Here is a 142,715-nt window from a genome sequence, read left to right on the forward strand (position 1 = left end):
ATAATAGATAGAATTATTTGTTAGTAAAACGATAAACTAAGTACACTAGACAACATTTAGAAAATAAGAAATACCTTAATAAATAAATAGGTTATTAGTTAATCGATAAATTGATTACTTTATTGATGAATTAATATTCGCTAAATTAATATATTTTTCTTAGTCCCAATGCTATTAATTTTTAGAAGTTTTACTGTAAATTACAATCACAGTTTTAGATTTTAATATTTTTTTTATGTTTTTAGCTTTGACGATGGTTTTTTTAGTATTTTACAACGTCATTTTTGGGTTGATTATTTTAACATTTTTTTGTGAAGTAAGGGTTTAAATTTTTCGAGTGAGTAGTAGGGGTTTAGTGGTGGTTTGTATTTCGGGGTCTAGCATTAGTAGGTTAATACTTAATTGTTAAGAGAAAGGAGAATTGTGGGGATCAAACTCACATCATGGTAGAGGTTAATTGGGAAATTAGTAATTAACATGATGTGAAATAAGTTTAAGCGACGAATCAAATTAATTGGCATTGGAAGTGTGATCTAACTCTGTATAAATCCTTATACGAATTTTTTAATCTCACAATGTGGGACAATTCTTCATATCCACATACCCTTCACATATAGGTGAAATTTCAAGCTTAATATATGAACAATTAAACAAGGTGACTTGGAGCACATGTGACCCTTAATCTTCACACTTATAAGTGAATCTAATTTGATACTATATAAAAAGTTCTAATCCAAAGTCCTAATGCGGGAGTGACCAACTCCATATAAGCCCTTGTACTGTTTTCTTTAGCAAAATAAATTTTGTTAAAAATAGTAAGAAATATACATATGATATGATGCCAAATGTGCCTCTTAGAACAACTCAAACAACTACACACATCAAAAGAACATCATAACCCTACAATTACATACACATCAAAAATACAATACGATTCTTCAATCATGGAAGACCTTTAGTCCTAAACCCTAAACCTTAGTCACGAGGACTAAAACATTGCAAGCTTGAGAACTATCGTAGAGGCTCCAAGAGGAAAAGAAAGCACCAACCTATGATGATTTTGTAATCATTGGCAAAGAAGCCTACTATGAGTCCCTCCAACTAACGTCGAGTTTCCTTTTCATAGTCTTTTGTCGAGCGCACAAACCACAAACACCACTACCTCATATTTGAACAACAATTGCCACTTTAGAATCTGAGATTGAACAAACCATAACCATAACCATGACCACAATCACAAAATATCTCCTTGACAAAGTGAGAAAGCAATTACAACCACGAATTGAAAACTCTCCTCACCAAAGTGAGAGAGCAACTACAACTAGAAAAAAGAAGAGACTAACAAGAATTGCCATTGATCTCAACGACAGAGGCAGAAGTCAACTGTTAGGATGTTTTTCTAGTCGTGGGGAGGTTTTGTAGTTTGCCCTTGTAGTGTTTCTTAATTTTTAGACAATTCTTCAAACGCCTCCTCGCATGAATATTGTTCAATATGATGAGTTAGATCATTTCTAAAGGAGATGTCAAAATGTCCACATAAACTATAACAGTAAAAAAAGACCACACTAATGCTCTCTAACTGAAATGTCAATTCCTATGTGGCCATGACATGAATTGGTATCAAGAGGGTTGCTTGCCAAATTTGACAGCATCTTCAAAATTAATTATTAATATTTTTATTACTTTATTCATTGTTGTAATTAATGTTGTTGTTGACCGGTTCCCTTTTGTTCAATTGAACGGTTCCTTTTGTTAAAAAAAAAAAAGGTGAACAGTCCGGATTTAGTAATTATTAAATGCCTTTTATTAGTTTAATCATTTATTTTATAATTTAATAATTTAATTTGACATATCTGGTAGAAAATAAAATTTTAAAACATGTCAAAATATCATATAGACTGTCAAATTTAAATTTAATATTCAAAATTTAACATCTCATTTAATATGCTTTTAAGCATTTTATTTTTATTTTTTGTGAACACGTGTGATGATTAACTTTCTTCGACCGTATCTATAGATTTCTATATCTTTTTCTCGAGAACAAGCATTACGTGTGTTTGAGACCGACTTCTACTTAAACAAAGAAAAATATGGCGTACGGATATGAGTTAATTTAGCCATCCACTTGTAGCTAAATTAAAAAGAAAATCCGATGGTATTACCAAATCTTACATTACCAACATCATATATGCATGCCTTGTTTTATAAAATACACAATTAGATATAAGTCCGACCTTATTAGTAAGTTTTAAATGAATAAAAAACCTCAATTGAATGTCTTCGTTAAATATTAGGGAAGAGTGGTTGAGACCAAATTTGTGAACGATATATATAATTGGCATGGTTGATATCATTTTTTAATCAAGCAAATACACCTGCATCGTCACCTGTCAAATTTGATACAACTTAATTCATTAATACTTTTGCCAAATTTGATTGTGAAGTTATTTCGGTCCCACAGTGGCAAATTTATTTTCTATACAAGCAATATTTGACCCACAATGATTATAGACGATTATACTTGTACCCCTTACGGAGAAATCTAATGTTCTTCCATTATAATCGACACAGTTCATTTTTTTATAATTATCTTAAAATTATTCTGTAAAAAAATCACGTAATTTGAAAATCATTTTAGTCATCCATATAAATTTAATAAATGCACGGTTGATCATGATAACGCTATTTGTTTTTAAAATTATTGATTTTTTTTATACATGCATAAATGATTAAACGATATGTATATAATTTAATCAAATTACATGCGGTTCCACGATATGTATTAAGTTTGAGTAAATGAGGTAATTCTTGCAATAAAATTTTCCAGAATATTAGTATGGTGAACGGTTCCTAATGTTATTATGAATCGTACAACAATACTTCTATTTAAATTACTGCACAACCTAACAGCTTACTGCATTGGGATTAATTTAACAAAGTCTCCGATCCATTGGGTTATAGAAAAAGTTTATCCAAACAAGTTGTGATTTACGAGATGGTGATCAAGTCGACAATTAACATTGGTAAGACTTTTCTCAAATTGATCAAGCTAGGCAGCTTGATTTGAATGAAGTACGATTGTAAGACTTCCAAATATTCTTTTTGCGTACAACACGATTTTCAAATATGAAAGCCTTCATCTTTGGAGTGCTTTAAGAGAATACTTCAAATGAATATATATACACACATGTTATAAATAAGTAAAAGTTAGAGAGATAATCTTATTAGTGACAAGAGCAAAGTAAGTGTAAAATATTACATTGTAACTATAACACAAAGGGATGACAAATAAAAGATGGAGAGATAGATAATGATGTTATTGATATTTCTTTGTTCTCTGTGTATCTTGAAAGCATATGGAGCGCTCTATTTATAGAGCAACTCCAAACAAACATATTAACTATACATTGAAATTTACAGCACACACCTTTTGACAATACGATCCTCCTTCATTTCCCAAGTCAATATCACTTTGTGTGGGCATTGAAAAATCTACCAAAGTTTTCAATATCACTGTGGGCATTCATTAACTCACCAGTATTTTCAACACTTCCCTTGGATGCCCACATATCAACATCAGCTGCCTCGTTAAAACCTTGCTCGGAAAAATCCAGTGGAAAAAAATCATACTGAATGAAAAAGAGTACAACTTTACCTGGATTGTTGATATAGTGTTAAATATGCTTATATTGCCTCGTTAAAACCTTGATAGGAAAAACCAAATGGGAAAAATCCTAATCGAAGGAAAAAGAGTACAACATGTATTTATCATGGATGCTCCCCCTGATATGTATCTCCTCCTGATTCCGCATTTTCTAAATTTAGCTGATTGGTAAATCGACATAATTTGATACTTTGCACTAACTTCTGAAACGTGCACTTTGGTAGAGACTTGGTGAACAGGTTTGCCAGATTTTCATTGGAACGGATTTGTTTGACTTCAATAACTTTAGCCTTCTGAAGCTCATGTGCACTGAAAAACTTTAGAGATATGTGTTTAGTCTTATCGCCCTTGATGAATCATTCCTTCATTTGAGCAACACAGGTTGCATTATCTTTATGGATGATAGTTGAAGAGTCTGTTTTTTAAGTTAGACCACAGTGAATTCTTGATATGATGGATCATTGATCTTAACCAAGAATATTCACGACTTGCTTCATGTAAAGCAAGTATTTTTAAGTGATTTGAAGATGTAGCAACTAATGTTTGCTCTGTTGAGCGTCATGAGATTGATGTATCTCCATTCTTGAACACATATCCAGTTTGTGAGCGGACTTTATACGGATCAGAGAGAAAACCAACATCTGCATATCCAACAAGGACCTGGTCATTTGTGGATTTCTTTGAGTAAAATAGACTCATGTCTGTTGTCCCACGAAGGTATCGCAGTACATTTTTTATTCCCTTCCAATGACGAATTGTTGGAGTAAAGTTATACCTTGCTAACAAGTTGATTGAAAAAGCTATATCTGGTCTAGTACATTGTGTTAAATATAATAAAGCACCTATTGCACTCAGATATGGTACTTCTGGACCAATGACCACTTCATCATCTTCTTTTGGATGAAATGAATCTTTCTTAACTTCCAGAGAACGAAGGATTATTGGTGTGCTGAGTGGATAAGCATTGTCCATGCCAGATCGCTTCATGATTTTTTCAATGTAAGTTGATTGGTGGACCAAAATTCCACTAGCACAATGCTCGATCTGCAAACCGAGACAATATTTTATTTTTCCAAGGTCTTTCATTTCAAATTCGTTTTTCAGATATTCAGCAGTTTTATTGAGTTATTCAGGAGTTCCAAGTAGGTTTATATCATCGACATATACTACCACTATAGCAAATTTAGAGTTGGATTTCTTAATGAACACACAAGGGCAAATAACATTGTTGATATACCCTTCTTTGATCAAATACTCACTGAGACGATTATATCACATTCGTCCAGATTGTTTCAGCCTATACAATGATCACGTCTTAATTTGACTGAGAGCATATCTCGTGATTTGTTAGTTGTTTCAAGCAATTTAAGTCCTTATAGGACTTTCATATATTATATATATATGTCAATATCTAATTCTCCATATAGATACGCAGTGATGACATGCATAAGTCGAATGTCAAGTTTTTTGAACCACTAAACTTAGTAAGGTAATCGTAAGAGCGTAATTCAGCTTCGAATTGCAATGAGTCGTGCTTTATATCTTGCAATCTCGTTTTTCTCATTTCGCTTTCTTATGAATACCCATTTGTAACCCATGGGGTTTATACTAGGCGGAGTTTAGACTATTGGTCCAAAAACATTTTGCTTTTCTAAGGAATTTAATTTTGCCTGAATTGCATCTTTCCACTTAGGCCAATCTCGTCTCTATTTGCATTCATTAACAGAGTAGGGCTCAATATCATCACTTAATATGATTTCGGTGACTACTGCGAATGCGAACATGTCGTCTATAATTATTTCATTCTGATCCCACAATTCATTAGTATAAGCATAATTTATGGAGATTTCTTTGCTTTTATGTACTTCTGTTTCTTCAAGTACATGTGTCTCACCAAGGACATTTTCTTTTTCTGAAAGTACAGAATCATGAATTGTGAATTTGCCATTCATTTTTTCTTCTTGAATGATTTCATTTGGATTCAATTGTGCCCTCGTCTTTCTCTTTCGAATGGCATAATCTTTTGAACCTGGAGGTCTACCATGCTTCAGGCGTGCACCAGATGAATCATTTGCTGCCACTTTATTTTTTCCAACAGGGACATCAATTCTTGCAGATGCATTTGTAGCTGGTATATGTGATTTTGTCACTTTCATAGCATCATTAAATGCATCTGGCATTTGATTGGCAATACTTTGAAGATGAACGATCATTTTCACTTCATTTTCACATTGAATGCTATGTGGATCAAAATAAGATAAGCTGGGAACAACTCATGTCAGCTCTTGCCGTTCTTCTAGAACGGTCTTTTCTCCCCCTAATGATGGAAATATTGTCTCATCAAAGTGGCAATCAGCAAAACGAGCTGTAAATATATCACCTATCAAGGGTTCCAAATATCTAATGATAGACAATGAATCAAAACCCATATCAATTCCCAGTCTGCGCTGAGGTCACATCTTCGTGTGTTGTGATGGTGCAATAGGTACATAAACAGCATAACCAAAAACTCATAAATGTGAAATGTTTGGCTGATGTCCAAACACGAGTTTTTCTGGTCCATGATCGTATGTGATTTAACTGTCTTCATGTATGTATAATATAATCTAATCGTCAAACCATACAACTTCTCCAATATACGCTTATGGGTATCATTGAAGGTAATACATAGATACTCCACATTTTCTGCACTTTTCGTTTCAATGTGGTATCCATGTAAACGTATGTCTTTGAAACTCAACAAATTTCGAGTAGATCCAGTAGCGTACAGCGCATTTTGTATGAACAATATTATTCCATTTGGTAACATAATCTGAGCTTTCCCTGAGCCTTCAATTACATGTGATTGGCCTGATATTGTTGTTACCCTTACTTTTGTAAGCATTAATCTTAAGAAATAGTTTCGATCTCGAAGTATTGTATGCGTGGTTGCGCTGTCCGCAAGACAAATATCTCCGCCATTGCTCTTGTTTTGAGAATGACCATAGTGCTTATCCATGCTTTCTGAGTAAAGGGATCACGATTAAAAGCAATTTATAATAGGAAATTTAAATGCCACTTTTATTGAATTTGAAATGCTAGTTTTAAACTACAAGTTCAATACATCAATCATAAACGATTTAATCGAACTGGTACACTTCATTCCCTTTTTCCATAATAAAGTCTGAGGTTTCTAGGTGGGTTGTGTTCACACACTGGATTAGGTATATCCATTGGTTTAGCCTGGTTGAGAAAATTGGTCTCAACACCATTATCCATGATGGAGGCTTAATATAGATCCACCAGATGTTTTGCAGTACGACAAGTACGCGCCCAATGCCCATTGCTACCACACCTATGGCAGGCTCCTTCAAAGTTTCTGGGAGCATTATTCATATGAGTTTTGCCTTTGTGGCGATGTACATTTTTGAAGCTCGAGCCTGAATTATGTCTTGGAACCTGGTTGTGAAATTGGATACCATGATTCTTACCTTTCCCGTTCCACCGTCCTCGCCTGTGGCCACGTCCTCGTTTATAATTATTGCCACCAGAGAATGTGGCGTTCACTTCGAGGGAAACAACATTCACTTCTGGGAATAGTGCAGATCCAGTAGGTCGAGACTGATAACTTTTTATTAGGAGCTCATTGTTTTGTTCAGCTACAGGAGCATAGATATCAGCTGGTTGTATTCAGTGAAACTTCGCTCTCTATATTGCTGCTGTAAGAGCACGTTTGAGGCATGAAAAGTGCTGAATGTTTTTTCCAGCATATCTTCCTCAGTGATGGTTTCCTCATTGAGTTTCATCTGGGAGCTTATTCTGAACATCGCAAAATTGTACTTAGCCACTGACTTGAAATCCTGGATTCTTAGGTGAGTTCATTCATAACGAGCTCTTGGAAGAATCACCGTTTTCTGGTGATTGTATATGTTTCTCAATGCCTTCCAGAGAGCTAGCGGATCTTCAACCGTTAGGTACTCGTTCTTTTGTCCTTCATTAAGGTAGCGACGGATAAAAATCATAGGCCTTCACCCGATCTTGTGAAGATGCACTATTCTCCTTCTTGATTGTTTCTCCAAGATTCCTTGCCTCCAAATGGATCTTGGTATCCACTACTCAGCTAAGGTAGTTATTCCCAGTAATGTCCAGGGCAACAAAATCAAGTTTTGCCAAGTTCGCCGTTTTCTTTTCTTAAAGAAAAACTGAGATGTGTAAGAACTTGCAATAATATGTATTCTGGAGGTATGTAGTGTTAGAACTTTTGGTTCTTACAATATTTTTTTTTCATTTTGATCTTCAGGCCAAAATAATAAACACTCAAAACTTCTGACTCTAGATTTACATGATGAATGAGGAGGGCGATTGTACTGCACCATTCTCATTGAAATAACATAACATAGTATGGGCGATTATTCCGCACCACTCAAGCAGCAGGAAAATTTAATTACGCAGAGCAGGGTGGATGATTATACCGCACCACCTAAAATTGCAATGAAATTAAACAACAGGTAAATTAAATATGCAGGGTAGGGTGGGCGATTATACCGCTCCACCTAAAATTTGTAGTAAAATTAGATCTGTAGTCCAGGATAGGCGATGATACCGCACCATCTTGGATTGTAGTAAGATTAAATTTGCAATTCATGATGGGCGATTGTACCGCACCATCTTGGATTGCAGTAAAATCAACATAAATAAACACTGGGTTAGTAATCAAGAGCTACATCAAACAAGAAATCAAAGATATATGTAACTGTTAGGTTGAGAACTAGAAGCAGACATGGTGCAAACAGTTCTTCGCTAGGGTATGTCCAGCAGTTGAGGCAGAGGAAAAAGAATAACATTAAATCCTTAGAGGAAACATTTTTTTTCTTTCGGCGAAGAGAAATGAGACATGGTTAGAGAGTCGTGCTGATAACGTGTTATAAATAGGTAAAAGTTAGAGAGATAACATTTACTAATGACAAGAGCAAAGCAGATGTAAAATATTACACTGTAACTATAACACAAAGGATGACAAATAAAGATGGAGGGATAGATAATGATGTTATTGATCTTTCCTTGTTCTCTGTGTATCTTGAAAGAATACAAAGCACTCTATTTATAGAGCAACTCCAAACAATCGTAATAACTATACATTGAAATTTACAACACACACATTTTGACAATACGATCCTCCTTCATTTCCCAAGTCAATATCACTTTGTGTGGGCATTGAAAAATCTACCAATCTTTTCAATATCATTGTCGTTATTCATTAACCCACCAGTATTTTCAACAACACACTATTTTTACATAATTTGTTTACTTTATAAAGAACAGTATTGGTAGCATTTACTGTATATAAGATGCAATACTATTTCTTAAAGGTTGGGTTCTCAAACATAGTTATAAATTAATAATGAGCTTGTACATAAATACGAAGCAGAAATATTATAACATTTTATGTCAATCTTTGGGAGGTCAGAGGTGGCTTCAGTCGATCAATTTCAACTTTGGTGATTAAATATCTCAAAGCCAAGTAGCCAACCTCTATTAATATTTCCTCCCTCGGATTCCATATGGCTGCTGATTTAGCAATGATATTCTTCTTAGAAAGGAAGATCAAACGGATGTCAACATGATCATCAGTTTTGGGCTTTGTAATCTTGTATGCTGCTGCTGAATGCTGGCTCATTGGCCATGGTGGGATATTATTAGCACAAGCTCAAGCTCCTTCTTCTCAACCTGATCAAGCCACCACAGATCCATCTGAAGGTCCTTAATTCTCTCCTTTTATAATAATTAATTAATCTTTTTTTTTTCTTTGGGAAAATCTAAATTTGTCTGTCACGCATGCATCCAACGAATCCATGGGTGCTAATTAAACTGTATAGTATTCATATACGCACTATCCCATGCATGCTGATCACAAAAGTTTCCATGCCAACGCTTAACAATTAATTAGTTTCTAATTTTTTGTTTTTTAGTAGCCATTCTGTTTCTAGTTTTAAGTTTTTTTTCCCTAGACTTGAGTTTTTATCCCTAAATCACCATGTTGCTCAAACGAAGTCGCTAAATACTGATTGGATGTGGTTTCGACTTGTCCCCCCACAGTTTAAATCAAATCAGGGGTATAGGGTTTTAAGCCACAGTTTGTGATCATGAATGAAATACTATTCTTATATTATTTCTTGTCAAAAACTCAAAATCAAACGAAATCAAACCATTTTTTTTGTCAACATGCATTATAGAAGAAAATGTTACAGAGATGGAAACATAAGAGCCCCTTAAATTAGCATGGTAAGAAATTGATATGTGACTTTTCAGCGAATTAGAAAGCGTGCAGCATAATTTTCACAGATCCAATAAAAGAGGCAACATAAATATATAAAAAATAATGAACTACAAAATGACCTAAAGAGTACAAAGCCAATTATAAACAAAAAATGGCCCGAGCAGACAACGACCATCAACATCACATAGCAGCACCATTGTGGCCACCCCGGGTACTGACCAAACGCCGCCACCACAATGAAGCAAACCAGGACCACCGCTGACACCATTACACCACAAAGGGCGTTGTATAAGATTACATAACCACACCAATTCCAAATCATGCTCAAATTCGAAACCTAACCACATAAAAACCAAAGAGGAGATACCGACATCCAGACAAGCCCCAAATAAACCATCAAACCAACTGAGCAAATAAACTCTTATGTCATCTTCACCACCCGGAGACCAGCAAGGACGAGATTCTGACAGCAGCGAAACTAATGACCATGTAAACAAAATCATAAAAGGAGGCGGTACAAAGACCCAAACCGAAACCAAGGAACGATTTTGCACACCTTCCACTGAATGAGCAATAAATCGCTCTCACAGTGGGTGGTGACGATGAGTTTTAGATTATACTTCTCAACCCAAAACAAAGGAGTAGGAGGCAACCTGGTGTTATGGCATAGAAGGGATGGGAGTAATTGCAGAAAAAGCGTGGCAGTGCCTGAAAGAGGAGGAAAAGAACTTGAGCTTAAGGCTAGGTATTTGAGATTCATCTGGGTAGATCAAAAAATTGTGGGTTAGGAGAACAAGTCTGAATAGCTTTAGGGAAATACATATAATGGGAGACATATCTTTGTTCTTGAGATTGTGCTCAGCTCCAAAACCACCGTCAGTCGTGGTTTGGTGTAGCCATTGTCGACTCTCACTGATGCATAGAGAGAACGAGGCTGGCCATAAAGGTCTTCAGGGATGTAAGGATGGAAGAAGAGGAAGAGGTGATGAAGGAAGGAGATGAGGACAAGAGGGGGAGGGGATGAGAATGCTAGTGTAGCCATATTTGCTAGAGCATATATGTTTGAATTCACCTTTTGACAACTTTGATTAATTTAAAGTCAAATATATATGATCACTTATTATTACTACGTTTTGGAGTTAATGTAGTTTTTTAAATGCTAAATTTTAAAGGATTTTAATAGATTCTAAAATCTATATGGATTGTGGCAGATTTATATAGATTTTTATTGTATATTTCTTTGGATTTGTTTAGACTTCTTTATGAATTTCTTAGGATTTAGACTCCAACAACAGAATGAATTTCTGAAACAAGTCGGTACTACATTCTATAAATTTGCAAAGCCACCGACCACTATTTGTATTACAAGGCATATGAATACCAATTCCGTTCTCTCAGTTTACACATAGCAATGAAAAACTAACAAATAATGGAAAGCACTCTAGTCAATGGTCTATAAGGAGATGCATAACACATACATCTCTAGCTGTGGGAGCCCAAGTCAACACCACATAAATAAAAAGTTCACATTACTCAAAAGATGCAAAGAGGGATCACTTTTCCACTAGCTTTCATCACGGTATTGGCCAAAAATCTTCACTATCACTTAACTCTTTCACCCAGAAAACTTTATCTTCCTCTATTTGAAGCAATTTGGAACGGAAACCCTTCAACCCCATCAATTGAATCGACCCCTTTCTTTATCCTCCAGGCCAAAATCTCCACATGCCCATACATTGAGTAAAACACTATGAAAGCCCTCAACTTCCTTTGTGCTTGTTGTTCTTGCTGTGGGAGCCCAATATCAATTGGGTTTTGTTCTGGTGTGGTTTGGAATTAATTCTGGTCTGAAACAGGGCCATTGGTTTCAGGTTTGGAAGATCATGATCGGAAACGCTGTTGGTGGTTTGCTCTTGCTTGGCACGCAACCACCTCCTCAACCCATAAAAATTTAGAAAATGGATGAGCAAACTGCGGTTACAGTGGGTGGGTCTCGGGGAGGGATGAGAGGCGGCGAAAGGAAGTTAGGGAAATGGGCATTTAGGAAACCTCGTATGTATAGGTGGTGAGCTAGTCACTGGATCTCAGTCAGGGCCAAAAATGGAGGAAGACTATTGCAGATAGAACTCTTCGGCCTTGAAATGAAATCCTAGGGTGAAGGTTGGATTGTTCAAGTCATTTTCTATTTATACTTTACCTCTCAAATCCATCAAAATCTCTCGTGTATTAAAATCTTAACAAATCTTTCGCAATCTCACTACACATGTATTTCGATGTATTTTTTAAAATTGTAATTAACTATCTCTGAATTTTGATGTGTTCTTTAAAATCCTCTTAAATTCTAATTTGACTAAACTATGATTTCAAAGTTCTTTAAAATTCATTTTAAAATTCTAATTGACTACACTTAAATTTAAAGTTCATTAAAATCTTATAAAATCTTAATTTGAATACTTCTTAGGTTCGTACTCCTCGCTTAGTTACGGGCTCCTCAAATTAATCTGCCATGTTATTTTGTTCATGTGCATGTATTAATTCCTGGTAACTGGTGGAGCAATGAGAGCTTTAAACTCAATCTTTGAGCAATGGAAGATTTCGGCGAACCAGAGGCAATGGAACACAACCGGCGACCCATGCAGCGGAGCAGCCGTAGACTCCACCGACTTCAACAACAACGATTACAACCCCTTCATCAAATGCGACTGCTCTTACGACTCCAACTCCACTTGCCACATTACCCAACTGTAAAAATTTTTATTTTTGTTACATCAATGATCAATGCCGTTCTGAAAAGAGCAAAATCTCACCTTGCTTAATTTGCAGGAAAGTTTATGCCATGGATGTTGTTGGTGTAATCCCAGATGAGCTCTGGACTTTGACTTTCCTCTTCAATCTGTAAGCTTTTTAACTCTTTTAATCACATTAGTTAGCATTAATTTCCATTGATTATTGTTTAGGGACGTTGCACGTGCGTATAAGGAGTTAGGCTAATCCTTGTATTCTCAATTGGGAATTAATTTTATGGTGGAACCTCAACTTCTTTTTGATTATTTGGTTAATTAGATAATTTAGCTTAGTGCCCAAGTTGTAGTTTTCAATTTTCCTCCAATTTGTTACAGGAACTTGGGTCAGAATTACCTGACCGGACCTCTCGCTTCATTCATTGGAAATCTGACTAGCATGCAGTACTTACGAGCTCGTCTAAATTTTATTTGAAAAACTGGTTAATTCCATGCATATATTGCGATGTTTATACCCATAATAGTTTTTGTTTGATTTTTGGTGCTCATTGTTGGTATTTGACAGTTTACTAACTCAATACCAAAATATGTGGGTGATAAGTTTACAAACTCTATCACACCTCTTTCACTTTGCACTCTCAAATAAAATTGGACAAAGAAAGAAATAGAGAAAGGAGGGAAGCAACAAGCTTTGGCAAAACACTTGGACTTTGATATATGGAAAAGAGAGTTTACAAACTCTATAGCTTACAAGCTTAAAATGAGAATGAGAAATGGGATTTGGATAGGATGATATACAATGCTTGAGAACTTGGGTATTTATAGCAAACCAAATGATTAAACTAAGATTATTTATTACCACACAAAACACATTAATTGCACCTAATAATTTTTATTCAACCATACCTAACATTGCCTAACTTTCAATGCCTAACTTTGACATTGATTTTCAACAATGGCTAGCACCAACTTGTTTTGAGTTGAATTTCCAACACACCTCCTCAAATCAAAACGCCTTCATTCCTAGCATTTCACGCAGTAGTCGGAATGTTTCAATTGGCAATGGCTTTGTGAAGATGTCTGCCACTTGTTCCTTGGTGTGACAGTAGACAAGTTCAATTGTCTTTTGCTTCACATGGTCCCTTAGAAAATGGAACCTGGTATCAATGTGCTTGCTCCTTCCATGTTGAACAGGATTCTTTGCAAGTTTGATTGCAGACACGTTATCTACGTGAATCACAGTCGATTCCACTTGTGGATGACACACTGACTTCAACAGATTTCTTAACCAAATTGCCTCACACACGGTTGAGGCTACAGCAACATACTCGGCTTCACATGATGACAAAGCAACAATTGATTGCTTCTTTGAAGTCCATGAGAAAGCTGTTGATCCTAGAAAAAACACATAGCCAGTTGTGCTTTTCCTTTCATCTTGGTCACCTCCCCAATCACTATCTGAATAACCAAATAATTTTGCATCTTCACCAAAATTATAAAATAGACCATAGTTTAGAGTACCTCTTATGTACCTCAAAATTCTCTTGGCGGCCAGCCAATGAGACTCCCTTGGTGTTTCCATGTATCGACTCACGAGTCCAACACCATAAACTATATCAGGTCTTGTGATTGTAAGGTACCTTAGGCTTCCAACGAGGCTTTTGTACACTGTTGAGTTTACAAACTCACCCTCTCCTCCTTTGGACAGCTTCAATCCAGTTGCGACTGGGGTATTGACAGTGTTGCACTTGTCCATATTGAACTTCTTCAATATGTCTCTCATGTACCTTTGTTGAGAGATGTAGATACCATCACTTTCTTGCTTCACTTCTATGCCAAGAAAGTATGACATTAATCCATTGTCAGTCATCTCGAATTCACTGAACATGGATTGCTTGAACTCATGGAACATTGCCTCATTGTTTCCTGTAAACAATAAATCATCTACATAGAGACAAATAATTAAGAACTCCCCTTTTTCACCATTCTTCATGTAAACTGAATGCTCGTATGGACATTTCTGAAATCCATTTTGGTGAAGGTAGTTGTCGATCCTTGAGTTCCAAGCTCGTGGTGCTTGCTTGAGGCCGTACAAAGCCTTCTTCAAACGATACACCTTATCTTCTTCTCCTTGTACTTGGAAGCCTTCCGGTTGTTCCACGTACACTTCTTCCTCAAGTACTCCATTAAGGAAGGCTGACTTGACATCTAGTTGATAAATTTTCCATTTATGATGTGCGGCAAGAGAGATTAGCAATCTTACCGTGTCAAGTCTCGCAACTGGAGCATAGACTTCATCATAGTCCACTCCATACTTCTGTTTGTAGCCCTTTGCTACAAGCCTTGATTTGTATCGATCCACACTCCCATCTGCAGTGCGTTTGATCTTGTAAACCCACTTGACACCAATAGCCTTCTGATTTGGTGGGAGCTTTGTCAGCTCCCAAGTGTCATTCTTCTCGATGGCATGGATCTCTTCTTCCATGGCTTTCTTCCAACAATCTTCTTCCACAGCTTCATTGAATGAGAAAGGCTCGTGGTCTGCATACAAGCAGAAAAGGTTGGTTTCTTCTTCTTCTTCTTGTCCATAAATCTCTGTGAGATTCCTTAACCTCACTGGAGTTGAGGAGCTGCTTTCCTCACTAGATGTAGGACCACTCCTTGCAATTCTGTGCACTGGAGTTGTTGTGATTGTTTGAGCAGGCTGTTGCTCAATCGGTGGTACAACTTCTGGTTCTTCAAAATCAGTGGAGACGATCTTCTCTTTACTGACTTCTTTGTTGTTCCACGTCCATGTCTCTTCCTCACTGAAGATGACATCTCTACTAACCACTAGTTTGCCAGTTAGTGGGTTGTAGAGCTTGTATGCCTTGGACTCTTCACTATAGCCCACAAACACACACTTCTCACCTCTATCATCAAGTTTCCTCCTCTTGGCTTCTGGAACTTGAGCATATGCAACACACCCAAAAATTCTTAGGTGTGTAACATTCGGCTTGTATCCACTCCAAGCCTCTTGTGGTGTCATCCTCTTGACACTCTTTGTTGGACATCGATTCAACAAATAAATCGAACAAGCTACAGCTTCTGCCCATAACTCTTTTGGCAAATTCTTCTCCTTAAGCATGGACCTTGTCATGTCAAGGATGGTTCGATTCTTTCTTTCGGCTATCCCATTTTGCTGTGGGGTATAGGCAGCAGTAAGTTGATGCCTAATTCCTTGCTCCTTGCAGTATGCTTGGAAAGCATTGGAGGTGTACTCTCCACCTCTATCTGATCTCACAGCCACAAGCTTGTGGTTACTTTCTGCCTCTATGAGTGCCTTGAACTCCTTGAAAATTTTTAGGGCAGCTGACTTCTCCTTGAGAAAATAGACCCAAGTCTTTCTACTGAAATCATCAATGAAGGTAATAAAATACCTATTACCTCCATAAGACATGGGATCCAATGGACCACATATATCTGTGTGCACCAACTGCAGTGGTGCCTTTGCTCTCCATGTATCACCAACAGGGAACGATAGTCGTGCTTGCTTGCCAAGCACACAACCTTCACATACTTGGCGTGTGGCTTCAATCTGGGGTAGACCACGAACCATTCCTCCACTTGACAGCAACTTTAGGCCATTGAAATTAAGATGGCCAAATCGAAGATGCCATTTCCATGACTCATCTTCCATTACACCGATGTTGCAGCTTCCAATCTTTGTGTTCAAATTCAACGGAAACATCCGGTTCTTTGACATTCGAACACGTGCAATAAGCTTTCTCCTTGCATTCCTGAGAGTGAGAAGCATGTTCTCCATATGTATAATGTACCCTTTCTGGAGCAGTTGACCAATGCTCAGAATGTTGCTCTTCATACCTGGTATGTAGTAGGTATCGGAGATGTATTCTTCTCTTCCATCCTTCTGGATGATCTTGATTTTCCCTTTGCCTTCAACTGGCAACTTTGAGGAGTCACCAAGACTTACAGATCCATAGGCCCCTTCTTTGAGTTCGGCAAAAAACTCATTCTTTCCACACATGTGATTGCTTGCACCAGAGTCCAAATACCAAACATCTTGTTGGCTACTGGAATCATGGTGTGCTAGTAAGACTGTAAGTTCTTCATCAGTATTTCCACTTGATTCTGCCATGTTGACATGCTCACCATTTTTATGTGAACATTCATTGGCATAATGTCCATATTGCTTACAGTTGTGACACTGGATATGCGCCTTTCCTCGAGTAAATCTCCACTCCTGAGACTGACCTTGATTTTGTGCATAGCCTCGACCTCTTACTCGGGCTCGTCCTTGGCTACGGTTGGATGAGCTCCCACGACGTGAGTTCCACTGCCCACGACCTTTATTTGGTTTGTCAATATTCAACTTTGACTCCAAAGCTTGCTCTAGCGTTGTGGGGCTTGCATTCTTCTGAATGCGTTGCTCGTGAACTAGGAGGGATCCTAGTAGCTCTTCTGCGCTCATCACCTCCAAATCCTTGGATTCCTCAATGGCAGTCACCACATGCTCAAACTTAGATGTGAGTGACCGGAGTATCTTCTCCACAACTCGTACTTCATCGAGTCTCTCGCCATTTCTCCTCATCTGATTTACTATCACAATGAGCCTTGAGTGATAGTCGGAGATGCTCTCCCCTTCATTCATATGAGCAGTTTCAAAATCTGCTCGAAGTGATTGTAACCTTACTTTCTTGACTCGATCTACTCCTTTGTAGATTGTACTGAGTGTATCCCATACTTGCTTGCTCGTTGTTGCTTCTGCAACCTTCTCGAACGTTGAATCTTCCAAACCCTGGTATAGAAGATACAGCGCCTTTTGGTCCTTCTTTCGTAAGTCCTTGAGAGTGTTCCTTTGATCCGCAGTATATACGGCTTCTTGCTCGGCAGTGGGTACAACATACCCACTACTGACAACTTCCCATAGCTCCTGTGATCCAAACAATGCTTTGAATTGGATGCACCATCTTTCATAATTTTCTTTCTTCAATGTGGGAACTTGGAGTTGCACTAAGTTGGACGCCATAACTGCTGCACCTGCCAGAATGGTATTCTGGCTCTGATACCAATTGTTGGTATTTGACAGTTTACTAACTCAATACCAAAATATGTGGGTGATAAGTTTACAAACTCTATCACACCTCTTTCACTTTGCACTCTCAAATAAAATTGGACAAAGAAAGAAATAGAGAAAGGAGGGAAGCAACAAGCTTTGGCAAAACACTTGGACTTTGATATATGGAAAAGAGAGTTTACAAACTCTATAGCTTACAAGCTTAAAATGAGAATGAGAAATGGGATTTGGATAGGATGATATACAATGCTTGAGAACTTGGGTATTTATAGCAAACCAAATGATTAAACTAAGATTATTTATTACCACACAAAACACATTAATTGCACCTAATAATTTTTATTCAACCATACCTAACATTGCCTAACTTTCAATGCCTAACTTTGACATTGATTTTCAACAATGGCTAGCACCAACTTGTTTTGAGTTGAATTTCCAACACTCATGATTATTAGTTTTGTTTTAATATCAATTTTAGGAGCCTTGGCGTTAACCGATTATCGGGTGAGCTACCAAAGGAACTCGGAAATCTCACTGATTTGATAACATTGTAAGTTTTCTCATTTTGTATCCTGTATACGAAAATGTTCTCATGCTAGACAGTCTAACTATCAAATCACGTGGATTCTTTTTCTAATGTGTGCCTGACAGTCTAGCATTACATCCAATGTATATAGCATGTGTGTGTATTATATGACAATTTGATGTTTTTGCTTCTTTACTGCCTGTACTTCTCTATTCCAGCGTGTAGATGCTGCCTTATACCTGGTTATTGTACTTAGTCTTGATTTTGTGAACTTCTAAAACAATGTTCATGGATGCTTTTTGAATGATGACTTGTATATTTTGTAGTGCTTTTGGGGCAAACAACTTTTCTGGGCCTCTGCCATCTGAGCTAGGGAGTTTATCAAAGTTAAAAGAGATGTAAGTCGATATATTGTTAATTTCTTTTCTGAATGCAATGCTAAATGATGATACCTCGATTACTTGATGTTGGGGATATCATTTCGTGATATCTCAATTACTTTGTTACAATATTCGATTATTAGCTTCCCACATTCATATGGTCTTTAATGAAGGCTTGGCATCTATTAACTGACAATTTATAATAGATTTAAGATAGCAATATATTTCTGATAATTCATTATTGTTTACCTTGGCAGTTACTTTGATAGTTCTGGAGTTAGTGGTGAGATTCCGTCAACATTTGCTAATCTACAGAACTTGGAAACGCTGCAAGAACTTTACAAATATGTTCTTTTTCTCCAATTTTTTTTTTTAAAAAGGACTATTAATTACTGCAAGAACAAATTATTATTTGAGTAAGTATCAGAGGATTACTTTTGTTTGTTGCAGTTGGGCGTCGGACACTGAACTGACTGGCAGGATACCTGACTTCATAGGAAATTGGCCAAAGCTTTCTGTCTTGTAAGATAATCTGCATAATTGCTTTCTATTACCATACATTTGCAGTTGAACGATACTAGGTTCATCCCTTGTATTATATGCTCACTGTTTTCTGGAGAAAAAACTTTTCAGCTTTAGTCTACTAATCATATCTAAATATTTTCTCAGGAGGCTTGAAGGTCCTATACCAGTTACATTCTCCAATCTGACTCTCTCACAGAGTTGTGAGTTTCTAGGTCTACTAGTCAATTTTTTTTTGTTTACAACCGCTTCTACTTCATGTTGTTGAAAGTATTCTAACATAGTACTCTAACTATGTCACGTGTGATATGATGATAGGCGAATTAGCGATTTATCTAATCCCAATGGAAGCTCTTCTCTTGGATTTATTAAAGATATGAAGTCTCTAAGTATTTTGTAAGGCAAATATTTTTTGGTTACGTTTAAACCTATTAGAAGTTTCTAACACCTCAATTCCCTTCTGAATCTAATATGAGAACTTGGTCTTGCATCCTGCAGAGTGCTGAGGAATAACAATATTTCTGATTCAATCCCTTCCAATATTGGAGAATACCAATGTCTGTCGCACCTGTAAGTTTTTCTTGGTTATAGGTGCTTGTGAAAATAAAATATTTTAAGAAAATAATGCAATAACATATATTTGAGGTTTTACTAACATTACTACGAGGGTTTTGTTGAATTTTACGAGTTTTTAGTTCATCAACATGATGGTGCTTGGTTTATATGAAATTTTAGTACTTTCTGTTTTTGTCTGAAGGGATGTAACTGTTTCATTCTTCTTTTCACCTCCAGGGGTTTGAGCTTCAACAATTTAACTGGACAGATACCAGACTCGCTGTTTAACTTGAGTTCGATTTCTATTCTGTACTGTCCACAGTCCACACCCTCTTAATTATTTCCTACTAAATGTACGCTTAAAGTATAAGCATTGAGACTTGTATTTCTGTCTTCTTTTAATTAGGTTTCTTGGGAACAATAAATTGAACGGTACCCTGCCTGAGTCCAAAAGTTCGCCTCTTCTCAATATGTAAGTATATCAGCATATTTGGTCTAAGCATCATCGTAATGCATTAGAACTGGAGTTTTCTGATAGATATGGTTTACATTTGATAAAGCCATCTATGTGTGGGTGAATGGAATGCACTTTCTTGGGGTTTTTTTTTTTGAATTGCACAGTATTAGCTTCTACATGAACTTGTAGGATTCTGGATGCCCCGCTTTTTTATTTCTAGTCAATTTTTTATTTTGTTGAGCAACCTTGTACTAGATGGTAAAGATCTATTTTTAGTTGGAGATGTGTACTGAATGCTTAGTTTTAGCAAATAACCTCGGAGAAGTGCAGATTTATACTCACTAAGCTATAAAAAGTGGAGAACAAATTTTCCTCATGACATTTAACAGTTTTAGTAATCTCAATATTATTTTTTGAAGTTGTTCTTCCTCCAAGTTGGTTTCCAGACCATTTTTAGTCTTCCACCCTATACTGTCGGTCACTTTTTGTCCTCAAGACATGGATTCCCATTCTTGCAGAGAACTTTTGGTTCATGGGGAAACATGGAAGGTTGAGGCTTTATATTCAAAATTTCAAATTAATATGGTGCAAAATCATATATAAAGAACATGCATGATAATCGTGATTACAGTACTGTTAATATATTAGTTGTATGAAATATGTATTTGATGTTTCTCCATGATATGCATGCAGAGATTTGTTTTACAATTTTCTACTTGGGAGCTTTCCTTCTTGGGTCAACGAAGAAAATTTACGACTGTATGTCTTGAAATTTCACTATGGTTTTAGTTTTTTTTTTTGTTTACTCTTTTTATATTATATATTGCTAGCTCTATAGCTACATGGTCTCAAACAGCCCTGCAGATTTTTTTTTTGCAGGATGGGATTGGATTATATAATTAAGAATTAAGACATAAAGCCATTGATATTTCTTGGTCTACTTTGCAGTAATTTAGTTGCCAACAACTTCAGTATAGAAAGTTCGGACAGCAGGTGATTCTTTGCTTCTGCAGTTCATTTAGTGTTTTGAACATTTCGATAATGGATGTGCAAGCTGCCTGCCACTTAGAATTTATATGTCATTGTTTGCCACTCAAGTATAGTAATTGTGGTTACTAGTGTAATGCCACCATCTCAGGCTTCATCAGAATTGGTGCACTACTAACTTGGATCCTGAGTTGAACCCCTAATCGGTTCAGTACTCAGCATCCTTCTATCACAGTACCAGATCAATCAAATGACATAATGACTTGATCATGATATATATTTGCCCCATATATCTTACACCAATATCCCAGTGTGGAATTTATGAATCAATTTCTTAACCGTCGTCACTTAGTTGACTACTTAGAAATATCTAAGGAGACTTCTCCATTCCATATTGTCTTTCATTTGTTTCCATATCCTGAGTACTTATCTATTTGTTTTTCTTTTTATTTCAGTGTTCTTCCTTCGGGGTTGAATTGCCTTCAACAGAACTTTCCTTGCAACCGTGGCCCTGGAATCTGTAAGTTTTGTCAAAATCCATTTGGCTATTATTGGAGTGGAATTCCTCCAAGCAGGAAATGTTTTGGCATTAAAGCACGATAAACTTCTTGATTAGCATGCCTTTCTGAACATACCATGATTTGTACCTTTTTTGTATTTCTGTGCAGATTATAACTTTGGGATTAAATGTGGTGGTCCTCAGATTACATCTTCCGATGGGATTGTGTACGATAGAGAAAATGAGACCCTTGGTCCAGCTTCATATTTTGCGACTGGTGCAAACAGATGGGCAGTTAGCAATGTTGGATACTTCACTGGGAGTAACAATCCCCAGTATACAAGTTTCTCATCATCCCAATTCAAAAATACTTTAAACTCTGAGCTATTCCAGACTGCAAGGCTCTCTGCTTCGTCACTTAGATACTATGGGTTGGGGCTTGAGACTGGTAAATACACTGTGAGCCTCGAATTTGCAGAAACAGCTATCCTAGATTCTACTACACGGAAAAGTCTTGGAAGACGAGTATTTGATATTTATATCCAGGTCTGTGTCATCTCAAGGAATTGTTTGATAATACTATGTTCTGAGTTCATGTGGTTAACTTTTTTCTTGCTTGCATTGGTAAAGTTGATAAGTATTTGCTCATTACTTGGGATGCAATCAAATGCATTGTTATTAGGATCGTTCATAGTGAAATCAAACATCATGTGATCTCTCGTAATTTCTGCAAACTTAACCCCCTGGTCTTCATCCCTACTTTGTCTGTTTTCAGGGCAATCTGTTTTCAAAGGATTTTGATATACGAAAAGAGGCAGGTGCATCTTTCCAAGCCATTCAGAAGGAGTTCTAGGTTCAGGTTTCAGAGAACTACCTAGAAATCCATCTCTTTCGGGCTGGAAAGGGGACTTGCTGCATACCTGGGCAGGGTACATATGGACCTGCTATTTCAGCTATCAGCGCTACACCAGGTAAAAATGATGTCGAAATTTTAGATGCAATTTACGAAATTTAGCTTCTAATGTTTTCCCAAAGTAGTGCCATGCTGTTTACTACTGAATTTTTGCACAGATTTCATACCTACTGTCGGTAATAATGCCCCAGCCAGTAAGAAGAATAGGACTGGGCTAATTGTGGGGTTCGTTGTTGGTGGCGGAATTTTGATTCTGGGGGTGGTCGTTTTCTATATTTTCCAAAGAAGGAATCGGCCTAACATCATAGACAATGAAGGTAATCTGTTACTTGTATTGTCTATCACTGAAAAAAAGAAGCAAAATGATTGCTAGAGAAATAGGTTTACAAATATAACGGTATGTTGTGTTGAATTTGCAGATCCGTTAGGGATAGATATCAGACCGCTCACTTTTAGTTTTTGGGAACTAAAGACAGCTACAAATGACCTTAATCCAGCTAGTAAACTTGGGGAGGGAGGATTTGGACCTGTCTATAAGGTAACTTATTATTCTAAACAACGACTGGTGTGGCTGTGGTGCACCCATGCCAATGCCTAAGTGTTTACTAATTGATACAAGGATAAAATTCTGACATATCTATCACATATTCCTGGATGTAATGAAAAAGATCTCCTATTATTGTGGACCAGGACCGAAAACAGTGCATTTCTGAGGCTGTGTTGTGAATGGTAATGCCGTAATGGTTTATATTAATTTTGCTAAATGTTGATGAATTTTGTTATTAGTAGGGAACCCTTAATGATGGAAGAGTAATTGGCGTGAAGCAATTGTCTGCAGCATCCCACCAGGGAAAGAACCAGTTTGTAACTGAGATTGCCACTATCTCTGCCGTGCAACACAATAACCAAGTGAATTTGTACGGCTTCTGCATAGAGGGAGATAAACGACTTCTCGTGTATGAGTATCTTGAGAACAAGAGTCTTGATCAAGCATTGTTTGGTATGAGAAGAACATCATTACTGCTTCATGTACAATATAAAACATTCTAAAGATCTCTCACAATGTCTTTTATTAAACTGGAAAAAGAAGTTTAAATCTCGATTGGTCAAAGCGTTTTGATATATGCTTGGGGTGTAGCAAGAGGCTTAACTTATCCTCACGAGGAATCAGGGCTTCGTATTGTGCACAGAGATGTGAAGGCCAGTAATATTCTGCTATCTCATCCCCAAAATATCAGATTTTGGTTTGGCGAAGCTTTATGATGATAAGAAGACTCACATAAGTACCCAGGTTGCAGGAACAATGTAAGCTCTTAATGATTTAGTCGACTTACTTTTATTTTCAGATATAGCTCTTCAATTTCATTGTCTTACATATATGTTATGTTAGTGACAAGTAGTACGCATAATTGTCAATGATGCAGTGCGTATCTTGCACCGGAATATGCAATGCGTGGACACCTTACAGAGAAAAAATTCGAAAAATTCCATAGAAAATCTCTTGTATTCCCTGTTGGTGGAAAAAAAAAAAAAAAAAAAAAAAGAACGCAACAAGTGTAACAATGATTATTTTAAAGTGTTAATAAAAATTTGTGAAGGTTTAGGTAAAAGGTTTCCTGAATTTCTTGCTCAAGAAGAGGAAGTCATGCTACTGTCGGAACGTGTCAAAGATACCAAAAGATTGGAAGACTGCGAAACAATATATTTTTTTAGTGCATTGATATATTTTATACTAAGAAAATAGAGAAGTTCGGTTAAATCATACGATGGGCTACCTAATTTAGAATTGAATTCGTCGTCCACGAGATTCGAACCTAAGACCTCTCACTTGCAAATGAAGAAGAATATCACCATATTGTAGTACTGAGTGGCACAAATCAATGTTTGATTTTAGTTTTTTCGTGCTAGAGTTTTAAAATTATTAAATTGTGAGATTGACTATAAGTCAAGGGTTTTACTGCTGTACGTAAGAGCATTTGGGAGTAGAATTTTCTTTTTCCTCTAAAATTCTCTCATTTTTCCTTCTTTTTTATTTGTACGTCAATATCTTGTGTTGATTTTTTTTATTGAAAAAAAAATGACAAAAAGGAAAGTACGAGAGAAGGGGTTGAAAGAGAAAGGAGACTAGAGAGTCTAGTAGACTAGTAGTCCTCCTCCCCAATGCCAAGTTTTGTTCTCAAGAGAATTTTTTTGCTTGACGGTAATTATGATACGTTGATTCAACAAGAGGACCATCAGTGAAATTTAGTCTGTTTATGTAATATATCATTGTCAACATTTTCTTGACTGGGATGACGTTGAACATTTTCACCACCCTCTTTTTGGAAGTTTGGGAAGCATTGTTCATTTAGGTCTTTGTTCTATAGTTTCAGTTATTTAATTTCATCATTTTCTATTATTTCTCTTCCTTATTTGGATTTCAATTTGGTTTCTTGGAATCCAAAATTTCCTGTGGCAATACGACGTAGTATTGAAAAACAATATAGCGAGGTCCTAAGGTCTTGTCTTAATAACGGACAAAATTATTTGAACTTGTGACATCCTCTAATGTTATGAAAAAGAAATTTACTGAACAACAATTTCTGAGTTTCTATATCGTCTTGGAGCTACAACCGCAACAACTCCGTGGTTTATGTCTTCTTTTAACACATCTCACCTACTACACTTCTTGATTGATTGGGAAGAAGGAATCGAGCTAAATATGGTTGCAATTGTAATTTAGCCATTAATACGATGGTGTTAGAAACTTGTCTGATACTTTGAACACTTTGAACAAGGAAATGTAGTTTCCGTCGGATAATGAATGAGAGCAGGTTTTGGTCAATGTTAAACTTAATGTAGGCAGACAACCAGGAGGATCTCTCCTGATCCTCTTTATGAAGATCCTGAGAATTCTTAAATCGTGTCCATTCATTGTATATCGTGCGGTCAATTTTCGTCAGGTATTATTCATATTTAATTTAAAATAAAAGTATTTAAAATCATTTCTGACCGCACGATGAATGGACACGGTTTAAGAATCCCCAAAATCTTCACAAAAAGGATTAGAAGAGGATCCATATTCGGCAGACAGGGCTATAAGTCAAGGTCTATATTGATGTACGTAGGAAGCAGTTGTGTCGTTGTCTTCTCTGTCACGTTATGGAGACTAGAGAGTCTAGTAGATAGTAGTCCCCCTCCCCACTCTCTCCCCACTCGATCTCACGCTTTTTTCAATTTCATGGTGTAAATACAAATGTAAACGCGTGAAACTCAATAGAGTTGATACACTTTATAATCCTTACGCCCTCATTGCTTGTTATATTATATATATGAGTTGAGTTCACTTGTTGTGTTCATCTATACACTGATTTCTCCAATGGATACCTTGTTTGCAAAAAGCTTATTCAATCACCTCAATATTTCTCACTCTTTTCTCCTTTTGTTTTTGGCATCTACGTATCTACCTACTGCTGTGATCTGCTTGGGTGGTATCGGAGTTCCGAGCAGTGGCACTGTGAAACCATTATGCATTGAGGAAGAAAGGCGAGCGCTTGTCAGCTTTAAACAACACCTTGTTGATCCTTCTGGTAGGCTTTCTTCTTGGGTGGGTCATGATTGCTGTCAATGGGAAGGCCTTTCATGCAACAACCACACCGGTCATGTCGGCAAGATGGACCTCCGGAACACGTATTCCTTTTTTGATGGAGAGCAGGGCGAGTCGGCTTATGAAAAGTCTTGCTTGGGAGGTAAGATAAATGCTTCTTTGCTTAGCTTGAAACATTTAAAATACCTGGACCTAAGCAATAACGATTTTCATGGCACTCGCATTCCGATGTTCTTTGGGGAGCTTAAAAGTTTGCAATATCTCAATCTCTCCTTTGCATCATTTGAGGGAGAGATTCCCCCTTCTCTTGGTAACCTGTCAAGTTTGGATATTCTTGATCTCGGGGTAAATTACCTCTTACGTTCTAGAAACATGACTTGGCTTTCTCACCTCTCTTCCCTAAAATACCTTAATCTCAATTACCTGGACCTTAGCCTCACAGGAGTCAGTTGGGCATATGATTTTAACATGCTTCCTTCATTGTTAGAGTTACACTTATCTTCCTGCCAAATTGAAAGCATTCCACTCTCATTGCAGACGATTAACTTCCCTCCACTCTCACTACAAAGGATTAACTTTACATCACTTTTGGTCCTTGATATGTCGAATAACAATATTAAAAGTTCATTTCCCAGTTGGTTTTTTAACCTTACCAGCCTCGTAACACTTGATCTATCTGGAAATGATTTGAGTGATCATTTTCCGAGTGAATTTGCAAACTTCAAATCTCTGGAATATCTTGATTTGTCTTCTACGGGCCTAATCGGTCAAATTCCCAAGGAAATTGGAAAGATGTGCAAGCTAAAGTTTTTAAGTCTTACCCAAAACAATTTTGATGGGGGAATGGAAGAGTTTTGGAAGAGTTTCTCAAGTTGTCCAAATAATACATTGGAGTCACTAGATTTATCCTTTTGTTCGATGCAAAGCCAACTGCCAGCCTCCTTAGGAATGTTAAAAAGTTTGCAGTATCTCAACCTTATGTACAATAATTTGTGGGGCTCAATTCCAAATTCCATTGGAAACTTGTCATCCTTGAAAACATTGGTCCTCTCTGATAATAATATGAATGGCTTCATTCCACAAAGTATGGGGCAACTCATTAATCTAGTTTCCCTAAATCTGTTTTATAATTCATGGGAAGGCATTCTCACAGAAGCCCATTTCATAAATCTTACTAGATTACAAGATTTTCAAATAGGAGATACAAAACGACCAATGTCCCTCATTTTCAACATGGCTTACAATTGGGTTCCTCCTTTCAAGCTCCACACAATTGTGATCCTAAATTGTCGGGTAAGTCATGGTTTTGGGGTATGGCTTCAATCTCAAACTAAACTAGTGGACGTCACTCTTCGTGGTAATGAATTCTCTGAAGATTCCATACCAGAGGAATGGTTGTTGAAGATATCTTCCCAAGTAATTTGGCTAGATTTGTCTTACAATCAATTTCGTGGAAACTTTCCATCCCATTTGAAATTTCCAAATTTATATTCTATTGATTTGAGTCATAATCATTTAGAGGGCCCACTCCCACTTTTTTCGTCCACTAAAGTCATTGCCCTTTTTCTTGAAAATAATTTATTTTTCGGGCCAATTCCCTCAAATATTGATCAGATGATGCCCGGTTTGCAAAGTTTGTATCTTTCTGAGAATCATTTAAATGGCACTATTCCTCCCTCTATCAGCAACTTGCAGCAGTTGCAAGCCTTGTCTTTAAGGAACAATCAATTTTATGGAGAATTGCCTCGTGCGTGGATTGTGGGGAGCAATATAGTGATTCTAGATGTTGGTCACAACAATCTCTCTGGTAATATTCCCACTTCATTAGGAGTATTAAGTTCACTGCTAATATTAAAGCTCAACAACAACAGTTTTGGCGGTGAAATTCCTGATTCCTTGCAAAATTGTTCTCGTTTAGGGAGTATTGATCTGGGTGACAACAAGTTATTTGGGAACATACCTCTATGGATAGGGGGATCAAATGTATTCATGTTGTATAGGCTACGGTTACGGTCCAACTATTTGAGTGGACATATTTCTCAGAATCTATGCAATCTTCGAAACCTTCATATCCTCGACCTTAGTCACAACAATCTTTCAGGTACTATTCCCATGTGTTTAAATAATTTGACTTCGATGGTCAATGGTTCAGATACAAACTTTACTACTTATATTGAGGAAGCCACACTGACACTAAAAGGAAGCGAACTTGTGTACACCACGACTCTAAATCTTGTAAAGAGCATTGATCTTTCATCAAATAATTTACAAGGTGGAATCCCTGAAGAAATAAGTAGCCTCATTCTGTTAGGCACCTTGAATTTGTCCATGAATCAATTGACTGGAAAGATCCCTTTCAAGGTCGGAAACTTGCATTGGCTCGAAACTCTTGATCTTTCACACAACCACCTGACAGGACAGATTCCTCAAAGCTTGTCATCTTTAACCTTTTTGTCCCACTTGAACTTGTCTTGCAACAACTTGTCCGGAATAATTCCTTGGGGACACCAGCTTCAAACGCTCAATTTTTCGTCCATTTATATGGAAAATCCATCACTATGTGGTGTTCCTCTTTCAACTAAGTGCCCCGAAGATAAAACTTTTACTGCTGAGGATGCAAAAGACAAGAATGAAGATGAAAATGACAAGTTGTGGTTCTATGTCAGCTTGGGACTTGGATTTATCGTAGGTTTTTGGGGCGTTTGCGGCACATTGGTCTTAAAGACATCATGGAGGTATGCCTATTTTCAATTCTTCGACAACATCAAAGATAAGATAGCACTAGCAGTTGCATTGAAAGTGACTCGTTTTCAAAGGTTTTTTTTTCCTGAAGTTTGATTGTACTATATGTATGTGATGTTTTTCCCTTTCTGTTTTGTGTTTTTCGTACTTGCAACTTATGTATTGAATAAAAGAATTTTATTTCTCAATAAATGTTCTGACAAACAATTATGTATTAAGATCTACATTCGGCTCCTTTTCTTCGCATTATTTGGAGGCTATGAGTTTCCATTTGTGCTATTTCATTTCAGATGGGATTCATTGCAAACTAGGGATCAAACCTAAGTAAAAGAATAGCTCTGTTTGCTTGTGATACAAAATACTGATCAATCGAGTTAACAAAACATGTGCATCTACTGAGAGAGGGGGGAGGGGAGGCTGGAAGATGGGAAATTCTTTTCTTTTTCCATTTTCCTTCAAGTTCTCTTTTCTAATGGTTAACATAGAACCATTCAAGATATTATCGAGCAACTGAAGAAATAAATAGAGACAATGTAGCTTAAATTGTACTGGAAAGGGAAAATACTACCTCAACCAATATTCCACGCGACTTCTCACCTTGTATGCATGAAACCCTCTGAACACTGCAAAAGAATATGCAGAACAAAAACGTTGGGCAGGACAAGGACTAACAGCGTGGAAAACTGAACGACGAGCTGTAAACGAGAGTAAACCAGACAAAGCAAAAAGACATTCGACAAAGAAAAAAAAAAACAAACTTCCTGCACATAAGATACTAACTTTATACAACTTCCTTTAATTCTAAAGGAGGGGTATGAGACCACAAGCCGTACGTCTTGCTTAATGCTTCTACAAATTCCTAGATGGTAATAAGACCATCACACTTAGCAATTACAACACGTTAAAACAAGAGTAAATAGATCCAAGGAAGCGTAGCTTGGAGGGTAGCAGAGTTTAACAAGGTAGCATTATCTAAGGTATCTAGCAACCCTTATTAGCCTCATCAACATGTATTTAATAGACTTCATCACATTCTCTTCCCGGATAGAAAATTCATATTTCCAATTTATGATCATGTACTTATCAAACCTGCAAGAAGGAAGTTGCAGAGAACAATATCTTTAGAATCCTTGAATCTCATAGGGAACACCACCGTCACTTTTTCCGTCTGCAAAAAATATCGCAAGGGAACTGTCTTTTCAATCATCCTTCTCTCTGTCGTTAGAAGGAGAGCCTCAAGAGTTGGGTATGTGATGGGAGTATCACGTGCTTGGGCAGCGTACACAGTAATTTCATAAGCGGACCAAGATTGTTCAAAATAATTTGGATGAGTTCATCACCATCCATAGGCTTACCAGCTAAAGCCAAGTTATCAGCAATTGCATTCATCTTATCAAGATAATCAGCTATAGATAAATCACCTTTCTTACTTTGGAGTAGTTCATTGCGGAGGAAAAGTATTTGATTCTGCAATGAGGAAGCATACCTTTGGTCCAGGGATTCCCAGGTAGCACGAGCCGTTCTTTTACTTCCACAGTAGAGAGGACAGAAGCCGTAAGAGAACCATTGATCCAGTTAAGGATCATTTGGTCATACTGCATTCAAGTGGTCTAGGTTGGGTTGACAGTGGTGCTCCCAGCAAGATGCTTGGCAGGACAGACAACGGAGCCATCAACATATCCCATCAGGTCACGACTCTCAAGGATAGAGAGGATCTGGGCCAGCCACAACGGATAATTGGTTCTGTCAAGTTTGATGTTGATAATGGTGGTCATGGATGAAGAGAATGGATTGACAGGAACCATTGCAGATGGGGGGTTTGATTTGAGGGTTGGGAATTTTGATGTGCAGCAGCGTTGTTGTTATCTGACATGGTTATGGGTGGTGGGCTGGGAAACAAGAGGATCGGTTTTTGTCGTTGGATTTAGAGAGCTAAAGTATATAGCTAGAAAGAGCAAAATGATAACTTGTTAGCCTTAATATGTAATTTTACCTGAGGAATAAGGAAAAAAGGACTCGTTTGATCGATTCAAAAGAGCAACAAGCCCATCAATATTGGACGCAACAGTCCTTGCAGCAAGCTTCCTCTGAACCCCTTGCAATGGAGCGCCTAGCACCACTTCTCTTACAGATGCAATCTTTGGCAAAAGAGTATGTCTGTACTCTACGCAAAATCGGCATTCACATAACTAAGTGAAAAAAAATGTAAGTCAGCCAAAAAAAATCAATAGATAAATACGTAAAATTGGAATGTATAAGAAAAAGAAATGCCCGAAAGAGGATAATCTAATAGAATAGAATCTAAAGCAACCGAAAAAAAGTGAGACAATGTTGGGTTTTACACCAATGGAACAAGCAGTCCAAGAAGGGTTTTATACCAATGAACCAAGCAGTCCAAGAAGCTAAAGTTATCTGGAAACAAGCCAATCTTGTCTATCAATCAAAATGCATACTAAAACGCAAAAACTTGAAAAAGAATGCTACCAAATTAGAAATAAAAAACACCACGACAATTATTATCCATTGCCTTGATTGGCTTTAACAAGATCTAAATGTTTTGAAAACATATATCCATGGCAGTGGCAATGTTTTGAAATATAGGAGGGGAGAGAATCCGATTCCCTCTTTTTGGAATTTGGATGCCGGATGGTTCCGATTATTAACTTGGGTACCCTAGTTCTTTCCTACATTCCAAATTTTTCCACCCTCTCCTCCTCTCCTTGTTATGCCACTTTGTGTAGTTCTTGTAGCTTACATTCACTCTTGCACTCGATTGAGGTCTTGTGTTCGAATTGCCCTCGAAGAAAAACCACAAACCTTGCTCTTTATTCCCTTTTTATTAAGTGAATATTGTGCTAAGGTGGATTAGTAGATTTTGAACTGCCCCTCCATAAGTTGCAAGTTTATGAAATTATCAGTCATGACATCAACATCAAATTGAGAATTGCAGAGGATGCCTTTCCTCCACACCAAAATGAAACTTTTATTTGGGATTTTAAGGACTCAAATTACAAAGAACATATTAAGGCTAAGATACGCAGTCATCCAGATTTGTTTCATAACCATGCCAATGTAAATTCCCCAATTACAAATAGCAGAATAAAACATTCTGCAACCCCCAGTTATCCAAAACCCAAGAATTTAACCAATCTAATCCCCGAAATCCAACCCGATTTTTACCCTCCTAGTTACACAAAATAACCCTTGTGACAATGATCACAAAGCAAGACACGGTGAAGAAAAACAGTGTCACAAAATCCCTCGCATTCCACTTCCTTACTGCCTTCGCTTCGACTCTCAAGCTCTTGGCCCTCCTCAGCGCGTCCACCTCCTTTAACAAATCGAACTCCAACCCTTTCTTCTTCAGCTCCTCGATGCACTTTCCCAGAAGATTCTTATCCTCCTTCTCTCTCTCCAACAACTTCTCCAGGTGGCCCTCCGTGTCGGTTTTATACCTAATCGCCCAAATGATCCCCAGTGAGAAGCAGAGCGAGCAGAGCGAAGGGATCCAGGACCGGTGGCATGCGAACCCGCGCGGGTCCCGTGACGAGGAACTGAAGAGAAGGGTGAGGGCCGTGGAGTGGAAGAGGAAGAAGATGATGAAAAGAATCGTGATTTCCTTTCGAACCGAGTCGATTTGGGATTCTTTGAGAGAGACCCTGTTGAGATTTAGCTCTTCTTCTTTCAGCCATTGCTTCAGGAGAAGCTTGTGGCTCGGCGACTGAGCGATTTGGTGAAGTGGGTGTAAGGGCTTTGGCTCCATGATCGATTGTTTTGTGCTCTCATCGGCCATGGATTTTTGTATCAGAGAAAAGGAGTGAAAGTTTTTTTTTTTTTTTTTGGGTGCGGGGGGTGGTGTTGAGTAGTGAGTAGGATTTTGAAACGGTCGAGAGGGTTTCGAATGTTATAACGGTCCAATTTGGAATTATTTTACAGTAGATTACCGAAAATACCCCTAGAGTGTGCGGGAATTCACGAGATCGCGAGCTTTTGTAACGGCTAGGATTGTTCCAGATCATCAGATCTGTGACGGGGAAATTTCGTGTTTGTCCCCTGAACTGGCACGCTCCAACGGTCATGGTGATTTAAATAAGTGCCAAAATATTCTTGCACTTTGAATTTAGAGGTTATAATTCAAAGAACTTTAACGAAAAGTTTACAGTACTGTTTATTTTAACGAAAAATCATATTTTTACATTAAAAAGTTAATCCTAGGTACTATTTACTTTACCATTTTATTTTGTCTTTATCGTTAAAATTCAAAGTTTTCAAATCATTCTCATTAGTTTTCCTTATAATTTACCTTTTTTTTTATTTTCTATTTTGTTTACCCTCTAGAAAATAGGTTTTCTATTTTAACAAATAAAAGTTAGTTTTCTATCCCTACTCATAAAATTTTTACATATTTATAATTTACTCCAACATCGTACTTTTGATTTTATTTACACTTTAATATTTATAAATGAAGGGCTAAATTTTCTGCGTTGCTGCCCAAATTTTCCCTCAGCTCAGCTACAAAAGTTACTCATCACAACTTTTTTTATGAAATTGTGTGTAAAATTGGACGTTCGTAAACAATTGAGCGCACAAAATTTAAATTAAGGACCAAAAGATAAATAAAAAACTTTTAGGGGGTATTTAAAGAAAAAATGTTCATACAAGAGGTTTTCAATGATTTCCCATCATTCATATTTGCTACAAGTAGTTTAAAAAAAAAAAAAAAAGGGTTGACACAACCGATGATCACAACCGTCCATGCCTTCGATCCCCTAAACCGACGCTGGCGATTATCTCACCTTGACCCATTATATGTAGTGGTCTCTTGAAACCGGAGATAAACCAAGTTCCTGTCCTCTTGCTTGCGACCAAAGGCAGCTAATGCATGAAAAGTCTTCACTCTCTCAAAGAGTAAAAAGACATAAAGTGAAACCGAAAGAAGTAGAGCAAGAATAAATATAACCTTAGATGTATTGAAGAAAATGTTATAGGCAGCCAATGACAAATTACACATTTTAGGACCCTTGAACCCTTTTGGTTGGAGAGAGAGAGAGAGATTCTTGTGTTCGACCAGTTGAATGCGGCCAAGACCAAAGTTTGCAGATGGGTTAGCCCTACTTGCAGGGGGTGGGGAGGGAGGGGTTTTTGGTCTAGATCGGAGGATTCTGTTCTTTCGACCGACCATCGGAACTTAGAGAAATAAATAGTAGCATACTTGCATGAGAGAAGCTATATATAACGGAAAAGCAATCCTAAAAAACTTTGAAGGCAACAAAAGTGTGAGGTTGGACTGTTTGTTAGTGTTAGGCATTGATTTAAGGGAGTGACTTGTGGTCACACAATTGAGTTTAAAACTGTCATAATTAAGTTTAAAACTTTAATTATTAGCCTAATTTGCAGCTCTAATAGCATCTTCAAAGAAAATGCTAAATTTAAACATAAAATTTAAACTTAAAAAATCTATGTGGCACTTGATTTTTTTTTTTTTTAAAGTTTGTTCTTCACTCTATATGTTAAATTAAACTATTATTTATTGCATTATTTACTTTTCATATTTGTGATAAAAAGTATTTATTAATCAATCAAAAATGGATTTGAAGTTTCTTTCAAATTTGACTGCAATCATCTTTACGCCCAATCCACATCACGTCATATAAGAATTGACATTTCAATTGGAAAACACTAATGCTGTTTTTTTTTTCTTTTTTTTTTTTTAATTAGAATTGCTCATGTAAACTGTTTGACATCTCATTCACTCATTAATTCATGTGAACTTTTTGTCAATTTTTGTGAAAGCAACTCAACATACAAATTAAAATTCCTACTTTCCTTTAGGAAAGCAAATAAAAAAGTTACAGAGTTACCGCATTTCCAATCCTCGTTTGCATGAAAAGTGCAGGGATTGCTATTGGCGCTCAAAAAAATCATCACGTACTCCTCTTCAGTAAACGCTAGTTTAGAATCTGGGTCTAGGTCTTCTAACATGGGAGTAGATTAGTGCAAATATGTTTCATAAAACGGATAATACTTTGAACATCCGTGAGTTCTTCGCCAAAACTTTCTTGTTTATTCATGATCATACTACAACCTGCACCATGTACACATCTACGCATTTTCCATGTACTTGTTATCCACAAGCATCCTGTCTTACCTTGGAGTTTATTTACTCCGTCTTCGTCCACGCTATATTTACACCTGATAAAGCATTCCCACTTCGATCAGTGAGGTATGCGGAATTCCAAGTGCAATTGCTGGACGCCTGCAATTCCGTCTCAGAAAACCATAGACAATGTCAATTGCAAACTTCTTCAGGAACGGTGATACCTCACTCGCCACAACATAAGGATTCCCCATCATGTAGGCCACTCCACCAGCTTCCCGTGCCTCCATGAGTTTTTGCATCCACTGCTCGTTACTGCCGCCACTAACTTCATCACTCCAACGCACAGCACTGCCGCCACAAACCTCATTTCGCATTGCTTCATATGTTTGGTTCGGTGACTGCCCTCTAACCGCCATTTCATCACTGTTACTCTCCTGTTTCAAGAACTCTGCCACCTTCTCGACCAGTTGGGTTTCAAAGTTGTAGCAATCTCTCACATCCTTGTATCCATACCTGACCAATAATAGCATCAGAGAAGTTCGCAGCTACATATTTGTGCAAAAATTCAATGAAATTTGGCTCCATACCAAAGAAACTTTGTGGAAAGTACCTTACAATACACCAGAAAATAGACAGCTCTGGTGGGCCAATCCGGTTAACAAGAAAACGCTCACCAACAGGAACTTTTGGAATCATCAGAGACTTAAGGGTCACAAAGATGAGAGTGTGATGAAATGCAGGGAAGTTTGTGACAAAATGTGCAAACATTGGAGGGAGACCAAACGCAACGTTAGAGTAAACTAAGCAGATTCCAGGGACCCTTGCAATACCTAGGCTTAGCCCAATGCTTAGAAGTCTATCTAACGATACCTTGTTATCTAGCTCATATGCATCCTTCTTTACAGTCCCATAATTCCAGATAGACATCAAAGACACTATTACTAGAGCGAATAGAAGAGGAAGCCAGCCTCCATGATGTACTTTTCCAAGGCAGGCGGAGATATAGAGTAGTTCAAGGGATCCAAAGGTTATAAGAAACAAGAAGGCCACGAGAACCTTCTGCTTCCAAACTGTACTAATAATTAGAAACATCAAGCAGGTTGTGATGAACATCACTGTCACTCCAGCAAGCCCTGTAAATGCAAATGGTGTAGAACCGCTTATTTCAAAATTGCACGTATGCACAGAGAGAGAGAGAGAGAGAGAGAGAGAGAGAGAGAGAGAGAGAGAGAGAGAGCAGTGACCGTATGCATGGCCTATCATTTGAGTGTCTCTGAAACCTATAACGACGGCAAGACACAATACCATCAACATCCAGTTCACCTCAGGTATGTATATCTGCCCATGTATCTGATTTGATGTATGTTTTATCTTCACACGTGGGAAGCACCGAAGGGCCCTGCACTGACTGACTATTGAGAAGGTAGCTGAAATGATTGCTTGACTTCCCACCACAGAAGCAAGAGTTGCAATAATAAAGACCGGCCAAAACATAACCTCTGAATGGAAAGAAAATATCAGATCAAATTCAAAACCGGCAGCATCTGATGAAATAAAATAAATTAAAAGTCTAAAACTGATACAGGCATTCACAGAGATTGAAGTTTCTAAAGATGCAGGTTAGATAGATGTCTTTCTTGTACATTTTTTCAAACGAAAATGCAGATAACACGTAGCAGATAAAAGCAAATAATGTAATGAACACTAAAAATAATGGCCGTAACTTTGAAAACTGATATAATGAAGAATAATGGCATGCCTAAAGTGCAAGTTAAACTTTGTCGAAATCATTTGAGTTCCTGAGAAGAAGAATGACGTTACGTTAAACAACTAGTTGTTGTAACATTGCATCAATAAGAATATAAGAGCTTTACCAGGAATGGCCCTGTAAAAACTGCTATGCAGATCCGTTGTGTGCTTGGAGAGATAAGCAGCTTCCCCCATGTATGCCAGAACTAAGCAAGGGTAAACGAGCGCTGTAAATGCAATCTGCAAGACGAAAGAACTAGTGGTAAATAAATATATAAAATAATAAAAAAGTAAAGTAAATAACATATGAAGCCCAAAGAGAAAAGAAAGCTATATAGTTAGCAACATGTGACACAATTAGAAACAAGCATGATAACTTGTGTTTCTCAGTTCTCAACTATAAAACTACCGAGGATTACAATACAAGAAAAGTATTTCGAACAGACAAAAACAGAACTATAAAAGTACTGAGCAGTTTTCTGCTTCAAAGAGAAAAATTAAAGGTTGAGAATAAGCTACCCTGATTGACAGTTTCGAAAAGTGCCCAAGATCAGCGAACATTGCTTCTGTACCTGTCATAGCCAAATAATGTCTTAGCCTTACAAAGAAGATAAAGTTTTCCACGCAACTGCAGAAATTGTTGGAAATTTTTCCTACGAACCAACCTGTGATACAAAGAACAATGCCTCCAAGGGAACTCCAACCAACTCTTCCAGTTATTTTAAAAAAGTTATAAATATAGTAGGGTGACAGAGCACGTATAACACCAGGGTTCCAACGGAAGATATTGTAAATGCCTACCCCACAAATGCATAGTAACCATGTTAACATGATTGGAGCAAAAAGAAACCCAACTTTGTGTGTCCCGAAGTGCTGAAGAGCAAAAAGTCCAACCAAGATGATGCACGCTATCAGCACAGTATAATCTGCCATGTACAGACGTAAAAGTAATTAGAAAAGGTAGTTTTCCATGGAAATTGAATAGAAAAAAGTGTATTGCATGATATCAGACAACAAATAATGCTGCACTATATCCATTACCTCAACTCCATGTATTGCCAGTGCGAAAATCAGTATGCAAGAATATACATATATATGTAAATACGCATTCATATGCAAAACTGCAGAAAGAATATACTTACGTATACACATTTATGATTAACTTACTCTCATGTAAATCTGGAGCTTTGATTCTAATTCCATAAACTGCAGAAAGAACTGCCCACATACATAAAAAAAAACCTCATTAGGCCAACATCAGTAATTGCAGAAAGGGTCAATCGGTAGGGCCAGAGAGAGCATTTAAGAATATCATACCAGGACATTGTTGGCGTGAGGATACCATCACCAATTATCATGCCAACTCCTATAAAAACCTACGAGCAGCAATACTATTTTAGAACTCTTATGCTTCTCAAAGAATTTTCTTATGAGTGAGCTCATTCGTGTATCCTTGGTAGATAAAACAGAAGAGTACGATGGTATGTGTTCATGTTCAGGATGAACTGTGTTCAAAAGGCCCATCCTTGAGTGTCGGCATAGCAATGAGTACAAAGCAAAAGTTCCACCTGTAAAACTAAAAGTGAATCTCTAATGTCCGACATCTATCAACCAAAATATATTCTCAAAAAATGCTATAAGATAACTGAGGTTACTGTAAGCACCTTCACCATTGTCATCTGCTCCTAACACAAATATAATGTACTTGAAAGAGGGATAATGGTCAAAGTCCAGAAAACCATTGAAAGCACGCCAAGAATCTCGTGATCCTCCTCATAAAGACGCATATCACCTGAGAATGTACTTTTGTATACGTAAATGGGGGATATGCTAAGGTCCCCATAAACAATACCAAGGCTCTGATAAGCAAGGCATAGAGTGGTCTTGTAAAAATTCTGCTCATAAACAAGTAAGACAAGTGTTATTATGCTTACAAATTATAACATAAATTGAATTCCGCTACAAATATAACCAAGCAGGAACAGTGGAAAAAACAAAAAGAAAATGCAGAAACATAATTAGGACAAAACTTGCCCGCTGTAATTGTCGATGTCAAAATCATACCGCAACCATGATTAAAGTTAAAATCACTAGACCTACAATAATTGTCGATGTCAAAATCAGCCCGAACTATTTTGGAGTTTGGGCATTGAGTTCTTCTCACACCCTCTGTCTTCAATGCAAGATTGATGATGATCATACAAGATCTCTCAGAAATGAAGCAGTAGTACAGTAACTAGTAAATTAACATGGAAAATTAAGGTAGATTGAATTAGCGAATTTAACGACGAAAACACTGAAAATTCTAGTCTGCACAGCACCAATGGAAGACAATCAGGAAGCAATGAAGAATATTATCTTGAAATAGCTCAAACTTAAATGCCTTGACACAATATATCTTAAGAAAATAAATATAATCAGGATCAAATTCAACAGTTCAAAACCCGAATCGGGTGAAGTGACCAAATAAATGGAAAGGCAGAAAATCTATATTACACTTAGAAGTAACATGAAAAATGGAAAATGCCACCGATTGCAACACAAATAAGAAATGCCAAGTAGTCAGATTCTTCCAACAAGAATACAAAAATGCATGAGATATACTCGGTCTAAGTCGATAAGATCCATACATAGTCGTACACCAAAAAGCAATAAAAAAAAAGAAGAAAAAAAGAAAGAGATTCCATAGGCCACACCAACTTAAATTATAAAACTTCACAAAACAAAAATGCATCTTCTGTTTGGTTGCTGAGAAAATTCCGGAAGAAAACAGTCAAACTCATTGCAAAGACTGAGCGAGCATTCATTAGGAATCAAAAACAACAAAATCCCATTTTCCAGAAACCAAAAAGAGTATTAAAAATACTCAAAACTTCACTCTTTACATTACCTCTATTCCTTACTCAATTTCCCTGGAAACAAACACAAAAAGGAAAGAAAACAAAAGAATGAACACACACAGCAACATAACCAAACACTCACCAGCCGCAAGCCTCCGGAAAGGGAAGCCGATTCCGTGTCCATTTTCCTTTCCAGTCGGACCCTATGCTATGAATCAATGTGAAGTCCAACAGACTAGTCTTCCACCAACAAAGCTTTTTATACTGAAGTGGGGTTTTCTGAAGGGTGAAAAGGAAGGGCACCCAAAAAGGACACAGTGAAAGGTGAATAGCAGAAGTTAAAGATCCAGACTTTCGAAGTGAAATTTATGGTGAAAGAAAGAAGCCAGTTGTGGCAAAAGCGAATAAACCGAAAGAGGGAGAGGGAGGGAAAGAGGCGAAAGGCAGTTGTTATAAAGACTCGGGCTGTCCAGGAGCGATCGATGAATGCTATATTTTATATTATATTTTAATATAATTTTAGATGATATTTAAAGTGGATAGTCACATTATTTGAATTAATTATATTTTTAAATTTAGTTCATTATTTAATAAATTAATAATTAAGAAAAACTAGTTAATTAAATGATGATTGTGGTTTACCAGAAGTTTTTCCTTTCATTTTCTTGGATTTTTCAAATGATGTGGTTGTCCGCATTAGATAACACATAAGGTGATATAAAAACATGGTATGAATAGTATTGGAGGTAGATTCTCTGCCCTCTCACTTCCTGTATCCTCTTATTTGTGTAGTCACGATTAAATCACGTCAACATTTTATATTTTTATTCTTTTTTATCTTACTACCTTTATTTAAAAATAATATAAAATATTAATATAATTTAACCATGATCACACAAAAACAGGATAATACGAAAAATTAGAGGACGAAGAATCTGCCTCCAATAGCATTACTCATCACTACGTGCACAAGTTACAACTTGTCACGTGTCGACAGAAAAGCGTCCTCGTGGCTTTTCTTATTTTTTGACCTTTTGCTAAAGGTGGTCGATCTCTGTATTTTTTGTGAAGTACATATATTTTTGGTCATCTACTTAACAAGTAATGGTTTGTTTGATGCTTAATCTGGTGAAGGTCTTAGATTCATTTTTTTTTTACATCATCAAGATAAATTTAATTAGATGAATTTTACACACATAGTGTGTGTAAATGTACAAAATTTTATAAATAAATCTTAGTTTACTACCTTAAAGTTTTGTGATTTGCAACACTTTGTACATGAAGTTTTTTTTTTTTTTATCTCAGAGTCATTACCAAAATTAACGACAGTTTCATACATCTGTTAATTTGGTTGTTAAGTCTCTCCGTTAATTGATGATGCGGCACCCATGTGAACAATGACTGGACGTCACGTATTATTAAGGAATCCACATAAAAATTAAAAATTCCAAAAAAAAATTTCGTCCAAATTTAAAATATTAAAATAATTAATTAAATAAAAGTATTAAATAAAATTAAAAAAACCAGACCCCTTCGTCTTCCCCATCCGACACCCCTCCATCCCCTCCACTCCTTACCCACCGACACCCTTCCCCTTCCTAATACCCACCCCTACCACCAAGCCTTTTCTAACACCACATAGCTTAAAAGTCTGCAACTTTCTGCCAAAGCTTCAAAGCTTGTGAGTAATTTACTGGGTAAAAATCGATTCAAGTTTTAATTGTGGGTGCATTTAGTAGTTATTTTTCTTGTTTTGTAGAGGGATTTTGTTTTTATAGGATTTTTCAAGAACCAGAGCAAGCGAGCGAGCTCTAATGGCGGAAAACGGCTCTCTTCTCTCTCCCAGGGAAAAACACACAAAACTCACTTCCTCTTTCTTCGCTAATCCGAGATTGTTCACCAGCTTCACCTCAAAAGCCGTCTCTAAATCTGACGCAGTAATGAGCCCAACCTCCATCCTCGAAACGAAACCGTTTTTAAGCCTCCGAAACCCCTTATGGTCCTAATTGAACCCCCAGAACCCCAAAACCCGAATCCAGACGCATCCACTGGGACAAATTGGACTCCAAAGACATCGGCCTCGCCATCATCAGCGCCCTCATCGAATCCGACCCGAAACTGAAACCCTCAACGTCGCCGCAGAGCTTAAAAATCTGTAGCTTTTTGCTGGTCTTCTTCCTCCATTGGTGATATGAGAGAGGAAGGTTGAAGTGGGAAGGGAAAGTGGGGGATCTTGCGGTAGTGTGGGAGTGATTTAGTGAGGGTGGGTGCAGAGGAGGGAAGGGAGGGGCGTCGGAAGGGGTGAGGGAGAAACGCCCAAAAGTTTTTTTTTATTTTTTTTATTTTTTTTAGTTTTTATTAATTTATTTTTTTTATTTTTTAATATCCAAGTGACGTCCAGTCATTGTTCACGTGGTTTCCACGTCATCAGTTAACGGTAAATTGAAGAGTAACCTTAACGGATGTATGAAAGTGTTCTAAAATTATAACTTTATGTACTGCTCTGAGATAAAAAAAAAAACTTTATGTACCAAAGGTTGAAAATCAATAAATTTTAGAATAGTAAATTAAGATTAATCCAAATTTTATATATGAAAGAGATAAAAGTTGGAGAGATGTGAAAGAGGGAAGGAGAGGGAACGCGTGAGTGAGAAAATTTTCTTTTTCTTCGTAACTTTTTTGTATGAGATTTGCTTTAATGCTTGTGATTTTCTTTTTATTATACATGGGAGCATATAGTAGTATTTTTCTCGATTTTTGGTTGAGAAAGAGTTTTCTATTAATAGATCGTATAGATTTCTATACATAGGAATATCGCACATTAAGTTTAAGTTTGAGACCCACATAATTTTGTCTTTGGAATAACGATATTTTACTTTAAAAAGTGACAGATTAAGCTAGGTCAACCAATATCATCCACTAAATATGTCGAATTCAACCCAAATAATATATGGTACATTACTATCATCCATGTAAGTTGAACATAAAAACTTTTACCATTCAGAATGAAAGACCTAAATATACGCTTTACAAGTCTTATCGTTTTTTGTAAGGAGAAAACTTAGGAAGTATAAAATCCAACAAGAGTTTCATTCCACCGAGGTGGGGGAAGGAAACCAAATATAAACGAACAACATTCATGTCATCTAGCCACTTTGTCGGTGTTGTATTTTCTCAACTCCTTGTCTATTATGTTCATTTTTTTCTGTTTTGTAATTTTTGTTTTGTTATGTTATCTCGTACGGCCGTCAAAATTAATAGATACTCTTGTACGGCAGTATGTGTTAATCATGTTGTTAATTATGTGATATATGATGGAACTTCATTAAGTAGCTTAGTGGTAAGAATGCGGATTCTGAATTCTAAAATATAAAAAAAAAGAGGTCTTGTGTTCGAGGCTCCAAGTTAGCTTTATTTGCTTAACTATGGATAGGGTGAGGAATGTTTATGTGAGTCTTTGTCTCCCTTTTTTAAGAAAAGGAAGTGATATATGACGGAAAGTGTACGCTTAAATCTCTATTGAAAGTATAATAAACGATGGCAAGTATCGATCGTAGCCCAGCTTTCTACTACTTGGTATCCTGGGAGACGGCACGGCAACTTCTTTCTCTGCATTGGAATATCAGATGGAGAGGGAGAGCTTGAAGACTCCAAAGCAAGTGAACTATGGCACCGTAAAAAACTAAAAATTATTTTGTAAAAGATGGAAGAACTCAGTTAACCTTTGTCTTTCTCTTTCTTTAATTTTCTGTCACATAATATTGTTATCATTTTTGGTACATTTTGATAAGCATTTTAAGTCCCAATATGGTCCAGCACTTACATCACCGATATTTGTTCATGACGTAATTACATATTAATTGGACAAGAGTTTTACTAGCAAATGCATGGATGATATTAATGGATGGTGAACAGTTCACAATAAAATGTCTGTTATTTTGTTATATCTTTGATGTGGAATTCTGTTTACTGTCACATATATCATCTATCTTATGTTACATAACAAACCAAAATGATTAACTTTATAAACACAATATAATTAAAAGAAAACTAATGGAAATGGTTTGAAAACTTTGAGTTTTAATGATAAGGACAAAATAAAGGGTAAAGTTAATAATACCAAGATTGATTTTTTAGTGTAAAAATGTGATTTTTAGTTAAAATGAACAGTACCGTGAGTTTTTCGTTAAAACTCCGTATAATTAACTGGGAATTAGTCCTACCCTTAGGGTGTATGATACATCATACTTCAACAAAAAAATAAATAAATAGAATAAAATAAACACAAGATATTCTGGAGGTAGCATGCGGGGCAGTTAAGATGGTCCATCACTTCCTAAATTTTGTTCCAACAATGCAATGCATGGGCTAAGCAAATCATCTTAAGTACACAATTGGACGAAATGTTTGCTTACCTTCTTTTTGTCAAAGTATCAAGTTTTTGACCAACAAAATTTAGTTTGGCTCAATTTCCGTACAAATACGGACATTATCAACATAAAACTCATCGTCCGTAGTCAAACAAAAAATCAAACTTAAATGCAGATAAAGAAATACGTTGTTAGAGCAAATTTGACTGAACCTACCACAAAAAGCTTTGCATGTCACGCATGTAAAACGTCATGTGGTTTGCATGGTCTCTCATTGCATGGGGTGGGGGATTTCAAATGAATGCTTTGCACATAAGTCAAATGGTTCACATTACCACATCTTACTGCCGATCAATTTGAAATAAGCAAAAGTAATGTGTACACCTTTTGAAGTCATTGGATACTGTAATTAATCTATGTTTAATTTTTGTATTTTGCACAATTAGGCATGTCGACTGCAATTTTCATCGTTTTCTGGTTGGCTTTACTTGTGATCTTGCAAAGTCGATTAAGAAAGCTTAATTTGGAAATATAGAATTCGACAAATGATTGAGCATGCATACTTTGATTTTTGGAAAAATAACATGATGTGGCTTTTCACCCAATGAGGTTTGATTTTTACATGTTTACACCTAAGGTCTCATTAAGTTTGCTGGCTTGGAAGGAAAAGCAAAACACAGTTCACGCAAGCAAATGCAAAAAACTATGATAGTTGTTTTTACGTGGTTGGAGAAAGCTGATGTTCGACTCATATTGACGCGAACTTGATAACAATATATATCTTATTAATGAGTTATGTACATTGGCGACTGGTTTCAGTGTAGTAGCGTATACTTTATCATGGTTGTGCTTGCCGTTGCAAAAGAAAACTGTATTTCATTCAGGAACTTTCTAGTATGATAAAAGCGTACAAGATACATTATACTTGAAAATTTTTAATTGTTAGATATTTAATTAAAATATAATAACTAAGATTAAACGGTTGAATATTCCAGAGCATAATAAAATTTTCATTCGATTGAGAAATCCAAATTTTGCTTATTTTTGTTGGGATTAATGTACAAATTTTTAAAAAACTTTTTAGGACCTTTTGCAAATTTGTTGACCAATAAGTGCCCTTTGCAGGGTAAATACCATGAAAATTGAACCTAAGGTGACTGGATTTCAAACTTGGCGGTTGAAACAAAGAGGATTTATTATGGGATTTGGACAGATGGTAAAAATACTTGAATTTATGGGATTTTGGTGGCCATCAAGCGCAGGCCTTCTGATTTGGTACGCTGCCAACCTTTTAGACTTCATTTAGGATACATTATCCCTTTTTGTTGTCAAGTTAATTAATTGGATGAGAAATAGATTATTTGACTCGTCTTCTTTTAATTTAATCATGAATTTATGACTAATTCAGGTTGAGATTCCTTTTGAGGAAGATGTTCTATAGCAGCCAGTATCTGATTTTAGTGGAGTGCAGAGTCTAATAAATGGTTGTCACGTTTGAAAATTGTACTAATTTTGTGATGTGATATTTCTGATTACACCATTTTTTAGTGCAAAACGGTAATCAGAATAACTAATCAGTATTACAATTTAATGGCATTCTTCTTTAGTAATAAATTAAAAATCTCATGTTCAACTTACATGGATGATAAAAAATATATTATATTTATATTAAGTTCGCCTAATTTATAAATGATTCGTTGTGTCACTTAGTGCAAAAGGCTAAACAGAATATGTTGGAAGTTCATGACCAACATTCATTGAAGTCTAACAGTTCTGGAAAATAATGATGAAATGACTCAGTTTAATGAGTCCCAAACTATACTAGAAGAAAATTAACAAATAAAAGTACCATTTCAAAAGCAATATTTCGTACGACGGTCAGATCACATGTTAGTCAAACGATCAAACCCGAAACTCTATGTTTGTATATCACCCAGACCTACTCGTTCTGCCCGTGTGAGAGGCGTTATATGAGTTTACGTCATAACGAAATTTCTCTCAATATCTTGACCTAAATTTGCCAAACTCAACTATATTGTAAGTTTACAACAGTTTGAGGAAAACGTCTAAATTTTTTGGGTTTGAGTAAAATGTGGAACATGCATTTAACTTTGACTTGGATGGTGAAAGAAACTTCACTCATTAAACAAGATCATTTGAAGTTTTAATCGATTGCAGAACTTGCACTAATCAGCAGTTCTTTCTTCCTATCCCGTTCCTTCTTCCTCTCTCCGGGTTTAACTGTTGGAAAATATTAGTATCTTCTGATTATTTGGGTTTGCTAGTTAGTTTAGTATATGAGCTTGGCCCATCCGAAATAGGATTTTTAGATTTTGCTCTCTATAAATATAACTTATAGTTTAGTATGAATAACAAGTTAGTCACGATGCAGTTTTAACATTCTTGTCTATTAATAAAATTCTTATTATATTGTAGACATGTTTGTTCTGCAATATTCAACTTAGTATCAGAACAGATTTGATCTTTTGATAGGTATCAATGTTGTTTGTTTGATATTCAAACTTGCCGTGCCCAGTTTTTCTGCAACCTGTCGCTGCTGTTGACTGAAGCCCAGAAACGTAACAACATCGATCAACTCCCACCATACTCGCCTCTTGCCCAGATTGCCATCCACTGCTGCACTCCCTGTACACGCATCCTCGCCGCCGCTCTGATATGCATCCACCGCCGCTGTTGTCCCATTAGGCACAGAATCCGCAGGTGCACCTGCCCACAGACCCATGTTCTGCAAGCCAGCCCTTGTTTTGAAGAAGTCAAGGAAAGAAATGAAGAAAAAGGCCAAAAAACAAAAAACAAAAAATATGAAGGAGAGAAAGGAAAATGTTAAAAAAAAAAAAAAAAAAAAACAATTGTTTGAGGTTTCGGCCCACACGGGCAAATAAGAAAAATGGGTTGTGGGCTGTTTGCCAGCCATAATTTGGTTTGATGTCTTTGACGCCCACATGAGTTGTTGGCTTGTTTGAGATTGTTTTGTGGCCGTCATTCGAGTGCTTAGAATTGTGACAATTTGGGTGATAGTGTTTGTGTTTGTTCAGTCATTGCTACAATTGAGATATGAAAATCTCATCCGTTTAGTGACAGGTATTTCCATACTCTCAACACTAGTAAGTCTGAATCAGAATCAATTTGCCAGCCAGAATAAGCTTGCCAGCTATAATCAGTTTGCTAATCCAGTCAAGTTCGTCAGTCAAGCCCAGTCAAGTTTGCAGTCTGCTAGTCCGCCTAACGGAGCTAGTCCGCATTTGCTTGTTTGCAAACCCTTTACCGCCATGAGTTTGACAGGGTGTTGGAAAATATTAGTATCTTATGATTATTTGGGTTTGCTAATTAGTTTAGTATATAGGCTTAGCCCATCCGAATTAGGGTTTCTAGATTTTACTCTCTATAAATATAGCTTACTTAGTCTCTTAAAGTTTTGTAGTCATTTTGACATTCTTGTCTATTAATAATATTCTTATTATTTTGTAGTCATGTTTGTTCCGCACTATGATATTCAACTTCAACACCTCTCTCTAGTTGGGTGGAGCCAGGCTATTATCCTTCTTGTCAATAACGGTCTAATTTTATATCTCCTATACTATTGAGCGTGTTGGTTGTGTTCACGGCGGTGGTAGTTCGGGTGAACATGTGGTTTGATTTGCAGGGATTTGAAGATCTGAAGCCATTGAGACTTTCTATCGGTTGGATTGTGTTTGCTGCGGCATACCCTTTGGAAGCTTCAACTCGATCCTTTAGTTTTGGGTTTGTGCATTACAACACAATGCCTTTCATTACGGTGAAGCACATGACCCCTAAGTTGAGGCCTTTGCCATTGCCATAGCAAATTTGATGCACACTTGCCCATATGGTTGCTTCAATATGAGGATTGCTGCTTCAATTTGCTGTGTTGCAATCCATGTAGCCTTGGTGTCCACAAATTTTATCTTTTTCCCAATCGGCGGAAACCTTTGGCGGTTGTTGGTGCTAAAGATTTTATGCCGGTTACTCATGGCTCTTGGTGGTGGGGATGACGACGATGTCCACAGTGGCTCTGTCGTGTCATGAGATCTGCAACTTTTGTTGTCCTTGCTAACCACACACCCCCGTGGCCATGCAGTCCACGCCTCCCGCCATGTTTGTATCGTGTCTTCTCTGTGGACAAGTCATCTGCTTTAGTTAAGTTTTAAGATTTTTTTTTTGTAGCGCTTTGAGCGGATTAGATTAGTAGGTTTTGTGTTACTCTTATGATCTAATTGTGTCGCTTATGCAATTTATGTGGCTTCGTTGTTGATAGCTTTATGTTAGGGTACCGGTGTTAGGCTGTCACGTTTACCGTCCTTTTTATAGTTTTACGCAGAATTTCTGTTTGTGATTGTTTATTGTGGTAGTCGAACAGGGTTTAAAATATTTGTATCTTGTGCGAACTATCTCCAGATCAAAAAATTGATCACTGGAAAAATTGTATTCATCTGACACCTCTTGTATTTAGTTATTCTCAGTATTGAAACACACTATCGCTTCTATCAAATAAAAATATCAAAAAAAAAAAAAAAAAATCTAATCCAAGCGGAATTTCACATTACTGAGTTGCCAACATCCTGCATTGAATGCCTTGTATCCGATTAGCGTGCCGAATGGCTGAAAAATTTGGGATTGCAGCTATACTAATCATTTGTCTAAGCAATCATGCAAATACATTTGTGAAATCTAAACACTTTGACTTTGTACGAGTTATGGGGGTCGGTTTTGTAGGTCATTTCGACAGCGTAGTTGGTGCACTTGATGTAAAATCTGAACGCTTTGATTTTCCCTAAATAGCTTGCTCTTTGTGGGAATTGAAATTTGCTGTCTTTTGGACATGAAATTTCCTAAACAAAGAGTCCGCAACTTCTTAATACTTAAAAAAATAAATTGTTATTAGTACTTCGAAAATCTCATTCTACACTCTTCACAAATATTTTTTTTCTTTCTAATTATAAAAAATTTAGAATATAAATTGAAAATTTTAAAGTGTCAATAACAACAATTCTTCAAAAAAATTGACAAAAAAAATTGTTCAATTAATTAAAGAAGAAATTAAGAAACCAATACATAAATTTTAATTTTGAAAATTACAATAATATTTTTAAATAAATAAAGACATGTTGATGTGGCTTTCTCGTTTAGCAGTTTAAACTGTACTGACTATTTCAGTTGGATAGAAGAAATAATCGTCGGATAATACTAACTAAATTAGTTGAGGCGTTTGTTGTTGTTTCGGATTAATTTGTCCATCAAATAATACGTCGGACTATAATAATTTTTTTAAAAAAAATCACATAATAACTGTTGTTAAAACGAAAACAAGAGAGAAAAACAGAAGGAAAAAAAAGTAATTAAACATCATTAAGACAAAATTTTAAAAAAAAATTAGAAAAAAAGAAAGGTGAAAAACCCAGGACTCTTCCCAGCGTGTCTTCCTTTCTTCACCATCTTGCCCACGCTTCAAATTCCACCCTTCCATACGAACCCACTTCCTCATTTCTTCAATCACCCAAAACCCACATCGATTCACCAACCAAAACAACTACTAATTAAATTGAAGATCCAAATTGATGAAGAAAAGAAATTTGTAACATCCCACATCGCTCAAGGGTGTGGATCCTGTAAGCCTTATATGTATATTCTCATCTCTGCCTAGCACGAGGCCTTTTGGGAACTCGCTTAACTACGTAGTTCATCTAATAGCAAATTGTCACATCCCCGCCCGGGTCCTCACCACATCCCGGGCTCGACTCCGTCGTAGCACGATATTGTCCGTTTTGGGCCCTTACCACACCCTCACGGTTTTGTTTATGGGAACTCACACAAGAACTTCCCAATGGGTCACCTATCCTGGGATTGCTCTCGCGCGAACTCGCTTAACTTCGGAGTTCTAATGAACTCGGAAGCCTGTGAGCTCCCAAAAGGCCTCGTGCTAGGTAGAGATGAGAATATACATATAAAGCTTACAGGATCCACACCCTTAGACGATGTGAGATGTTACAAATTAATTCGTGGCATGGTCCAATTTAACCGGAGCCATTGGAGTTGGATCCAACGCTGTTGGGGGCGGAAGATGACTGAGCTGCTAAGCCTGTTGTTGTTGACGATCAATCGGGCTTCTTGACCTTAACTACCTCTTCGTCCACATCGTCATGCTTTGACATCGACTGCTGAAACGTGACGAAACAGGAAGCGACGATCGATTGCAAAGGAGTGGCTGTCGACATTGAGAACCTGTCGAGGAATTGCTCTTGAAGATGGAGCGAATTCGCCAAGGAGTAGATCAATGAAATCGAAGAGGGAAATCGAGTGTGTTTTCGGTTAGCGCGCCAACTAATAATACCAAGCTTTTGGGTTGTATTAATTGTTCGGTGTCAATCGTACTAAATTTGATAGATGATATAATTAAGCAAATGTTTATTTAGTACGAAAGTGCACCAAATAACTGCTACTGTATTATTAATCTTATTAGATGCTTAATACAACGTGCCAAACGAGGGCTGAGTATCTTAATCAAAATCCTAAAAAGCATTTATGTCTGGTACAAAAAACTTTTTTGGACGTTTAAATCTAATTTAGCCTTTTACTATTGGGATTCTGAGTTTCTGACCCATTTTCCTACCCTCTCTCCCACGCCAAGCATCCTCCGCCGCCGACCACCCCCGCCCCCCCCCCCGGATTCCGCACCTTCGCCATCCTCTCCAGTATGTCTTCCCTTCACATTTCCCCAAACACCATTTCTCAGACTCTCAATCTCCGCCTTCGATTCAGCCCCAACTTAGGCGGGGAAGTCCGACTAATCAACGGCCGGAGACCGGTCACTGCCTGCCTCAGCGTGGACGTGGAAGCACCCAATACCGCCTCAAAACTAGATATTTTGAAGAGCAAGGAGGTTATGGAGACGGAGGCGAAGGTCCTGCTGCAGACCTACGCGAGGACTCCAGTGGTGCTCACCAGCGGCAAAGGTTGTAAATTATACGACACCGAGGGGCGAGAGTATTTGGACCTGAGCTCGGGGATCGCGGTGAACGCGCTCGGCCATGGCGACGAGGACTGGTTAAAGGCTGTGGTTGATCAGGCCGGAACCCTCACTCACGTCAGCAATCTCTACTATTCAATCCCTCAGGTTTGCCCTTATCTTAACTTGGATTATATTGCTTGTTTGGTTGCCGAGAAAGTGTGGGAAAATTGTAAAAGGTTGCATTGTGTGCATGAACGGCGTCGTTAGTCTGGTTTTGGACTTGTGGGTATCGCTTGGTTGCCGAGAAAGTGTAGGAAAAATGTGAAAGATTGCATTTTGCGTCTAAACGGCGTCGTTACTTTGATTATGGACTTATGGGAATTGGTTGGTGTAATGTAGGTGGAGCTAGCAAAGCGTCTGGTGGGTGCTAGTTTTGCAGACCGTGTGTTTTTCACGAATTCCGGAACCGAAGCGAACGAAGCAGCCATTAAATTTGCAAGGAAGTTTCAGAGACATGCTCACCCTGATGCGAAAGAGCCGGCCACGAGCTTCATATCTTTCACAAACAGCTTCCATGGGAGGACCATGGGCGCTCTTGCCTTGACTAGCAAAGAGCATTACAGGTCCCCTTTTGAGCCTGTCATGCCTGGCGTCACGTTTGTGGAGTATGGAAATATACAGGCTACCAAAGAACTGATTCAGCCTGGAAAGACTGCCGCTGTTTTCGTTGAGCCTATTCAGGGTGAAGGGGGGATTTACAGTGCTTCAAAGGAGTTTCTGCAGTTTCTGCGTACTGCTTGTGATGATGCCGGTGCTCTTCTGGTATTTGATGAGGTAAGCAGCAGCTGCATTGTATCTTCAGTTTGTGCCCTATTTGAACACACTACATGGTGTATTTTGTGCTGGCTTCTCTTGTTAAGATTAGCGCTTTAGTTTTATGATTTATGCAAAATGGTTCTGACTTGGTTTGGTAGGATGGTAATTGCACTGGATGATTCGATTTCATTGATCCGTTGGATAATGGTCGTTATGACCTCGAGCCATCGTGAAAATTTCACTAGTAAATGTGTTGTTTTTCCCCCTTTTCCAACATGAAATATGAATTCTCGCATAATGCATCTGATCTTCTTGTATTGGATTCTTCCTACACTCCCAATTCTTATATCGGGCAATGTTACTCTCATTGCTTCTTTATGTTACGATTTTATAAATTAGGGAGTGTGGATGTTACAATTTCGAATTCTCAAATGCCAAACTTCATGATTGTGCTCATCTTCCTTAATACATGACCATGTGCAGTATAGTGATTTCACTCGATACTATTTTACTTTGCATAGTACATAGGTAGTTGTTCTTGTCGTTGCTTTTACTTGTTAGTGTATTTTTAAAGTTGTTTCAGAGGGGCTTGTGACATTTTTGGTGTATAATAAGTTAAGGGTTTCACGTTTGAGTAATGCTCTCTTCGATGAAGTTTAAGAGCAATGCTTTCTTTTTTTGTAGGTTCAATGTGGTTTAGGTCGAACCGGCTATCTTTGGGCGCATGAGGCTTACGGTGTATTCCCAGATATCATGACACTGGCTAAGCCACTTGCTGGAGGACTTCCCATCGGAGCTGCATTGATGACTGAAAGAGTTGCTTCCGCCATAGCTTTTGGTGACCACGGAAGTACGTTTGCCGGTGCACCTCTTATCTGTAGTGCTGCCCTTGCCGTTCTTGAAAAAATATCCAATCGCAAGTTTTTGAATAGTGTCAGTAAGAAGGGTCTCTATTTCAAAAACATCTTAAAACAGAAGTTGGGAGGGAACCCACATGTTCGAGAAATACGTGGTCTCGGGCTTATTATCGGAATTGAATTGGATGTCTCGGCCTCACCAGTTGTGGATGCATGTCGAAACTCTGGCCTGTTGATACTGACTGCTGGAAAAGGCAATGTTCTGAGGCTCGTGCCTCCATTGATCATAACCGAGCAAGAGCTTGATGTTGCAGCTGACATTCTGTCTCAAGCTTTGACAGTACTTGATGAAACTACTTCAAATTAGGAGGATGAAATTGCATTTTGTTGTAGATGCTGCTTCTTAAGGTATTGTATTGATATTATTGTAATTTTGCAGCTCTTACGGCTTGCTTTGTTATTAGTAATCTCGATTGAAACCATCTGCTAAAAAAAAAATAATGTGGTGACATTACATCTAGTACGGATCCTTTTGGGTTGAGTTTTCTTGTTATTTGGGTTCTGCCTCAAGTTCCACAAAATTTCTCTCTTTTCCGAAAAGAATCAAAACTGGACGTTAAGCGTTCGATTAGTAATCTACAACTCCACACTGCATAAGACACCAGAATGCAGTAAAGAACAATTGAATGTAGAAGTTATATCATCTTTCAGGTTGCCAAGTTACGTTAAGATGGAAGCAATCTGGGAAACCTATATATTATTTTCTTACAAGCATTGCAGTAAAAATTTACAAAGGTATGTAATTACATCACATAACCAACAATTTTACCTGACCCTGCAAGCACTAGTCAGCGGGGACAAGTTGGAATTCAACTGTTTGCAGACCGAGCCTCTGCTTATTTTTGTGCAACAGCATGAATCGTTTGAAGATTGCAGCATAGTAGGAACCGCACAGAGTCAAGATATCCAACTTGAGCCGAAGAGCTAAAATGCAGACTCCTTTATCTTAAAATGATACACTGCCAAAGCACGCCCGGACTTCAAAGCTAGATTCTCATAGCCTTCACAAAGTTTCTGCACTTGGAACTACCACAACTTTCCCGTCCTGCTTACTTCACTGTGATTTTGTACTTTGTGGCTGGTTGTAGCAAAAAAATATGATGGCTATTGATCTTGAGTACTGTGTATATGCTCCTCAGCCTCCTCTTCACTTCACTGGCCGGACACCAACAGTTTTTACACGGAATCTATACTGAGGTTGAGAGTCCTCATCGTCATCGTCATCATCATCATCTTCACTAGAGTCATCTTCCACTCTGTCCCACCGTGCATAGTCCAGAGAAGAGTGTCCCTTTGGTTTCGGGATTGCTTGCCATCCTTTGTCTTTTTCTTTTTCAGACGATGCCTTGACGTGCTCTGCACGAGGGGCAACAACTTCAGCTGGGAAAGTGGTCTTTATCGAGTTACCTTTTGGATCCCTTCCCTGTGGAGAAACTTCCCTGTTTACTGGTGTCTTAGGGGGAATCACATTGGCGACAGCAGTTGTCTCATTAACCTCAGGAATCTGATCCCTTCGTGCACCTGAAAATACATCTTCTTTTCTTTGTATTGCTCCTCTTTCTCCTGATATCTATCTGGCTCTACTTCATCCTCCTCCTCGTCTTCCTCTTCTTCTAGCTCTGCTTCGGATTCAGGTATTGGAGCAAGTAACTTTCCTCAAGCAGAAAAAATGAACTCTTTACTCACGGCCATGAAAATGACAATTGCAAATTTATGACTTCAGCACCGACTGCACTGCTGCTGCTGATGGTGATGTTCATAAATGTAAATTTTTTTGGAACAGCGGTGCTCATAATTGCAAATACAATGATGACTATGATGCTAATAATTCAACAAAATCTCCCAAATGACACTGAACAAAAACCTAGATTTCGTTGGAAGGGTAGGGGCAAAAGTTCTCTTTCGCGTTTTAGACGCCAAATGCAAAACGATCTACTCTAACTGGCAACCAAACCTGTGCATCAATCTCAAAAGACCCCTAATCTTCGATTCTTATTTATTTTACCAGACAAGAAAATTCAATTAATGTGTAAAAAAAATAGCAGAAGGAAGAAGGGAATTATACCACTTGCGTCTTTAGACGGGCTTGAAGGTTTTGATAAACTTCCGATGATGGATTTAGCTCGATAAGTCGATGAACATCAAAGAGCGCTGAGTGATATTCCTTGAGGGTCACCAGGGTCTGCGCCCGCAACATCAGTGCTCCAGTGTGATTGTAATCAAGCTCAAGAACTGAGGTACATTCATCTGCGGCCTAAGATATAGTCGAATGAAGTCAACCAACAAATCCATTATTCCAACCATCAATTCCATATTTCTTTCTGCAAATCAAATCGAGAATCCAGAACGCGATTCTCAGCTGAACTCGTAATTAGAAAACACAAATTACTTGCCATAATCAACTCATTAAGATCAAAATTATGAAAACTGCGCAATTTTCAGCTGAATAATCGTGGCTTGAACTCTCAATATCCACACTTCCATTGCAATCATCGTTCGAAAATACGAATTGCTTGCTCTAATCAACTCGTAGAGATCAAAATTTTGATAAATCCACAATTTCGTACAGCAAGAGGGAAAAAAAAGCGCCAACCTTTTTGAAATCGTGGAGCTTCAAGAAGCAAGCAGCTCGGTTGCTGCGGAGGGCGATCTTCTGGGGTTTGGTCCTGGCCATGGACAGGGCTTCGGTGTAAAACCCTAGCGCCTCCGAGTAGCTACCTTCCCGGTACATCCGGTGGGCCCGCTCGATCCTGTTCACCGGCGTCACCGACGCCATCGCGTCCTCCTCCACCTCCGCTAGCCAATATCATCCGCCGGAAATTTCACAGAACTGGTCAGTGTTCGGTTGTTATTATTGCCACCAGCAAATCAATCGGAGAGAGATAGTGAGAGTTTTGGTTGGGGGAGATTTTGAATTGGTGATTTACAAAGCTGGAGAGTCTGAGACAGCGATTTTGACTTTTTATTTATTTGTTTAAATTTAATGGTGTCACGTGAGCGTGGCTGCCGGCACGTGAATTCAACCTGGCAAAACGAGTGCGTGTGTGTGAGGAGTTCAAACCCTATAAGTGGTTACAGTGTTAACAAGAAAAATACCACCAAATTACTAATTAGTTCAATGAATAAATTTAATTAATTCAATTAAAAAAAATCAGTATGAATATTTTTTCTTGTCATTTTTTTGAAATATATTACAAGGAGAAATTCTTTAAAAGGCGTTGAATACATACAAATAAAAGCAATCGTACTAAATGATAAAGTAAGAAGACATTTTCTCTGTTCTCTCTTCAAAAATGGAGAGAAAGCGAAAAGTGTGGTTCTGATAAAAAGTTGAAATGACATTTGATTTTTGTTAAAATGTGAGAGAAGATGAAATGAGACGAAACGTTGTGTTTTAATTAGTAAGGGAGTTTCAATTTCACGTAATTTGGTCATATTAAAACGATTGTAAATAAGTCAAATTTAGGTATTGTAGGCATCCCTTAAGTTAAATAACGACCTTAATGAGAGGTAGATGTGCCCTTAATTTTGTATTATGATCTTGTTTTCTTTTTGTAAATATTACAATCTTCAAAGGTAGGATCTATTTTTACGTTTCATATACATTTGTTAATTTTTTCATTAATCTTCTTCAATTTATTTCGTTTTGACGGTAAAAAATTAAGAGAATTGTGTGAAACATAGAAGTAGGTGTGTGGATCGCACTACCCTAAAGGTAATGGATCAACAACAGTATAAAACTTACTTTTCCGTTGAAATGCTTTGAACGCAATTCTCAGTAACTTAGAAATAGGGAACGTGAATGTTTTGGCTCACATCTTTATACCCTCAACATTCTTTGAATTGTCACGTTCGTATAAAAACTAATATTTAAAAAATCACATTTTTTTTTAGAGATTTTTAGAAACCATATTAAAGAACAAAGAAAATGACAAAAATAGAACACGTGTTACTTAATTCAAGCAAGGAGAACCCATCGGATGAGAGATCTCACGCATCTGACGTGGCAACGGTACAATGCCAATCAGAAAAATCGCAAAAGAAATTGGTTTATTTTTTGTATTGGTCGCAAAAGAATTATTGAAAAATCGCAAATTATGAAAAGAAGTCTGCACTGCATAAACCCTAAAATCCAAATTGGGAAGATTGGGTAGGATTTTGCCCTAGTGCTGCCGTCTTCGTCTATTCACAGGTAACGTTAACTTCTCCTAGCTTCGGTTTCGTGCTTTTAGCTTCTGCATTCGAACTTTCCTGCTCTTCGAATTCTTCGAGCCCTTTTGAGATTGTTTACGTAAATTAGCTCATTCGAAATCGTAAAAACACAAACCAAATATTGGGTTTTGTTTGTTTGGTTTGAATTATCTGTATCGGTACTTCTTTTTGTAGTCTCTGGAAGTTTGGGGTTTTGGGATAATCCTCTGTTTATCTTAATTCAATTTGGAAAAATAGGCTGCAGAAAAGAAGCGAGGGTGGATTTATGGATTAAATGGGGAAGAATATACGTATGTGTGTGTGTGTGTGTGTTCTAATTTTCGTTGGCTGGCGTTATATTTATATTTTGTGCAGTTTGATAGCTGTAATTTTGATTATACTCATAAGATGGGTTTTGCTTAATTTTTGGAGTTTTCGACTTTCATGTAACCAAAGAAATAACAAGGACACCATTCACTTCACTTGTGTACAAATTATGTTTTGCAACGATTGAGGTAGCTAAGTTGTTAAGTTGTCTAGATCTTTAGAATTCCTGCATGCACAATTTTGTTATTCTTTTGTTTTCAAACTTCTGATAAGAAGCTTGGTACTATTTCCGAGATAGAAATATGATATTGTTTTTATGGTTCAATTATGAGCGATAGTGGTTCTTCTTGTCTCGTGCATTGTAAGGGTGCGGTGAATTCGAGAAAATGGTGGCTTTTGATAGAGATGGTTCATGTTGTGCACTACATTGTTTTCCACTAGTGTATACAGATAGATAGCTTTTGAAGGACTTGAGAAGGATTGGAAGAACTCTAGACATTTGTCGCTTCAAATTGTCTTGCAATAGGGGCAGCATTGAATAAATCAATGAAGGATTATGATTTTCTGTTGAATATTTAGATTGTGACATTTGTTGTTATCATTTTGGTTTTGACCAGAAAACACCAAATTTGACCAATATGCATCATTATGCGAGAGTAAAAGAGAAATAGAAACTTCAGTCTCCATATGCAAATTCCACTGAAATGGAAGCAAAACTTTAAACTGTGGGGAAAGAGCTAGAATGCTTGTTTTTGTAGGAGATGTGGTGAACAAAGTAGAATATGCGGGGGGAAAATGTGTCTGGTTTTCTTATCTATGTGTACAGCCTATTTTAGTTTATTTTTCATTTTCAACTTTGTGATTACAACTACTTTTATTTATTTTGTTTTATCTTATTTCATATAGTCTTTCTGACCCATTTTGGTAATCCATGAACAGGAATCTGGTGGACTTTGGTGATATAGTCTTTACAGTTTTCAACAACAGAAGTTGTTATATCATTTTAATTTTAATTTGGTGAGCTGGGATACATATGGCTAGTTTTTCCCCTGCTGAAGCCACTCATCTTAAAGACATTCAGGACAGGATAGAGGAAGGATCCTGTTGGTACTTCTACAGAAAGGAAATTGAAGAAAATTCTCCATCTAGACGAGACGGCATTGACTTGAAGAAAGAGACATATTTACGCAAGTCATACTGTTCTTTTCTACAAGATTTGGGTATTAGACTTAAAGTGTGAGTTTTTGAGCATTATCTCTTATTTGTTTTCACTTTTCCTTTGTCTCAACCAATCAAATTTCTGTCAGTTGTTATTCCATCTTTAGTAGTATGTTTTTAATCTTAAACTAAGAATAAATCTATGTAACTCAATTGATTTTCTTTTTATTTCATTATTTGATATTGTTTAGGGCTTAGAGTTTAGGGTTTAGTCTTAGGGGATTTAGAGGTCTAAATCACTTAAACCCGCTAAGAAATGCAAAACCTTACTCTATAAACTCGAACATTCCCCACGCTATAGCTACTAAACCTTCTATCGAACAAAAAAAAAAAAAGTAGCTGTGCAGTATAAAGGAGACTTTTGTGACAAACGGATTGAATAAGTATTTGTTAATGGTTATGTATACATAGATAAGTGTATTGTTTAAATGTTATTCTAGAAGTGATAGTGCAGTATATATACTGTATCAATGGGTTTAATTGATAATAGTGATATAACATGATGGTGCATGTGTCTAATAAAAATTTCAAAGCATTAGTTGCTTTAGGAAAGAATTCCCTAGTGCTTTGTAGAGCACCTAATGAATTAAAAGTAGAAGAAGAAGCAGAATCATGTTTTCTTGGAACTTAACGAGTGGATGATGGGGTAGTTTCAAATGCAAAATGCAAAAGCATAACCCATTTGAAATGCAGTTCAGATTGAGGATGAACTTTTGGGTGTTGAGAATATCGCGTTTAAGAATGGGAAAAACAAGAACAAAACTCCGGAAATCGAAAAACAAATAACCAAGGTAAATAACACCAAGAATTTACATGGTTCGGCAATATGTGCCTACGTCCACGGGACAGCAACAACAATCTTTCACTATATCAATAATGAGTACAACCAATAATCTTGCCAAATCTCTAGAACTAGGACTTGACGAAAAACTTGAAAGAACAAGAACAAGAAATATACTATCTCTTTTCTTTTCTCTCGCACACACTTTACAATATTCTCTCACTCTAATCCCTTGATTGGTATACAATTTATTGCTTTGCTCCCTCCTCAAAACTAGCAGAATAGCCCCTTTATATGGACATGATAAAGGTCTTCTTCAATAAGGATTACTAATCCTAATTGGAATCTAGTTATGAAACCTTCTCCAATTGAGAAACTAACTCCAATTGGGAAAACAATTTAATCCTCTAAGACTATAATTCCTTATAGACGTAGGACAACTTATCATGGGCTGGAAAAAACCCAACATTGGGTGATATGAGAGCATTCTTACCTTAGGAACGTACTATGTTTGAATGCTTTCTTTAATCCTGATTTGTGTATGAATTGAATTAGGATTATTTAAGTCTTATGAGGGGAAAAAATCTAATTGAACACATATCCAATTCATACAGTTACCTGACAAAAGAGACGTGTTATTCTTTTAAAAGTCAGAAGAGGTTATTATGCATGTAAGTTTAGACATAGACATATTCATATATGTTTTGAAAAAACTAGTCATCAGCACTGAAGGTAGCCAGCATGCTCTTAGTCCCTTCTAAATGGTAATTTTGAAAACAGAATTAACTTTGAGTTGAATCTTACTCAATAGCCCTGTAGGTTTGATGAAATCCTCATGTTAACCACTGGAATTATTACTGCCAATATCCTACTATATAGTATGTTTATATATATCTTTTATCTTGTTTTGACTCATTGGTTCAGCATGATGAAGATCCTGAATAATTTGTTATGCAGACCCCAGTTGACAATTGCAACATCCATAATTTTCTGTCATCGATTCTTTCATCGTCAATCACACGCAAAGAATGATAGGAGGGTGAGTATTTGAAACCCGAATTCCCCTCCCCCTATAGTTTGCATTGTCTATTATTCTATGTCTGAGTTAGCTTTAGACTTTTTTACCGGGGGTGAATGCTCACCCATTAGTTACTACAAACTTGAAGATTCGTCTAACTTTTATTGTTCTTGTATTGCTAATGGCATGCAAGGCGATGGGAGAATAAATTGATGTCATAAATCCATGTACCTTGCAATTTGTATAACCAAGCCATGCTTTCTATTACAACTGTGGATTTCTGATGACTTTTATTACTGGAGCAATGGTATTAAGCCATTTAGCATATAAATCTTATCATACAGTTAGGGGATTCTCTTATTTGTTGGAGTATACGCAATGGCTCACAAATATGCCATGATGTTCTTGAAATCCCCATTATTTAGCCTCAAGTGTGCCGTAATCCCCAGTATCTGGGTCAGGGCAAATGACCTTGTCCACCCCTTTTTAAAGGATATATCTTGTCGTTTTACTTAGGTGGGATTTGGGGTGGGGGATAAAGTATTAAGGTTCATAAATGTGAAATCTGCAGGAGTCAATGTATCACAGAACTCTTTCTCAAACTTTACATTGTCGCTGTATAAAGGAAATAACCAGACTTACTTATATCATCGCAAAGTTCAATTTCAACCTTTGTATATGTGCACCTGTGGCGTACATGTGTCGTAGGAAGCAGGTAGAATTTAGGGTTTTATTAATATTGGTATAGAAAGAAGAGTCATGGACAAATGATTAAATTTTGTTCACTAAACTCAATTAAAATGTGCTGCAGACAATCGCGACAGTGTGTATGTTTCTTGCTGGGAAGGTTGAAGAAACTCCTCGGCCATTAAAGGATGTTATCCTTGTGTCTTATGAAATTATGCACAAGAAGGATCCTAAAGCAGTACAGAGGATCAAGCAAAAGGTATGTTTTACTAGAGTGTCTTTGTGCATGACACTCCTCTACCTCATCTATCACGATTTTATTGATGCTACTTATCTGGTATTAACTCATTCAGATCTTTATTATTTTGAAGGTGGTCATGGTGTGCGTAACATTGTTTTTTCTAGTCTACTATACAAAGTTATCAGCTGTTTTGCCTTATTTTTTTGTTATGGAATGACATGTCAACTAAAAACACCCGAGTGGTGGACTAGACATTTGCATACTTGTGTTGCAATTTTACAAAACAAGATGTTGTACTGTTTTCTTATAAACAAAAGTTTGTTTCTTATTTAAAAAATAATGAGCTGCTAAATCTTCTAGAGTGAACTTTGATTAACTGTTATTTTGGTATTTCTTTTTGTCTGAAAATGATACTATTGCATGATCCTAGAATGTGTATTCTCTATCTAATTCTGCTTGACTCGTGGCATAATCCAAGTTGAAATCCTGCAGGAGGTATATGAACAGCAGAAAGAATTAATTTTACTTGGTGAGAGGGTTGTTCTTGGGACTCTTGGTTTTGATCTTAATGTACTCCATCCATATAAACCCCTTGTTGAGGCGATAAAGAGATTCAAAGTAGCTCAAAATGCCCTTGCTCAAGTTGCATGGAATTTTGTTAATGATGGGTATGCCTATCATAGATCATATATGCTGTTTTTGGCCTTTGTTCATTCTGTTCCTGAAATTGGAATGTGCAATGCAGACTTCGGACATCTCTATGTTTGCAATTTAAACCCCAGCACATTGCAGCTGGTGCCATTTTTCTTGCTGCCAAGTTCTTAAGAGTGAAGCTCCCGTCAGATGGCGAGACAATCTGGTGGCAAGAGTTTGACGTCACCCCACGCCAATTGGAGGGTGGGTGTCCTCATTTTTAATTCACTAGGTGATGCTACAGAGCAATCAACAGTGTCCTTACCTTCTCACAAGTTCTTCATCACTCCAGACTACTCCTTTACTTGCATCCCTCTAATTATTTGTGTTACTTGATATAGATTGTAGGTTTGAGGATGAACTAAAAGAGTTTTAAACAAATTAAGAAAATTGTTAGATGATCATGTGATTGTATGGGTGTCAGCTCTAATTGTACACATTTATTTGTGCAGAAGTTAGCAATCAAATGTTGGAACTTTATGAACAAAATCGAGTTCCAGCTTCAAATCAAGTGGCAGATGGTGCAGGTAGTGGTGGCCCTAATCGGACTCCAGCCAAAGGTACAGCGAGCAATGAAGAACATGCTACAAGCAACAGTCATCTACACGCTGGAGGTACAAGGCCTGACACCTTGAAGCCTGCATCATCTATGCCAGCGCCTGAGCAGTCAGTTGTTGGAAATGATGACGGATCTCCTAGAACTACAAAATGTCGAAATAATGACTCCAGAAGTACTGAAACAAAATATGATCTGGACCAGAATGTTGATTTAGAATCCAAAGATAATCAACACGCTGCACCGTTGTCATCCAGCCAGGAGAAGATTAGAGATGCTCAAATCGTATCAGAATTTCAGTCAGAGGGACATGATGAAGAAGGTCAAGAAGATAATAGGAAACTTGATACAATAGAAACCCAGAAATTGAAGGACAAACAATTAGGTCAGAGCCTGGAAAATGGGCAAGGTTCACTTGGCCAGTCACCTCAAAATGTTATAAAGAAGATTGACAAAAACAAGGTGAAGGCAGCATTGGAAAAACGGCGGAAGAGCCAAGGGGATATGGATCGAAAAAAGGACTTGATGGATGAGGATGATCTGATTGAGAGGGAACTGGAAGATGGTATTGAACTGGGTTCTGGGAGTGAGAAAATCAAGGGAGATGGGAGTCAAAGCTTACCTAAGTCCTCAACTACACCAGAAAATGTGGACCTGCATCCAGGAAAACATCAAGAGGGTGTCTGGGATGATGGAACTGATCTAAATAATGTAGTAGGTGAGGTATCTGCACTCGCTGATGGTGGCCAAGGATCACCCATTTTAAGTGACCGCAAGAGAAAAGCAGTAACCCCTCCACTTGATGATGTAGAGAAGAAGCAGCGGCATGATTATGAACCTGGAACCCCGAACCATAATCATTTTGATCATAAAGAAGATCACAGCAGGGCGGGCCTGGTTGGACACACTGATATGGATCACGTAAGGCCAGTACAGGAAAATGCTGTCTGAGGTGGTGTGTACCGCTTGCAGTTGCTGAAGATGTCTTGATATAATCACTTGCAAGCTCTCTTCTTGTCCAAGTGTATGTTGTGATTTCTTCAGAGACCGTCCTTGGTATGCTCTTATCCGTTGGCTTCGGTGCCTTTACTGACATCCGTCTATTTCTTCCCCACTGTCATCATTTGCGGATATAAACATTGGGATGAATGCGAGGTCGACGAGACCATCTCATCTCATCTCATTCTAAGAATGTTTTCGACACTTTGTTGATGGAAATGGTTAAAGTAGGGAAGAAACTTTTGGCATATTGTTGAATCCATCAATTATATAATTCAATGATTAGCAAATTGTGCATCTTTTTTCCTCTGCATATGATCCATATTTGATTTGGTTTTCTGTTCCTTCTATACCTTCCCCCCTAATTTCGATGAATTTCGTGTACGCAATGGATTTCATCTTGTGTCTCACAGTACCTCAGTTCATCAACTTGCTCCGCTGACTTGTTAAGTTTTAATTACGAGATACTCGATTCATATTATTTGTACTGTGTTTTAATTATCAAAATTAGGTAGGCATTTAAAAGGGTGTATTCAATTTAGAGTTTATAAATCCTTATATTTGATAAAGTTATATTGACTTGTAGAGATTTTACGTTCGAGAGAATTTTCTCGTAGAGATTCTGAATTTGTTAAAACTTAAATACGCTCTAAAGTTCCTTTAAATTCACCAAAACCATCCACGGCATGCTTGCTTATAGTGGACGGAATGGGATGTGAGTGAGTGGGCATGGGATATCAACTCCAGTCTTGGATAATTCTATTACTTCGCTTCGAAGTTATGAGAAGGCATGGGATACCCATATACATTTTTTTTTTTCATTTTTCAGTCGTTAATAAATACATTAATGAGAATAATGCACATTTCTTACATTCATTCCTTACAAGAAAATATGTCATAAAATCAAAGGAAAATTAATAAAAATGGTTTGAAAATTTTGAGTTTTTGAATTTTAATAATAAGAACAAAATAAATGGTAAAGTAATAGAATTATGGTACTAGAATTGACTTTTTAATGTATAAATATGATTTTTCGTTAAAGTGAACAATACCAGAAGCTTTTCGTTAAAGTTCTTTAAAATTAAATCCTAATCGAATACATCTGTACTTTTAAGATGATTGCATTCATAGAAGGTTAAACAAAGCACGGATCCCTCCAAAATATTAGTTTCCAATGTATTGCTAGAACAATATTTTTTTTTTGTGTCTATAGCAACAGAGAGCTAGTCATTCAGAAATTTATTCATTTCTAAATGATAAAAAATCCTAAGTTTGAATATCTTAAATAGCAGTTCAATAATACAACGGTCGTCAGCTATGCATTATAAACTCTTCTAAAATTCTAATTGAACTTAAATTTATTTGTAAAATTTTCATATACTCATTTAAAATCATGATTGAACACTCCGAGATTTTTAATAAAATCTTTTAAAATCCCTGTTAAATACATAACAAATAATATTTTAAAAATTTTTTTTAGTAGAGCAACGAGAAGTAAAAAAAAGGAAAATAAATAGAAGGAAAGGAACCAAAACCAAAACAAAAGAGGAAAGCCAAAAGGGTGGCCCTCAAAACCTGAAACATCGATCTCTGTCTCTCCCTCTTGCTCTCGCTCCACACCACAAAACCCTAGCTTCGAAATTCGAATTGGGAAAATTCGCCAACTTTCCTGCCCTACTGCTCTTCGTCTTCGTCAATTCAAGGTAACAATCCTTCGTTTAACTTTTTTTTTTCTTCTTTTCTGTTTCCACTATTTAATTCTATCCCACGAATCGTAGTATTTGATCCTGTTTATAGTTTAAGGTAATTGTATGAAATTTAGGGTTAATTGCTACTTTACGCACACTAAATATCGGGTCTTTTCTGTTTCGATTGAAAAGTAAATGACTTTGGCGGAATTTATGTGCATCCTTTTCCTTTTCCCTTCGATAATTTGAAAAAATTAGGGGTAATGCTTTTTAGCCATATATCCTTATGTGCGTTTTAGTTTATTCAATTAGTATCAAAATTTAATGAATTTACCCTTAAAAAGAGTTTTTTTTTTTAATATTTATTTATTTATTTATTAATATATATATATATATATATATTTTTAATCTAGTTGTTTATTGAATGAGATGACAATGTGCAAGATGAGTGCACTGTTTCTTTAGTGAGTTTTTTTAATTTTTGGTTTCCAGGTACACCGTTTGGTCTTTGTAGCTTAAGAGATTCTTAGTGATAAGAAATGCATTTAGAAAGTGTGTTGTGTGGTAATTATTGGGTTTCTTTTCTGAAATTTAATAAATTGTCCCACTGTGTATGCTTCTGAACCTTGATTAGGATTGAGGCAGTTCTGAGAAGTGGATGAATAATTATTTTGATCCTGGAAATTAGTTTTCCATATAATTTGTTGTGCTTTTGAAAATTTTAAAATGAAACAAAGATATAGGTCATATGATTGTTACGACCTCTTATATAAATCTTTGGTAGTGGAACTGGTCTTGTTTTGTGACAGGAAGTGAGGGATTCTTGATACACGAAAACGTGGACTTTCAAAAGTTATGTTGTGGAAGTATTTTCATTACCATGTATAGAGATAAGAGCGGTTGTCATAGGATTTCAAAAGGATGGATTGGGTGACTGTTTTAAACTTTTTATACTTCTTTATCATATGTGTGCATGCTATTATCTTTGCTTTTTGTTTGCTCATAATGTGTTGCTTACGAATTTTTTTCATATTTAGTGTGATTGGAATATAGATCCCTTCATTGTGTAATGGATCAAAATCTTCTTTTGGATCTTGGTTTGGCTGTATGAATCCTAGAACGCCACTACGCTCGGTTTTACGTCAAGTCTTCTGTTAGCTTCAAGTACTCCATGTCTTTTTTTATAGTCTCTTTTCAAGTCTTCCTAGGTCTTCCTCTACCCCTTTTGCCATGAGCCTCTGTCTCATATTCACATCTTCTAACCGGAGCATCTATAGGTGTTCGGTTCACATGTCCAAACCATCTTAACTGATTTCTTCTCATCTTATCTTCAATTGTGGCCACTCCTACTTTACTTCGGATATCTTTGTTTTTAATCCTATCCTTTCTCTCGTGCCCACTGATCCAACAAAGCATTCTCATCTCCGCTACACTCATTTTTTGCACGTGTTGCTTTTTGACCACCCAAGATTCCATGCTATAAAGCATCGCTGGCTTTATTGCCGTCCTATAAAATTTTCCCTTGAGCTTATTGGCATACAACGATCGCACAACACGCTCTATAAAGTCTTCCCTTGAGCTATATTTGTCTTCAAAATAAGAAACAAATTTTTTATTAAAGCCAAGATACTGTACGACCACTATAGATAAGTTGCTCACGGCCATAATTATTAAGTACACTAATCAATATAGAAAGCACTACACTATCTAACTGCGGACATAATCTGGAACAACATTTAGACTATAGAAAATAGTATGTAACTATGTATGCAACTATCTGCTGTCTTAACTCTTCTCAAAAAAAGAAAAAAAAAAAAAAAAAAAGCAAACAAACAAACTATCTGCTGTCTTAATTTATGTTGAAGCAGCAGCTGTTTTTAACTTTTCTTCCCCAGTAAAACACACATCCAAAACACGAGTAATGCTAATGAACAAAACTTGGAAGAAGAATACCATCGAGATGCTTCCTACTTTATGATAAAGTAACACGTGTTCATGTCTTGCCTTGTCTTTGATTCCCATTTGTGATATTCTTAAGATACCTTCCTGACTTTTGTTGATGACCTGTTGGCAGTTTTAGCACTGAACTATGAGCTGTCTACGTCATATACATTTTTAAGTGGTGAACAGAGATACATATGGCTTCTTTCTTGTCTGGTGATTCCTCTAATTATGGAATGAGTGAAGGTGGTTCCTATAAACACGCTCATGACATATCAGAAGAAGGAGCCAATTGGTATTTTTCCAGGAAGGAAATTGAAGAAAACTCTCCATCTAAACAAGATGGCATTGACTTAAAAAAAGAGGCATATCTGCGCAAGTCATACTGTACTTTTTTACAAGACCTGGGGATGAGACTTAAAGTGTGAGTAAGCCTTATCCATAAATTTATCTTCCTTCACTTGTTATCTCCAAACTACTAGTGTTACTGTTGTTTGATTGTCATTCTATGCTTTTTATCTAAACCTTTGTGCATTTTCCTTTATTATACCCTGTTGAAAAGGAATTGATAATCTAGCTTTGGGTGTGGATGAGAGCTTTGATGATTCAGTGCCTTAATATACTTATAACATACAATGTTAGTTAACAGTAATTGTGTTTTCTCACACCTTGCTGAAGGTTATTATATTCTCTATATGTACGTACGAAAAATTAGATGGCTTTTAAAAGGCTAGTCATGAGCACTGAATATTCTATTCCTTTCACTAGTTTCCTTACAAAATGTTTTTTAACTTCTAAAACCTAAATAAATATTGAATTCAGTTTTCCTCAATGTTTTGGTATTTAACTCTAGGAGCATATTAGTCGTTGGAACTGAGTATCATTGTAGTTCTCCTACTGAATAGTAGATTTGATACCAATTTCTGTTGTGACTTAAATTCTACCACATAATTTATGATAATAATTTCTGAACGTGAGCAATTTTTTATGCAGACCTCAGGTAACAATTGCGACGGCCATAATTTTCTGCCACCGATTCTTCCTTTGCCAATCCCATGCAAAGAATGATAGATGGGTGAGTATGAGCAACCTTGAATGGCCCCCAACCCCTATGGTTTCTTATATCTAAGTTATCATTAAACTAATATGTAATGCATTGTGTGCCTGTTTCATAATTGACACCCACACACATTAGCGCACCCACAGAGGCCCCTTAAAGGATCTCGTCTGTCAGGATTTGAGACAGACGAGATCCTTTAAGGGAAGGTTGAAGAAATAGGAAAATTTCATGTTCTAAGTTGAAAATGCACAAAGTTCCCATCTAACAAGTAATAGAAAAATGACTCCTATTACTGAAAAAGGGAAGTTTTTATTGTACTTAACTAAATTTTGTAATACTGTTATGCAGACCATCGCAACTGTGTGTATGTTTCTCGCTGGGAAGGTTGAAGAAACTCCCAGGCCACTGAAAGATGTTATTCTTGTCTCATATGAAATTATTCATAAAAAGGATCCTGCAGCAGTTCATAGAATCAAGCAAAAGGTAGTTATCAACTTATCACTTAGTTCTTGTGCCTGGCATTGCTGTACTTTTATCAATCAAAAACATTTATTTGGAATTCTACTTGTTTCGGTCTTCCTAATTTTTAAAAAGATAATTCTGAGATGTGAACCATTACTCTTCTTGTCTATTGTTTCCCCCAAGTTCTCAGCTGCTTACTATCAGCCCTCTGGTTATACCATATCTAAGTGCCTACTTACCTCTATAGGTTAAGTACAAAGACTCTGCATACCCATGTTGCAATAGTAATGTGTAGTCAGCTGCAAAATCACATAGATTGCAAATCAACTTGCTTTTTCTCTTGTCTACCTTACACTTCCATGTTGCTTTCCTATTTTCATTTTAATATTTCTTTTATCCTGTCTACCTCATGTGTCCATGTTGCTTTTGTTGAGAGTGAATCCAACACTGGAAGCTTTTGGGGTTCCACCATGGACTTATAAGTAGTTGGGGTTCCACCATAAAACCACTTGGCAATATGGAGAGTAGCCCAACTACTTATAAGCACATGCAAGGTCCCTCCTTTTTCCAATGTTGGATTCACTCTCAACACGCGCCAACAGCTTTTCCCTCTTTCATTCTTTTATTTATTTTATTTGAAGACCATACTTTTGGATGTTCCCCAGATATGCGCACTCTATCCAAATCCGATATTTAGTTTATTGTTTGTTTTGTTATACAATTACTTTTCTTTCATTCTTTGTAATTGCTTAGTTTATTCATACATCTGCAATGATTATGCAGGAGGTATATGAACAGCAGAAAGAATTAATTTTACTCGGAGAGAGGGTTGTTCTTGGAACCCTTGCTTTCGATTTTAATGTACACCATCCATATAAACCCCTGGTTGAGGCAATAAAGAAATTCAAAGTAGCTCAAAATGCCCTTGCCCAAGTTGCATGGAATTTTGTAAATGATGGGTATGGATCTCTTAGTTCATCTTTCTTGTTCTTGGGCTTTCTTCAGTTTCTTCTTGCTTGAACTTGGTATGTGGCATGCAGACTTCGGACATCACTTTGCCTGCAATTTAAGCCCCACCACATTGCGGCTGGTGCCATTTTTCTTGCTGCTAAGTTCCTCAAAGTAAAGCTTCCATCAGATGGCGAGAAGGTCTGGTGGCAAGAGTTTGATGTCACCCCACGCCAATTGGAGGGTGGGTGTCCTTGCTTTATTTCAATAAGTGATGCTGCAGAGCAATCAAAATTGTTCCTTGCCATCCTCTTTTTCTTCATCTGATGAATTTACTCCATCACTCTTCACTCTTTCATTACTTTTGGCCCTCTTATTCATTTTGTTAATCACTGTCAAATCAATCCATAACACAGAAAATGTTTCGAAGAGTAGTGAAATCTCCTCTCTCCTACCCTCCTACCTTTGTACAATCTCGAGATCATGTCTAAACTATTAGTTAGGATTCTTTTTGTAGGATTATTGTTTAATATGTTGGTATCAGTTTTAGCATGTTGGTATGAGTTTTAATTGATCATTATTTCTGCAGAGGTTAGCAATCAAATGCTGGAACTATATGAACAAAATCGGTTACCACCTTCCAATGAAGTTGAAGGAAGTTCAGTGAGTGGTGCTAATCACCGGGCTTCTGCAAAACCTACAACTAGCAATGATGAACAAGCAACAGGCAACAGTCACTTGCAGGCTGGAGGTACAAGACCTGGAACCTCAAAGCTAGCATCGAGGCAAGGGTCTGAGCATTCATATATTGAGAATGGTGGACCTTCTAGAACTACCCAAAGTCAAAATAATGACTACAGAAATGTTGAATTGAAAGGTGCCTTGGAGCAGAATATGAATGCTGAAGTGAAAGATATTCAACCCCCTGAAGTGCGGCACCAGGAGAAGTTTGGTGAAGCTCAAAATGCATCAAGGTTTGTATCAGAGGGACGTAGTGAAGATGGTCAAGAAAGAGAGAGCAATATCGGGAAAGGCGAAACAAGGGAAGGATGGGAACCAAGGGATAAACATTTTGGCCGAAATCTGGATAATAGGCAAAGTGCACACGGTCGATCACCTCAGGAAGCTATCAAAAAAATTGACAAGGACAAGGTAAGGGCAGCACTGGAGAAACGAAGGAAATCTGTTGCCGATGTCACTCGAAAGACAGATTTTCTGGATGAGGATGATTTGATTGAGAGAGAACTGGAAGATGGTATTGAACTGGCTTCGGGGAGTGAGAAAAACAAGCGAGACCGGAGGCAAAGCTGGCCAAAGCCCTCAAATAGACCAGAACTTGGAGATGGACCACATTTAAACAATATAGAAGAAGGTGAGGTATCGGCACTTGATTCTGGACATGAATTCCATTCACCCAAATCAAGCAGTCGCAAGAGAAGGGCAGGAAGCCCACCAGATGATCACCGTACTCACCGCAATCACGGTGATTATACAGATGATCACAACAGAGTGGGTCGGGCTGGCCACACAGAAAGAGAGAACAAAAGACATGCACATGAGAATCATCTATGAGGTGGTGTTTCATGCCTGCTGCTGGCCATAGGTTTTTGTTCATCCCTCAATTTCTTTTCACGTCCAAGATTTTTGCGATTTCTTTGGTGATGATCATGGATACAGGCAAGCTGCTGCAAATATTTTTGCCAACGGTTATTCTCCAAAGGAATATGAAGTCGTGTTTTTGCTTGTGTGCTCCAAGGCTCCGTCGTTTGATGTTTTTGACGTGCCTTCGTGTAGACAACATCCTCGGCCGTTGAGAAATGTCGAAGAGGCTCATGAAAGCCCCAAAAGGACTAGTTTAAAGGTTCCTTTTGAATCTCACGTCTTAGTAAACAAGTTTGGATGTCAACTGTGTACGATAGTTCAAATGATGATAATTTTATTGTAGAATCATAGCAGTAAAAATAGAGAAGAAACCCTTTTGGATTTCTTTTCTAAACGATTCAGACGGTACCGTATCTCTATTGAAACTCGGTCGTAATTCATAAATATCTGCTCCTGTTACATTACAAAGGAACATGTTTTTTCTTACGTAGTCACCATGCTGAGGTGGGATTTGTATATTATTTGCACTTCAAAAAGTCCTTTGGACTTCAGGGAGTGCGAGATGACTTCTTTGTAGTGCCAATAATTATTCACTTTCAAATAGCGGGATTAATACCAAACACCATTTTCTCCCTCCGTAACGGATTGATTCAGAAATTCAGATACAGACCGAGATACCAACTCCAAAGTTTTTAATTTCTTTGGTACAAAAGTACATTGCTGCAAAAAGAAAAACAAGTCTGCGTCGGTATTCGGATGTCAAAGTTATACATCATGAGAAGTTTTTCTCGGGATCAAGATGCCATTATCACCTTCTATGTTCTCTATCCCTTGTAGCTCTATAGCCATCAACATCTGCACTTCTTTTCTTATGGACTGGCTCGTCTCTCTTGTCTCGACGGTCACCATCTGCATGCCTCTTTTTATAGTCTGTTTCATCCCTCCTCTCTACACTTCTCTTCCTATAATCTCCGTTGTCCCTCTTTTCTCGAAGGCTATCATCAGCTGCACTTCTCTTTCTGTACTCTCTGTCACTACTCCGTTCCGCTAGTCTATCACTATCTGCACTCCTCCTGTATTTTACCTCACCCCTCTCACCACCATCTGCATTTCTCTTTCCACTCTCCAGCTGATCGATCTTATCATCTATGTTTCTCTGCCTCTCCTTATGATTCTCTCTATCACTATGTGCACTCCTCTTTCTGTAATCTCTATCGCCCCTCCTGTCTGCATTGGTATCATCTGCATATCTGCTCTCACGCTGATCTGTTTTATCATCTGTGTCTCTTTGTCTGTCCTTACGCCTTTCTCTATCCCTTCCCTCTTCAAGATGATCTCGACCACTTCTGCTTCCACTGGATCGATTTGCTTTACTGTCTCGACTTGAATCCTCTATGTACCCTATACTTCTGTCACTGTGCCTCTCCCTATAACTTGAGTCTTTATTTTCTCGATCCCTACACCTTAGGTCCTCGGAACTCTGCCTATTCATACTTTGTTTCTCGAGTCCACGGTCATTATTGTGACCTTGACTTCTCTTCTCTTGCCTTGGGCTTTCCGGAGTGTCTCCATCAAATACCATATCATAACTACAAGAACAACTTGATATCAGATATACATTTATATGATGTGTGTGTGTGTGTGTGTGGGTGTGTGTGTGTGTGCGTGTGTGTGAGAGAGAGAAGGAGAGAGCATGCAAAATTACCAACCTGGAGTTTTTGCCACCACCACGCTGTACATTATCATCCTTCAATATGAACTTTTGAGGTTGCTGTTTGTTGGCAGGATCACCGGTACAATCCTTGGCAATGTGATCAAGTGCACCACATTTGAAGCAACCTTTGCCTACAACCACAAAAACATGGAACTCGATTAACTCCCAGGTTTTCGAATTAGAGGAGAAAGGATTCAATGCAATTTCAAATACAGGACACCTTTTTGACAATAAATCCAGGAATTTCACTAAAACCAAAGTTCATATAGCAAATTCCTTCCAATAAAAAGCATCCAACGAATTTATAAATCATTTATTTCTCCAATTTCCTCTTTAATTTGCCTTATTTTAATCCGAAACTCAACTCCGAACCATCTAGGTGCCCTAGAGCATATAAGCATATCTATATTGATCTGTCAGCCGAATAACAACTTCCTCATTCAGGTAGTAAGCAAACAAATACAGGTTGCATGAAAACTTACCACTTTAAAACATGATTGATCCAAGATATTACTAACTCATTTTAAATTTACATGTTTACATTTTTTTTTTGCGGATTTTGCCAGCTAAAGGCCGATACATTGACACTTACTATGGTACATGATACAACAAAGACCACAAGAATGAAACAACTTCTGGATATTCCATCATGCAAGAAAATACACTTGCACAGCCTATTACTGATATTTTACATCTACAATTAATTATTTTTTTAGGGCAAGCTACACATTTTTTTTCACAACCATGACATATGAAGTTCATGCTAGTCATTACACGGCACAATAAACGAGTCCATATGTTGTCTAAGTTGCTTTTCATAGGTCCACTTCAATTTTGCCACATGTAGGCCTAATTGATTATGATAGTCAAAAAAAAAGAAAAAAAGGACAAGTGAACAATAACACATAATGAACAGAAAAAACAATAGCATACAAAAAGATATTCAAAATATTCCTTCAAGTAGCAGGTGATTAAGCAAGCTTCATCTGAGCACATATTGAAAAAATGGCCAAAAAGGAACCCAACATATGTGTTTTCTGCATGCTTTAAAGTCTATACCTTTGCCATTTTGATCTTTGCGCCTGTACTGGGACCACAGTTTTGCAACACTTTGACTAAAATCCACATGTATTCTCCGGTCATCAATCAAAGCATTATCCATCTACAAAAAGAAATCATACAAGACGAGCAAAGCAAAATGGGTTCATATAAAACATAAATTCAATTGATTTCACTCTTTATTTTCAATGGAACTGCATCCAGATGAGAAGAGAAGCCAAAAATATTCGCAAGATTTACATAAGCTCTGCAACAAGTATCTTTGCAATCCTAACTGGAAAGGACTATCTGAGCATGCCTTAAAAATACACGTGGAAATGCAACAGATAAGGATATTAAATCTATAGAGTGAATCAGAAAAATGTCAAGGGGTTTTTGGTAGGGCAACAAAGTTTCTCTCTTTTTTTGTCCCCATAATCATAACTACAAGATTTCAATCATAATGAACTCTATAAAAGTTGTTACTGACTATAGCTAAGAACTAAAATAAGAATCAAATGATTGGAGCATGAACTAGGAATGGCAGGCATGCAGGCAGAAGATGCATGTTAGATTCAACATATAAGTACATTTATTTCTTTCACAGTACCTTAAAATATGCTTGTTCGCATGCTTCTCGGGTCTCAAATTCTGGCATTACAAAATATATCATAGTGATTAAATTTCGTTCTCAGAAATATGAATATTAATTCAAAAAAGTTTAAAAGAGAATAAAGAGAAAGAAGAACATAAGCAGGACAAAGAGCATTAAGGTGGAGCACTAAATTGTGAAACAGAAATATCGGTTGGAATACTCATCAAACAAAGGTGCTAAAACCTACATTCGCCAGCATAACAGTCAAGAGATAGTGTATTTCCTATTACAAACAGAAATAAAATACTCACCTATGAATGCATAGCATAAGCTATCTCCAGTCTTGAAATCACGAATTATATCAGCCCTGCCATCAATCACATATCATTACATTACATACACAACTTTACAATCCCTAATCCACCAACCCCAAAGTTTATCAATAATAAACAAACAAGGTCAATACTTACGCTTGAACAGTTCCGAAACGCGAAAAAATTGTGTGCAAGTCCTCATCCTGCATCAAAAGCAAACAGAACAAAAATTATACGCACCACTCCACTAGTTAAACTATGAAATGGGAAAGGAAACACTACTTACTTCAGTTACTGGATTCAATTTACAAACAAAAAGCACATTGTCGGGAGGTTTTATCTCAACATCAGGAATATCCCCAATCTGTTGTACAGATATGACAAGCAAAATGGTAAAAGAGGATTAACATGTGATTACACAACAGCTCACTCTGAAACTAGAAGGATAGGATAATGATTGAGGTCCTTACACTCTCTAGCACAACCGCACTGGAATGTGCGTCTTTGGCACGAAGACGCTCTTCAAGTTCTTGTGGACCTAATTGTTCATCCAGAGGAACCCAATCATCTTCAAGCCGCACATTATCATCAACCTAGTCAGGATGGAGATGAGTAAGAACATTGACAATTTTTTAATATATATTAATCGTCAGCTCAGCTTAAGCTTTTGGGAATGGTGGTTAACTAACAAACTTATCATGGTATCAACTATCAAAGAATAAGATTCTGAGTTCGGATCCCTACAACTGAACTTTTCCCATAAAAGCTGGATTTAAATGTTCAAAGGCCCAGTGATGGAGAGAGACCGTGGAATATAAAACAATTACCGTTCACATCCTAAAGTTTATCAGAATTAGCCAAAATAGGAGCCCTGTGTTTATGCTGAAGATCCACAACCATGCATTGATATCGAAGAATGCATGATTTCAAGTGTCATGAGGAATACATTTCTCATTGTTATCTTATTTTGGTTTTTCAAAGTACCCGATAAATATGGAATAAAAATGGCAATACGGCACTACCTCATCATTCGGTTTTCCTTCAGGGGAGGCGTCAGGAATTAACTCAGCTAGTTGTGAAGGATCGTCAAAAGGGTCATCCAATATGTAAGTATGTTTGATTCTGCCAACACAAATAAAAAATGACAGTATAAGGGAAAGGGAAGTCAATCTAGATCGAGACAAACAGGAAATAAAATATATGCAAGGCCAAACAGGAACTGACCGGATATTTTTATAGGGTCGGTTGTTCTCATCCACATAAGCCTCATTGATCCTTGTCAATGTCTCAAACCCCTCTGCTATCTCACCAAAAACCTGCAAAACATACATTGCTTGAATAATGGTGGACATGAACCAAAAACCAAAGTGAACAATTCCACACTAGCAGAAGGCAGGAGAACATATATAGCTCAGCTTATATTTCGAACACCTTTGCCGTTGGCTAATTTAGGAGTAGACTAACTGAATAATCACCACACAGGCATAAGGCATATGCCATCTGCTTGCTTATTTTGTAGATTTATTGGAGAGGCTATCTATTATTATAAAATTATAAATATATCTAATACACACTACATAAAGACACACAAAGGAAGGATAGTCATGTAAACCATCAAACAGAGAGAACACTATTGCACAGGAAGCTTTGCTGTAATTCACATATGAAACACAAACTCATAAGCACTTATGCACACCAAGGTGATAACCACTTTTATTTTCCACATTAAGCAGTGCAGCAGTAGATTGAAATCCCTCTCCCACAATCCAGCACTTAACTAGCAGATGTAGAAACCAAGAAATATTGCTAACATGTGTAGCCATAATATTTTAAAAGACATTAAGACCAGAAAAACTATCGTATCACAATACTTGTCTGATCCTATCTAACTTTATGCCTCAACTGACCTAAGAATCCATTCACCCAGCATAGAATTAAAAAATAAATAAAATTCTGTGTAGTTGACAGAGTTGTGTAATAAAAAATCCAAGACATATAGTTAGTAAAACAATTGTAGATAGGACTGGACACTTACCGTGTGCTTCCCATCAAGGTACTCAAGATCATCACGCAATGTCAAGTAGAACTGAGCAAAAAATAAATCAGTGCATCACTCCAATGTTTTTGAAAAATGAAAAGTTCATCATCCAAAAGCATAAATTTACAAAGATACACAACTCAACTAAATAAAACCCCTTTCTCAAAAAGATTGATGCAGGGAAAACAGACTTATAACAGAAAAGCATTAATCTCATACCTGGGAAGCATTGAGATTCTCTCCAGCACTAGCCATCGCAACAGTGCCTGTCTTAGAATGCTTCAAATCAAGATGAATCTCATCGTTGAAAAAGCGAGCCTGATCACCATATAAAAATCTGAAAGCAGAACATGGTCCAAGGTGATTTAAGCGGTAATCTAAAAACTTTAGTCACTTAACTTGTTGTCAAGTAGAGTAATTGAGAACCATAACACAACTTAAGTTGCTGCATGGAACAGATCATGCAAATTCTTACTTGTAAACTGAATCACCACCTGAACCCGTTCCAGTTGGGTCACCAGTCTGTGCAGTGAAATCCTTCTGAACCGTGTGAAAAAGGCACCCATTATAATATTTTATCCTGAATCAAGATGAAGGTTAAAGAAAAGAGAAAAAGATAGGAATGAAATAATATGCCAAAATACAAATTAAATAAATACAAGACCAAGGATTCACATCCCAATGAGCCATACCAATGATGATGTACAAAAAATTCTGAGGCAAGTAAGAAGCTTTATGAATTCAGACAATATTTCTAACAGCACGTAAGCAATTTACACTAGAAACTAGTAATTAGACAAAGCTGACTAGAATCTCAAGACTCATCAAATAAAGGGCAACTTAACCCACTTTTCTATGCTCAAAGCTCATATATCCATAGATCAAGAAATAAGATATTTGATTGCTGAGAGAAAATACATGAAATTCAACCTAATAAAGAAAAAGCCTTAGGCCTTAGATCTTTATATATTTGCCAAGTTTCATAGCTGAAATAACGACGACCTGCCATCAGTCAGTGACAAGAACCAAAAGTAAACCAAATGCTATTAACTAGAGGGCAGTGAAGAATGAATATCGACTTACTTGCAGAGCTTCAAGAAGTTTTTACAAGTGAGAGGGCACTGGTCTGTATGCAAATCCACAACTATCTCCCCTAAGCTTGTCACTATAAGCACTGACATTGTCTCTCACTGCATTAAAACAAAACTAATTCAATTCGCTTTTTTGATAACTACTGAAGCTAAACTGAAACCTACTGATGCAAATTACACTACATACAGCTGAAAAAACCCAAATTGGACCAAATTTTAATCCAAAACTTACGTTTTCAATTAATAATTTACTAATTTGTTTTCAATTCATTGAACAGAAATTGGGCACTGCATATCGAAAACAAACCCGGAAAATTTCATGAGCTTGAAACTCTAACAACCCAATATTGCATTACCAAAAAAATCCCCAAAAAATTACAGCTTTAATCTACCACATTAAAAAAAGAAAAAAAAAAAAAAAGATCCTTTAAATCCAAAAATAACAGTTGGGTTTTGACGAACCTTTCGCTTTCCCTTGTTGAAGCTGCTGATTGAAGAGCTGTTATTGTAAGCTTTCTGCGATGCAACAACAGAGAATGAGAAGAAAAATACCTAAGAAAAACCCTCAACACTCAACAGATAGCTACGAACAACAAATTTTTGCGGGCAATTTTACGATTGAAATTAGGGGTCTGAAGAACTCACTCGATTATTCGAGTTACGTCCCACAGCAATTGGAGGCAGAGAGGAAGAGAGAGGGGGTGGGAGACGGGCCGGGTATAGTTTTTTCTTTTATGGGCCAAAATACAAAATCTTTGTTCTGTTGGCCTTAATTGCAACATTGGGCTTTGTTTGATGGCCCAAATATTATTGGGCTTTAAATGAATGTTTCAGTTGAAGTTTTGAGGTAATTTAGTCAAACTTCACATATAATATGAAAGTTCAATATACCTTTTGTTAAACCGCATGAATTTATAACTTTTAACATCTTTCGACATCCCAATTGGACGCAGAAGCAGAAAAATGGTGAGATACCAAAAGGTCCAAATCAACATTAATGGTCAGAAAAGACAGAAGCAATGTTTTTCAACTGATAATTCAATTGTGATACGACGTGGGTTGACAGCTATTACTTTTGCTGGAAAAATTAATAGTAACTTCAAATTATTTTTTAATTATTTTAATTATTATATTTTGTTTTAAAAATATTTATTATTGTTCAAAATTGTTTATGAAATATTTTTAATTTGACATATCAAGTAGAGAACAAAATTTAAAAATTCAAATTCTCATATAACCTGTTTTTTGTTCTTTAACAAAAAATATTATCTACATAAGAGGAAGATGGGTAAGCTTAGCTTTATAATAGGCTAGCAATAATATGTTTCAAATTTACTTTTAACAAGAATCGAATATCACTAAACCGGTAGTACTATGATTACAAATAAGCTGTTAAACTTAAATTTTTACATTTTAAAAGACATCGAAGAAGATGCTCTTATGGGACAAAAAATGTGTTTTGGTGGGCCTTTATTGCAAAATGGGGGTTTGTTTTGGGCTCAAATACGATTTGAGCTTTATATGTTTCAGGCCTAATATTTGTTTGGATTTTGGAGGGAAACCCACGCAATTTTCGAAAAAAGACGGCGACCCCGTAAAAAGGCCTAAAGTAAGCTGAAAAAAAATATTTAAATATTAAATTAAAAAAAAAAAAAAAAAAAAAAAAAAAACAGGGAAAGGCCAGAGAGTGGGAATTTATTCAAATGAAACTTATTGAAATTAAAAAAATAAATAATAATTGTCGTTGTGCCCAATGTGATGTTCGAAGAAGGAAAATAATACAATCGAATCAAACCAACGGCCACAATCACCGCGCGGAGACTCGAAGCTCGGAGGAGGAGTCAGCTATGTCGCAGGGCAGTGGAAGCGTCGGTGGTGGTGGAGGTGGCGGTGGGCTCGACTTTCACCTGCCGGACGGGATCTTGTCGGTGATACCGAGCGACCCGTACGACCAGCTGGATCTGGCGCGGAAGATCACGTCGATGGCCATAGCGTCTAGGGTTTCGAAGCTGGAGTCTGAGATGGGGAAGATGAGGCAGAAGCTGCAGGACAAAGATAGGGTTGTGTTTGAGCTCGAGGAAAGGGTCTCGCGCCTCCAGCACGCCAACCACGAGGCTGAGTCCCGCCTGAGAATTTATCTGGATGAGAATGTAAGAATTTCAACCCCCAATTTTCCATTTTTTTGGAAATTCATATCCTTTTGTCTTTTGAATTTGAAATTTAGGATTTTTCCCCCAATTTTTTTTTGTATATTTTTACCCTTTATGTGTTTGCTTGGCTGCTGAAAATTGGAGGAAATTGAAGAGAAGGGAGACAATTTAATCTCTCTCTTTTTTTTTTTCTTTTTTTTTTTAAAATCTTCTGAACGAAAAAAAAGAGAAAGGAGAGGAGAGGGGGGGGGGGGTGTTGAGGGGTTATGGTTGTCTACCTCTTTAAATTAGCGTCAAGTAATTCGACCAAAAAATTTGCATCCGCGAAATGTAATACCTTGCTTCTGAATTTGATTCCGGTGGGAATTTTCAGTTGGTTGGTTGCTGAGTAAATTGGTTGGAATTGTTAGAATACGTATATTGTTTGTAATAAACATGCACATGTGTTTCTTTCGATTTGGTTTGTGAAAGGGATAGAAATTTACTAATACATTGATCACATTCACATCAACTTGTTGTGACATTCAGTAAGTTGGATTCATCTTTTTTTGCTGTATTACTGTCTCAAGAAACAAAAGAATAGTAGTGTTCAAGATTCAAGCATAGTTTTCTTTTCTTGTTAACTTTACATCCTCGGCAATGGATGGTGCATCACCCTTGAGTTTCATATTGAAACAAACTTGCATTAACTGTGACTTTGTTATGTTCTTGTTGTTCATGAAGTTGAAGCTTTCCAAAGAGCGAGATTCGTTGGCATTGACTACTAAAAAGCTCAGCCGTGACTTATCAAAGGTGTGATTTGTTAGTTGTTTAAAGCATGAGGCTTTTTTCTTTGTTGTTCAAGTGTATCCCATTGCATGTAGATTCTTGTTTTGAAATTGAAGCTAACTCATGATTTATTTTCTTGTTCCTTCATCCTTCCACCTCTCGTTTTATTGCAAACTTGTCTCTTCAACTTGTTTTCATTCTTGTAGCATGTCAACCTATGGACTGACTTTTTTCCCCCTGTTAACAGTTGGAGACATTTAAGAAACAACTAATGCAGTCGCTAAATGATGATAATGGATCTGTAAGGACTTCAGCTTTACCAATTATGGTTTCTTTTTATATATTTGGAAATCTAAGTCTGTTATTTTTCTTCCAGTGATGGAGGTTTTCACGTGGAACTTTGTGTTCTTATATATATTTTATTGAACTCATTCACTATATTTTTTATTTATAGCCAGCTGAAACTGTTGATATTGGCACTGTTCCAAAGGCATATCCTGATAAGGGTACGGTTTCTTTGACTTGACCAAGTGCTCTATAGTTTTCTGCAATAAATCGGTTTTATGTCTAGCATTTTCCCCCTAATGGTGTAGATTCTAACTTTGTTTCTTATTATTTCCTTTCATTTGGTGGTTAATGTGGATTGTTTCTCTGTTCTGCTACAGATGAGGAGACAAATGGCTACATAGGACAATATTCCTCAAGTGGTTCCACAGATAAGGGAGCAACTGATGAAGGTACGTAATCTGACTCTAACGTCCATGGACCTTGATCCTGACTGTATGCTACCTGTTAGAATTGGTAACATTGCAACGAACATATCTGAGGCATAGTTTTTTGTTGGATTAGAAAAGAATATGTGGGTGATTTTTGAAATTTTAACGAAGGGTTTTGTGATGCTGAATCTTTTGAGTTTTTTAGGAGGTACCGATCCATAATTTAGTCAGTTTGGTGGCCTTTGTGACATTGGACCTTCTGGTTTCTTTGAGTGGATACTGATAGATTAGTTAATAAACTTGGTGAACACACTTTTGTATCCGGCTATTTCTGTTTCTACACTTTTTCTTGTTTCTCTTAAAAAAAATGTTCATCGTACTTTTACTTAAATTATCTCAATTTGTTATGATGAGGTAACATATTCAAATATCATTCAGTTATTCTTTTTAATGAAAATCATGAAACCAACTTTTTGGCTGACAGTCTTGAAGAATTCCAGTCAAGGATTTTCTATAACTCCATATATCACTCCGCGGCTTACTCCAACTGGAACTCCAAAGATTATTTCCACAAGTGGGTCACCTAGAGGGTATTCTGCCATTTCTTCTCCTCAGCAATCATCTGGTGCCACATCTCCCCAAAAATCCGCCTATAAAGAACGGACTTCATTCTCTTCATGGTACTCATCAAGCCAGCAGTCATCAGCAGCAAACTCTCCACCTCGTGGACGTTCACATTCAGGTTTGAATTCATTTTTGCACCTGAACTCGGGAACTTCTGGTTCTCTGTGGCCTGTTTTATCATTTGCCACAAATCTGCGGTTATGTTTCGAAACCAACTGCTCCCCCCTCTTACTCCAAAAGTAAAATATTTCTGGGTCTTTCTGTACAACAGTCAGTTGTTGTTGATGATACTATATGAACACTCAATTCTACTATGTTGAATTACCTTTTGGAATTAAAACTCTTCATCTTCTGCATTGCAAACTTGGCAGGGCGCACTCCTCGAATTGACGGAAAAGAGTTCTTTCGTCAGGCCAGGTTGGTGCAATAATTGCAATTCAAGTATGCTGTTACTGATTTGTTGCAATAGTAACTTGCCCTTAACGGACTGATCTAAATGTACTGCAATTCAGGAGTCGTTTATCATATGAGCAGTTCAGTGCATTTCTGGCTAACATCAAGGAACTAAATGCTCATAAGCAAACCAGAGAGGTAAAGCGATAGTCAATTGTTTGATGGTTTGCCAAACTGATACAGCTAAACTTTTAGAAGACCCATGTTTACCAATGTTGTTAAAAATTTATGTACATTTTTTCAGGAAACTTTAAGGAAAGCAGAAGAAATATTCGGGACTGACAACAAAGATCTATATTTATCATTCCAAGGGTTGCTTAGCCGCAATATACACTAGCATTCACAGTGCAGTTGCTTGCTGCAGATAATAATTGGTATGTCAAACCTTAGTTTTTCTCTCACTCTGCTTTCATATGTGTGTGTGTGTGTTTGCACATGCTAGCCATATTGATGTAAAGTTTACGTAATGAGGCTCCAGACATCATTGTTATGAGTTGCATGAGATGGCACACCCTTAAGTCTTAAATTGACCTGTGACACTGGACAATGTATGGGCCCTTAATAACAAAAAACAGTTCTTTTTTATTTTTTTTAATTTGTGAAATCCATAATTGATGGGTTTTATGCGTTTGAGTTTTCTTTATTTTAAAAATACACCACCGACGTTTATTCTTCTGAATTATCCTGAATGTTGAGTTCATCATTGGGCCCTGTAGATGTTAGTGAACAATCGAGTTCTTTTTGACAGGTTGTGCAAAAGTTATTTGCAGATCCCTTCGTTAGGCTGTGGGTTGAGCTCGTTCTTGGCTGCTTTGGTCCTTTGGATGGAAGGTTCATGGCTTGTCCTCTGTGGCATATCATTTTTTGAGATGTAATCAACATCGAGTTGAGTTAGTGAACTAGAATAAGGTTTTGTAGGCTTCAGAATGTCCTAGAATGCAGGTTTGCCGTGTAAATAATTGCTTAATTATTCTTACTACCTGCCTGTTCATTTGAAACAGAGCTAATTGACATTACCTTTTCATTTGTTGACCTTGGATGTAAAGTTGAAGTTCTCCTCAATGCATCAACTCTCTCTCACTCAACTATATTAGATTGAAAAATATCAATATCTATCCAGTCTCAGGTTTCTTGAATTAGTTCAACCGCTGTGCAAGTTTAGTCTTTGTTTTGTTCGGTCATAGTCATATCCACTCGCATCTGTCGCCATTATGCTGCATAATGTGTCCGAGCTGCCTGATAAATGTGAGTTGTTACAAACAATCAAGCGGATTGATGATCAGTGTAGATTGCAGAATATGTTCCTAGTCAATGTGGCACAGAAATTGGGAAGGCATCTCCTATGGTTCTCTCTTTGAACAGGTACAGTGACTTAGCTTAGCATAATATCTGCTCTCGACATCGTGAACATTTTGTTTCGAGCTGTTGGATTTGAGATTGGATGTAAAGTTTTTTTTCTTAGCTCGGAGTCGATCATATGATTCAAGATGTGCGTGCATTCAGCAGTATTTTCCTGTCTGCTTCTCGTATTGTGCCGAGTACAAGATAAGTACTGAAACATGTGAATGCATGCCGTAAAATTGAGACAAAAGGAATAAAGTGTGTTATTCACTGTTCCACAATCTGGGGTTCGCAAAATTTTGGCAGGTCACGTGCATGTGAAATACTTTTAATGCCGGCGACTTGAGTTCAACTAAGTTGGTTAGAATTGAGTGCTCATCTCAATGCATCTATGTTCGTATTACTCTTTTCAAGTTTAAATTAAGCTTTAACCGTACTTATCGCTCAAACAAAACAACATTGCTAATGTGCTTTTCGAATTTGAAAGAAATTATGAGAATTTAGTAATGAGAATTGTTATTACCACTCCAAAAATCTCATTCTACACTCCTTACAAGTGTATTTTTCTTTCTAATTATAGAAAGTTTGGAATGTCAAAAGAGATTTTTAGAGTTCTAATAACATTTCCATTCGTAATTTATCGACCAGAAATGTCATAAATAAACATAGGTGTGCAAGAAGAGAAAAGAGAAACTTTTTTCTGAATTCTAATTAGGGTTTGGACATAAATAATATCTTCCAATAGATATCAAAATTTTCAAGAGATATACATCAAATGTCCAGTTGATATCTATTGATTGACTCTTCCCCAACCCTAATTTCTTATAAGATCTTTCTGGTCACAAACATATCTTCCAAAGGAATACGAACAAGAAAAAGCAGTGTAATGGGATTTATACAAAGGGGGCAATGCTTAGCCTTGAAGAGGATTTAGCCTGTACTGTAAAGTCTGGACAAATCTGAGCAAGGAGGATCTTGACTGGTAAATGATGGGAAACAGAAAGAAAAAAAAAAAATGGTGTGGTGATCTGATGCTCCCAACAAAATCTGCCTTTGGATTTATTTCCAACAATATGCACCTTGTACCAACATGAACATGTTGGATTGATCTAATTGAATTTGGGTTAGAAATCCCCTAAACATAAACCCTACACCCTTTTTAATTTAATCTTTCTCCCAAAATCCTCCCTTTATTTTCTTTTCTTTAAAACTAGTGCCACTCGGCTTATGAAGGATTTTGTTGCTATTTTTCCAGTTAGTTTTGGTCATGGTCGTCAAATAAGGATTCTTGTTATTTGGTATTATGCATAGTTAAATCGTCCGAGACTCAGTCAATATTCGTTCTTATTTATAATATTTGTTGCTAGAGGGGAGCACACATTTTTTGTCATCTAAAATTTACATGTAATAATGCTATATATTGAAAAATTGTTTCTATTAACACTTTAAAATCTCGTTGTGCACTATTTGAAATGCCAATAAAAATACCCTCAACATGATTTTTTATTTATAAAGTTATTATATAATAATGCTATATATTCAAGTGAAACTATAAAGTTAGAGTTTTTTAAGGGTTTTTTTTTCTTGTTTAGTTGTTTAAGATTGAACATATTTTTAACATAATTGTAAATTTACAATTAGTGAGTCCTAAAGTTTGTTTTGATTTAGGTTATTGTCATCTAGCATCAATACATTGTCCTACTTATTTTTTAAAACTATCTTAAAGAGGAAACCTTTTATAAATTTCGTACAGGACCTTAAAAATCTCAGAGATAACCTTGTTTGTTTCTTGATTGGAAGTGATTGGTTTGATAGTGGCACTTTTGGTGGTGATGATATGCTTATGATTTAGGATATAGCTTGCTTTAGAGTCAGATTGTTCTGTGTTGTGTGAGCTTGGCTGGAAATTTGGCTTAATTTTTGTTATGTGGATTTTCTAATTGTTAGTGCGGTTTTTACGATTTTGTAAATTTTGCCCCCTTATATTTGTTGCTTTTGTATAAGATAATGGGATGTGCTATCCACACACCTCTTTTTATTCTTACACATCCTTTTAATTTTCAGTCGTCGGATCGGAAGAATTTAAGAAGATCAAATGATAAAAATTAACAAGGAATATGTGTGAAGTAAAAAGAGATATGTGGATAACACACTTCATTGTCTTATACACATGTTTGATGTACTCTTGCAATCAGGCCAATAAAAATACATTAAATATTTAATTTAAGTTTTTAAAAATAAACCTATTTTTACTTCAAGTTGTACATGGGAAGAACTTGGCTAACTTAAATAAAAATACATTAGATATTTAATTCAAGTTTTTAAAACTTGGCTAACTTAATTTTTCTCTAGGAGTAATGCTAATTAAGTAGTCCAAATTTTTAGACCAAGTTTGCAAATTTTGTTATACGTCATCAATAACAAATAAGCATGTTAATCAATACTTAAGTAAAATCTAATTATCAACAACCACGTTATTTACAAAATATAATTTAAATAGATAATCTCTCTAATATTACCCTTACAGCCAGGTTAGTCAATGTCCACAAAACCAGATTTAACTAATGATCAGTAGCTAGTGTTCTGATTTGACGGAATTTAAAAGTGAGTTTATCTAATCCACTAAAGATGCTCTTGCACCTACATATGTACCCTAGGAATAAGGGGTTGGCCTAATAAGATCTTATATATATATATATATATATATTTTTTTTTTTTTTTTTTTTTTCTTTAAGATCTTTTGTATCTCTCAGATTTTGGGCAAATTGTGTCTGGATTTCATTCTTTCGTGGATGTCAAAAGAAGAGTGAGCGCGTTGCTTAGTGAGGAACAGTTTCACATGCAAGTGGATGTTAGGGTTCTACAGGCAAATCTAGCTGGTTGATGCCATGGAAAGTTTTACCAGGGGACCTGATACCATGTACTACTGCTGCCCACAATATCTTTCAATTCTATCTCAAATTTCACTTTTTGTGGCAAATAGCTAGTGACAGATAAAATTGCATCAAAAAATGGTACCAAAAAATTCTCTTCGAAAACATTATGTGTATCTGGAACACAATGTGGTGTACTACGTATTATGATATAAGTGGATGACATGATTGTTATGTCCCACTTTAGTATATATATTTTTAATATCTCTCTACTCATATTATGACACATGATTATCACATTATGTTACTCTGAAATCTCTTAGAAAACAGGTTCCCTAATTTGTGATCGGTTTTGAATTCCTCCATATTTTATTTGATACAGGAGTTGAGTTGGTATGAAAATAAATCCCAGAATCTTTCAAAGACAATGTGCAAAGCCTCTTCAAGAAATCTTATTGAACCAGATACCTTCACAAAAATCAGAACTTCACAAGAATAAATAAGAAGATCGAAGCCGTGCTTCGTTTCTGTTTCTGTGTGTGACAATCTTTGCTGCTGCATTTCACCTCCATCAACATTTTGCCAAAACGTTAAAAACCCAAGTAATGGATGCTGTAAAATCAGGAAAAGCGAGTCGGTGCATACGAAAGTTCCTAATCTTTCCAAAAAGAAGGAAAATTACTATGTGTCTAGCTAGAAACAGCATATGCATACATACCTGAGCTAACCCCTAATGAATTTAAATGTATGGGAACATTTTTTTTCTTAGTATATAGCTCTTAGCTTCCAACGTAGATTTTTTTATTTATAATTAACTTATCATAATAAATCATTTGGAAAGATGATTTCTGAGTTGGTAATTTGGTCAATTCAGAAGAAATATTCCACATCACAAATCTTTTGGGTGAACTTGACACTACTCATTTTTATATGGTTTAGATTGGTTGGTTAACGCATCTGGGATTCACAATTTAAAAACTCAATCAAATCATAAGAATCAAGATAACCTTTGAATTGTGTGTTTAGATGATTGGTTTTCTCATTAAAAACATATGGCTTTTATATATACCAACCTGAACAAAAATAATCACATAATATGAAAAATAACTTAAATGGAACGAGTACACTTGTTTAATAGATATTTGTCACTAGTCTAGTAGCAAACATCTATTGAGCACTAGATTTATTTCTAACTACAGTCTAGTGCAATTAGAAATAATTTGGTAATAACATTTTATTTATATAGACTAAACATGATATCTCTCACTAGATTGCAATTAGATATTCTACTTTTAAATTTTTCCCTCACGCAAACAAATGATAGACTCACAAAGAAAATATGGTTATATTCCATCTCCAAATTCCATAGGGTGTTCCTACCTAAACTAAATATCCTTATCTTATATTTATATACGAATGATTAAGCATAATCAAACTCGAACGCCAATGAAAGCACACAATGAAATAGGTGGAGAATCCATTTTCTTAATAATGAAAAAAGCGCTATAGCTCTTCGGAACATGCCCTGTATACGAGGAAAATTAAGCAATCCCTACCAAACTAAGAAACTTTATGAACATATAATTAATTTCATAATATGGTAGGCTTAATCGATTTATTGGCGTTGTTACACAGCCGTAATATGGGGCCACGATATGATTGAGATATATTCCTAGCATTAGAATGTCTCACAAGCATAACGAGCAAAATATATATTTGCCATTTTATATAGGATAAATTCTAATATCTAATCACATATACATTATTCACATGCAATTCTAAAACCATGCATGTTTACTTGTTTACCTAAAACAAGAAATAAAGAACAATAAGAACACTACCAAAAATGTGATAAAACAGAACATGTTCCCATGCTCAGGCATATTGAACTAAACAGCTTCCTAATCCTAACGACGAGGGCATTTGTCCAGACGTACACATATGTCTCAAACAAATATCTTCCTACCAGAAGCATTCATATATTATTGCTGTAAAGGACAGTGAAATAGTTGAGTTATATTTGGGTGTGTAAAGGAATTGATCAAGTTTAAGGCAAGCATATATGTTGTACTTGATTTGTTGATGCAAAAACCATACATGCCCCATGTGTTAGATTCTTGGCCTATAACTGGGTCAGTTCTTTAGTACGTAGTACCTATAGGTGTACAGCTTTAAACAATAAGAATAGTATTCACATGAGTCCCTCTCTATATCTCTTTATCTGGTCTCCTCAGGCCAACTTTTTGTTCTAAGTTGCCTACATATTCGTTCACTACTTTATCATATACGTATGCTTCTTCAAAACAGTTTTCTTGAAGAATGAACAAAAATACGTTAAATTATTTCATAGTCTCTCTTTGGTTGTGTAGTTCTGCTCCTAACTGCCTACTATAGTTAAAGGGGTATTTGCTTATATATAAGGGATTAGTTTATAAGAACATTCTACTAGATCATGTATGACATTAATGAGAGGCAAACAACACTAGGGTTTTTGGATCCAAGTCTCTATATTTAGCACTATTATTAGTAGAACTGAAAGCATTAATATCTTGTGTTTGAATGAGTATAGGGCATGCATGGTTTGATTGGACTTGCTTAGTAACTGAAAGACATTGTTGTGATTAAATAGTGCGGTAGGATAGAATCGTATGCAGCTAGCACTATAGGCATCCATAAGTTTGGTTAACTTTCATGTGAAGTTCAATAGTCTCATGTACTTGAGAATTAACGAATGTCACATGTTTTAGAGACGCTAAAAAATGATGAGATTGATAATCAATTTATATCTTAGGTGGTTAAGAATATTTTAATTTTGTATTTGAAGTTTTGTGTTCGATTATCCACTTCTTAATATCACTTGTGTCAACCAAAAATAACCAAAGAGGGAGGGTTGCAATGGAGATTGATCTAAAAGATAGATAAGGAGTTAGAAACTTTGCATAAGCTTATAAGAAGGTGAGTTACTCCTCCTGCTGCTAATTATTTTACCGTGGAACATAATTAACTTTCATCAAGTATTGTCCAATTAAGGGCCATTTTGGAAATGATGTTGCTTCTTTTTCTTAATTAAAAAAAAAAAAAAAATCTATTTCTGACATGTTTTAAGAATAATCAGCAGCAAATTAAAGTAGTTGAGCGTTTTATAAACTGTATTTTTAAAAATATTGTGAGTATGAAAAACAATGTAAAAACATTTGATAAATTTTAATGTAAAATTGATATATTGTATATAATGACAAAAATGGACATGATAGCAGTGTTGGCGATGGCGAGGACAATGGTTGTGATGGTGGTGGTGGTGCCAATAAATCAATGTGGTGGTTGGGTTGCAAAGGTAACAATGGTGGTAGGGGCGGTGACAACAACGGTGGCGGCGGTTGTGGTTATGGTGGCAGTAGTGACGCTTGTGTTTATGGTGGTGGCGGTCGCTGTTGGTGGCGGCAACAATGGTTATGGTAATTGTGGTTGTGGTGGTAGTGGTAGCATGTATTGTTGTAGTGGTGGTGGTGGCGCGATTGTGGTATGGTGGTGGAGGTTACTTTGTTCTCCAAGGATAAAATGTGTCTAGAAGGATAAATAACGTCATATTTTAAAATTAATGAGCAGATTACAGTAATTAAAACTATTCATTAAAAGCTTAACGCCGCTTTTTATTAAAGTAACTTTTAAAAGCAATCTACATCTACTTCTAAAAGCTGTTGTTTGGAGGCCATTTCTTTTAAAATAAGTAGGATATCTTATTTTACTAAACATTTTTTTTACTACTTAACTTTAAAGTGAAGTAGCTTTTAGTGAAAAAAAACAATAACAAATTGGACCTACAATATATATCCTAATTCCCATTTTTTACTATTTTATATAAAAGACTGTTAACATTACTTTGTAAAATATTAATTGTACAAACTGCGAAATTTTATAGGCCTAAACATGATTCATCACCAATATCACAATATTGTCCCAATTTAACCATTTATTACTAGGTGTTGGGTTTTATCACAAGGCCTAAGTGATATGAGGGATGGAAACTCCCATATATTAATTGTATATTATTTTATCATATGATCAATGTAGGATCTTATTATCCAATACGCTCCTCATGAGTGACCCCACACAATATCAAAAGGGAAACTAATTCCCACATCGAGAACTAGTCAAATAATGACACCGGAGCTAACACAACTTTTCGAGAGCCCCAACATCATTCAAGTACTAGAGCCAACACAACTTTTGAGGGCCCATCATTTGATATCCTTAAGTTGGAGTTAGCGCAACTTTTCAAAAACCCAACTTATGAAGGCAAATTTGAGCCCAGTAAATTGACCCAAAATGTGTCTAAAGAATACCTTGCCCTAATATCATGAGAAACTTTACAAGACCAAACATGGGTCACTGCTAATATCACTAGAGAAAGCACAATTTATTATTGCCTTGCCCCTTCCCGCATGTGTAGGTAACATCTTGAACAAATTCGTACCTTAATAGTTAATTAACAGCACTTTAGCTAGAACTTGTCGGTAACCTTAAACAGTTAAAAACCAAAAGTTTACGCGCTTACAACTTCACAATAGCAGTAAAGTGTGATAGTTACACGGAGCTAGCTATATGATTAGCTCCAACTTGCTATCTTTGTCTAAGCAGCAGCACCCCGGCAGTTGCCCGAAACTGTACGGGTAGACCAACTTGTCGCCAGTATCTACTATCCAATTAACCATTGCTATATAAATGTTCAAAGCCTCATCAAACCAAGTGCACACAAAAAGTCAGTTCCTTATTAGCTCCTCACCAGCTAGCTCTCTTGTCCATGGCTTCCATTCCTCATCAATTCTACAATGACTATTCACTCCCTTCTCATTTTTATGGGTACCCAACTCCAGTGGTGAGTGGAGAAAATGGTTGCAGTGCTGCAGTTTTAGGTGGAACAATGTGGGGTGCTAGTACTACTTGTGAAGAAAGCTTGGTACCGTTTTGTGACATTAGCAATGCTGCGGCTAATTTTGAAGTGGTGTCACCAGAATCCGACATCTCTTCGTCTGTTATGGTGGCTTCGTTCCCGGAGCTACTAGGATTTTCGGAAGATATTGCTGTCCCTGGTACATATTCGGAATATGGTAATATGGGGATGCATGGAATTGCAGGGACTCCGAATTTTGGTGGAGAGCTAAACCTACCTTATATGAATGATCAGTTGGGGGAGGATCGTTGTACTGGACTCATGCCAGCCGATTTCAAGCCGTTTAGCCTTGCTGGCCAAGAAAATTGGGTATGCTGTTTCTAGCTGATCATATTTCATCATGATGAATTTCTGCATTAATTATTGTGTTCGATCATTTAGTATATATATGGTGCATAGTGTTATTGTGCATATGGTTACTTGATTTCAGCTAGAATATGAATTGCGTAAAATTTTGTGTAGGCAATTAATCAAGCGAATCAGCAGGTGCCTACAATTGAAGATCAGTCTACTATGAAGGTGGGAAGGTATTCAGAAGAAGAAAGGAAAGAAAGGATCGACAGATATTTGAAGAAAAGAAACCAGAGAAACTTCAACAAAACTATTAAGGTACAACGATTTAAAATTTAAACATGGATATCACATTATTAGACGGTGAATCTAAATCACAAAATGAGACAAAAGAACTTAATTAATGGGTTAAAGTTTACAATAATTTGACAATATAAACAGTTTAACAACACAACCTGTGCATATATATATAAGGAATTCGTTACTAATTTTATGTGCAACTACAGTATGCTTGCCGCAAAACTCTAGCTGATAGAAGGGTCCGAGTTCGTGGGAGATTTGCAAGGAACACTGATCATCATGAGGAAATGGCACAAGAAAAGACTGAGAACAATATTCAAACCTGCAAAGATCAGCGATCAGAACTGTATTGTAGTAGCGGTACAGTCCAGGTAGGGTTCTTAATATATAATATATAACATTTCTCCAGGCAAATGAAATATCTTAATTGGTGCATGCATGCGTGCAAATTAACCCACACATACAATAAGTAGTTATCATTTTTTGTTTGCAATAACTAATTACCATTTACTCGTTGATTTTCAGATGAAATATGACGATGATGATTGGCTGCAAGAGGCCATGGCAAGTCTAATGTACTTCCCTTATGTCACAGCTGGTTGACATGGTGAAACCTAGCTAGCTAGCTGCCATTTCAATGTTATAGTAACGAGTAATTTGATCGAAGATGGAATTTCATATTAATCGAAGAATTGCACGCTCTAATTAACTAGCTAATATTTGTAAAATTAATTGGTCGTCGATCGATATATTAAAGCTCAAAATTTCTCATTGAGTTCTAGTATATACGTACAGGTAGTTAAGACAATTTCCATCATTAATTTGTTGCTTTTAGACAATCCAGGACATTGACATTATATTCTTTCATGGCTTTGAAAAGTTGTTCTAGTGCGTGTGATCAGAACAATGCGTACGTGTACGAGGGCGTGTGCACAATACTTTGATTAACCTTAATATGATTTAGGTTTCTAATTCCACTTTACTATGGATAAATATTCTTCAGTATGCATGTATGCCCCCACACACTCCACAGGCTCTAATAATGAATTAAATTAAATTTAAAAAAAAAAAAAAAAAAGGAATAGACTGCTGTATGCATGGTAGATCTCACCCCTGTGAGTGACTAATTAATCAAACAAGTAATATAATTCGTTGGGATGATGACTCGGAGTGTGACTAATCTTTAATATACTCGAACTCTCGAATAGATTAGTTGACTTGGGGGCATTAATTTGTGGAATCTCTCAATATCGTAACCCTAGAATTTGGGAAATTGAGAGAAGAATGATTACATGCTATTGACTGAGATCTTTGTGGAGAGCCACCAGGTTTTGTGGATGCAAATCAACTCAACTTGGTCTGTAAACCGAACATGTTACATGTATATGGCAAGTCAACCCAATTTGGTTATTTATTTAGTGGATATTTGATAACCATTTTGTTTTTAGTTTTTAGTTTTTTTTAACACTTATTTTTTCAAATAGAAAAATTGTTTTTTAACTACTGAAAATAAAAACGAAATAGTTATCAAACGACCCCTTAATTTTGGATTTCTTCAACCAAATTCAGATCCTGCCTTATAAAAGCCATGAAAATGTTATTTACTGAGCCGTAGATTTTCTTCAATCAAATTTAGATTCGACCTTGTTTGTTAAACATCATCAAGCAAATTTATTTCCTTTTCTATGTCGATGATTCACAATCACCAGCATTGATACAATTAAATAAGTTTGAATTCGAAGGATCTTGGATCCCTTTCTTATTTCCTAAGCATACAAGTCCACCATCAACAAGGCTTGTTTGTGAATCAGGAGAGGTATGTTAAAGAATGACAGAATTCCCTTCCAGATTCTATCTTGTTCTAAAGTATACTAGCTAGGATCTCATTGCTTGTGCTTAGTTAAGATATATAGTTAGTTAGGACAATTTTCATGATCAGTTAGTTAATTATGTTTAACTTACAGATGATTAGCTCCTATAGTATATAAGCGTAGCCTGTACAGTTGTAATTATGATAATAAGTTGTTGAAAATGAGAATTCAGTCTTTCATCTTTCTCTGTATGTCCTCTCTAAAACCCTAGATTGCCTTGTCTTCAATTCTTGGTGAAAAACGGTGAATTCTGTGATTCATTTCAAGGATCCATGATTTCAATCACTTTTTGTATGCACTTGATGAGGTTGAGGTAACATGTCAAAGTTAATAGTCGAAATCGAAGTCTGCAACATAAGTATTTTTTTGTTACCATGCATAATTTAGTTTGATAAAATAACATTCCCTAAATGTTTTACTCTGCTATTGTGGAAAAGTAGTAGTACTATTGATTCCAGCCTTCAATCACTTCCTGATAGCTGTCAACTTCACCTAGTTCGAGTTTTTCCTAGTGCTGTTATTTTCATGATAATTAATATTCCCCACCAAATCTCAAAATGTATGATAACTTTCACTATTTATAGGGCTTCTGGTCATTAGCTCTAGACTGTTAGTCATATTCTTATCGATCTGGGAAAAAATGAAATATAATGATAGCATGGCAACTTGCGTTTGCACCGCCGCAAAATGATTAAGATGCGTTCTTATATATGCATGGAAAGTGAGGACACATACTTGACCGACATAGTTTTCCAGTAAGTTGTCACAATTTTTGTTTGTATGATATATATATATATATATTATATATTTAATTAGTATACTTTAAATCACGAATGAATTAGTATGGTTGTATGATAATTGTTTTTTAATTATTCTGTGGTAACTAATTAATATTAAATCTTCTTAATCAACATTTATACAAAAAACTCTTTTCAGGAAGATGTTGGTGCATGATTTGCAATAAGAAAGCCAATACATACAAGAAAAAAGAACAATAATTGAGCAAACGTGATCATTAATGAGGTAGTTATTGCTAAAAGCACGATAAAAAGTCAAAATTTAGCTGTAAAACCCATCGCTTTTCTTGTAGTATTGTTGATTTGCTAACTTTTAACACGAGCTCATATTGTGGTACTCGTACAACTTTTAACATGAGCTCATAACTTGGTACACTCATAAACTTAAGACAGTAATCATCTCTCTCAAATACAGAATAAACAACGAATATAAAATACAAGGCATAAACAGAGAGGAAAAATCAACGCTAATCTCAACTTATTTAGAAGAAAATATGAGCATCTCCAGCACACAATAGTACTAGTGTTCTATCTAGAACCCAGCCGTCGACAATTGGCCACAAATTCGAGGTATGAGATAGTACATACACCAAGAAGAAGGGCATGCCACCCCTTTCTCCCGACAGACTCCGACGAGCATCTGAACGTTGACTTCATCTCCACTAGGTCTAAACCACCAAAACTCACAATACCATCGGCTTCTCATCTACATGCATGTTTCAAATTCCACATATCTGAAAAAATCAAAACCCAAACAGATGAGAACCTTTCCAAATCTAGGAAAACACTTCAATCTGCATCATAATGGAGTAAAAAAACATATGAACCCTCCAGTATTTGGGGTTGTTGAGCTCATCCAAATTCATTTATTTGGGCTTTTTTTTAAAAAAAAAAAAAAAATTGAATTTCATCAATGTTCCTCAAATACATACATACACGCACACACCAATTTCGTAAGGCATCTTGGTTTGGACTAATTAAAGCTTTCAATTATTGAGTTAGTCAATATGTAAGCTTCAAGCCTAACCTCTTAGGACTTGTTTGGTAACCATCTCTCTTTTTTATATAGTGATACTGGAGGAGGGAGATTCGAACTTGAGATATCCAGTGTAAGGAAGAATGATTTTAACTAATCGAGTTACTAGCTTCTTGATAACCATTTCATCTTGAGTTTGTAGTCTTCATCACATGAGAAAAACAAGAGATACGTAAGAGTTGGAGGAAGGATTCTGGGAAAACACATAATAAATGGATGAAGAAAATGAGATACAAAATGAGAATAAAAAAACCAAAATAATTTTAATTTGTTCACTTTCAACATTTTTGTTTTTGTTTATTCTTTATGTATTACCTTCCCTCTCACCACCATATATACTTCATTCCTCCAAAATCTCATGTATTTTCACCCTATATCAAACACAAAAATAAAAACAAAAGGCAAAAGATAAATAGTTTTAAACGATTCGTAGCTTTTCGATTCTTGGGCTTTTTTGTAAGCAAGCAGACAAATCCTTTATTTTCTTAATCTTTTTTATATTTATTTTCATAATTACTTAATAAAAAAATTAAAGGAATCGAAAAACTTAAAAATAGGAGAAGTAATTAAGGAAAGAGAATTAGAACAAGAAGTGCCCCCTAGTCGATCGAGTTCCTTATTTTTAAGGGAAAATTGCACTTTTTCGATTCCTTACATGCAAGTAAAATAGAAAAAAAAGTTAAGAAGTGAAATGATTCTTTTATCTATGTTTCAATAAATGCACTAAACTCCAAAATCAGAATGATTTCAATTTCTATTCCTTATATTTTAAATCCTGTAAAAAGATTTTCTACCATTTTATCTTTCTCCCAAAATTACTGAGTGGTAATAAAACAGACTTTAAATGTCACTTAGTACTACGGTCTAATATAATTCATCTTCAAGTAAGAGGTCTTAGGTTCGATTCTCGTCAAAGACGAATTTGAACCACATTATTGCTAGCCTATTGTGAAGCTAAGCACACTCCCTCCCTTAATATAGATAATATCATTTGCTAAAAAAAAAAAAAAAAAAAAAAAAAAAGAAAAAAAGTAGACTATACATGTTATACTTATAGTTTTTTGAGTATCTCTCTCTCCATTTAGATATGGATATACATGTTATACTTATAGTTTTTTGAGTATCTCTCTCTCCATTTAGATATGGGTTGACTCGAAGGGGATTATTGCTTGGCCCTGGCATCTAAAGGCATGCCAAGTCATATACGGAAAGGAAAGCAGCAAGGCTAACTCCTTTGGAAATTTTGTTATAACGATTCAAGTTTTAGGCAGTTTTTTTATTTATTTTATTTTATTTTATTTTATTTTATTTTTTACACTTCACTTCTTTGTCTCAGAAAGGAAATGAGGATAAGTAAAGAAAAGGAAAATGGGGTGTCACAAGTAAGCATTCTTACAATCGTAAGAAACCACTAGCTAGGTACCCTCCCAAAGTCACACCAATGTCATCATGTTGATTAGGTGACCCAATTTCAATATCATACAACTCCCCTGGGGGTTTGAACGTAGTGACAAATTCATGATTTCTCAAAGTATTCGCATTAGCAGTTCAAAATTTTTATGGGAAATGTTTGACCAAATTTTTTTTTTATGGGAAATGAATGTCAATTATAGGTAATTGCATTTGCTGATAATATATTGATGATCTCAACAAACAAGCATATGATGAGAGAAGAAATTGTAGAAATTGTCTCTTAACTTTAACTCAATTGGAGCGATGATCTTTCAACTAAAAATCTGTGACTATCGGTCCCTTAACTCATCAAAACGAGAAGCTATGGTACTTTTTGTTAACTCCGATAACTTCCGTCAAAATGAGTCACGTGTCATGCATGTGAGACTGAATCAAGGGGCAAAAATGGAACACCAAATGAGAAAAATTGTAGCAATGGTCCCTCAACTTTAACGCAACTTGAGCAATAGTCCCTCAACTTTAACCCAATTGTAGCAATCGTCAACATGACTTATTTTGACGAAATTCTGACGGAGTTGACAAAAAGGACCATACCTGCACATTTTGATGAATTAAGGGATCAATAATCATGGATTTTTAGTTGAGGGACCATTACATGATGATATTGAGAATATCAATAATATCAATGACATTAACCATATATATTGACGCATATCAACAACATATTTGTATTTAAAAATATGCAGTTAACCACAACATAGAAAAACTTTATTTTCTATGGTGGAAATCTCCTGCATCGAATAACAAATACATACTGTGAAGCTCATACAATTTTACAATTTTGATTAATCCTCAAACTAATGAGTGGCTTGGTACAAATCAAATACTATATATACATGAAAACTGATCAAAATCTTTCTTTGACCTTTGAAGGGGAGGAAAGGCTTAAGAGTAATATTAGTGAGTTGACGCCAATATATAGAATCAATGAAATTGTTAAACTATTGCAGTGGGGTTGCTGAATTACGTCCAGACTTAGCTCAATCGATCTCAACACTATTCAGAAAGATGTGTCTGTGATAATGGCCAACATAGCCACCATGGATGACCCACAAGATTAGCAAGAGGCCACAATTGCAGCAGCTGCAATCTCAGGTCCATGGGATTGCAGGAACAATGTATTAGTTGACCAATTTTGGTGTGTACTCAAAATATAATCTGAACTTGAGGCCACAAGTTCATGCAGATTTTGTGGAGCCAAATGATGACAGAAATAGAACATATATATGAGCCTTGTATTAGTATTTCACTGTCATTAGTCAATGTAGATTCTTATAAGGATATGATTATGATGTCCCAGTTACACAGAAAAAAAATTGAACTTTGAGATACTGAATAATAAAGCCTACAAATGCTCATTATACTTGGTTCTTAAATAGTGAAGTCTATCAAAGATGTCTTATCTGAAGTGCGTCTTTTCCATATTTGTCATTATTTTGTCCCCTCAACGTCCTCCCAACTTGCGTAATTATGAGTGCACACCCTTTTGGACTCTTAGAAGGTGTTGGTCTAGGAGGAGGGACTATTGGGATTAATGAATATGTGAAATGTATATCAGTTTAGTTTCTAGGTTATATATTAGGGTTTGGTGTGTGGTCTGATTTTGTTTGGTTTAAGCGACTAGTAGCTTAGGAATGAAGTAATTTTGAGAGAGGGAGAAATGACATCAAACTTAAATAGTTTAGAGGTTTTAATTTTTTCTGTATTAAATGAATATTCTCTAATGTGTGGTATGAAATAAAACAGTAGATAACGTTAACCAATAAAGAAATGTCAAATATCAAGTCCAAAAGTAAAATAAATATAAGCAGTTGAGGTGGTTTTGAAAGGTCAAACTAAAACCAAAACAAAATGTACATATTTTCTAATATAAAATTCGATACAAAATTACTAAGATTGGTTTGAACGTTATATATGGGTGTTTTTGTTCAACTCTCTAGTCAATATGATACTGTAATGACTGAATGTGGTTTGTCTCTTTAGGCAGAGAAACCCCCAACCGACCCACCCCACCACCACCCCCACACCACACCCCCACCCCCGCGGCGGAAAACACAAGAAAAAGAAACACATTTACGACCTATGTATGACCTGATTGCTTGAACAAATCCGTTTTTATCCCCCATTCTCAGTGAATACAGTGATGTTGATATACCCTATCTAAAACTTGGCCTGTGTTTTGTTTCTCTGTTTTGGACCGGACCACTTGACTGAGTGGAAGCTTTCTCGTCCATTAAATACAAGCAGTTGAGGGGATCCACCAGAAATCCGAATGAAAATGAAATCAACTGTAGAAAGTAGCAGGTAACTGGACTTGGATATGGACTGATGAGTACAGTTGGGCTAGAACAACCTGATTTGTTGCTTGGTAATCCACCGAACCCGATCATTTTCATGCTCAAAATTGTAATGCAGCAGGGACCTATTGGCCGCTGTAATTTCATTTTGTGATGACTAATCCTTATTGAGCATATGCATAACTATGTGTGTGCTTACTTGCATAAATGACATTTTTCTACAAGAGAGACTCTCTTATAATTGGTGACGTCACATGACAAACATTTATTAATAGTGAGATAATTTTTTAACACATGACAAACATTTAATGAATCAATGACACCACAAGAACTAGGCATAAGTTTCAAAGAAAAAAGAAAGAGAATCTCTCCTTTGATTTCTATTGTGTGGAAATTTTTGCTTCCACGTTCTATATTATTTTGAGTACTGTTTTCTCATTTGGAGATTTAGTTGTGATGTTCATTTCATAATTTAGCGAAAACATTAATTTAAGCAGTGGGACACCTATAGTGGCCAATGGTATAAAGAGCGTTAGTTGATTTGTATCAGGCTACAGCTAGAAACCAACAATATATATACACACACCAAACCCACGTCAGAAAATACAATTTTATGCATACGTATTAATATTAAACAAGGGATTAGTTAACTAAGCTAGATCATCATATTTCATATTGCTAGCAGTAATATATGATCATAGAGGGTGTGAAACTACCCCGTATCCGACTATGACTTAATTAATTGTTACGAGATGGTTTATATCTACAGTGATAAATCAATTACTAACTTTTAACCCTAAAATGAAATAAAGTATAATCATATATGATAGTGCTTAAAAAGGCAGTCAACAACCTCATAATAAATTTGAATTTAAAAAGGTATTGTCACGTGAAGTTATATTAATTTCACGTATTATATATGATATAGGTATTGACAACGTTAATATTTATATTTTAAGTTGTATTTTTGATAAATAATAGATATTTTATAACACAAGTGAACTATATACAACGTAACATCATATAACACAAAGTAAATTGCAGCATTCATCACATCAAGAATTTCACCATATGTATTAACAATATTTAAAGTAAAAACTCATACTTACAAAGTTTAGACATATTTACAATATGGTCAGCTAATTAATCATTATAGCATCCCTGGTCAAGTAGAGAGAGAAATGCACTACATAAGAAAGTAAAAGATTAAAAAAAAAAAGAGGTACGTAGCCGACATATAAAATATTATAGCAAAACAGATTAACTAATCAAAGTGGCATAGAGGCATGCAAATTCAAGTAGGTAGAGCTAGCATGACCACAAAGACTCTCCCATATTGGCCTGATCGGCCGCCATGTCCATGGAAAAAAAGGACTTGGTGGTAGCCGTCTGATGACTGCGATGATAATGGTGATGATGAGGATTATCAGGTGCCATCTTTTGGTCTGGTGAGCAAGCAGTCGTTGAAGCAATAGTAGTGGTAGTAGGGAATTGGCCCATTCTCATGTGCACCACTTCAGCTTTTGCAATGGCCAATTGGGTTTGGAGTGCGTCGATTTGTTGTTGTAAAGATGATATTGCTCCAACACAACCGTACACAGGATCCCGGACTCTTGCATTTGCTTCATACACCATGGAACTCACTGCATCACTGCGTTGGTGCTCTGGTAATTCCTAATTAAGTAATACCCATTGAAACTTCACTTAATAATGGTAAAGTAGACGTGATAGAATAAAACCCTAGTTAGTATTTTTTTTTTCATAAGTATTGTAATTAGATGTAAATTTAGCTTTTCTATTTTCTAAGAATCCTAATCTTTGAAGTCTAATGCCTGTGATGTATGTATAAAGGAGTTTATTACCTTCTGAGATCAATCAATCAATTCAATTCAATATTTCTACATGGTATCAGTTCTTTACTAAAACCTAGGTTTCTTTCCTGTGCCGCACCTTATCCCCTTACAAACCCTAATCTTCCTTCTTGTGCCGCAAGCCCTAGCTCTTTCTATGAAGTACTAATATTTGTGTAGACAAGCACTTGAGAAAATGAAAAAAGAAAGGAAGAAGAATTGATCTGATCTTATTGGGAAATATAAAGTTTGACGATGAAAAAGTTAAAGTCCTCTAAGCCATATCACTGGCCTGATTTTGTGGATTAAGTGATCGATCATGAAAGTTAGAGAAGAAAATCAACAAAAGGCATCAATTCAATGGAGTTATTTTCACACTCCAACCGGTTTGTACGAGACACTTAATAATTGCCATTCTACCTTACCCATAACATTACCATACTAATTTTGTGTCAATTATTTGTGCCAAACAGTAATGGTATCGAACCAAAGATATTTGGTATGGTATTGATATCCAAAACCAACTATTATATATATATATATATATATATATATATTATGTAATAATAGTTACTAACTATTATCTTTAATATATCATTTAGTTTTAACTTTGATTTGATTTGGTTTTGTAACCCTAGTTTTTATCTTTAATCTTTTATGCATGGTTTTACTTGCTAAAGTGTGTAAAATAAGAATGTGATGTGATGAATGAGATTAACAGTCATGGGCATTTTACATGTTTAAATTAATAGATGTCATCGTGACATCATGGTAGTGTAATATTTATGTTCTATATTTTATATTTATATTCTATATTTTATTGAAACCTTACAATGTTCAAGAACTTTTACTTAACGTGGGGGTCAACATCTTTTTTGGACTATATGATATCTATTTTGTCTTTATCTAGCCATAATAAAGCAAACTGGCCAATAGAATACTTACGCAGACAGCCGAATTTCCTTTTCCTTAAGGAAATTTGGAGCATCTTTATGTAGCATTTGGGTCTAAAGTTATTTGAGAAATAGGTTGGGACATTGAAAATGTAAATAACAACCGGCGGTTTTCAACTGTATTTAACCACAATAACCGGGTAAAGGTAGAGGAAAGAATTGGAAGAACATACTTTTAGCTTTTTTGAATATTTTTCTTCCTAAAATAGTAACAAAGTATCAATTTGTTTGTGAAAGTTTCAAATAAAATAATAGCATGATAGCAACACAACCCACCAAAATTAGATTTTTCCTTGGATGGAGCCAATATATTGATACAGGTGCGAGTTCCTCTAAGATAAACAAAGAGAAGCCACATGTTGAGGAGGATTGATCGGAATCTTTGTAAGTAGATCTCTTCTTAAATATTTTGACGAACATGTTTTAATAAAACTTGCATGCCTTTGATATTTGTCTTAGATGAGACTAGATTTTGGATTGCGATGATTAGATGATATTAAAATGTTATTTATATTTATATTGTATTTATTTTCAACATATGGTCTGTTAAACATGGAGTATAGTTTATCTACCGTACAATATTTTCATGCGTTATATTTTCTAGTAGATGGTAGATTCACTAGTAGACACTAGTGTGATAAATAGTCAGTGGATGCTAGTATTACAAAGTTAGACACCGTGCACACATGTGCATGTACTCGCACTAGTAGATGTTGTTAATATTGTAGTTCCTCAGGTATGATTTTTGATTTGTGACTAACATGTCTTTTTCAACTATTACATAGTTTTAAGGAAGTTTTAACGAAAAGTCTGCGGTATTGTTCACTTTAACGAAAAACCACATTTTTACACTATAAAGTCAAACCTTGTACCATTCACTTTACCCTTGACTTTGTCCTTATTGTTAAAACTCAAAGTTTTCAAGCTATTTTCCTTAGTTTTCCTTAGTTTTAAACTATACAAGTTTTCTAAAATGGAGGTTAGTATATATATGTTCGAAAAGATTTTGACTTGATGATTGATTATGATTCTCTCACACTTTGTTTTTGCCTCTCATGAGACCTAGTTGGACTAGTCGTATACTCTCTTACAGAGTAGGGTGATCATACTCTCTGCCTTTTGTCTTAGTTGTAGTAATAAATGAACTAATTTACGGTTACTCTTGCACATTGCATGACTACTTGTGTATATTGTTGCTTTACTACTTCTGTGCTATGAACTTATGTGACAGGTAATAAAAGGGATAAACCCTTTGGTGTGCCCTTCGGAGAAGTTGAGTTTTAACTGTGTTTTCCTGCTAGATTTTATTTGGTATTATTGTATTTGTAAGGGAGATTCTGCAGGATTTTTAGTTGAACCTAAAAATTTTAATTGTCACATATTAGTTACTTTATTTATGGCTTTGTAACCACACGATATTGACTAGCACAGTTTGACTCATGGCCTACGTGGCTATTTAATTGGTTCGGACTGTGTCAAATGTATACATATATTTCTCAAAAGAGTAACGCTACACTTACTATTTATTTGTATAATCTATATATATTTATCATCTATTTGTACCATCACTTGTACCATCTCTCTAATAGAGATGAGACCTGCATGCGTTGGTGTGTCCTCTATTAAAAAGATGATACAAGTGATGGTGCAACTAAATGATAAGTGTAGCACTACTTTATATTTCTAGATACATTGAAAAATCAACTAGTTTAACAGCTGAGAAATTGTTTAATATTGCAAAAGCTCACAAATAGGGAAACGCTTTCAAGAATTACACGATGATCCTTACAACATGCGTGGTCTACATCATCATTTTCATTTTTCCTTTTGAGTGAAAGAAGAAAATTGTTTCATAAGACCCTACTTTCCAACTGTGGTATCAATTAGCCAACATCTTATCAATTAGAGTTTTTAGAGATAATTTAGTTCTTTGTTAGAATGACTACTTTTCCTTTTTGTTTCTTTTCCTTTGGACAAACTAAGGCATGCATGTTTTTTCCTTGCCACATGCTAGCTACCTATAATATGGGTTTCATCATTATAAGACACCAACAAAAGATAGAATCAAAGTGTTTTTACATGCGCGCGGGTCGGGCCGGGTCACACACATACATATACATATATATGTTTAGATTTTATAACAACTAAGGATCTGATGAAGTGTGATGTGGATGCTTTTAAACATTAAATAGCGTGGATCATAACTTAATAAAGCCATCTCTTCAGCTGAGAGATGATAGCTAGAAGTAACCACCTCATGTAATCTATGGCCAACAACTCAAACATTGTTTTTATCTCCTAAAACTGAATCTTAGTATATTTTATGCCTTTTGGGTATATTACTCCATTTAATCCTCAACTCGCCCCACATCCATGCTACAATTGTTCTAATGACAAGAACAAGAAATTAACTAAGACAAGACATGTTGCAATGTCCTTCCCAAGTCACTTTCTTTTATTTAGAGTTGACGGCCTTGAAGAGAAACAGGCTAGATTTAAGTGAGGAATTTCCAGAAGTCCCAAGGAAATAGAGTCAAGTTATCAAGGAATGGATCATAAAATGTTAGATAGGAATGATTAAAACTGTCCTTCGTGAATAAGACATGTGAGATGGATTTTGTAATCGACTCCTCCCAAGTAGGGATTTGCAGTCTGATGCTTATGAAGGGATTTCTAATCCCTCAGACTTTGAAATCTCTTACCCAAACATAGCCTTCCTCAAAGCATTCTCAAAATAATTTCATAAAAATATTTGATTGGGGTAATAGTACTGCCTTAATTTATGTTAATTAGAAGTTTACTATAACTATCCAAAGCCGTAATTCCATCTATTCTTTACTTCAATATGCACAATAAGAGAAATGGTATCCTACCGGACAGTTTGAAATTACATTGAAATGGTTTAACCATATTAACCTGTCATAACCCTAATACATTTCATCATTCTCCCTCACCACTGATACCTCAAAGGCATTATATTGTCTTACTCTTGACTAGACCTTTTTGGTAGAACAATCTTTTATTTGAATGTACAATTTAGATTGAGATGTTAACAGTATGTCATGAATCTGGTAAGATCACATAAGCCCTAAAGAATAATGCTACGTATATATTGCACAAACTAATCAAGTACGTACTTATAGAGTAGAGAGAGTTGAACCTGTAGCATCTTATTGACATTGCTAGCACCAAAAACCTTGTGGACACTGGCAAACTTCTGGGGCTGGTCAGCTGGAAAATAAGGAGCAAAAACACAATCCTGAGCACATCTCCTTCGCAGAAGTTTGCATGCTGCGCATGGAGACGTAGAACCTTGTTTTCTACCACTCTGACCCTCCATTTTCTCAGCTGGAGTTAGAAAAAAAGAAAAGAGTTAAAAGCTCAATTACAGTTTTAGGGACCAATTGGTTAAAAACTGAAAAAAAGAAATTCAAGATATATTATGATTGACCAAAAATAAAATGAAGGTAGATTAACTGGCCAAATTTTGCTGGGTGTGTGTTGAGATTGAGAGAGGGATGGAAGGGGGGGCTTTAGGTGAAGGCGAGCCGGAGGTTATATAGAGAGAATTAAGTGTCAGAAAATCTTGGGAGGGTCCCAGAAAAGACGAGCCCGTAGATTTTGTTGGACAGAACATTGTTTTTGATAAGATCTTTAGCCCCACAACAATAATTTATTTTCCTACCTCGTTTATATAAAGCTTTTATATATATTACTAGACTTGAAATTTTTACACAGATTTGTTCTAGTTTCATTCTGGATTCTAGCATATTCCAGCAATATTTAAAACTAAAAAAATAATAATATTGACTTCCATCTATTTTCACATATTTTGAGAGCATGATATTAGATGATTTTATAGTCCATATAATCAAAAGCAATTTGAGAAAATACTCCATTGTTTATACTTTTTATAGAAAAGTTGATATCTACTCAATTTCATTAGAATATTTAGAAAAACTTACGTCTTTGACTATGTTTTCATGTTAAAAAACTTGCCATGGTGAGATAATAAGCTCAATTAATGGCTAGGGTTCTCATTTATTATTGAGAGCTGCTAAACCCAATTCAAACCCTATCTTCCCACCCACTTTTAAATGAAAATTTTAATGGCACATTTGACTTTTAGTAAAATAACTTCTAAAACCGTAATAAAAATTAATCCTAAACTATTTTATAGCCAAAAGAAAAAAAATAAATAAAGTAGACGAAGAGAACGCACTAGCTTTCTTCAAATTGGAAGAAGAGAAAAACTGAAAAAAATTAAAATAAAATAAAGAAGAAAAGGAAAGAGCCCAGCCAATCCGTTTCAAGAAACACACTTTCCTCTGAATCTTCTCAGATCAAATTTTCAAAAATTTATTTTTTAACTTCTTCTATTTCGAATCAAAACGACACCATTGAGATTTTTCTGGAGAAAGCGTTTCAAAGTTCCAACATATTCTTTGTTGATATCAGCGGCGACTACAATAAGGAAAATTGGGATATTTTTTGGAGTTTCCAGCTCTAGACAGGTGAACCTGTTCTGGAAGTACGAGGTGTACCACGAGCGGAACATCCGCACAATGCCCGATAGTTTGGAAGTTAATTAGGGTAATAGCCAAGGACGGGACGACAGGTAACCAAAATTTTTACGAGGGGTGAGAATATAAGATGGGATGGGGAAATAGGGTTTTGTGGGCATGGGTCCAGCAGCTTTCTTGTCATTTTGTTTCATTTTTTTATCTTGTAAGTGATGTATTTGGAGCCGATGCTGCTGAGCGAAGGATATGCGACAACATTAGAAAAACGATATATATGGGGATTATTTATGACTCGTTAGAAGTGCTTTTAAATTACTAAAAGCGTTTTTGATAAAAGGGCTTTTGGAATCAATTCTTAATAAAAAATACAATTTGAATCCTGGAAATGCATTTGAAGTGTTTTCTACAAGAAACACATGACTGATGTTTCTTCCACCAAAAGCGCTTTGAGTCACTATGTTATATTTAATGTGATATATGCTGTACATGTGCGTTTTCTTTGTCTACGTGCGTATTAAATTGATTTTTGAATGAACAAAACTATTAGTAAAAGGAAATACACCAATTCCATTTTGTCCCACCTTAATATAAAAATTTGAGATTTCACCTTGATTTTTCAAAAATTATGATTCTTCACCCCACACTAATGTCGTCAATTATTTCATCCAAAACATGGCATGAGCAGTAGACATGACCCATTTCAAGAGTAACCTGATATTTTGAACATATTTCAAAGTTCAATATTTTTCTTGAAAAAAGCATCTTCTTTGCGTTTACGGTTACAAAGTCAAGTGTGGGAATGAGGTTGCGTATAGGCGCTTTACTCAAGGGTTGGTTGTGGTCGAGGGAGCTAAGTAAATTAAGGATGGAGGTGGGTTTCGTGCGGGTAGCGGCTTGTGGGTGGATGTGTTCGGAGGTTATGGCTGGGGTGGCTAGAGGAGGTCATGAATGTGGCAGTGAGGAGATAGAAGGTGAGTGAGTCTACGACAGTCGAACAAATAACTAATATGAACCTACTAAAATCAATGTTATTACAACACTCGTCACTTATGCAAAGCTTTTAGTTAGTACATCTTGAAATTTTTGTACATTTTTAAATTACGAATTTACATGTCTCGAAATTATGACTGCAATGTTGAATTATTTGTACATGAGATGAGGTACAATGTAGAACACATATGTTTATATACTTGAAATATGTGATGACAATTTAGAGTTGTGTATATATCTCTCCAAAACCTTCAAGATTATGCATTTTGGACATTTTTAATTTAGTGTCAAAGTGTATTATATATATATAAATAACGTTGTAACTGCATAGCATAGTCCACCATATTAAAATTTGAAGATTAAAAAAAGAGGAGGTGGTGGAAGTGGAATAGACGCAAAGGAGGTGGTGGATATGTTGGTAACAGGGGAAGACTACAACAATGTAGGTGGAAGGAATTATTTATGAAATCAGTGTCCTAACTTCCAAGTTGAGATCCGTTTGTGTTTGTTTTCTCTCCTCGAAAGTGCAACAAGGTGGTGCATACAATGACTGCATATATATGTTTTTTGAGAATAAAAATTGTTCCAATGAAATTATTTTGAGCAAATTTGGCTCTTCAACATCTGAGTACTGATATAAATGTTTCTATTCGAATTTGATCACAGTAATAAAATTAGAACCATTTGACAAAATTAATGAAAATAAAAAGAAAGAGAATAGCCACTCACAAGTAGTTAGAGCACTTAAAAAATAAAAAATGTAAAGATAAAAGTGTTGGATAAATATAAATTGGTATGATCAGTTATATTGCTGATAACACCCAAAATAACTTGCCTTTTAAATAAAAGGATAATTGTGTTCTATTAACATTGGCAATACATACGTCTGCCTCCCAAGACTTACATTTTTGTTTTTCCAAATTACAAGCAATAGTTTACATTAATTTACGTATAAAAGGGAGGGGAGGGTTTGAACTCAAAACGCAGTGACTTGAAGAGAAATACCCTAACTACTAGGGCAATTCAGCCACCACTTGCCCAAGACTTACATCTTCAATGCAGGATATATATTGTCAACAAACATGTTTGATCAATATGAAGTGTAGTTCGTCTAACAATATCAACGTAATCTGAAAGTGCAATTCCTCTATATACATCAAACTTCCTCACTGTTTAATCAATTATAATATAATGTAATCTGGAAAGTTCCAGTTCCGGCGGCCTCTACCAATATTACTCTTGGCAAGGATGAAGATCAAAAATGCAGTTCCGACTGGTTTCCGATCGAAGTAGGTGAAAGCATGCAATAGTAGTAAATTCTAATTAATGTGAGAAGGAGGTGATCAGAAAGAGTATAAAGGACAACCGCGCAAGAGATAAACATTGGTTGCACAATATATACAGTCAGTTCGAGTCTTCGTATCATAATGATCCTTCATCATCCTACTATATAAATTCGTTAATTTTGATAGTTGGACAACTACCACTTAAAATGTAAACTAAGAAGAAATATATGAGACATACACTTCATGGTTGAGAAAAGGTCTCCCAATCCTCAAAAGATATATGGCTCAGGATATGTTCATGTTGTAAGTATGGCTTCTGTTTGGCTCCTTACTATATAATTTTGAGAGAATATTATTCTCACGTTCTAAATGCCATATTCCTAGTCTCATTCTGAAAGTAAAGTAATAAAATACGCAATGTAATTCAGATGACAAATTGGAAATGTAAATAGCAGATTAAATGTTTTGGAAAGGACTTGCGTAAATATTAATCATGATAGGAGAAGTATATCTATGCATGTTGATAGTGCTTTGTATAGCTTAGTCTTGATTCTTAATACTCAGCTATAGCTATATCACTAGGTCGGTGTATCCTATTAATCTTATTATAATTGCCTCATAGACTCATAATATTTTTTAGTGACACATTGTAAGATATTGCAAGAGCTTTTTATATACACATAGTACATGGACTTATTTGGTGAACCAGAAAGCTAATATAAACCCTAATACTAAATTCCAACTGATAAGATATGAATGACAAGATGGGAATCAAATTTGCAAATGCAACACACAAACTAATACTTTGATTAGTGGGAATTTTTTGGCCAAAGAATATTATCTTATAATATGCTTTGCTGATCTTGTCAATATGGAATGATTTTTCCAGGCAAGTAACATCAATGTGAGAGCGAGTGCTTTGACACCAAGTGTTTTTTTTATGGGGCTTTTGGATCTAGGTCCAACAACATAGGTAGTTTTTGGGACTGAGTCCAATTATCCAATTACATATTTTGATATCAATTTTGCCCTTTCAGATAAAAATATTTAAATTCTTTAATTTTTTTATCATTTATTCAGTTTTTAAATTTTGAATATTTAAATACTCAAACTAAAATATTATCGAGTAACTACCTACTATTTATGAAGAAAACAAAACCGATATAATCTGGTAACTACCTACCTATTGTTTAGGAAGAAAAATGCTTTATACCTACAAAGCAAATATAATCTACCTGCAAAACAAAAATAAACTACCTATTGTGCTAGAAGAAAAATGCTAGGAACCTACATGGCGGAACATATAAATATAAATATGATATAATATACCTTCGTTAAAGGAACGAATTTGGAGAGAAAAACACAAAAATATCAGTCATGAAAAGAAGAGACAAAAAAGAGGAGGATTGATAGAGGGAATTGTTTGGAAGAAGGAAAAAAGGTGGGATGAAACGGACTGGGGGTTGAGGTGGTTATATGGCTATAACTAATCCTACAATTAAGGGATTAGTTAAACGACAAATAATCCCATAATAAACAAATTTTGTGTATTTATAACAATTTGTAAGCCTAAGGGGTAAATATGGTACAAACCACAAATAAGCATACGTGGAATCTTAATTATTGGACCTATTTCAATGAAGTGGACTAATTCTACTAATGGCTCATAAAATTGGATCTATATCAAGTTATCCCTTTTTTTTTTATATAGTTTCCACGGCAATCCTGCACCACTAAAAGGTCTCTTCAAAATTAATATATTGAATGAGTCAAATATTAGTGCTGCAGTCTTAAGCAAAGCTTAGTATGAATCATCTAATAAATCTGGATTTGACGCTTGTGAAAACATACGGCTGATTATCTTGTGTAGCTTTAAATAATACATCGAAAAAGTGTGTACAAATCTAACTACAACCACCATGGCATTGATGTACTTACCTAATTTTTATTGTTTTCAAGGGGAGATTGTGTACTTAAGAACTGGGTTATGGAGTCTGGAATGTTCTGCCAACCTGCACGAGTAGGTGGGACATATATCGAGTGGAGTGAATTAGCATCTACATATCTTAATAGCAATTATGAGCCAATTATAATGATCAAGATAATCATATAGATAATTGATAAATGACAACTGGAGAGCTAGCTTTCATTGATTTAACACGTAGGGTTAAATTCATTTTTTGAAATAGAAATTATTGGTACAATGATACGTACGCCAAATATTCTTATGAGGTTCTAGATAGTTATAATAAAATGAATATGGGACCATTGTTCAGGATTCAGCTAGGGTTTATGATATATGGAGTGTTTCGCTACTAGAAAATCTCACTTGATTTGCCACATACCTAATTTGTGGCTTTTAATCCAAATTTGTGATGAGAGCCACACTGCGGCAGGGTGAACACGAGCTCTCTAAAGGAAGTTGCGGTTTTATCATAAAACCAATTGGAAATATAAGGAGTAATCCAACTTATGTATAAGTTCATGCAAGAACCACTCTTCCATCAATGTGAGATTCAGTATCAACACACCCCATCACGTGTGGCAGACTTTCAAGCCTAACACGTGAACAACATAAATTAGCTGACGTGGAGCATATGTGTTCTTTAGGCTTCACATGTGGGATAACCTGCTCTGATATCATGAAGGAAGTTGAGGTTTCACCGTAAAACCAATTGGCAATATGGGAAGTAGCCCAACTTACTTATAAGTACATGCAAGATACATTCTTCCATCAATATGGAATTTATTCTCTACACTCTCGTGATGTCCCATCGTTCATGTTTCATATTTTAACATTTGTAGTAAGTGGATTTGGCTATGATACTTAGTATTATTACCATTTAATGATCAAATATACTGTAATGACATTTAAAGAACACATATGACCGTCAAATGGTGATAGTACTAAATACTTGTAAATACTTTATCAATTATATGTTGACCATAGATGTAAAGGGAACCTATATGGTTAAATTTGCACTAGTAGTCCTTACATATAGTTTACTTAAACTTGCACCTTCTATTCATACTGTTGTTTTATTTTGTTGCATTTTCGTCCCAATATAGTTTATTCCATTAGCATTGTTTCTCCAATCTGTCCAATGAAGTAAAAATACAATATTTCAAGTTCGGTGCTTCAAATGAGAATATGTATGTGCACAAAAATGAATGAAAAAAAATATAAAAAAAAAACCCAATTTTAGTTGACGGATTGGACTAAAATGAAAACATAATGAGACTAAAAGGGCAAAAATAAAACAAAAGTAACCATATATAAAGATGAAAATGAAAATTCAGGTAAACTATAGGGACAATTAATGCTATATGATCAAAGATAAATTTCTCCACGTACACTATAGGCACGATTTAATAACCCTAAGTACCCAATGTATTTCATCCAAAATAGGAAAAGAAATATGGGGTATTGAGTTATGATAATTATGATAAAGCCGATCGACGACTCTAGAAGGAGGCTGGAGATCAACAAATTAATATTAAGTTGCAGTTTTCATAATCTTTTTCCAATGATCTTAACCAGCTTCATGCGTTTCATTGGTTACTTCTGTGGGATGAATCTAGACTTATATGGATTTGACTTTGTATTTATATATTACGCATGGTTCCATTATTCGGTGGTTTTTTCTCAAGCAAAACTTACAAAATTAAGGTCATGTAGTTAGCTTCTTAATATAGTGGTTGGTTCATTCACACGTTTGTTTGGTTGCGTCACATTATATAGATTATAGATTTTCAAATCAAAGCAGACTATTTAAATGCTTCAAATTAAATAAAACGAATTATTTAATTACAATGCTAAAGGTGCATGTTATGGCAGATAAAATGTGAAGTTGGTTGGTGGATGGATTCTTGGTTGTTTAATATCCTAATTATTTTGATTCTCAAATTAATAGCTTGCAAGAACAAAATGAAGAAATAGTTAACGTAAAAAGAGTTCGGAGTTTGTAATTGGTGGTTTAGGTACAATCCAAGAGCCTTTTCACATCGCATAGATACATATCACATATATATGCATGCAGGCTTTGTCTGTGGGGAGTGGTGCACATGCCTTCAATTCCTCTGCGCCTTTGCTGTCTCACTCCACCGAAAGCTTAATTACATCAACACGCTAATCAATTTGATTCTTCCTAGTTCATGGTAGACATGCATTATTCATGCATCCAAATATCATATACAATATAGTACAAGTAAAATACTTATTTATTTTTAATTAATCCAAAAATACAAGTGTTGTAAGATTGTGAAAACCTCACCAGCAAATAAGAAAATAAAATAGAAACCTCGCCAGCCATGTATATTCAGTAAATAGGATCTAGAGACTTCAGTTCACACACAAGTAACATCATTATTGGATGACTTTGGTGTCTAAATTATAATTTTACTATCCTCACCAACCACATATATATAATTTATCAATCAATAAATCAAAGATAACTTTCATGGTTAAAAAACTAAACTTTCCGATATACGGTAATTTTTGTATTCAATTTTTTGTTTGTTTGATAGAAGTACGATATTCATTGATGACATTGAATAATTCGTATAAAGAGAATTGAATAGGGTGCTTTAATCTTGTATTCAATTTTAAGGTTGAAAAAAAAAAAAGTTCTCTACAATCGGAAAGCCGTTTGTATGTTCTAACACTAAATTCTAAATGGGGTATACAAATAACCATGGGGATTATTTGGAAGTATTTTCACTCTTGCAACAAATATGAGAAGCAACCCGTTTAATTTAAGCCTAATATGATAAAGAGTCAAATTTTGATTACCAAACTGATTAGCTCATTATCTTAGACTCATTGTTTTACCCTGATAGACCATCATCTTTTGAGATAGATTAGTTTAGCAATTTTTTTTGGGGAACAAAATCTACATTAAGAGGGGAAGGGATGAACTTTGCCTCACAATGAACTAGCAATAATGTTGTAGAATCCTTAAAGCAACCAAATTCTCTTACATTTATGATAACTTTGCCTCTTTATTGCGAAATTGATGACACAATAATCATTTATAGCAAAAAAAAAAAAAAAAACCCTGAATTTTCTCCTCCTTCAAGATTTTCACCAAACTTTGGGATATATATATATATATATATATATATATATATATATATTTTTTTTTAACAAACGATATTATCTAACTAAGTAAGGAGGTTGGGGAGCGTGTGTTAAGTTTCACAATAGATTAGCAATAATATAAACTCGTTTTTGATAAAAATGGAACTTAATACATCTCACTTACGAGTAAAAAAAATTCAAGATTGAAGTACTTAGTACAATCATGAATCATCCATTGACAGTCATATATGATTGTTAGCTGTCATTATTGTATATCTGATTGTTAATTAATGATTATACTAACTATGTGAATGTATTAATTTGAGTTTTTTTAGGAGCACTCAGATCCAGGTCCAAAAAAATCAGCCAATCTTAGATTGAGTTCAATAGCATGTTCTTACCGGTTTAGGTCCAATTGATCTTGTCTTATTCTCATTTTGTCCTTTATAGTAAAAATGTTGATATTTCTAAATTTCTTAATTTATGCATTATTTACTTAAATTTAAATTTCAAAATTTAAATCTTCAAATTCCTTCTGTCTAAGCCACCATCTAAGAAAAATAAGTTAAAGTAAGTTGACTACAAAACCACGACTTCAATTGAAATGAAAAATATATAAAATCCACAAACAAAAATAATTTGTTCATTATAGGAAAAAAAAACATTTTCTACGTAGGTAGATAATTCAATTAATTTGTGATATAGGTAAATTATGAACAAAAATCTATAATACATGAAGATAAACACAATTAATTTGTATGAGAACATCAACAAATGATGTGTGTGCGTGTATGCACTATTAATCCATGTTATATGTAGACTGAAAAAGACAACCTACGATACAGGTAGATGAACATAATTAATTTGAGATAGATTATAAAAAAAAATATTTGATATACAATTTTATCCATGATATAGGTAATATAAAAATTAAAAATTATAGAAGTAGATTAACAACAACAACAAAAAAAAAAAAAAAAGAGAGAGAGAGATACATTGTGACATCCCGTCTCGGGATTATTAAAACGTACGTGTGAATTGACCATTTACCCCCAGTTCGTTTTTATCACATTAGTGTTGTGTTGTGTGGTGTTGTAGGACCACACACACTCATACCCTCTCTTTTTCTCCCGGGATTCCCTCTCCCATTGTCTCTTCTCTGTCTCTCTCTCTCTCTCTCCCCGAGTTCTTCTTCTTCTTTCTTCTACATACGGACACACACACAAACATACTCAAACCTTCACAAATCAAGAAACCAAGACCACCCTCGTGCTCGTGGGGCTGAGAGGAGTCCAGTGGTGCCATTTTCAGGTAAGAACTTCGACGTTTTCACGTCGATATCGCCATGTCCGTTTTAGTTACTGTTCATGCAAGATTAATTTAGTGAGTTTTTGGACATTTGAAGCTTATAGTTGTGTTTGTGAGGTTCCCAGGAGCTTGGGAGTAGCTCGTTGGGTGAATTTGGACATCACGATCGTTGGATGTGGAGTTGGCCGAGTTTTGGAGATTTGGACAGGTATAATCTCGTAATTTTAGGCCTTAAAACTTGTTGGGACATGTTCTACTAGCTCTAGGGTTGATTTTGGTGCAAGAAACGTGGAAAAAGGTGGAAAAACGAGCGAGAAATCTTGATTTGCAGGTTTTCCGGCGACGGTGTCGGGGACTGATTGGAGAAGGAGACGGAATATTCCGTCAAAGTTGACGGAATATTCCTGACGCCGTTAACGGCATCTGGTTAGGTTTAACGGAATATTCCGTCAGTTTAACAGAATATTCCTGACGGCGTCTATTGACACCGTCAGTGTGCATGGCACGTGGCCGCGCGTGGGGGGCGCGTAGGTCCGTGCCTTGGCCGGCGCGTGGGTGCGCGTGCGGCGGAGAAAAATTATTCTAAAAATATGGTTGTGATCCTGAGGTTGTGTAGAGCACGTTGGTATATTCAATTGTCCATTTTGAGCAATGTATGAGAAGTTATTACGAGAAGTTGGTTATGTGCTTTTAAATTAACGTTTTCGTAGCTTTTTCGCGTATAGGTGATTCGTATTCCGAGGACGAGCGTACACACTCGAGGCAGGGGGGCTGACCCTTCCACTTATCAGTGAGTGGGCTTTTGTTTTCCGTATATACCTATATACATTTAAATTCCCAGAAATAGATTAAAAAGGGGTAATTGATTTATGCCATGCACTTTATTATTATCACTTATGCATCATCACATGCATTAGTAGCGGCATACATTTATATATGTGTATTGGTGCTGTGGACGCACAGGTAAGTGCCAGGTAAGTGGTATTCATGTTTGTATGCAGTAGTAGTTTGAGATGCTTAGAGAGCTCATAATCTGCACCCCCGGTGTTAGTGCTCCCGCCCAGAGTTAGGGGCATAGCCTTCACGTGTATGTTCACCTCCCGCACCGCATGCTCGCCTTGGATCCAAGTTAGGTGCACAGCCTGTCGTACAGACCACATTAGGTGGTTCCGACTTGTAGGTGACCCGCGATTTATCGCCCAGCTTCACATGATCGTAGCACTAGAGCATATATATATATTACACCAAGCCTGTCGTACAGACCACGATAGGTGGTTCCGACTCGTGTGCAGATTCAGTTATTGAGTTGAGATTGGAGCTCTATATGCAGCCGTACAGGTCACGTTAGGTGACTCCCGGCTGCCAGATTATATGTTATTGATGTGAATTACGTTTGAGCACTTACATTTGATTATGAGATTCCGTTGTGGCATATTCTCGAGCATGAATGGCATATTTTGGAGCATGATTGGCATATCTATACATACGTATATATGTTCATTTTCTGGGAAGTATACAGGTTTTACGGCGAGGGGTTAGAATGCATTTTGCTAAAGAGTTTTCAAAGAGCTTTGTTTTTGCCCACTCACGCTTTTGTTTTGCGCCCCTCCAGGTTCTAGTGGTCTAGCAGGTTCGGTGGTTTTTCCCAGAGGGCGTCCTGGCATTTCTGACAGACACTCACCATTGTAGGGTCACCTTCGGGTGTATTTATGTCGCATCTTTCCTTTTTGACTGCTGTAGACTTGCTTTGAAATTGTGTCTCACATACGCTAGCACTTGTTTTAGTACTTTGTATGCTAGTTTTTAATTATTCGTACTTTTATATTACTTTCATAATAGCTTCCGCACGCGCACATGGCTACGTCACCTTCGGGTGACGGCCAGCACTCCCTGATCTCGGTCGAGGTGTGTCATACATAGACATCAACAAAATTCATAGAAAATGATAAATAAAAAAGATGATATTGAGGGAGGAAAATATGAAGAAGAAAAAAAAAGAGTTTTAGAAAAAAATTGAAAAACATGAAGTAAAAAAAGGATAAAGAAGACAAGATTGGCTAATTTCCGCAAATCAAACCTTCAATGGAAATTAGATGATGGACATCTTTTGTCATCTATGCTTGGGAGCAGAGAGGAGGGGAAAAAAAAGAGCAGATTTCATGAAGGAAGAAATAAGACACGTTTTGGAGCATGAAAGAAGATGAAGGGGATTTAAATTACTATAATTAATCGTATCATAAGCATTAGATAATTCTATGAATAAAGGATAAAAAATCATCATAAATAAAAGAAATTATAAGTATATTAACTAATTAATATAGGAATAAATTTGCCACTTAGTACTACGTTCTATTGGTATTTTTCTTCACTTGTAAATGAGAAATTTTTGTTTTATAAGTTGTCAAATATTTTAAGCTTTTAGATATAAACTAATGTAATCTTGTGGCTAATATGCATTTGGTCTTACGGATCCTCAAAATAAGGACCTTAGGAGAGCATGACTTGGCATATTAAGAGGTAATCGGAGCAATGGTCCTTGAATTTAGCTCAATTGGAGCTTTGGTTCTTGAACTAAAAATTTGTGATTATTGGTCCGTGAACTTGTTATAATGTGGAACAATAGTCCTATAGTCTAACTTTTTAAGAACATCCATCCCTTTTTTGTCAGGACCATTGTTTCACATTGTAACAAGTTCATGGATTTTTAGTCCAGGGACCCAACCTCTAATGGGGCCAAAGTTCAAGGACTATTGCTTCAATTTTCTCAACATATTAAATTCATAATCCAAGGGGGAAGCAATGTTGGTAAGGGATGGTCAATGGGTGCCCGTGTATACTTCATATATCATCACCATCATCATCACAAGCACAAACATCACAACTCACTACCACAACAAACACATATCTACACTTAAATGGACCCTATTTAACTAAATGTGTACCCATTAACCATCTAGGTGGCCTTTCCTTAACATTATTACTTCTTCCAAACATGAAATTTTATCGACTTCACTTAGGCTAAAATGACGATTGATGTTGGATTCTCATTATTTTAGGATCATACTCTCAAAATGTGATAAATTAGAGAAGGATATATCTCATAATGTGCACCTTGTGGATGAAACTAAAAAAATGTTCGTTTAAACGTAACCGTGCACCTAGACATCGTAAATTTGTAATAGAATAGCTCATAGCCTAGCTAAATTTGCTCTCTAATATTGTAATACTTGTAAAATCGGAATAGAAGACGTTCCTCGGTGTTAGAGTCTACTCTAAATGATGATATGCGTATAGTATCTTAGCTTAATGAAATTCTATTTCCTTAAAAGAAGAAAAATACGAACCTACTCAAAACTCAGAAAGCCATGAATCTTGCCTTCTGCATGCTAAAAATTAAATTTAAGTCAACCGGCTGGTAGTTGGCTAAAGCATATTACCAAATGAGAAATATATTTACATATTAAAACCACAACCAAATTCCATCGACCTTCTAGCTAGTATTTAATGTCACCCTTTGCCCATCCGTTTCATCAAATATTCATCAATCTAGTTATACACCTATATCATCAAATACACACAAAAAATCAATGGCTCCTAGTTTTGAAGATGGAAAATCACTATTCAACTTTGTTGTTCGAGATGGCAATGGTGTGAAGGGCATGGTGGACTTAGGCTTGTCCAAAGTCCCTGAGCAATACATACAACCACCACATGAGCGCATAGTGAAGCTGAATAGATCAGTTCATGAGCTACCACCAATTGATTTGTCAAAGCTGGATGGACCTGATCACGACCAAGTGGCAAATGACATTGCCAATGCTGCTGAGGTTCTTGGGTTCTTCCAAGTTTTGAACCATGCCATACCTCTCGAGTTGCTAGAATCCCTTAAAAGTTCTGCTAATGATTTCTTCGGACAAGCGCCTGAGAAGAAGGCTGCGTATAGGAAAGGTGTGAGCCCTAGCCCGCACGTAAAGTATGGGACGAGCTTTGTGCCAGAGAAGGAGAAGGCACTGGAGTGGAAGGACTATCTGAGCATGGTGTATACTAGTGATGCTGATGCTCTCAGTTATTGGCCCAATGAATGCAAGTATGATATTATTGATTATTCTTTTCATATATATTGCCTGCTAATTTGAACTACACATTCAAATTAATTGCTAACAGCTTATCTAATCAATGGTTTGTTTGTTTATATTCAGAGTCTTACAACATATCATATGTCATAGTCTCATAATAAAATGTTTGCCTCTTAATACGTACCCAATTTCTAACAATCATAGACAAATTAAAATACCAACTTGATCAAGTGTTCTATGATTAATATGATATATTTACAGGGACGTTGCACTCGAGTATCTGAAAACCTCAACAGATATGGTAAAGAAAATAGTGAAAGTTTTGATAGCAAAGCTTGGAGTGACACTAGAAGACTCAAAACTTGAGGCACTCATTGGGTTAAGGATGGTTAACATGAATTATTACCCAACATGCCCTGATCCTGACCTCACTGTTGGTGTCGGGCGTCACTCAGACATGGGCACCTTAACTGTGTTGCTGCAAGATGGAATTGGAGGTTTGTATGTGAAACTTGAAGAAGACATGGATGGTGGAAAGAAAGGAGAATGGATTGAGATCACTCCTGTCCCTGGTGCTCTGGTCATCAACATTGGTGATACGTTACAGGTTAGTTCATAGCTACAAAATATATAAGATTAAGCTTTGTATATATTTGTTTCGTGGAAAAAATTTCTTTGACGTGCATATTTAATTTAACTAGATTATGGCTTTTGCTTGTAAAATCTTGTGAAGTATTTGAATACAGTTTAGTTATATTTTAACCCTAGTTTTGAGTCTTTTGACCATAAGCTACAAGTAGATTATCAAATGTGTCTGAAAGTTTCGATATCAGATACATAAACTAAAAGTAGATGGTTATATTTATGCTTACAATTAAATGGGTAAGTTGTAGAAATTCATTATCAAATGTGTTTCAATTTTTTGTATGAAAAATGTTAATCATAATCTTCTGCGTGTGGTGAATGAATCAGAACATAAATTGAATGTGAGATTTATTTAACCATGCAGAAAATAACTTGCACTTGCTTATGGTAGACAAGTGTGGCTAGAAAAGCTCAAATTATTATGGATTTAACCATGTTTTAACTTGTGATATTGTTCTGTTGTAGATACTTAGTAATGGAAGGTACAAAAGTGCTGAACACAGAGTGCGAACTACAAGCAGCCAATCAAGAGTATCTGTCCCAATATTTACCATCCCAAAGGCAACAGAAAGAATTGGGCCATTGCCTGAGGTGGTGGAGAGCGATGGAGTTGCTCGCTACCGTGAGGTGGTGTTTGAGGATTATATGAACAACTTTTTTAGCAATGCGCATGACGGGAAGAAGTCTCTTGATTACGCCACTACTTGATCTGCAAAAGATATCCAGTAATTTCAAACCAAATAAGTTACTATGTGCAACTTTAAATTAAGTTTGCTCCCTTGATCCATGTAATAAGGAGGGGTTGTATTTCTCTTTGTACTTTCACTTTCCTCGAGTCTCTTTTTGTTAACTGTTTTGTAATTTCAGTTTTCTTGGTTATCTTTTATTTTGTGAACGGAGGGATCGAACCACGAGTATTTAAGGGTGGGATAGGAAAATAAAAAATGAACAAAAATCAAACCGTTCACTGAATTGAAACTGAAAAAAAATCGAACGGAAGTTAAAAAACCAAATAGAACCAAAGACTATTAGTTAGGTTTCAAAAATTCATAAAATTGAACTGAATTAACCGAATAAAATATAAATTAATGTTGCAATCCTATTGGATTAGAAATGTGACTCTGTAAATCCTAGTGTATCTAGGAGTATCTTATATATTCCTATTAGAGATGTAATCCTATTAGGGTAAAGATTCTACCTATGCTACTACCATAAATAAAGGCATAAGGGGATGATACAACACGCACATCATAATTACATATCTCTCTTCTCTCTGTTGTCGCCGGCCCCTCTCTCTTTTTGTCCTTTATACCGTTCAGTCAAATAGACCTATAACACGTTATCAGCATGCACTTGCCAGAAGCTAAGGAACTAAATGATTGTGGGAGGCTCTCTTCTACAAATTCAAAGACTTTCAATTGTTTTCTGCCAATCAGGTTCTTCTAAAATAAATTAAGATATTTGAAAAAAAAACCTTGAAGCATGAAAACATTCTCCATGATGCACGACCTCCTATATTTATATTTTCCTTTCAATTATATATATTGCATATATGTTCATATATTTTGTCAATATATATACTTGTTCATGCAATACGCAATTATGCTATGTGGAATTTGCGAGTCAAAGTATCGAAATTAATTTAGAAGCAAGTAGGGTTTTTAACCCTATAATTGGAAGGGAAAAAAAGAAGAGATTTTTGCGGCATTTGCTGCCACACCATCGTAGAACCCTTACTTTGGCCTACAGCCTAGCCGTGTGGAGCAAACCTTGGGAAGGCATCGTTTCGAAGCCTTGGACCATTCGTAGCAGCCCTTTGGGCTTGCTGCCGCTGAACTGCAACTAGGCCTCGGCCTGGATTGGATTGCACCACGGGCCAGGAAGCCCCGAGCTCACACCAGCATGTCTGAAGCTTGCTGGGCTTGTTCCTTGTCTCGGCCCAATCTGCTAGTAAGTTTTTTTGCTTGTTGGGCTTTGCTTTTGCCACGGGCCACGACCTATGTGGCTGGGCTTGTCCCTACGGCCCAAAAATCGAAACCTAGCTTCGGCTGGGGTTTCCACGCACCACCCGCAAGCCAGCCTTGGGCTAGGCTTGCCCCGTGCACCGATTTCAGCCCATAACGTCAGCAGCCTTGCTGCTGGGCTTCCTAGACTCTTAGCACGTGGCCTGCATCCACTCGAGGCCCATACCTTTAGGGCTTTGCCCTACTCACGATACCCAAGCCCATCGTGATTGGGCTATGGTTTTTCAAACCCAATGCTATTTTTTGGCATTCTCTATAATTTTAACATGAATGTTATAATTATTTTTTCTTCTACGATTGACCTTGTATGGTCCAACCTATTGAATTAATTAAAGTGATCAATAGTCCATTAATCTGACAATTAAACCAATATTATTGGCCTGAAGTCCACTTTTTGGCATTAATGATTAAATAAATTATTTCGTTTCTTTGAACCGTTGACTATCTTTCGCAGTCCTGATGCACTCACGCTTGGGTTCCTGAAGCAATTCACAAATTCACTACACTTTATTGTATATTGTATTCTGTGTTCTTGTAGGTACCCTTAGATGAACTAAACATTCATAACTAAATCAAACTTGTAGTTTCGAATTTAGTGCATTTGTAACCCGAAGTTTTCATTCAAAACTTACCACATGAAACCCGTAGCTTTTATGCTTAAATTAAACCCATACATGTATATAGAACTTGAATGTTCTACGATATATGTCTATGGTTTTCCATATGACTAACCAAGTTTTGTTGTACCCTCTGTTTAGGGACATGTCCAACTTGAACAAGCTCGATTTCACTGCTCTGGAAGTCTCTGGAATAAACTACCTGAAGTGGGTTCAAGACGTGAAGCTACAGCTTACTGCAAAGAGTCTTAGAACTACTATTGAGGAATCAATCGACAATGAACCCGTCGATGAAGCTCAGAAAGCTACTACTATGATCTTTATCAGAAAACACATCCATGATGCACTGCAGATCGAGTACTTCTCAGAGGAGGATCCATGTACCGTTTGGCTCGCTCTAACAGATCGTTTCGATCACCAAAAAGACATTTACTTGCCTGAAGCAAAACACGACTAGCAGCATTTACGCTTTCAAGGCTTTAAGTCTGTGAATGAATACAACTCTGAAGTTTGTAGATTCCGATCACTGCTCAAGTTCTGTAAAGAGGACTTAACCGAACATGATAATAATAATATAATGCTTCACAAAATTTAATAAAGCCAATCTCCATAAAGGTCTGCCGTATTTCCCCTACCTGGATTTCAAAGCATTGCTCCGACTATTTATTACAAAAGTCTACCTTCAGTAACTCCTATTCACAAGTGTAGGCAATGACTAAAAAGCATGACATGAACTTTAACCCCAGTCAAATAACTTGGCATTACTAATTGAACACCAACCAATTCAAATGTCATTTTGGTTGATCTAGAATAGCTTGGTCATAACAAACTAAATGTTTGAATAAGTACAACTTTTAGAAAATCAGGGAGCATGTGAAATTTAAATATACATATGCATGCTTTCCTTTGGTATATAATTAAGAAAGGTGGCATTTTAAACCATGTATATGCATAATACAATTATTTCCAACTCCAAGACATATGCTTTACTTCATATATAATTGAAACTATTTTATGTCTGTAGCTTGATAACAAGATAACAAGCTTGGATCAAGTTAGTAGATAACAGTTTTTTCCTCTGATTGGTGTGTGTGTGTGTGTGTGTGTGTAGTCTGATACTAATATGTTGCTTTTTATATATAACTCGCTGAGAAATCAATTAACATATATACTTGAAGCGGTATTGCAAAAGATAGCAATATTGTAGGATTGGATTTTGTGAGGCTAATTTCATAAGAGCTATCACAAACAAACGATTCACTCTATACTATAATAATACTAAGACTTTCTTGTCTAACTCCATTCAATCACAACCCTAATTAAAAGCTCAGAAGCTCTACCATTTAGGTCAAAGAATTAGTACTTACCCTTCTGTGTCCGTGTTCCCCTCATACTGGCAGAAAGACATTAGTCTACCGTAATCGACCTTGCTCCTTTATTTGATTCTTTCAAAGTCGACTAACCATCATCAACAGAGCAACTCTCTTCTCTTATACCTTAATTTGTTTCCCATTCTATTGCCATCTCCGCAGACATCCAATTCAACCTTCATCTTAATTTCTTTTCTCATCCTTTCTTTCACTCACTCACTTTCTCCGACCCAAAGTACCTTTTCCCTCTTCTCTTTATTCATCTCTCACTAGACTCGTTTCTTACTGGAGTTTGCAGCTCTTGAGGTCCCTATTTCTACTTATACAATCCTTGGTGATTACGCATCAGATAAAAATATATATATATAGAGGAATAGTCGTCAATTAGAGAGGAGGAGCTGTCGACTTGATAGAGAAGAACAAATAAGGCAGCTACACTTAGCTAATAGATAAGGCTTGGGTTTTTTTATCGTCATGCAAAGCACGAGCTTCAATTGTTCAATAATCAAAGTGAAGGGGGAGGTGTCACTCAAAAGGAAAGATGAACACTGGTTTTACCACCTCCAAACTGGAGTGCTCTCCAAGTAGTCCTACTCATTCATCATTTCAAATTACAAGCATGCCATTCTTTCATTTGGCCAACACATGGACAACAATAACCAAATAAATTTGAAACATATATATATATATATATATATATTTTTTTTTTTTGTATATTTAATCAAAATTTCTTTAATTACTAAATAATAATATATAAATATAGGTCTTCACAATTCCAGATTTGCAATCGTTGCAGTTTATGTCGACGACATGAACCTCATCGGAACTCCCGCAAAGCTTGAGGAAATTGCCGTTCACTTGAAATCAGAATTTGAGATGAAAGATCTTGGGAAAACTCAATATTGTCTCAGCCTGGAGATCGAGCTTTGTTCGGATGGAATCCTAGTACGTTAATTGAATTATACCCAGAAGGTGTTGCGACATTTTAATGAGGATAAAACAAAACCTTCAAGTATTCATATGGTCATTCGGACTCTATATGTTAAACGAGATCCCTTCTGTCCCAAGAAGGATGATGAAGAGATTTTGGAGCCTGAAGTTCCATACCTAAGTGCAATTAGTGCTTTATTGTACTTGGCTCAATGCACTAGACCCGACATCTCATTCGTTGTTAATTTTTTGGCTAGATACAGCAACGCGCCTACACGCAGACATTGGAATGGTGTTAACGACATTTTCCGCTACCTTAAGAATCTGACGAATTTGAGCTTGTTCTGCACCCACAAATCCTTGAGAGGAAACGCTGCCCCCTTGGTCCTCGGGTTGATTCCCGCCTTGTTAGTTACGCATATGATGGTTATTTGTCTGACCTACATAGGGCACATTCTCAAACGGGCTATGTCATTACCGTTGGAGACATTGCTATATCTTGGAGGTCTACCAATCAAACGCTAGTTGCAACTTCTTCGAACCATGCTGAGATTCTCGCCTTACATGAAGCCTCGCGATAGTGCTTTTGGTTAAGATTAGTCATGGAACATATTCGAAGCACTAGTGGTCTTTCTTCGATCGTTGACCTTCCTACGACGATCTTTCAAGACAATGCAACATGTATTGAGCAGTTAAAGAAATAATACATCAAGGGAGACAACACCAAGCACATAGTGCCGAAGTTCTTTTATTTTCACCAGCAATGTGAAAACCCGTATTTTAGAATATATATATATATATATTATGGTACTTTATTTATTTGGTATTAAGATAGTTATTCTGTTTCATATAGTATTTCCAATGTATATTATTTTAATTTACATGCATTCATTCTAGTGAGACTACCCGGCCCCTTATTTTAACTTACCATTGTTGTCAACTTTAGAGTAGTTGATATAGGCATACATATCCTATCTTGGTGGCTTTCATGTTAGGAGGACACAAGTGCAACAGATGTCTTTGGCAAGTTAGAGATAACACCATCCAATTATTCATTCCAATCTTATTTGCATAGTCATTACATTGGAGCTTAAGGTTGTTCCGTGTGTACCAGTCATCCTCTTTAAGTGACACCTATTTATCCACTTGGCAGCCAACTCTACTACCCTAACAAGTGTTAATCTCTCATACCTTATTATCCAATGATATTGGACGCCTCCTGCTATACTTGCCAAATTTCTACATCTACAAATAGCACCCCACCTTTCACTTTTATTCAGACAATTCCTCCAAATCTTTTTATCTTCGTTGCATGTAGTTTCTAGGCAGAGTACGTTGGTTTGTATAATATATTATATAATATCTATGTATATATAGAGAGATTAGGAAACAAAAAGAGTGATCAAGGAGTTTACTCAAGTATGTGAAGCTTAGCTATTTCGGTAGTGACGTGGATAAGCACGTGGAGCTTAATTATTTCGGTGGTGACGTGGATAAGTACGTGGAGCTTAACTATTTCAGTAGTGACGTAGATAAGTACGTGAAGCTTAGCTATTCCGGTAGTGACGTGGATCTTTATTTGAGCTTTGGAATTCAGGTAGGGGGAAATACGGCAGACCTTTACAGAAATTGATTTTATTAAATTTCACGAAGTGTTATAATATTCTTGATCTTTTTTGGTTGATTAATGTGGTTGGATATTAATTGGCTAATTGCTTCAGTTAAGTGTTTACTTGTTATTGGTTATGGAATTATTGCTGAAATGTTATTCGTTGAGAATATATTGTGATACATGTGAATGATAAAATGACATTATTTGTGCATCATTCATGTTGATGTGGTTGGAATTTCAGTGTTCAGATTGGAATTATGGAAATGATATTTTGTGTAGTTTAATCTATGCATTGTGAAACTAGTTCCAAGCGAACGTGCACATTAGAATAGGACATCGACGGAAATTGTTGATGTGGGTGATTTGGGCTGGAGATCAATGACTTAGATAAGATAGCTAGCAAAAAGGGTGTATGAATGTGGGATATCGTATGGGGGTTAGTTTTTATAATAGAACATTTGAACCACCACTGCAGTGGTAAAATGCAGGGTATAGGACGTGCATTTCCGCGTGTTTATTATATAAATTAACGGGGGTAGCCGAAGAGGTTGCATTGCATTCATGCATTGTTATCGATAATAATTTGATGTTTGGCTATATGATTTCATGACACTTAATTTAATGTTGTCAATTTACTGTGATGAGGTTATGTCTCTACTGAGCTGTTGAAGCTCATCCCTCAATTGTTATGCAGGTTTACGACCTAGACATTCAAAAGGGTAGCCAGGATGAGATTGGATTGGATTGGAGTAGAGAAAGTTTATTCATCTATTTACGGTAGGTTGTAAAGAATTCTTGATTTGTTTGTGAATCATGAATTATTTTTATAAGAGGAATTTATTTTCCAACCCGTTCCAATTTCCTTTTATTTATTGAGTTTTTAACTCACGTGTCAGCTTTGGGTTTGAGTTTTTATTACCGACTCCAGGTCCGAGGTGGGACAAGCAATAACAGCATCAGAACATTGAAGTCAAGCAAATCCGTTCCCAAGACAACCTAGTCAATCTCTTTACCAAGTCATTGCCCAAGTCTACTTTTCAAAAACTCGTCCAAGGAATTAGTATGCGTAAATTATCTGGGTTGGATTACTTGTAATTCTCTTATTTAGAAGTTATGTCTAACTCAGAGGGAGTATACTAAAGCATACTCACTTGATCTTAATGTACTCTTTTTCCTACGATTAGGAGCATTTTTCCCCACTAGGTTTTTGCTACCTAACGAGGTTTTGATGAGGCACCCATCATGGAATGATCATATTCTGTTGAATTCACTACTTTTGTCCTGTTTGACGTTTGTTTTAGGCATTATACATATTTCTCACCTTTTTCCTTAGCTTATGGGTTTTTGCCTACCTTAGGTTTCACCATAGCGAGTTTTTGTGAGTTTTACTACCAATGCATACTTACTTTCTTATATCTGAGACTCGCATTCACCCATTGTGCCGACGATTTCATTAACTGTTCTACCTCATTTGCTGAAGATCTAATGCGATGTTTTGTTTGAGTATTTACACACTCAAGGAGGAGTGTTGCAGTCTTATTGGATTATGAATGTGATTGTTTAAATCCTAGTGTATCTAGGAGTATCTTGTATATTATCTTTAGTAGTTTTAATTCCTATTAGAGATGTAATCTTATTAGGGTAAGGATTTTACCTATCCTACTACTTTAAATAAAGGCATAATAGGGTGATACAACACACACATCAGAATTACATATCTCTATTCTCTCTCTATTGCCACCGGCCCCTCTCTGTTCATTATACAATTCAGTCAAATAAGCTTATAACAATTAATATATTTTTATTTATTAAATTCGTTTTCTTTTTTCAAGTCCAATTTCAAATAAGAGAAAAATCTGTATAACCCAACTTCAAGCCCATACTTCTTGAAAAGTCTAAAAGTTAATCTTTTTTTATCCCCTAGCCGCCTAACTTTCTCTCTTCTCTCCCACACTCTTCCTCCGCACGGATTGGTATGCTTGACCGGCTTCTCTTGTATATTTTTTATTACTTCTTGTGACTGTAAATGCTTTGTCTTTTGCTTGATTTTGATGTGCCATTGCACTCTTGAACACACAAGGAAAAACTTTGACCATTGTACATTTTTATGACTTTAAAGACTCCACTTTATTTATCTTCTAATATCTGCATGAGCAGGTGGGCTTTAAACTGCAATTTCTATTTCTCGAATATCAGCGCCAAGCTCGCACAGAAATTTTGAAACTTCTTCCAAATTTGCTGCCATAAAATTCAATGTAGTTTCTTAATTCTAACGATACTCTTTTAGGAAAGAAAGAATAAAGACTATGCGCAAAGGATATTGGTCAGATGCTTGAAGCTTCATGGAGATGAGGGAGAGCGAGAGGAGAGACACGGAACGCAACATGAGGATCCTAGTCCATGAATCCCTTCTTGCTACAAGTCATCTCCAACATTCCTCGCGTACAAGTCATCCCTAATTTTCAGATTTTATTTTAAAAAAATAATGTTAAGGAGAATAAAATTTTAAATCGAATTTTGTAAATCAAATAATATAATTATTAATGATTAATTATTATGTTGATTAACGTATTTATTTATTATTGATGATATGCCAAACTAAACCGATAAGAAAAAACTGAATAAAAAAATCATAGAAAAGTAAAACGAACCAAATCAAACTAAATTAAAATGTAATTGAGCACAATAATTACATGTATTAAATACAATTACTATTCTGACAACCAGATATTGTCCATATCAGAAAATATATTTTAATAAATCACTGACAGCCATAATGATAAACATTGCATCACAATTCGATAAATACAGAAGAAAAAAAAAAACAGAAATTTTTTTTTTATAAAAATAGAAGAGTCAGATAAGAAATATTGCGTTTTGGTAAGCCGAATCAGTTGGCGTTTAGAACTAATAAAGCTTTTTACTTTTTAACTTCTCAAGACCACTCACAAACGCTTGAAACTTGAAGGCACAAAATTTTCATTTACCGTTTAATCTCATCTCTCTATCCCACTGTTTAATCGAGCATGGAGGCGAGCAAGGAAGCGTTTCTGAGAGAGTTTGGTGAGCACTACGGATACCCCAACGGTCCCAAAACCATCGACGAAATCCGAGCTACCGAATTCAAACGATTAGATGGTCTGCATCTCTTTAATTCCCTTCTATGTTCCATCCCTTTTAATTTCTGCTTGTTTCCCGAGAAAATTGAGCTGGAAAATGATACAACGGAGCTTCTGAGATTAAAATTTGTTACTTTTCAATCTTTTTAGTTGACGCAAGTGAAAATTTTCAATCTTTTAACTGAATTATTATTGGGTTTTGGTTGTTGATGCTGTTGGGTTTGGAAAATGTAGGACTTGTGTACTTGGATCATGCTGGTGCAACTATGTATTCTGAGTTGCAGATGGAAGCAATCTTCAAGGATTTCACTTCCAATGCTTATGGAAACCCACGTATCCTATTCCGTGTAAAATGAATGATCGGTTTTAGAAATCGTTATGTAGTTTAAAACTTGAAATCAGATATTCCTGTAATCTTATTGCATTTTTTTTTTCGTTAAGTTCCTTAATTTGTATCTAGATAGCCAAAGTGATACCAGTTCTGCTACGAGTGACATCGTAAGGGAAGCCCGGCAACAGGTATACCATGTTATCTCCATCTGCTTTCGTGTTAGTTTTCCCAATTTATTGTATTTTCGAAGGTCCAATCTTTTTCTAATTTTTCCAAGTCTTTAGACAGATTGTCAAATGTTGTGAGTTCTAATTGTTGTTCTGAATTGTGTTAGTGAGCGATATTTAATATCTGGTGGTTCATGTGCAAAATCAATAGTTAGTCCCACATTTTATATTTTGAGTTTTTTGATAGCCCTGTGACGCTTGTATAGGTCCTGGACTATTGTAAAGCATCCCCAAAAGATTACAGCTGCATATTCACTTCTGGGGCTACAGCGGCGCTGAAACTGGTAGGGGAGGCCTTTCCATGGAGCTGTCAGAGCTGTTTTGCTTACACGATGGAGAATCACAATAGTGTACTTGGGATCAGAGAGCATCCTAGCATGCCTTACAAAATCATCATTTTTTAATCTCTGTTATAAGTTACAGCTTCCAAGTTTGTGCTTAATGTTTAGCATAGTTGCACATCAGTTTTGTCAGATGATTGACTTCTGATTGATGTTGCGCACTTATGTTGTGCTATCGCTTATGGCCTTTTGACCTGTATACGTGTTCCCGGTTTTATTATGCCTGAAATCTTTTTGCAATCAAGTCTGTTCCTTTCGTTTGCGATTGTTTGCACATACTGCTAAATTATTAATTGAAGTCATTATTCTTTTGTTTTTTTTTTGCCTTTTTCACCTTCTTAAGAGCCTGAAATCCATATAAATGTAGCCCTTAATTAGTTTAGATATGCACTGGGTCAAGGAGCTGCAGCTTTTGCAATAGATGTTGAAGAGACTTCGCATCATGGAGTGTCTAATGGTACTGTGGCATCCATGAAGGCATTGCAGCACCCAATACAAAGGAGAAGTGAAGCTAGATCCCTGGAGGGAGAACCAACAGGTATTTCTAAGTGGACACTTTAGATATCGACTGGAAATTGACCTGAACTTTATCGCAGCACATCTTCCAAGCATCTTTGAATGGTTGTTTCCAACATATGTATTCACACACACACATATTTGATAGAGAAAGAGGGGGTCCAAACAGTTTGGCTGAATTATGAATTTTTTCACGGTTAGTCCTTGTGATATTCAAGATTATGGCAATCTCTCATTGGATATCTGTTCCAACATCAGTAAGTTGGAACATGACCTGTGAGGATTGTTTGAACCCATAGAAAATCTTGATTTATATTTCTCATGGATCGCTTCGAATTAAGCTATTTCTCTCTGTCTCTGTGTAAGACACACACGTGCACACACTGGCTGTCTGTCTTTCCCTTCTAAGTTACTTCATATGCATATATGGATATAGATATATAGAGGGTAATGTTCTATACTCTTATATAAACATCAGTTTTGCATACTGATATTTTCTTGAGAATTCATGATAACGTATGGGAATTTGATTCATTTAATTGACCTGATACAGGTGATGCATATAACTTATTTGCCTTCCCCTCAGAGTGCAATTTCTCAGGGTTGAGATTTAATCTTGATTTGGTGAAGACAATTAAAGAAGACCCAGCAAGAATTCTGGATGGCTCCCCATTTTGCAAGTATAATAGTCATACCATCGTTATCCATTTAACTTTTATATATGCTCTGCCATTTGCACTCAAGTCTAATTTGAATTAGTGAATGATGGCATATTTTATCTCGACAAAATTATTATTAATAGAGTTACTGCGATCAGTTTATATTACGCTTATCAGTCCTTTATGGATGTCTGTAGAATACATATTTGGAGTGAAGATGTGATAGATATTTATCCTTTGAGTCTCTCTATCTGTCATCTGGTCTGTTTTTTTTTCAATGAAGTGTTTTCCTGGAAGACAAGTATACTAAATTCGTTCTTGTAGAATCTTTGCTGATGATCACTCTATGATTGCTTCTCTGTTAGACAGCATATTTATGCCCATTCTAGTATACTTTCTTGTTTATATTGCACATGTGGGTAGTATACACTACAGAAATTTTGAGAATTTTTCAAACAATTCTTCAAATTGAGCATTATGCATTAAATATTGGTTCTTTTTTATTTTGTATCTCAGAAGTGGCCGCTGGATGGTCTTGATTGATGCTGCAAAAGGAGCTGCCACAGAACCACCGGATTTATCACAGTATCCGGCAGATTTTGTTGTTATGTCTTTCTACAAGGTACATATATTTGTTTGGATTGTATTAGAAACAATCACCTTTGGGTATTGATTTTTGGTTTTGATGTTTCTTGTTAAGCTATTTGGTTATCCAACTGGACTTGGAGTGCTCATTGCTCGAAAGGGTAAGTAATTAATCATGAATACGTCCTTAGCTTCTAATGGTGTGCTAGAAGTTTTCTCTAATCTTACATATTGTTTATGCTATACCTCAGATGCTTCCAGATTACTAAAGAAGACATACTTCAGTGGAGGTCTGCACCTTTTTATCTAATTTTCTATCACCATCGGGATTGTTACTCAGTGGGTAATCATTAGAATATTTCAGGCACGGTCACAGCCTCAATTGCTGATATTGACTTCGTTAGAAGAAGAAAAGGTGTGGAAGAGCTGTTTGAGGACGGTACCATTTCATTCCTGAGCATAGCATCTATTCACCATGGGTTCAAAATTCTCAATTCCCTAACTGAATCTGCCATATCTCGGTATGTTATAGTTTGTTACTTTCATAATGCATTTTGTACAGAGAAAAATAAACCTTTTTCTTACTAATGTTTCTTTTGTCCAGAAATGTATTTTCTTCTCGGTTTTCATACTTTTTCATTATAATCTTTCATCAGTTGTGTCTGCCTACACACGTTTGATATGCTCTACTGCGTGACCCTTTTATACAGGCATACAGCATCACTTGCAACTTATGTGAGGAAGAAGCTCTTGGCCTTGAGGCATGAAAATGGAGCCAGTGTTTGCTCACTCTATGGAACTTCAAAGGTTGTAATTTAATTCTTATCGTGTTTCTATTGTTCTTAACAAAGCTGCTGCTTTTATTTAAACAGGGCCCGAATGAAGGGCTTTATCTTATGGGGCGGGGATGGTTATATTGTTATTTTTATTACAAGTAGACATGGATTTTTAAGGGAGTCTCTCTGCATGTAATTCTCAAGGGAAAGATAGTAGAAGGTGAAAACCAAGTTTATTGGAGTATCAAGATCCATTTTTTTAGTTTCTTGACTTTCAGCGAGTCTGGTTAACATGATGTATACGTTTGCTATGCTTTTTAACATTTCTGATTTATGGGCTTCTTATATGTCAACGTTAATTAGTTTGGGAAGTCTTACATCTGATGAGTATACTCTACTGAGTACTGACACTCAATCTCTTTCTACTATGTTTTTTGGGATTTGTAAACAACCATCTGCTGTGATTTGACACTTTCCTCTATTAGGCATCATTTCATGGATTTGGCCCTACAGTCACTTTCAACTTGAAAAGGTCGGATGGATCTTGGTGTGGATACCGTGAAGTGGAAAAACTGGCATCTTTATCTGGAATTCAGTTACGGGTAATATTTGTGAGATTTTCTTTTGGCATTCAACCGATCCTATTGTTCTTTGAATGGCATCAATTTTTTCCTACTCCACTTTATAAGATCAGTAACTTTACTCCCCTTTGGATAGGTTTTGACAGTCCCTTATATCCTGCTTTCTGTGTAGACAGGATGCTTTTGCAATCCCGGTGCATGTGCAAAATATCTTGGCTTGTCTCACTCAGATCTTCTTTCAAATATTGAGGTTTTTCTTGCTTCTCAATCAGTTTCTTTTATTATATTTACATGGTCCACTCATGACGTCAATTTAACAATTAGGTTTTTGAAATTAGGCTGGCCATGTTTGCTGGGATGATAATGACATAATTAATGGCAAACCTACTGGAGCTGTGAGAGTATCCTTTGGTTATATGTCAACGTTTGAAGATGCAAAGGTAGATATTCATTCTCAAACCATAGAGAGTTCTAGTAAAAATTTTGAGTGTACAGTGGCGCTGCATTTCTGTGTTAAAAGAGTGGAATATATAATACGCAGTATACACACAAGGAGAGAAATATAGCCGAAAACACTAATTTGGGGTTTTCTTTCCTGTCTAATTTTCTTCTCTCTTTCTTGTTTTATGATATGCAGAAATTTGTTGATTTCCTGACAAGTTCGTTTGTGGCATTACCAAATTGGAATGAAAGTGGTTATCAAATAAACCAAGGTTCATCCTCTTTCTGGTTAATTAGTATGGTGCTTTGTATTATCGGCTGAATGAGTTGAAAACTGGAATTAGATCAACGTCCTTTATTTCTGCTGTCAAATTTTCTTCGTTACACTTTTCTTAGTGGTTCTTGTGTATATGTGTTGCCTTCACAGTAAACTTTGTCAACTTACTAAAATTAAGTTTTAAAAAATTGTAGGTCCTGAAAGCAGACTACCAGCTGCTTGTTTGTATCTCAAGTCGATTACCGTCTACCCAATAAAATCATGTGCAGGATTCAGTGTGGAAAGTTGGCCTTTGAGCAGTACGGGTAGCTATTTACCATCTTCTCATTTCCATGGGTTGTGTAAATTTAAATTTTTTGGTTGGGTTGGAGCTTCTAAAGTTGATTTACAAATTGAATTTTATTTTTTTTTCTGTGATTTTTGAGCAGGTCTGCTTCATGATCGAGAATGGGTTCTTACAAGCCCAAGTGGTGAAATTCTTACACAGAAAAAGGTAAAAGTAGTTTCTGATGCAGAAGTAGTTTTACATGCATGCGCACATGTACAAACACAACTCTATGGGGAAACCTGGTGTATTTCCATCTACTTCCATATGTCCATTTCCCATTTCAAGCTTTTTAAATCCACCCTGCTAAAGCAGCCATGTTTAATCCATGGCGGACATATCTAAAGTAGTGATAAATGAGTTCCATGTAGATTATTTTGAGCTAGTCCTTTTAGTATTTATTTATTTAGTTGTTTTTTTGTTAAAAGGATTAGCTTTTTTCTAAAAGATGAGGGTATTTCTAGGTGAAATATGAACAAATAAAAAAAATATGTTAAACAGCATTCTAGATGTGACCCACACGGTTATAATTTCCAAGTGTCTGATCTATTCTTCATAGAGTTTTTCATAGTTTTGATACAAGTGATATTAGGGGAGGGGGGATACGACCACACGATCTTGGGGGAGATTTCATAATTTGGATTATGTGAACATCAAATTGTTTAATCATTTGACCAACAAAATTGATAAATATTAACTTAATTCTTCTAAACTTGGTTTTGCAGGTTCCTGACATGTGCTTTATCAGTACTTTTATTGACCTCAATGAGGGAATATTGTTTGTAGAGTCACCAAGATGCCAAGCGAGACTGCCAATCAACATTCTGACAGATTCATGCAATGGTGTGCGAGAAGAAATTAAGTTAAATGGCCAGAGGTAAGAGAAAAAATTTAAACTGAAATCCCATGATCTTTTAGATTTTCCAGTCGGTCAATTTAACTGCTTTTTAATCTTCACTTCTAGATTAGTATGGCCTTGTTAGCGCATTCGCTATGTGACTTTCTATACCGGTGGAATGTTAGTGTCATTATTACCTGATTTAAGTAGGGTTTAATTCAAGTCACAGATATCGACAATTACTATAGCAATGACTGATGAAGTAACTAGGACAAAATTATTACCAGAGCAGATGCGTGCATTCATATATGTATATATACATATGCAGATCTTGGTGGCTTGAAATCAGCATAATTTCTTAAGCATTTATTTGTTTCTGGGTCCATTTTTCTAATTTGAAAGGTCAAATAATGTATCTGTTAGTTATTTTCTGTGAGTATTTGTTATTACAACGATTTCCATGCAGTGAAGTTATGAAGTTTAGAAAGTTCGCTTAAGTTTTCAGTTATCCTCTTCATTCTATAAAGCTTTTGAAGTTATGATGTCTTTTTTCTTCCCTTAGATATGAAGTACAGTGTTACGACAATGAAGCCAATATTTGGTTCAGCAATGCCATTGGCCGACCATGCACTTTATTACACTGTTATAGTTCGAATCACAACCATTGCTTGAATAAGAGCAAAAGTATGTGCATGGGCAGAGATGCGCAGAGCATATTGAATTTTTCGAATGAAGCTCAGTTCTTATTAATATCTGAGGAAAGCGTATCTGACCTCAACCGCAGAGTAAGCACAAGTAAGTTCTTACATAGTAATGGAACCTCTTACTGTACTGTAAAAAGCATGTCAAGATGTCACTTTTAATGTGTGTTTAAACCCCTACATGAGCTAGCTAGCTGAAGAACATATTCCAATCTAACCAAGGCCAAGTTAGCACATACAGAAAAGTTTCTTCAGACGAACAATTAATGTCTATACTCTTTCAATTTAGCGGTTGTTTGGTTTATAAAATTTCCATTTCCCTTGATATTTGAAATTTCATGCTACTGAGTTATTGATGGCAGAAGACGTACAAAAGGGTGCTCGTGGAGCTGCAGGTCAAATCGATCCACTGAGGTTTCGGCCCAACCTCGTCTTATCTGGGGGTGAACCATATGTTGAAGATGGATGGAGAAATCTTAAAATTGGGAATAAATACTTCACAGTAAGTCATTACTTTAAACATAAGGATGGCTTTTCTCTCTTTTTGTCTCATTAATTTGTTTATGTTTTGTTTCCTAGTCTTTGGGTGGATGTAATCGTTGCCAGATGATCAACATTGTTCATGAAGCTGGACAAGTGCAGAAGTCAAATGAACCTTTGGCTACTCTAGCATCGTATAGGAGAGCGAAGGTAATCCTGATGGTTTTTTGAAAGTTATGTTTATTTAATTATTATTTTTTTAATTCACAAACCAAATCAGATCAAATTTTTTACTGACGCAGGGAAAGATTTTGTTTGGGATACTTCTGAAATACGAAAGAAGCGAAGTCGTAGGTGGGGACGATGATTTGTGGCTTCGAGTGGGACAAGATGTAGAGCCGAATATCTTGTAGCTTCATGACATGTGTATGGAGCAGCCTCGGACGGTATCTAACAAGTATAAGTTGCATTGGGATATAGTTAGGTATTCCTACTCACAGGACTCTCTAACATTGGTATAAATGCAGAGCGGTCTGATGCAAGAACTTGGCAATGGTCTTCTCCAGAAGCATTCGACTGATTTAATACGTTCCATATACGGTTATGGCCGCCCGGAAAATTGAGATTCAGTGCCATATATACTTGTGTGTGTACGCATAAATGTACTAATTTACAACATTGCTTTATGCATTTAGATTCGGCCATTCTTAGAAACATAGGGTTTGTCCGTTCTAGCCAAAGATGTCTTGCTTATGAAAAGCAACAATGTACTAGTTAACACATATAATCAGATTTTCTGTTTCATTAGCAACTCAAATTCTCTCTTTAAAAAGGTAATTTTGGAGAACTTTTGCTATATAAGATAGTTGATCATACTTTTGAGTGACCGGGGTAATAGAAGCAGATTTGCATCGTTCTAGTTCGTATTGCAGTCTGAACTTTGTAATAAGCGTTAGGGAGTATTGCGTTATGTGTTTGGAGAAATTCTTGAGTAAGGCTGTGACACGGGGAAAGCTCTCACAGCCTATGTGGACCATGTACTCAAGACTTTCTCGGGCAGTTAGCAAACGGACTTGTTTCTTGGTCAAAGAAAAATGGAAGATCAAACAAAGCTGTCTTTTGGATTTGCAAAACAACTTGATTGACCAAAGATGAAGTTTAAAATATTCAAATAGGTTTTTTGATTGTAGAAATCGTTTAATGTACTCTCTCTCTCTCTCTCTGTGTTCAAATCGGGACAAGGCACCAGTCTCGTCCCAGTCGAGAGAGGGTGACCGGTTCTTGGCACAAACGGGCAACAGTTTTATCGACTGGGCAGAGATTTTTTTTTTTTTTTTTTTTTTGGTAGTTTCGATCCATTTTGGTGGCGTAGTTGCATATTATTAGGATATAAAATGTATGTGGTTCAGAAAATGGAGAGAAAAACAAGAAATTAGGGAGATGGGTTTTAGGTTTCACTCTCCATTTTAAGGCGGCCCAAAACTCGGGAGTTAACAAAAACCTAAATCTATCATATTCAACGTGGAATAGGCAGCGGGGAAAACCAAAATGGACTAATTAGAAAAAAACAAGAAGAAGATGCTCTCCATGAATCAAAGTCAGTAATGCATTGGGAAAGTTTGGAAGGAAAAAGAAGTTTTGATATAAGCGCCTCATTTTTTCAATGTCGTTGATTAAACATTTGTTTCATTTAAGAATTTAATTAAATATTTTTTCTACAATTTTAGAGCAAATTGTAGTAATAGTCTCTTAACTTTAACTTAATTACAGTAATGGTCCTTCAACTGAAAATCCATTATCATTGGTCCATCAACTCATCAAAACGTGCAACTATGGTCTCTCAACTAAAAATTCATTATCATTGGTCCCTCAGCTTTAACCCAATTGGAGCAATGATCCCTCAACTTTAATCCAATTGTAGTAATGGTCATTCCAACATAACTCATTTTGACAAAATTCTAACGAAGTTGACGAAAAGGATTATAGCTACACGTTTTGATGAGTTGAGGGACCCAAATTGTTGCAATGGTCCTTCTAACACAACTTATTTTGACAAAATTCTAACGAAGTTGACGAAAATGACCATAGTTACACAATTGCATGCAGTGGCAGAGCCAGGATTTCGGGTTAGGAGGGGCATCTCACAAATATTTAAAAAAAATTAAATCAATAGTAGTTACAAAACTGTTAACCAAAACATCATACTATATATATGAAAAGTAACCAAAATTCAAAATAACATAGCATTGATAATATTACATATCCCCAATAATTAAAATAATTGTCCTCGACGAGTTTTCATATTTTGAAACCATTGCATAGTATATATATGCTAATTTTACAAGCTAAAACAAATTAGGCAATGGTTAAGAGAAATTGCAAGACATCAATTTAATCATAATTTATAAACAAAAAATTGTAAGAGAAATTGAGAGTAAAATACATACTTTGGGTTGTTTACCAATTAACTAAACTTCAATGTCTTTTCTTTGATGGAATGATGGAATAATGGAATTCTTTAATCTGCAAAAAAAATATTATTTGTTAAATTAATTTACAATTGTTGATGACAACATATATGAATTAGCAAATTGCAAAAAAATTGAAAATGACAACTTTGGAGATTCGAAGTTCATACCCTTGAGGATCATGAAAATTGAAGCTAAATATCCTTCAAATATTTAAAGAGGGCCGGATCTTTTGTCTAGGAAATTGGAATGGTTTAAGTGAAAAAGTCTTGGAAAAATGTTAAAAATCAGTAGTACTATTTTTATTTTTTTAATAAGCAAAAGCAGGGTGGGCCTAGGATTATTGTGGTCCTATGGTCCCTCCGCCCCTATTTTCATGAGTTGAGAAACTAATGGTAATTAATTTTTAATTGAATGACCATTGCTCTAATTTGATTAAAATTGAGGGACCATTGCTACAATTTACTCACAATTTTATTAGAGGTACGTTTGTTTACTTATAATATTAGTCCATTTGATTTTATGGTACATTTTGTTTCTTGGTATATTTAGAATCTAAACGAACCAAAAGTCGATACGTTTATTTTCAATGTACCATAATTTCAAGGGGAATTGTTATTAGCACTCCACAAATCTCATTCTACACTCCGCACAAGTGTTTTTTTCTTTCTAATTATAGAAAGTTTGAAGTGTAAAATGAGATTTTTGGAATGCCAATAACAATTCTCATTTCAAATACATTTTTCATGTAACTATATGTAAAATTTTAACAAATTAATGAAGTTTTTATGAAAGTATTTCCAAGATTTTTTTAATGAAAGAAGAGACTAATTAAATATAATAACAGAAATAAAATTTAAATTCTTAGAATTTAGGAAATTAGTTGTTAGCTAGCTTAAGTGGATGTATATTAAATAAATAAATACTGAGTTGGCAATTGATCAAAGCATCCTAATCAAATATTGTAAAAGAACAGATGTTTAACTAAACAAGTTGGAAAAAAATGTAGGTATCTAATAACTCCAAAAAAAATCTTGCTACAAGAAAGAGAAAACCACCGCCACTATGGTTGGTATTAGGGTCGGCGTGGCAACCCCTCTTGGTCTCTCATCTCTTTTCCTTTCCATGTTTCTCGTACTTCTAGCAATCTCCATATCGCCACTTAGTACTATGGTCTAATTATTCCTTTTCACTTGTAAGTGAAAGGTCTTAGGTTCGATTATTTCCAAAAGCGGATTTGATCCACATTATTTCTTGCTCTATATTTGGTATATATGTCCTATGTAAGTTAGTGGAGTTGTGATGTTTCGTTTAGCATGTATTGCCTATTTTTTCATGTTCTATATTTGGTATGTCTGTTCTATATATGTAAATTCTTAACAGCTTTTAATAAAGTTTTATTTTGTCTTAAAAAAGGGAAAAAAAAAAAAGAAGAGAATATGAAAATATGAAATGTGCCAATTGAAGCAGCCGAAGTCTCTGACCAACGAAAAAATAATGACCAGCAGAAGTAATTTGGCCTGCATGTTCCTGCTTACTCGAAAAATGGTTCATGACCAAAGACCAGCAGTCACATGTTTTGGTTCCTTTTGAGTTTGGCTCTCTACAAAATCTCACCAGTTCCCTCGAATTTCATGCAATTTTTCAAACATCAATTAAGAATCAATCATACAAACTTAAATTTGCCTTAGTTGACCTGGTCATTAAAGCCACTAGGAGTAGATTACTCTCCCACTACTAACTTGTCTTGGTGTTCAATATTTTGTCTTGTCTAATCGCGTGGACTTGTTCTTAATGTTATTTTTCTCCTGGTTGCTGCTCATATCCATGATTTTCTTCTCTCTTCTTTCCCACCCTCTAAACCAGTAATTCCATTCTCTTAATCTTAAGTAATTAGTTTAAGTTGACCTCCATATCGATGGCTACAGCGACTGCTCGTACTGGCTTGATTCCATTTTATTTATAGCATTGTCCTACTCACAAAGCTAGATATATATCCTAATTAATCGTGTTTCTTTTCGTGAAGTTGTACTAATTAATCATCAAGTTGTACTAGTGCAGCCATGATCTGTCATTGACAACACATTTTGCCTGATATTCATTCTGCGACGTGGGGTATGAGAAATTAAAAAATGAAAAGGTTTGCAAGAGTAGTTTAGCATATACATGTACAATTTTCACTAACAAAAGATAATACTAAGGAGATCAAAATTTTAAATTAAATTTATAAACTAAATTATATGTTATCAATAGGAAATAAGTATGTTAATCATCACTTAATTAATATGGAGTTTTAAGGAAAAACCCGCGGTACTGTTCACTTTAACGAAAAACCACATTTTTACACTAAAAAGTCAAACCTAGTACTATTCACTTTATCCTTTATTTTATCTTTATCGTTAAAACTCAAAATTTTCAAACCATTTTCATTAGTTTTCCTTAATTAATAATTTAAGTGCCATGTGTATGGAGCAGCCTCGGTCGGTATCTAACAAGTATAAGTTGCATTGGGATATAGTTAGGTATTCCTACCCACAGGACTCTCTAACATTGGTATAAATGCAGAGCGGTCTGATGCAAGAACTTGGCAATGGTCTTCTCCAGAAGCATTCGACTGATTTAATACGTTCCATATACGGTTATGGCCGCCCGGAAAATTGAGATTGCCATATATACTTGTGTGTGTGTACGCATAAATGTACTAATTTACAACATTGCTTTATGCATTTAGATTCGGCCATTCTTAAAAACATAGGGTTTGTCCGTTCTAGCTAAAGATGTCTTGCTATTGAAAAGCAACAATGTACTAGTTAAGACATATAATCAGATTTTCTGTTTCATTAGCTACTCAAATTCTCTCTTTAAAAAAGTAATTTTGGAGAACTTTTGCTGTATAAGATAGTTGATTATCCTTTTGAGTGACCGGGGTAATAGATGCAGATTTGCATCGTTCTAGTTCGT

General features: G+C 36.0%; 13 protein-coding genes and 1 pseudogene across 21 annotated transcripts; 9 read left to right on the forward strand and 5 right to left on the reverse strand.

Moving 5' to 3' along the window:
- The first annotated feature begins 16,062 nt into the window (after nt 1–16,062).
- On the forward strand, nt 16,063–23,811 carry LOC103952061 (annotated as a pseudogene).
- A 1,961-nt stretch (nt 23,812–25,772) lies between these two features.
- LOC103952024 (receptor-like protein EIX2) lies at nt 25,773–29,112 on the forward strand. Its single transcript, XM_018648618.2, has one exon. The coding sequence runs from the start codon at nt 25,936–25,938 to the stop codon at nt 28,999–29,001; it is 3,066 nt and encodes a 1,021-aa protein (XP_018504134.2). The 5' UTR covers nt 25,773–25,935; the 3' UTR covers nt 29,002–29,112.
- Nucleotides 29,113–31,842: 2,730 nt separating this feature from the next.
- Nucleotides 31,843–32,784, reverse strand: LOC103952060. Its single transcript, XM_018648600.2, has one exon. It carries the CDS (start codon nt 32,696–32,698, stop codon nt 32,090–32,092), a length of 609 nt encoding a protein of 202 aa, XP_018504116.2. The 5' UTR covers nt 32,699–32,784; the 3' UTR covers nt 31,843–32,089.
- A 1,881-nt stretch (nt 32,785–34,665) lies between these two features.
- Nucleotides 34,666–40,062, reverse strand: LOC103952022 (probable potassium transporter 13). The gene is given in 12 exon segments (XM_048569667.1): nt 34,666–35,518; nt 35,616–36,138; nt 36,250–36,504; nt 36,880–36,994; nt 37,274–37,326; nt 37,420–37,680; nt 37,922–37,975; nt 38,076–38,130; nt 38,132–38,322; nt 38,419–38,463; nt 38,466–38,649; nt 39,737–40,062. Coding segments are annotated over 12 exon segments (2,205 nt in total). The 5' UTR covers nt 39,779–40,062; the 3' UTR covers nt 34,666–35,091.
- A 10,508-nt stretch (nt 40,063–50,570) lies between these two features.
- Nucleotides 50,571–53,790, forward strand: LOC103952020 (acetylornithine aminotransferase, mitochondrial-like). Of its 2 annotated transcripts, XM_048569809.1 has the most exons (4): nt 50,571–51,114; nt 51,349–51,783; nt 52,450–53,030; nt 53,471–53,790. In XM_048569809.1, the coding sequence occupies exons 1-3, from the start codon at nt 50,695–50,697 to the stop codon at nt 52,987–52,989; spliced, it is 1,395 nt and encodes a 464-aa protein (XP_048425766.1). In that variant the 5' UTR covers nt 50,571–50,694; the 3' UTR covers nt 52,990–53,030; nt 53,471–53,790. The 2 variants fall into 2 exon arrangements, with proteins under 2 accessions (XP_048425766.1, XP_048425765.1); XM_048569808.1 differs by lacking the exon at nt 53,471–53,790 and having other exon boundaries at nt 52,450–53,163.
- On the reverse strand, nt 53,365–55,628 carry LOC103952019 (nucleolin-like). The gene is made up of 4 exons (XM_048569810.1): nt 55,276–55,628; nt 54,748–54,936; nt 54,204–54,332; nt 53,365–54,168 (listed from the first exon to the last, which is right to left on the reverse strand). Exons 1-4 carry the CDS (start codon nt 55,456–55,458, stop codon nt 53,830–53,832), a joined length of 840 nt encoding a protein of 279 aa, XP_048425767.1. The 5' UTR covers nt 55,459–55,628; the 3' UTR covers nt 53,365–53,829.
- A 1,089-nt stretch (nt 55,629–56,717) lies between these two features.
- Nucleotides 56,718–63,345, forward strand: LOC103952018 (cyclin-T1-5). The gene is made up of 7 exons (XM_009363548.3): nt 56,718–56,874; nt 58,140–58,436; nt 60,157–60,238; nt 61,029–61,163; nt 61,638–61,813; nt 61,891–62,042; nt 62,291–63,345. The coding sequence occupies exons 2-7, from the start codon at nt 58,234–58,236 to the stop codon at nt 63,343–63,345; spliced, it is 1,803 nt and encodes a 600-aa protein (XP_009361823.2). The 5' UTR covers nt 56,718–56,874; nt 58,140–58,233.
- A 1,609-nt stretch (nt 63,346–64,954) lies between these two features.
- LOC103952017 (cyclin-T1-3) lies at nt 64,955–71,538 on the forward strand. Of its 2 annotated transcripts, none has more exons than XM_009363547.3 (7): nt 64,955–65,096; nt 67,156–67,446; nt 68,016–68,097; nt 68,431–68,565; nt 69,328–69,503; nt 69,585–69,736; nt 70,082–71,538. In XM_009363547.3, exons 2-7 carry the CDS (start codon nt 67,220–67,222, stop codon nt 71,062–71,064), a joined length of 1,755 nt encoding a protein of 584 aa, XP_009361822.2. In that variant the 5' UTR covers nt 64,955–65,096; nt 67,156–67,219; the 3' UTR covers nt 71,065–71,538. The 2 variants fall into 2 exon arrangements, with proteins under 2 accessions (XP_009361822.2, XP_048425628.1); XM_048569671.1 differs by having other exon boundaries at nt 64,960–65,096; nt 67,269–67,446.
- A 145-nt stretch (nt 71,539–71,683) lies between these two features.
- LOC103952016 (peptidyl-prolyl cis-trans isomerase CYP59) lies at nt 71,684–78,605 on the reverse strand. Of its 3 annotated transcripts, none has more exons than XM_009363545.3 (16): nt 78,530–78,605; nt 78,347–78,400; nt 77,877–77,983; nt 77,269–77,373; nt 77,013–77,130; nt 76,791–76,841; nt 75,980–76,071; nt 75,778–75,877; nt 75,226–75,348; nt 75,042–75,119; nt 74,912–74,958; nt 74,753–74,808; nt 74,457–74,497; nt 73,868–73,970; nt 72,804–72,939; nt 71,684–72,683 (listed from the first exon to the last, which is right to left on the reverse strand). In XM_009363545.3, exons 3-16 carry the CDS (start codon nt 77,972–77,974, stop codon nt 71,903–71,905), a joined length of 1,929 nt encoding a protein of 642 aa, XP_009361820.2. In that variant the 5' UTR covers nt 77,975–77,983; nt 78,347–78,400; nt 78,530–78,605; the 3' UTR covers nt 71,684–71,902. The 3 variants fall into 3 exon arrangements, with proteins under 3 accessions (XP_009361820.2, XP_048425627.1, XP_009361819.2); XM_048569670.1 differs by lacking the exon at nt 78,530–78,605 and adding an exon at nt 78,501–78,519; XM_009363544.3 differs by lacking the exon at nt 78,530–78,605 and having other exon boundaries at nt 78,347–78,523.
- Nucleotides 78,606–79,731: 1,126 nt separating this feature from the next.
- LOC103952015 (uncharacterized protein At4g15545) lies at nt 79,732–83,627 on the forward strand. 2 transcript variants are annotated; one of them, XM_009363543.3, is made up of 10 exons: nt 79,732–80,034; nt 80,758–80,826; nt 81,050–81,103; nt 81,257–81,308; nt 81,468–81,539; nt 82,003–82,260; nt 82,514–82,559; nt 82,655–82,733; nt 82,840–82,969; nt 83,344–83,627. In XM_009363543.3, the coding sequence occupies exons 1-9, from the start codon at nt 79,732–79,734 to the stop codon at nt 82,930–82,932; spliced, it is 1,026 nt and encodes a 341-aa protein (XP_009361818.2). In that variant the 3' UTR covers nt 82,933–82,969; nt 83,344–83,627. The 2 variants fall into 2 exon arrangements, with proteins under 2 accessions (XP_009361818.2, XP_048425613.1); XM_048569656.1 differs by having other exon boundaries at nt 83,366–83,627.
- Nucleotides 83,628–91,541: 7,914 nt separating this feature from the next.
- LOC103952014 lies at nt 91,542–93,126 on the forward strand. 2 transcript variants are annotated; one of them, XM_048569879.1, is made up of 4 exons: nt 91,542–92,069; nt 92,247–92,369; nt 92,558–92,722; nt 92,877–93,126. In XM_048569879.1, exons 1-4 carry the CDS (start codon nt 91,611–91,613, stop codon nt 92,952–92,954), a joined length of 825 nt encoding a protein of 274 aa, XP_048425836.1. In that variant the 5' UTR covers nt 91,542–91,610; the 3' UTR covers nt 92,955–93,126. The 2 variants fall into 2 exon arrangements, with proteins under 2 accessions (XP_048425836.1, XP_009361816.2); XM_009363541.3 differs by having other exon boundaries at nt 91,543–92,069; nt 92,223–92,369.
- A 7,745-nt stretch (nt 93,127–100,871) lies between these two features.
- Nucleotides 100,872–106,146, reverse strand: LOC103952013 (LOB domain-containing protein 4). The gene is made up of 3 exons (XM_048569737.1): nt 106,106–106,146; nt 105,789–105,976; nt 100,872–101,499 (listed from the first exon to the last, which is right to left on the reverse strand). Exons 2-3 carry the CDS (start codon nt 105,966–105,968, stop codon nt 101,134–101,136), a joined length of 546 nt encoding a protein of 181 aa, XP_048425694.1. The 5' UTR covers nt 105,969–105,976; nt 106,106–106,146; the 3' UTR covers nt 100,872–101,133.
- A 13,253-nt stretch (nt 106,147–119,399) lies between these two features.
- On the forward strand, nt 119,400–121,363 carry LOC103952012 (scopoletin 8-hydroxylase). Its single transcript, XM_009363539.3, has 3 exons — nt 119,400–119,902; nt 120,153–120,498; nt 121,002–121,363. The coding sequence occupies exons 1-3, from the start codon at nt 119,403–119,405 to the stop codon at nt 121,242–121,244; spliced, it is 1,089 nt and encodes a 362-aa protein (XP_009361814.2). The 5' UTR covers nt 119,400–119,402; the 3' UTR covers nt 121,245–121,363.
- An 8,612-nt stretch (nt 121,364–129,975) lies between these two features.
- Nucleotides 129,976–138,097, forward strand: LOC103952011 (molybdenum cofactor sulfurase). Of its 3 annotated transcripts, none has more exons than XM_009363537.3 (22): nt 129,976–130,227; nt 130,443–130,541; nt 130,669–130,727; nt 130,973–131,133; nt 131,491–131,645; nt 132,177–132,303; nt 132,799–132,904; nt 132,983–133,028; nt 133,119–133,157; nt 133,232–133,388; nt 133,578–133,674; nt 134,129–134,245; nt 134,397–134,474; nt 134,563–134,664; nt 134,862–134,937; nt 135,137–135,247; nt 135,371–135,435; nt 135,993–136,144; nt 136,668–136,900; nt 137,172–137,308; nt 137,386–137,496; nt 137,589–138,097. In XM_009363537.3, exons 1-22 carry the CDS (start codon nt 130,116–130,118, stop codon nt 137,697–137,699), a joined length of 2,451 nt encoding a protein of 816 aa, XP_009361812.2. In that variant the 5' UTR covers nt 129,976–130,115; the 3' UTR covers nt 137,700–138,097. The 3 variants fall into 3 exon arrangements, with proteins under 3 accessions (XP_009361812.2, XP_009361810.2, XP_048425828.1); XM_009363535.3 differs by having other exon boundaries at nt 129,977–130,227; nt 137,169–137,308; XM_048569871.1 differs by having other exon boundaries at nt 129,977–130,227; nt 132,210–132,303; nt 137,169–137,308.
- The last annotated feature ends 4,618 nt before the right edge of the window (nt 138,098–142,715 follow it).

This window comes from the organism of the source record quoted next, unplaced genomic scaffold (genome assembly GCF_019419815.1).
Source record: "Pyrus x bretschneideri cultivar Hongxiangsu unplaced genomic scaffold, Pyrus_bretschneideri_v1 Contig50, whole genome shotgun sequence".
NCBI lineage: Eukaryota > Viridiplantae > Streptophyta > Magnoliopsida > Rosales > Rosaceae > Pyrus > Pyrus x bretschneideri.

Coding starts and splice junctions, on each gene's coding strand:
- LOC103952024 (XM_018648618.2), top strand. CDS start 25,936: ATGGATACCTTGTTTGCAAAAAGCTTATTCAATCACCTCAATATTTCT.
- LOC103952060 (XM_018648600.2), bottom strand. CDS start 32,698: ATGGCCGATGAGAGCACAAAACAATCGATCATGGAGCCAAAGCCCTTA.
- LOC103952020 (XM_048569809.1), top strand. CDS start 50,695: ATGTCTTCCCTTCACATTTCCCCAAACACCATTTCTCAGACTCTCAAT. Junction 51,115..51,348: donor TCTACTATTCAATCCCTCAG/GTTTGCCCTTAT, acceptor GGTGTAATGTAG/GTGGAGCTAGCAAAGCGTCT. Junction 51,784..52,449: donor CTCTTCTGGTATTTGATGAG/GTAAGCAGCAGC, acceptor CTTTTTTTGTAG/GTTCAATGTGGTTTAGGTCG.
- LOC103952019 (XM_048569810.1), bottom strand. CDS start 55,458: ATGGCGTCGGTGACGCCGGTGAACAGGATCGAGCGGGCCCACCGGATG. Junction 54,333..54,747: donor CCCGTCTAAAGACGCAAGTG/GTATAATTCCCT, acceptor GCTTGAGGAAAG/TTACTTGCTCCAATACCTGA. Junction 54,169..54,203: donor AAAAGAAGATGTATTTTCAG/GTGCACGAAGGG, acceptor GAGGTTAATGAG/ACAACTGCTGTCGCCAATGT.
- LOC103952018 (XM_009363548.3), top strand. CDS start 58,234: ATGGCTAGTTTTTCCCCTGCTGAAGCCACTCATCTTAAAGACATTCAG. Junction 58,437..60,156: donor TTGGGTATTAGACTTAAAGT/GTGAGTTTTTGA, acceptor TTTGTTATGCAG/ACCCCAGTTGACAATTGCAA. Junction 62,043..62,290: donor CACCCCACGCCAATTGGAGG/GTGGGTGTCCTC, acceptor TTATTTGTGCAG/AAGTTAGCAATCAAATGTTG.
- LOC103952017 (XM_009363547.3), top strand. CDS start 67,220: ATGGCTTCTTTCTTGTCTGGTGATTCCTCTAATTATGGAATGAGTGAA. Junction 68,098..68,430: donor ATGCAAAGAATGATAGATGG/GTGAGTATGAGC, acceptor ACTGTTATGCAG/ACCATCGCAACTGTGTGTAT. Junction 68,566..69,327: donor TTCATAGAATCAAGCAAAAG/GTAGTTATCAAC, acceptor ATGATTATGCAG/GAGGTATATGAACAGCAGAA.
- LOC103952016 (XM_009363545.3), bottom strand. CDS start 77,974: ATGTCAGTGCTTATAGTGACAAGCTTAGGGGAGATAGTTGTGGATTTG. Junction 75,120..75,225: donor GTGCGGTTGTGCTAGAGAGT/GTAAGGACCTCA, acceptor TCTGTACAACAG/ATTGGGGATATTCCTGATGT. Junction 74,809..74,911: donor CGTTTCGGAACTGTTCAAGC/GTAAGTATTGAC, acceptor GATTGATGGCAG/GGCTGATATAATTCGTGATT.
- LOC103952015 (XM_009363543.3), top strand. CDS start 79,732: ATGTCGCAGGGCAGTGGAAGCGTCGGTGGTGGTGGAGGTGGCGGTGGG. Junction 80,035..80,757: donor GAATTTATCTGGATGAGAAT/GTAAGAATTTCA, acceptor TTGTTCATGAAG/TTGAAGCTTTCCAAAGAGCG. Junction 82,261..82,513: donor TCGTGGACGTTCACATTCAG/GTTTGAATTCAT, acceptor CAAACTTGGCAG/GGCGCACTCCTCGAATTGAC.
- LOC103952014 (XM_009363541.3), top strand. CDS start 91,611: ATGGCTTCCATTCCTCATCAATTCTACAATGACTATTCACTCCCTTCT. Junction 92,070..92,222: donor TTGCTGGCCAAGAAAATTGG/GTATGCTGTTTC, acceptor AATTTTGTGTAG/GCAATTAATCAAGCGAATCA. Junction 92,723..92,876: donor GTAGTAGCGGTACAGTCCAG/GTAGGGTTCTTA, acceptor GTTGATTTTCAG/ATGAAATATGACGATGATGA.
- LOC103952013 (XM_048569737.1), bottom strand. CDS start 105,968: ATGGAGGGTCAGAGTGGTAGAAAACAAGGTTCTACGTCTCCATGCGCA. Junction 101,500..105,788: donor ATGTCAATAAGATGCTACAG/GTTCAACTCTCT, acceptor TTACTTAATTAG/GAATTACCAGAGCACCAACG.
- LOC103952012 (XM_009363539.3), top strand. CDS start 119,403: ATGGCTCCTAGTTTTGAAGATGGAAAATCACTATTCAACTTTGTTGTT. Junction 119,903..120,152: donor TATTGGCCCAATGAATGCAA/GTATGATATTAT, acceptor ATATATTTACAG/GGACGTTGCACTCGAGTATC. Junction 120,499..121,001: donor ACATTGGTGATACGTTACAG/GTTAGTTCATAG, acceptor GTTCTGTTGTAG/ATACTTAGTAATGGAAGGTA.
- LOC103952011 (XM_009363535.3), top strand. CDS start 130,116: ATGGAGGCGAGCAAGGAAGCGTTTCTGAGAGAGTTTGGTGAGCACTAC. Junction 133,675..134,128: donor CACTCTATGGAACTTCAAAG/GTTGTAATTTAA, acceptor TTCCTCTATTAG/GCATCATTTCATGGATTTGG. Junction 135,248..135,370: donor TTGGCCTTTGAGCAGTACGG/GTAGCTATTTAC, acceptor ATTTTTGAGCAG/GTCTGCTTCATGATCGAGAA.